General features: G+C 44.9%; 5 protein-coding genes across 11 annotated transcripts in view; 3 read left to right on the plus strand and 2 right to left on the minus strand.

Annotated features, from left to right (window-relative positions):
* The window catches only part of ZNF185 (zinc finger protein 185 with LIM domain), a 186,686-nt gene extending 165,563 nt beyond the window's left edge, over positions 1-21,123 (minus strand). For 5 of the 7 annotated variants that reach the window (XM_056539639.1, XM_056539638.1, XM_056539637.1 and 2 more), the window contains exons 1-2: positions 21,014-21,123; positions 18,851-19,181 (exon numbers count right to left, since the gene is read on the minus strand). The gene's annotated coding sequence lies outside the window, so the exon portion shown is untranslated. Of the gene's footprint in view, positions 1-15,725; positions 15,957-18,850; positions 19,253-21,013 lie in introns of those variants that run through there. The other 2 variants (XM_056539634.1, XM_056539636.1) reach the window with 2 other exon arrangements.
* A 4,054-nt stretch (positions 21,124-25,177) lies between these two features.
* NSDHL (NAD(P) dependent steroid dehydrogenase-like) lies at positions 25,178-63,046 on the minus strand. The gene is made up of 8 exons (XM_056537694.1): positions 62,907-63,046; positions 56,508-56,555; positions 51,655-51,816; positions 48,828-48,974; positions 31,476-31,604; positions 27,771-27,913; positions 27,441-27,543; positions 25,178-26,269 (listed from the first exon to the last, which is right to left on the minus strand). Exons 2-8 carry the CDS (start codon positions 56,526-56,528, stop codon positions 25,937-25,939), a joined length of 1,038 nt encoding a protein of 345 aa, XP_056393669.1. The 5' UTR covers positions 56,529-56,555; positions 62,907-63,046; the 3' UTR covers positions 25,178-25,936.
* A 136-nt stretch (positions 63,047-63,182) lies between these two features.
* On the plus strand, positions 63,183-92,500 carry CETN2 (centrin 2). Its single transcript, XM_056537695.1, has 5 exons — positions 63,183-63,333; positions 66,597-66,755; positions 80,828-80,956; positions 82,458-82,595; positions 92,035-92,500. The coding sequence occupies exons 1-5, from the start codon at positions 63,331-63,333 to the stop codon at positions 92,122-92,124; spliced, it is 519 nt and encodes a 172-aa protein (XP_056393670.1). The 5' UTR covers positions 63,183-63,330; the 3' UTR covers positions 92,125-92,500.
* Positions 92,501-110,441: 17,941 nt separating this feature from the next.
* LOC130291940 (olfactory receptor 11H6-like) lies at positions 110,442-111,374 on the plus strand. Its single transcript, XM_056541369.1, has one exon. It carries the CDS (start codon positions 110,442-110,444, stop codon positions 111,372-111,374), a length of 933 nt encoding a protein of 310 aa, XP_056397344.1.
* A 20,982-nt stretch (positions 111,375-132,356) lies between these two features.
* LOC130291941 (olfactory receptor 6B1-like) lies at positions 132,357-133,316 on the plus strand. Its single transcript, XM_056541370.1, has one exon. It carries the CDS (start codon positions 132,357-132,359, stop codon positions 133,314-133,316), a length of 960 nt encoding a protein of 319 aa, XP_056397345.1.
* Positions 133,317-144,179: the final 10,863 nt, after the last annotated feature.

Consider the following 144,179-nt stretch of genomic DNA (forward strand, 5'->3'; position numbering starts at 1 on the left):
TTAAAAATGAAAGTAGCAATCTGATTGGTTGCTATGAGCAACTCAGCAACTTTTCCTCTAGACAGGTTTTGATAAATCTCCCTCATCATCAATAAATTGCTGCTACTGGACAAATTATAGTTGTATATAAAGGGGTTGTCTCACAAATAACACTTCTCCCCTATCCAATGTACTATAGCGAGTTGCAGGTAATGTTTTGTCACTGGAATGAATGGCATGGACAGTCAATCTAATCCATGAATAATAAGTCATTCATCGGTCCCGCCAAGATACTGCATGACCTCAATATCAGCCCAACAGATACCACATAATTATCCGAGACACAATCTTCTGTGTAGCCCAAAAGATTAAGGACATACAGTATGAATCATCAACAAACCTAAACCAGACTAATGATAATGTGATGTCCCAGTACAGGTACACAGTCCTGTACTACCTGTAGGCCCTGTCAGGTGACCTGGGGGCTCCCCTGCAGGGACTCCCCTTGTTCTCCTGTTAATTAATTAAATGTGGTGTATGTACCTTTAAGGTCATAGTCAGGATCCTTAGGTCTAGATAGTATACAGGACCTGTGGAGGTCTCAGGGACCTGTTGGTCACATGTTATGTTATACAGTTATATGATTTGTTGCAACATATACTCCCAAAGAGCAGCAGCTTTAAAGGGGTACTCCGCCCCTAGACATCCTATCCCCTATCCAAAGGATAGGGGATAAGATGTCAGATCGCGGGGGTCCCACAGCTGGGGACCCCCGGGATCTACCATGCAGCACCCACCTTTAGCGGCTTCCGGAACCGCTGGAGGTCCTCAGGCTGAGTCCATGTCCACCACGAGGACGGAGCATAGTGACATCATGGCTCCGCCCCATGTGACGTCACGCTCCGCCCCCTCCCATAGGCTTGCATTGAGGGGGCAGAGTGTGACATCACACGGGGCGGAGCTGTGACGTCACTATGCTCCGTCCCTGTGATTGCCAGTAATCAGACCTGGAGCGAACATGCTCCGGGGACTGATTCTAACGGGGTGCGGCGTGGAAGATCACGGGGGTCCGCAGCGGCGGGACCCTCGCGATCAGCCATCTTATCCCCTATCCTTTGGATAGGGGATAAGATGTCTAAGCCCCGGAGTACCCCTTTAACCTATGACCCACAGCTTGACCAATGGGCTTTAGTCCAGCCCCCTCACTATCTAAAGGGGCACTTGAAAATGGTAGTGAGAGATCGCCGAAACGTTGTAATCCACATCATGGAATAAATTCACGTTTTTTGGACTTTACTACTGTGGTGTTCTGCCTTCATCCTTTACCTATATAAAGGGGCAGCCATCTTTAATTAGCTCTCTTTCCTCAGACTCTTCTGAGAGTGACATCAAAGTCTTTGCTGAAGCAGCTAGAGGCCTTAGAGACCAGTGTTCAGCATCTGGGGTACCACCAAGCTACAACTCTCCAGTAAGTCTACAAGTCTATGTCTGCTGTCCCTGAAGTTAATCAAGTCCTGCACATAGTACAAGTCAAGTCTAAGTATTGGTCCAGCAGCTGCGAGGTCCTCTGGGTCCTGGCCACCTCTCTGGGAATTCTGGCCATAGCTGTGAAGATAATTACACCTGTCTTCTATACAGTAAAGCCTCTGTTTACCCTCAACTGGTTGTTGACTCTTTATTCACTACTCGCCCGTGGGATAGCGGAGAAAATCCGGGCGTGTGGTGTTCCGCAACCCAAAAACCACACTGGCGTCACGAACACATAGGGGTTAACAACATCTGATCCCACCACTCGCACCGCAACACCCGTGGTCCCGCCATTCACCGCAGTGGTGCACCACAATAACCTACAATGGTTGTATTTAGGTAAATTCCCAAGACATGACTGTGGATAAGATAAAGCAATGGGATGTGGAGGTAAGTGATTATTTTGTACATATGCATCATAACAAAAATCAATTAATAATAGTGCCTAAAATTTAACTTATATTTATTGTCTGTTAAAAAAACACCCAATTCGTGAGCTTATCACCTTTAAAAATGACAGATACAGGCCTCAAAAGAACCTGAGTGTAAATAACCCAGGATTTACAATGTCCAGTGCTGCATATTATTGCGACCGGTAAAGGACAATAATACTCCAATAATCCGCGCCCTGAGGGCACGGATTATTGGAGTATTATTGTCCTTTACTGGACAGACAAGGAGGAATCCCCTTTAGGCATCACATAGTTAGATCCCCCCTTTAGGCAGCACATAGATTCCCCCATGTTAGGCAGCACATAGTTAGATCCCCCCTTTAGGCAGCACATAGATTCCCCCATGTTAGGCAGCACATAGTTAGAGCCCCCCTTTAGGCAGCACATAGAGCCCCCCTTTAGGCATCACATAGTTAGATCCCCCTTTAGGCAGCACATAGATTCCCCCATATTAGGCAGCACATAGTTAGAGCCCCCCTTTAGGCAGCACATAGAGCCCCCTTTAGGCAGCACATATTTAGATCCCCCTTTAGGCAGCACTGGTATTATTTCACAGCCAAAAAAGGTATTTTTTTATTTTTATTTGAACAACTGTCACACCAAATGTGATTTGCACTAGTGTGACAATGAGCAAAAAAGGTTGCCACCGGAGTTCCCCAACCAGGGTGCCTCCAGCAGTTGCAAGACACACGGACTGAACTTATAGCCCTTTTAATACTGTAGTTAGTTGCTTGAAGGAAATTAAGTTTTACACTGGAGTACCCCTTTTAACCAGCGGTTCCCTCCCAACCAGGGTGCCTCCAGCTGTTGCAAGACACACGGACTGATATTTGAGCCCTAAAAAGGGCTTTTTTGGGTGCTGTCCTTAAAGCAGATGTTACACTAGTGCTTTAGGAGTAAAGTGGACCCTGAATACACCACCTAGCAGCAACCTAGCTATCGCTTTCCCTATACAGCAGGAGCAGCTTCTCTGTCCCTCCCCTTCCTAAGCCTGCAGCATGCTGAATGAGGGTAAAATGGCATCCGTGCAAGAGGTAGGAGGGTCTGGAAGGGAGGGACTGCTGCTGATTGGCTGTAATGTGTCTGCTGACTCTGACTCACAGGGTCAAAGTTTACTGCAATGTTAAAGTATAGGGGGCGGATCGAACTTCACATATGTTCGCCCGGCGATGCGAACACGAACATACTAAGTTCACTGGGAACTGTTCGCCGGCGAACAATTCGCGACATCTCTACTAAACACTTTAAGTGGCCCACACTTTACAAGTGGCTTACTACCGGCCACCCAACAAAACAAACTTTCAAGGTGTTACCTCACACCACTGCCACTTGTCACACAGTCTGCTTCTTGAGACTGCAGCCTTTCAGTACAATTCCCATCTGAGGGTCAGATTTCTCTCAGCCTCACCAACAGACTAGTTTTTAGCTAGTGTGATGTCCCAGTACGGGATATGCATCTCACAATCCTTTCAGCTTGAGTCCCTGCACATCCCCAGGGCTCACCTGCATTGTACCCCTATAATGGTCACATGGTTATTGATCAAATGACAATAGTTGTCACATGTTAAAGTCACATGTTTTGTTACCCAGAGAGCACCAGGTGACCAGATGACCCACAGCTAGCCTATGGGCTCCTTGCTCAGTCCCCCTTTATAAGAGGGGGAGGTACTACAATCACTCTCTTCCTCCACACTTTCTGCTGAGGTCAAGTCCAGTCCAGACATCTCAGAGCCAGTGTCCAGCACATCTGGAGGTCTCAACCTAAATTACAGCCACAATTCAGTAAATCAAGTCATCTATGTCGGCTGTCACTATCTTCAGTCAAGTAAAATTTATTATAGTCAGTGTGGCTGTCCTACAGTCTGTCAAAGTCACTGCAAGTCCCAGCAGGCTGCGAGGTCCCCTGTGTTACTGGTCACCTCTCTGGGATCCTGGCCGAGCTGTAAAGACTATTACCATCTGTCCTGCCTAACTAGGACTAGTGGAGCTACCTTTGGGTGGTTACATAGGCAAACCCCACCCTGGCGTCACGAACATTGAGGAGTTAATACCATCTGCCCCATACACCTCATATCACACCCCTGTGGCACACCACACTAGTTTTATCCCATTAACCAGCTGAATTTCGCACCGCCGGGTGCAGCAGGGAGATCCTGGGGGTCCCCAGCCGCGGGACCACCGCTATCAGACATCTTATCCCCTATCCTTTGGATAGGGGATAAGATATGTAGGGGCCGAGTACCCCTTAAAAGGATGGACAGTGCTTACAAGGTAAAGGTACTACCCTTAGCCCATTGGCTGTCACCCACAGACATAGAAGGCTTTTATGCAGGTGATTTTTGCAGTCAAAGGGAAATCCCCTTGGAGATGACACATGCCAAAAAAGCCACTCTGATCTAGTGTATGCAGTTTATGGCTGTAAGTCTATTTTGGGCATTCATTTCACACTAACCTCAAGCTATGTTGTAGTTTTACCAGACAAATATTTGCAATTGAAAGTTTGGGTTAAAATCGTGTTGTTGTTTTTATTTAAGTGGCATACTTAAAGGGATACAGTCATGATATACAGTTCATTGGTCCTTAATAAAAAGATGAAAGGCAGCACTCACCACATCTTCATAAAGTGCTTTATTTCTTCCATGATCAGTGGGGGACACTACGTGCGGGGGCTGTACAGGATCGACACGTGTTTCGCACTTAACCGCGCATCTTCTGGCTCGTCACGCCCCCTCCCATAGACATGAATGGAGGGGCGTGGCATGATGTCATGAGGGGGCGTGGCTGTGACATTATGTCCTAGTCTCAGAGGCAGCACCCAGCACAGAATGCCGGGAGCTGCACTGAGATCGCGGAGGGTCACAAGCGGTGGGACCCCTGCCATCATACATCTTATCCCCTATCCTTTGGAAAGGGGATGAGATGTTTAAAGCCGGAGTACCCCTTTAATATTGTCTTTCAACTGATTGTTAGATACAATGAACTAAATATACCGTATTTTTCGCCGTATAAGACACTTTTTCTTGGGGGGGAAAGTTGGTGCGTCTTATAAGACGAATACACACACCTATCGTGTCGGTCCCTGTGGCCATCAACGGCCGGGACCCGCGGCTAATACAGGATATCACCGATCGCGGTGATGCCTTGTATTAACCCTTCAGACGCGGCGATCAAAGCTGACCACCGCGTCTGAAGGGAAAGTGACACTAACCCGGCTGCTCAGTCGGGCTGTTCAGGACCGCCACGGTGAAATCGCGGCGTCCCGAACAGTTTACAGGACACCGGGAGGGACCTTACCTGCCTCCTCGGTGTCTGTTCCGTGCCGGGATCCCCTGCATGGCCGGCGCTCTCCTTCGACGTCATCACGCACGCCGTCCCGTCATTCAATAGGAGCGGCGTGCGTAGCGACGTGATGACGGCGACGGAGAGCGTGGATCCCGGGGAAGAAGATGTCTGGAGCGTCTGGGACACCCCGGGGAAGCGGCGACAGCGATGGAGCGACATCCAGGGCAGCAGTGACGAGCGGTGACGGGTCCGGAGTGGCGGGGACACGTGAGTACTACCTACTATACCAGTAGTCTTCCACCTGCGGACCTCCAGTTGTTGGAAAACTACAACTCCCAGCATGCCCGGACAGCCAACGGCTGTCCGGGCATGCTGGGAGTTGTAGTTTTGCAACATCTGGAGGTCCGCAGGTTGAAGATCACTGTTGCATGCAGAATCTTTTTTTTCTAGATTTTGCACCTTTAAAATTGGGTGCGTCTTATATGCCGGTGCGTCCTATAGGGCGAAAAATACGGTAGTTATAGTGACTAAGACAATTCTACGTCTCCTTGGTAAATAAATGGTATTTCTCTGGCCTATTATCTCCTAGGAGAGGTTTGTCCAAGCATTCCTTACAGAGAACATGTAGAATCCTGCTCCGCAAAGAAGGGGACTGTAGTAAAGCAATAAAACATCTATTAAGCCAAAACCAGTTACTTATGTGCTGGAAAAAGAAACAGCAGTCCTTATTACAGGCCTAGATTAGGACTGATGTAGGTCTGGTTTGGAGCTGAATTGTTGGATAGTGCAAGTATCAATTACAGATTTATGACCAAACTTTGGATGAACTTTACAGCATTTTGCCATATTATTACCACATACTTTAAGAACATCTTACTTTACTAAGTTGACAAAGAGTCACCTTAGTGGAATGTGTTATGTGTATTTCTATGAGCTGCATTGTTGATACGCCATATGTATTGTAGGAGATTAGCTCCGTAGAACCGGTCATACATCGGCAAAAAAGGCAGTCAGAGACAGGAACGTTTAAATGGTAGCAAAACAAATACAGCCTTCAACTTCAGGCACAAACAAATACAAAATAACACCTGCTTGTTCAGCACAAACTACACAAATTCTTTCCTCTCTGTACAGGTGGCTTACTACCAGCCACCCAACAAAACAGTCACCAAAAATGTGTTACTCACAGATGGTAAATGTCTTTTTTTTTTTTTTAAGCTGCCCAACTCAGGGCTCCAACTGGCATCAGATGTTCCTCACAGCCTCTCAGTGCAGACTCGGTTACACCTTTTGTAAGCACAGTATGAATCAGTCTCAGCACCTGTGCTGACTTGGGGCCAACCTTAAAATCTGGACAGGCCTAGGGAAGGGGATGACAGGCCTCACCACCAAATTTGCCTTTCATCCCATAAAAATCCAGGCCCGATTACCGGACTTACCAAATTCAAGCAAAGTCTTGCCAGGGATTTTAACTATTTCATGATGGATCCCAATATCTCACTCAGCTTTCCCTGAATGAGATATGCACTTTTTGAAACCTGGTAATTACATATCACAGGTACTTTGGGGAAATATAGCGATCCCTACGACCATTTCTATCACTGTCCTACAGTATATAAAACTTATCCATACCTAGTGCAAGCAGTCAAAGCCATATTGGTTGGTCATTGGACAATTTGTTGTCTTACATAATGGACCAACCCCCTATTTGTACAGACTGTATGTGACTTCATGGGCAATTGATGACCTGTCATGGTTTATGGTCATGTTTTATCGTGAGGCTTGACTAGGACTATTAGCTGATATGGATGACACACATTCTTACATGATTACTATACAGTCTATTACAGACAAGACAGCAAAGAAGTGCAGCATGGTCATGTATGAAGAAGTCACCACTGGGAAACAAACATAATGACAAACTGACAGGCTGCGATCACTATGATGTCACTTAGCAAAGTTATAAAATCAAGTTTTACCTCTAAGCTCAAGAGTCATAGAGGGAACGTTGAGCTGCAGTATGCATGCCTCCTCTCTCCCCCATGTCCTCCCTGTTCTATATGATTAATGTACAGAGTTTGGATTCCAGCACTAAGCCTTGCATATCAATCATGCAGGACAGGGAGAGGTGGGGGAGGAAGGAGAAGTGCATGCTGCATGATATAGAGTTGAGAGACTCCTTTAAAAGTGTACTCCGTTGCCCCAGTGTTCGGAACATTTTGTTCTGAACGCTTGGAGCGGGCGGTCGTGACGTCACTGCCATGCCTCTCAATGCAAGTTTATGGGAGTGGCCGCCACGCCCCCTCCCATAAACTTGCATTGAGGGGGCGTGCATTGACGTCACAAGGGGGTGTTGCCGTGACGTCACAACCCCAACCGCCGGCACCCAGCGTTCTAAATGAATGCTGGGTGCTGCACAGAGATCATGGGGTCCCAGCTGTGGGACCCCCGCAATCAGACATCTTATCCCCTATCCTTTGGATAGGGCATAAGAGGTCTAGGGGCGGAGTACCGCTTTAAGCCTTAACCTTGAGAACACTCCCAAAAACTCTTTGGAACAGCACAGAAAAGCTCCCTTTCGGGCATAAGCCTGCCCCTTTTGTGGACCGGTTCTGGCAGTGCATACATGTGGTGTATATTAGTGTCTTACACCACTTTGATTTTACAAACTGTTGGAAAATATCCTTAAGCAATGTTGGGCATTTCTGATAAAGACCCTCGTTATCTTTTAGTGCTAGATGGAAACAAACTGATTAGACCCTACATATATAACCTACAATGTTTAATTAAAAAAAAACTGTATATTAAATACTATACAAGGAGGAAAAATAATGGAAAAAATGATGGCAATAATACACTATATATGTGTTCACGTCACTAGCTGCAGCACATTTATAATTGGCTTATCGTCATCTCTTCCGCCTCTCCTATACTTAGGTCATCCTAGCACTATTCAATGCAAATTGAAGGGAGGAAACTCAATGTGCGGTTACATCAGTGCTAATTTTAATAGCAGTGTCATGAAAAAAAGTTCCACACACTAAATACATTTATACTGAATGACTCAGATACAAACTTGACTATTGGTTGTCAAACCACATTCTGCATTCATTCTTGGGTTGGGGGGGGGGGGGGATTATTGCCTCAACCGCCCTGTATAATAGGGCCTACGATCAGCTCGTCCATTGGCTGATTTTTTTTTTTTTAGACCTGTCAAAAAATGTATCAGTCATTGGTCACACGTCTCTCCGTGTAATAGTGGATGTGCATCCCATGGCTAACTGCAGCAAATACAGATATTGTTTTGCGCCTCCCCAACCAAATACTCGGGCTGTGAAATAAGCTCTGCAAATGAGCACAGATATATGAGATTGGCGCTCAATTACAGCACGCCCACCAATACTCTGCATGCAGAAAGAATGAACAATCAATGACTATCTCTGGTATCAGAAAGATAGCAGACAACATCAGAAGAAATCAATTAAAAAAGATAATATTTAGGCTCTGTTCACTCTGCTGTCATGGTTTCCATTACGACAGAAGCCATGACATCAATAACGGACATGCCAGATGGCTGACGCCAATTGCACCCGATAGACTTAATTGACTTCTAAAGAGATCTATGGGGTTCCGACCTGCTGTCCATTGTTTTGAAGGGGAAAAATGAGACGGCATGCTTTATTTTCTTCCCGTTAAATCTGATGGTAGTGTGAACAGAGCCAAAAAGTATTAATCAAATTGGAATTTAATATGTTAAATGGTCACAAACTTTATACATAAATCAATAGTATAAGCAAATATATTCTAAGAAAGTTTGTAATATATCTTATTAGAGAAAAATGCATCTTTCTCTAGTTATTAGTCTCCTTTCCTGCTCTCACTTTCTCCTTAAACTCATCAAAACTGCTAAAACCTATCAAGAGACGTATCAGCTCACAGTAAGATCAAGTTTCATGCTGATTATAGAGGTTTATCAGGAAAGGGGGGGGGGGGGTGAGCTGAAGAGTGAAACAGAGGCATAGGGAGACACAAACAGGCTACAGATCGCTCTAGTAAGTGTTATAGTTTACCACACTGCTGGCTTCACAGCTTACACTGCTCAGTACTGCTCTTTAATGTCCTCCATGCTTCTGCTGCTTCTTAGGGTGTACTATAGAGATATAGTGCAGCAGGATCCCCTTTTCTGTGTGTGCAGTATATTAGAGACATTATAGAAGTTACGATTCACTCACTCAGTGTACAGAGCCCCGCTTGTCCTCAGTGTATAGAGCCCTGCTTGTCCTCAGTGTAAGGAGCCCTGCTTGTCCTCAGTGTAAGGAGCCCTGCTTGTCCTCAGTATACAGAGCCCCGCTTGTCCTCAGTGTACAGAGCCCCGCTTGTCCTCAGTGTACAGAGCCCCGCTTGTCCTCAGTATACAGAGCCCTGCTTGTCCTCAGTGTACAGAGCCCTGCTTGTCCTCAGTATACAGAGCCCTGCTTGTCCTCAGTGTACAGAGCACTGCTTGTCCTCAGTATACAGAGCCCTGCTTGTCCTCAGTACACAGAGCCCTGCTTGTCCTCAGTATACAGAGCTCTGCTTGTCCTCAGTATACAGAGCCCTGCTTGTCCTCAGTGTACAGAGCCCTGCTTGTCCTCAGTGTACAGAGCAAAAAAAGATTACACCAAGAGGGGTCAGGGTCAAAACAACAGTTAATTACCTTTGACTCAGGGATAAACCCTGAGCCACTAGTGCCCTTATTATTCCCACCCCTAAAACATAGCTTTTATTAAGCACATGTAAAATATATTGATGGTGAATATGGAACTCTAAAACCACAGTCTCAGCTGGTGTGTCTGTCACTATTCACTTAGTATCACTTTTGTCACTCATAGTGCTCAACTCTATAGTGCACATACACCAGTGGTCTGCAGTACCACAGTGTTAGTTAACACCACCAGAGACTGACTTAAAAGAAGAAACTATGCCGCCTCTACATGTTTCACTGCTATCGCAGCATCCTCAGGAGGAACGGGCATCCTGCTCTAATATGCATGGAGGTCTCCCTGACTCTTCCGGATGACAGATATTGAATAATTGGATATTTTGTGCGGCCATGTAAATCATTATCCATGTACAGCTCCTAATAATGACTTTAAAGGGCTGCACGTTTGATCATACCTTGTAGAGGATCGGCAAACCAGTGGCAATCAATGAGATCATTGTTTGGGCACTTGAGTTTTAGTTTACACCTACTATTACTTGGCTTAGGAACATAGAAGATAAATTCCAAGGCAAGCTCCATAAACTTAGAATTCTCTTTTATTTAAAATTAATTATTAATAGCACAAGTACATGCCATCATAAAGGCAAATGGCATGAGACCAACATGTTTCGAGCAGCTAGGTGCTTCTTAGTCATAGTCTATAAAATAACATGCATTGGAAATATTTAAAACAAATATTGACCATTCCACACAGAGATAGTTCGTAAATATACCTGATGCAAGGGGGGGGGGGGGGGGGGGGGTGGTACAAAAAAAACATTAGATCATTAAGTTTTAACCATGTAGTAAATCCATACAACCTATCATAACCCTTACAATAAAAAAAAAAAAAAAACGAAAAGTGAAAAAAGATAAGTTGGCTTACTTCAGGCAGAAGCAATGCGCCAACATTTTGCTGCATTATTTTGGCGTACAGCACAGAGTTTTAGTTTGCAACCCCTTTTCACTCGTGTCACGCTCCTTTCCCTTGTCGAGCCAGGCCCATCCTTTTGTTTTTTTTGGCACATGCACAGCATAATAAATGTGTTCTGATTTAACAATTTTGGGGCATGAGGAACCAAAATTCTGGCACAGCAGGCATAGTCACGTTGGATATCGGACTAGACTAGAAGCACATTATTTTGATCGCAGTCTCTGTGTTGGAAGTTGTACTAGTTTTCACCTCTTGGTGGAAAAGATGTCCGAGACTTTCACCACGAAATGCTCAAGAGGGATGGGTGCTGCTGCCCCTTGACCAAAGTAGTCAAAACCAACTGGGCGAAGCCCAATAATAACTGATACAATTATACACTCATGTCATACAAAGGTTGGTGGCATTGATATAGCCAACTGGGCAGATAACTTTTTGAAAAACAAAAATTGTAAAACCAGTTGAAGACAGCTTGTTGGAAGGGTAACCCCAACTATTAACTCAAAGGAGACCTTTAAGTATATTTACAAACATAAAGAAAAAGAAGGACACTTTTAGATCAGCGATACAAAAACACAAGGTCATTTTCAAAAAGAAATACCATGAAAGTGCATTACTGAAGAGTCTGCGAGGCCGGAGAACAATAGGTATAGCTTTCAAAGAAAAGAGATGCTTTGTGGTCACATATTTGTCAGATCTTTAGAGCCTTTATAAACGCGACGTCTGCAAACAACGACTTGTATAGTTCCTAGATACACAAGATAATTGCAAGGTCTTCGCTTAATGGTTAGGCAAATACAATGGTAGACAAGAAAAAATGAGATAAAAAAAAAAAAAAACAGAATAGACACACTTTCTGGGGGCCAGTCTATTTGTGCAACATGTTTGTTGTGTGTGCCTCTCTCGAAGGTCATATGCTGTCTGATTCTTCGGCAAAAACAAAAAGATTTCGATAGTTCTGGAAAATTTATCATTAATGACAGTATTAAAAAAAAAAATTAAGTAAAAATGTTAGCAAGCATGATAAGAAAAAATTATAAAAAAAACTTATATAAATAATAATATAAATAATAAAAAATAATTATGATAATAAATAAAACAATTATGATAATAAAATAATAAATTGAATTAAATAAAAATAATGAATAAAATAATAGTAATAAATACAATAATAATTAAGAATTATTATTATTAATAATAATAATTATTATTATGATAAAATAATAATATAACATTATTAAATAAAATCAATAATAATAATAAATAAAATAATAATAATAAAGGACACATTGCTCATAAAGCTGAACCAGATGACCAAAAGTAACCTTAACCAGTCGCATGTCTAAAGCGTTGTGGTATGAATTGTGTAGTAAAACACTACAATTAACAGTTTATTAGAATGTAGCAAATAAAAGTTACATAATACAATACAAGCCTTAAAGGGAACCTGTTACAATGAAAATTCAGTCTAATCTGTAGGCATCATGTATAGAGCAGTTATCTCCAAAGTATGACCCTCCAGATGTTGCAAAACTACAGCATGCTGGGAGTTGTAGTTTTGCAACATCTGGAGGGCCAAAGTTTGGAGACCACTGTTCTAGAGAAGGAGGAGCTAAGCAGATTGATATATAGTTTTGTGGGAAAAGTCCCAGGATAACTTGTTATTTATTCATATAAATAATTTCTAATTCGGGCTAAGTAGTCAAGTGGGCGGTCCTAGTTAGTGATTGACAGCTCTCTCTATGGGCACACTAATACACAGATGGCAACAGATACACACAAATACACAGATAAATCACTGAAGAATAGAAAAAACTTAACTTTTAATATATATTTATACTACAACTGTATAGGAGCACTAGATCAAGATAAAAAGCTTTCAATTACAAAACTAAGGTAAGAAATATACAACCTATAGGGTCACACTACAGGGAACCAAGATTATTTACATCGACAACCAGGGGTTGCTTAGTTGGGGTCCAGCATGCAGTATCAACTCCTAACACAATACTTAGGATACATGGAAAAAATATACACACATGTCCCAACGTATTTCCTTCAGGTGGTGCCGGCATCATCAGAGGAAAATACTGGAGCATATGTAAGGTAAGAAGTTTACAACCTACAGAGTCACACTGCCATTGGCTACCGGGGGCTCCTAAGCAGTGGTTCAGTATACAGTATCAACCCCCGAAACCATTAGAACAACCAAAAGGATACATAGACAAAATTAACACAGGTCCCAACGCGTTTCCCTCAAGTGGTGTCGGGATCATCAGGGGAAAATTCTGGAGTAAAGGTAACTAAGGTAAGAAGTATACAACCTACAATGTCACACTGCAATTGAGGGTACAAAGATTATTTACATTGGCTACCAAGGGCCCTTAAGTAGGTGTCCAACATGCAGTATCAACCCTAAAAACACTCAAAGGGATACATGGACAAATTAAATACACACTAAAACAAGACACAGACAGTGCTCCGTAGTGCGATACCGTTGCAAACCAGGAATGGTATAATAAAAGTGGCGCTTACCACATAAAGTTACACTCCGCCAAGTGTAACTATGGAAAAGAGTAGTGGTTTTTGGTGCCTGCAGCCGCTCCACATCCAACCTCAAATATAAAAGCCAAAATTCCTCCAACGTAACAATGGGATTCAGAGGCGCTGGACACACAAAGTAGAGGGATCTCAAGTTTAATCACCCATGATGCAACGCGTTTCACAGTAAGACTGTGATGAAGCAGTTTTACTGTGAAACGCGTTGCATAATGGGTTATTAAACTTGAGATCCCTCTACTCTGTGTGTCCAGCGCCTCTGAATCCCGTTGTTATGTTGGAGGAATTTTGGCTTTTAATTTAAATACACAGGTCCCAACACGTTTCCCCCAGATGGAGCTAGGATCATCAGGGGGACAATACTGAATACTGCATGGAATACATTGCCATCAATGGGAACCAGCAATGTCTTAGTGCGGTCCAATTCATCTTCACCTGGGCGGAGATTCTGCAGTGTGAACCCAGCCTTAAAGGGCATGTCCACCTGTGATACTACATAAGTATTGTACATTACGTAACATGTACTGATCCCGAGTTACAGCCTATACTGTACAGACAACTGCATTAACAATTTTAGAGCTGAAATCTCCCAGCATTCTTTTCTGCACAAAGTTTTTATTCTTCAGTCTTTACACCAGTTACTGCACAGTGATCTGTGGAACAATCGGGCTCAGCAGAATTTTGACCGCAGCTCCGGAGCATTACTGTCCGTAATTCGGGATAAACACAAGATACATAAAGCAACGTATTTACAAACGTACTCGACTTATTCATATGACAAAGGCAAAACATGTTCCACAATGCAAATCTGTAACAGGGCTGCAAACCACCTATTGCTTTTTATACTAGTAACCTCTTATTGCGTAGTAGTGCATAATCACCCATCCGCCGTGCCTCCAGCTGTTGCAAAACTACAACTCCCAGCATGCCCGGACAGCCTTTGGCTGTCCGGGCATGCTGGGAGTTGTAGTTTTGCAACAACTAGAGGGATGCACCTACCTACACAATAGAATCACCTGCCTGTGCAGGAAACTCCTGTATCTAGGCCAGGGGTCTCAAACTCAAATTATCTGGGGGCCACGGAGGTAGCGCCCCTCACATATAATGCCCCCATCATGCGCCCCTCACATATAATGCCCCCATCACGCACCCCTCACATATAATGCCCCCATCATGCGCCCCTCACATATAATGCCCCCATCATGCACCCCTCATATATAATGCCCCCATCATGCGCCCCTCACATATAATGCCCCATCATGCACCCCTCATATATAATGCCCCCATCATGCGCCCCTCACATATAATGCCCCCATCATGCGCCCCTCACATAGAATGCCCCCACCATGCGCCCCTCATCATCCACCAGCAACACCCCCCCACCAGCAGTAGTACCCCCATCATCCACCAGCAACAACACCCCCCCATCCCCCCTACCCCCCTGTGATAATAGCATGAGCTGACAGATGATGGGGGTGCTACTGCTGGGGCGGGGGGGGGGGGGGGACATTAGGTAGTCAGCAGTTTCCCCACATTAGGAAGGTAGCAGTTTCCTCACATTAGGTAGCATAGATTCCCCACATTAGGTAGCCGTAGCACAGTTTCCCCACATTAGGTAGCATAGATTCCCCACATTAGGTAGCCTTAGCACAGTTTCTACAAATTAGGTAGCCATAGCACAGATTCCCCAATAGGTAGCGCAGCACAGTTTCCCCATATTATGTAGCGCAGCACAGTTTCCCCACATTAGGTAGCGCAGCACAGTTTCCCCACATTAGGCAGCGCAGCACAGTTTCCCCACATTAGGTATCGCAGCACAGTTTCCCCACATTAGGTAGCGCAGCACAGTTTCCCCACATTAGGTAGCGCAGCAGAGTTTCCCCACATTAGGTAGCGCAGCAGAGTTTCCCCACATTAGGTAGCGCAGCAGAGTTTCCCCACATTAGGTAGCGCAGCAGAGTTTCCCCACATTAGGTAGCGCAGCAGAGTTTCCTCACATTAGGTAGCGCAGCAGTTACCCCACATTAGGTAGTGCAGTACAGTTTCCCCACATTAGATAGCACAGCACAGTTTCCCCACATTAGGTAGCGCAGCAGAGTTTCCCCACATTAGGTAGAGCAGCAGAGTTTCCCTACATTAGGTAGAGCAGCAGAGTTTCCCCACATTAGGTAGCGCAGCAGAGTTTCCCCACATTAGGTAGCGCAGCACAGTTTCCCCACATTAGGTAGCCAAAGCTTGCATTGACGTCACTCACCGCGCGCACCTCTGCCAGGAAGTCCCCGCAGGCAGATGTAAGTAGCAGTTTGGTGACGGTGCTAGACTGGTTGCCCCCTCATATGTGCACCGGGTCCCATGTAGCAGTGTTTGCCGAAGTGTGTGAAGTCTTCCGGCATTTAGTGCTGCTTGCCCGAAGCAAAGATAAATGCCTGAGGAAATCACCTGCCCGGTCCCTGCAACTGCATGTCCTTTCATTCAGCGGCCCGGAGTTTGAGACCCCTGATCTAGGCATTCGGTATTATCCCAGATTCTGCACCATATAATTTAGATACCATCTCATCTGATTGGCAAGAAAACAAAGGCAGGGAGCGTGTTTACAAGCCAAGGACAGCACACAAAGGCAACCATAAAATGACTTCACCCTGTATACAGATGTAGCAGAGCCAATTCTGCAGAACTCTGGGACTTCGCTAGGATTAGCCGCACAACCTCACATAACACATGGAGAGGATTTAACCCCTTTTATGCAAATGTTGTATATAGAAGAAAAAAAAATCTTATGAGATACATTAGGCTGTAATAATCCTGAAGCTTTATTGGGCCATTAAACCTAATACGCAGATTACATCGAAAGCCTCTGGTGTAAATCACACACATGTACGTACATGTGGAATTTCGGCACTGGAGAGGTGTGAAATGCAGAAGCAGTCAAGGGTGCAGAGATTTCCAGCAAAGCGAACACTCATTCTGCTGACGTCTATCTCAACCAATCTCCCCATACCTATGCATGCTCGACTTGGCTGCGCATGCATGTGTTTTTAAGGTGAAGAAAGCTACTGCTAGACACCCCTGGTAGTGAATTATTTCCCCAATTAGAAAAATATTAGGCAGCACCTTCCATACCTATTGGCCGACTGTTCATTCTGCTGACAACTATCTCAACCAATCTCCCCATACAAATGGATGCTTGACTCGGTGGAGCATGCATGTGTTTTTAAAGGGGAACTCCACTGAAATTTTTTTTTTTTTAAATCAACTGGTGCCAGAAAGTTAAACAGATTTGTAAATTACTTCTATTAAAAAAATCTTAATCCTTCCAGTACTTATCAGCTGCTGTTATGATCCACAGGAAGTTCTTTTCTTTTCGAATTTCCTTTCTCTTTGACCACAGTGCTCTCTGCTGACACCACTGTCCCTTTTAGGACTGTCCATTTCAGAGCAGGAAAGGTTTGCTATGAGGATTTGCTTGTAATTCCTAAAATGAGGTGTCAGCAGAGAGCACTGTGGTCAGACAGAAAGGAAATTCAAAACGAAAAGAACTTCCTCTGTAGCATACAGCAGCTGATAAGTATTGGAAGGATTAAGATTTTTTAATAGAAGTAATTTACAAATCTGTTTAACTTTCTGGCACCAGTTGATTCAAAAGAAAATGTTTTCCAGTGGAGTACCCCTTTAAAAAAAGTATTAGGCAGCACCTTCCATACCTATTGGCTGACCGTTCATTCTGCTGACAACCAATCCCCCCCATACAAATGCATGCTCGACTCAGCAGAGCATGCATGTGTTTTTAAGGAGAGAAAGCTTCTGTCAGACACCACTGGTTCTGGCTTATTTCCCCCACAAATAACAGTATCGGGCAGGTAAAATCTGACATGCTTGATGCTTCACTCCTCCAAAATCTGTGGTTGGGTAAAAGTTGGCTTTCGGCTGTCCGGGCATGCTGGGAGTTTTAGTTTGGTTAGGAAACATTAGACAATCGACTAGTCCTGCTTGAAATCACCAGGCTCAGCTGATGTTTACGTAATATGAATAGGGGCCTAAAATACAACATTATAGTCAGCCTCGTTCCAGTCAGACATGGCTGATAACAGGGAACAATAGCATACAGTGGATGTATGAGATGAGGCTTATGGTCACTTGGTTATAGAAAAACTAGGGCAAGGCATTTCAGTTATATCTGGATGACAACTACGGTAAATAAAAATGAACATTATATATATCTTGTTTTTATTAAGTTGTCATACTGTATATATATTTTATAAGAAAAAAAAAAATATATATATATATATACACACACATACACACACACATATACAGTGTATATGTGTGTATTAGAGATGAGCGAATTTACAGTAAATTCGATTCGTCACGAACTTCTCGGCTCGACAGTTGATGACTTTTCCTGCATAAATTAGTTCAGCTTTCAGGGCTGGAAAAGGTGGATACAGTTCTAGGAGACTCTTTCCTAGGACTGTATCCACCTTTTCCAGCCCACCGGAGCACCTGAAAGCTGAACTAATTTATGCAGAAAAAGTCATCAACTGCCGAGCCGAAAAGTTCGTGACGAATCGAATTTACTGTAAGTTCACTCATCTCTAGTGTGTATATATATATAACTTTTTTATAAAATATATATACAGTAGGACAACTTAATAAAAATGAACATATATATATATATCTGTTCATTTTTATTAAGTTGTCATACTGTATATATATATTTTATAAGAATTTTTATATATATATATATATATATACACACACACACACACTGTATATGCATATGTACATACATAAAGTGAATAAATGATACACGTTATATCATAAGGCCAACCTATTAGCATCCAATAAACAATATATTTGCAATATAACAATATATTACTCGTTCCGGCAATTCAGTTAAAACCTACGGATCTACTTAGGAAATGTGTTGGACATACTGAACAAAAAAATAAAAGTATTGATAAAGGAGTCCTAGGCCTTTCTAGGGGGGTAATGTAAAGTAACCTTGTTACACAGTTTGCATTATTATCTGGTATTATGGCGGTTTTTATACGTGCAGACAGATATTTTGACCATAGTCCAGTGTTTTCCCAGCTATCTTATTATGTCGTAGAGCAGTATTTCCCATACAGCGCGCCTTCAGCTGTTGCAAAACTACAACTCCCAGCATGCCCGGACAGCCTTCGGCTGTCCGGGCATGCTGGGAGTTGTAGTTTTGCAACAGCTGGGGGCACCCTGGTTGGGAAACACTGACATAGACCAATAGATGTGAATGATTTAGAAGCCTGAGCCCAGGTCTGCAGAACCATACAGCCCCCCCCCCATTTAAAGCAGTAATAATAAATAATCCAGATAAAAAAATTAAAAAAAAAATGTTGTTACCTGTGCTGTAAGGTTCTCCAAGACCAGTGTGTATCTTAAAATTCCGACCTAGGTCTTCCCAAGCAAATCCCAATCCCAGGCGTGTCTGTAATACCTGCGTCCAGAGCTGTCAGGTAGATGTGACTCAGGTGTGTACCTGACTGAAGATGAGCTCTACACAGAAGAGCCAAGCCCAGGTCTCCGAAGCGGGGAGGAGTGTGCTGTGCCCTTCAGGGAACCAAACAGGTTTGTCCTCCAAATTCCTCCGTCCTCGTCCTCTTTTCTTACTAAGTGGGCATAGCTGCCACATTCTTCACATTCTCCCATAAGGCGTCATTGCTGACCCAGTATCCTGGAAACAAACACCCAACAGTTTTTAGTTTTTTTTGTGTGTTTTTTTTGTGGTTTAGTCACTGACTATCATCCTCGTTGAGTTTCAAGTATTTTATCATTGGACTCTTCATAAAGGGGACACCTTCAGATTTTTCCACCACAAAACCGGTTCGACAGCTTTGAGGAACGCAGTACATACACCTTTAAAGGAGTACTCCACTGCAAAAAAAAAAAATTTTTTTTTTTTTTAAATCAACTGGTGCTGGAAAGTTAAAGGGGTACTCCCTTTAACTTATTATTTATTTATTTATTTTTATCAACTGGTGCCAGAAAGTTAAACAGATTTGTAAATTACTTCTATTAAAAAGTCTTAATCCTGCCAGTACCTATTGGCTGCTGAATACTACAGAGGAAATTCTTTTCTTTTTGGAACACAGAGCTCTCTGCTGACATCACGAGCACAGTGCTCTCTGCTGACATCTCTGTCCATTTTAGGAACTGTCCAGAACTGCCCAGAGCAGCATATGTTTGCTATGGGGATTTTCTCCTACTCTGGACAGTTCTTAAAATGGACAGAGATGTCAGCAGAGAGCACTGTGCTCGTGATGTCAGCAGAGAGCTCTGTGTTCCAAAAAGAAAATAATTTCCTCTATGGTATTTAGCAGCTAATAAGTTCTGGAAGGATTAAGATTTTTTTTTTAAAGACGTTATTTACAAATCTGTTTAACTTTCTGGCACCAGTTGATTAAAAAAAAAAAAAAAAAAAATAGTTTTCCCCCGGAGTACCCCTTTAAACAGATTTGCAAGTTACTTCTATATAAAAATCTTAATCCTTCCAGTACTTAGCTGCTGTATGCTCCGCAGGAAGTTCTTTTCTTTTTAACTTTCCTTTCTGCCTGTCCACAGTGCTCTCTGCTGACACCTCTGTCCATTTTAGGAACTGTCCAGAGCAGCATATGTTTGCTATGGGGATTTTCTCCTACTCTGGACAGTTCCTAAAATGGACAGAGGTGTCAGCAGAGAGCACTGTTGTCAGACAGAAAGTAAATTTAAAAAGAAAAGAACTTCCTCTGGAGGATACAGCAGCTGATAAGTACTGGAAGGGTTAAGATTTTTAAATAGAAGAAATTTACACATCTGTTTAACTTTTTGGCACCAGTTGAGTTAAAAAAAAAAGTTTTCCAGTGGAGTACCCCTTTAAGTGTAATTCATTGTATAAATGTTTTGTGACAACAACAGGAGAAAAATATATCTTAAGGGTCTATTCACACGTACAGTATTATGTGCAGATTTGATCCACAGGATTTCAAGCTGTGTTCAGTTTACATTGGAATCTGCAGCAGAAAATCCTGCGCATCAAATCTGCGCAGAATACTGTACGTGTGAATAGACCCTAAAAGCTTCTGGCCTCAGGATGTCCCATGGCGACACCATATTTGAAGCTTTAGGCTTCTTACAGGTTGAAGTACAAATTACTTCACACAGAGGAACGTCTGCATGGAAAATATCCGTGCGGAAATTCCGTTGACAGCAAAGCGCCGGCAGAACATGCCTGCGCTAGGACCACTCGGAAATGCGCAGTCTCACACGCGGCAATGCATTTCTGTGCTGAGTACGCAGAAAGAATAGACATGTTTATTCCTTCTGCGGACACAGAAATTTGAATTTCCACGGCTGCGCAAAATTCTGCCATGTGAACAGAGCAGCAGAATCCCATTGAAATCAATGAGACTCTGCTGCTGCGGGATCTCCGTGCGGAAATTTTGCCACGTCAACATAGCCTTAGTCCACTACTCGATCTATACATTTATTTATCTTATCTATCTATCTATCTATCTAATATTTTTAAACCTTTAGTCAGGACTTAGTTGAAGCCGCTTTGGCAGTGATTACCGCCTCCAGTCTTCTTTTTTTGGGGATGAGGAAACAAGGTTTACACACAAGGATTTAAGTTTTTTTTTTTCCTGCCATTCCTCATTGTAAATCCCCTTAAAGGGGTACTCCGGTGGATTTTTTTTTAATTAACTGGTGCCAGAAAGTTAAACAGATTTGCAAATTACTTCAAGTACTTGTTGTATACTACAGAGGAAGTTCTTTTCTTTTTGAATTTCCTTTCTGTCTGACCACAGTGCTCTCTGGTGACACCCCCGTCCATGTCAGGAACTGTCCAGAGTAAAAGCAAATCCCCATTGCAAACCCATCCTGCTCTGGACAGTTCCTGACATGGACAGAGGTGTCAGCAAAGAGCACTGTGGTCAGACAGAAAAGAAATAAAAAAAGAAAAAAAAAAAGAAAAGAACTTCCTCTGTAGTATCAGCAGCTGATAAGTACTGGAAAGATTACTTTTTTTTATAGAAGTAATATACAAATTTGTTTAACTTTCTGGCACCAGTTGGTAAAAAAAAAATGGTTTTCCACTGGAGTACCCCTTTAAGCTCTGTAAGGCAGCATGGACACCATCAGTGGAAGCCATTTTCAGGTGTCCCCAGAGATGTAGCATTGGGTTAGGGCTCTTGTTGGCCCACTCAAGGACATTTACAGAGCTGTCCCTAAGCCGTTCCTGTGTTGTTTTGTCTGTGTTCTTAGGGTCATTGGGGGAGATTCACCAAACCTGTGTAGAGGAAGAGTGGTGCAGTTGCCCATAGCAACCAGATTGCAGCTTTCATTTTTAAAGAGGCTGTGAAAAATGAAAGCAGTGATCTGATTGGTTGCTATGGGCAACTGCACCACTCTTCCTCTACACAGGTTTTGGTAAATCTCCCCCATTGTCTGGTTGGAAGGTGAACCTTTGGCCCTGAACCTTTTGGACAAGGTTTTCATTAAGAATATCTCTGTACAGTGATCCATCAAGATAAAATGGTCTCGGGTTACAATATTTTCAACATATATTTTTTGGACTGTTGCAACTTGAAACCAAACTCAACAATGCCAAAAACTGTCTGGATCTGTGGCTCATGTGAATGGCTGGAAGAACTGACCAATCACAATGGGTATTATTGAGGAACTTGCACGGATTTGCTGTCTAGTAGTGTCTTATACCGTAGTATAGTGCAGTTCTGTGCTGCTCTTTACCTGTGGCACTACTAGCTGCTCCTATGAGGGGGTGGCTCCATTTTGTATCTCCGGTACACTGTACAGTACCCTGTCTTTTACATGTAAAGTTTTGCTTTATCTATATTAGTTATCTTGTTATTTTTCTTTAACATTAACATTTTGGGAACTATAGAACACATTTTTTCATACTAGTTTTCCATATAGTTTTGGTCCCGCGATACATGTTCATCCTGGAAGCAATAAATATTGTAACTTGAGGAACCACTGTACTTTCCTCCATTCAGCTTTTCCTTAACTCTGACTAGTCAGAGTCTGACTAACTCTGACTAGGAAATCAGGCACTGCCCAATACCATCTCTATAGTGAAGCATGGTGGCATGAGCTAGGTCCTAGCTCATTGAAAAACACCCCAACAGCATGATGCCACCATGCTTGACTATAGAGATGGTATTGGGCAGTGCCTGATTTCCTCCAGACATGATACTACCCCCACCATGCTTCACTATAGAGATGGTATTGGGCAGTGCCCGATTTCCTCCAGACATGATACTACCCCCACCATGCTTCACTATAGAGATAGTATTGGGCAGGTGATGGGCAGTGCCCGATTTCCTCCAGACATGATGCTGCCCCCACCATGATCACTGTAGGGATGGTATTGGGCAGGTGATGGGGCAGTACCTGGTTTCCTCCAGACATGATGCTGCCCCCACCATGATCACTGTAGGGATGGTATTGGGCAAGTGATGGACAGTGCCTGGTTTCCCCCAGACATGATGCTGCCCCCACCATGATCCCTGTAGGGATGGTATTGGGCAGGTGATGGGCAGTGCCTGGTTTCCCCCAGACATGATGCTGCCCCCACCATGATCACTGTAGGGATGATATTGGGCAGGTGATGGGTAGTGCCTGGTTTCCCCCAGACATGATGCTGCCCCCACCATGATCACTGTAGGGATGGTATTGGGCAGGTGATGGGCAGTGCCTGGTTTCCTCCAGACATGATGCTGCCCCCACCATGATCACTGTAGGGATGGTATTGGGCAGGTGATGGGCAGTGCCTGGTTTCCCCCAGACATGATGCTGCCCCCACCATGATCGCTGTAGGGATAGTATTGGGCAGGTGATGGGCAGTGCCTGGTTTCCTCCAGACATGATGCTGCCCCCACCATGATCACTGTAGGGATGGTATTGGGCAGGTGATGGGCAGTGCCTGGTTTCCTACAGACATGATGCTGCCCCCACCATGATCACTGTAGGGATGGTATTGGGCAGGTGATGGGCAGTGCCTGGTTTCCTCCAGACATGATGCTGCCCCCACCATGATCACTGTAGGGATGGTATTGGGCAGGTGATGGGCAGTGCCTGGTTTCCCCCAGACATGATGCTGCCTCCACCATGATCACTGTAGGGATGGTATTGGGCAGGTGATGGGCAGGGCCTGGTTTTCCCCAGACATGATGCTGCCCCCACCATGATCACTGTAGGGATGGTATTGGGCAGGTGATGTGCAGTGCCTGGTTTCCTCCAGACATGATGCTGCCCCCACCATGATCACTGTAGGGATGGTATTGGGCAGGTGATGGGGCAGTACCTGGTTTCCTCCAGACATGATTCTGCCCCCACCATGATCACTGTAGGGATGGTATTGGGAAGGTGATGGGGCAGTACCTGGTTTCCTCCAGACATGATGCTGCCCCTCCATGATCACTGTAGGGATGGTATTGGGCAGGTGATGGGCAGTGCCTGGTTTCCCCCAGACATGATGCTGCCCCCACCATGATCACTGTAGGGATGGTATTGGGCAGGTGATGGGCAGTGCCTGGTTTCCCCCAGACATGATGCTGCCCCCACCATGATCACTGTAGGGATGGTATTGGGCAGGTGATGGGCAGTGCCTGGTTTCCCCCAGACATGATGCTACCCCCACCATGATCACTGTAGGGATGGTATTGGGCAGGTGATGGGCAGTGCCTGGTTTCCCCCAGACATGATGCTGCCCCCACCATGATCACTGTAGGGGATGGTATTGGGCAGGTGATGGGCAGTGCCTGGTTTCCCCCAGACATGATGCTGCCCCCACCATGATCACTGTAGGGATGGTATTGGGCAGGTAATGGGCAGTGCCTGGTTTCCCCCAGACATGATGCTGCCCCCACCATGGTCACTGTAGGGATGGTATTGGGCAGGTAATGGGCAGTGCCAGGTTTCCCCCAGACATGATGCTGCCCCCACCATGGTCACTGTAGGGATGGTATTGGGCAGGTAATGGGCAGTGCCTGGTTTCCCCCAGACATGATGCTGCCCCCACCATGATCACTGTAGGGATGGTATTGGGCAGGTGATGGGCAGTACCTGGTTTCCTCCAGACATGATGCTGCCTCCACCATGATCACTGTAGGGATAGTATTGGGCAGGTGATGGGGCAGTGCCTGGTTTCCTCCAGACATGATGCTCAGAATCTTAAATCTTGGTTTTCTTGGCCACTCTGACATAGAGCCCTGATTGGTGGAGGCTGCAGTAATGGATGACCTTCTAAAAGTTTCTCCCATTTGCACACATGGAGGGAGATTCATCAAAACCTGTACAGAGGAAAAGTTGACCAGTTGCCCATAGCAACCAATCAGATCGCTTCTTTCATTTTTAAAAAGGCCTCTGAAAAAGAATGACCATTAGGTTCTTGGCCATCTCTCTCACCAAGATTGCTGCTCCAACCTTTGCGACAATCTACAGAATTCAGCGCTGAAAATCCTCAACAATTGCACTCCCTGTAAATATGGACTCAAAGTAAAGGAAGGATTTGATATTATACAAATTTACTGGTAGCCATGAAAAAAAAAAAAAAAAAAGTTAAAAATCCTATGTAAAATATCAAGAAAAATATTTCCAGTGAGATTGGGAAATAAAAATCTATGCAAAGTGACAAAACACACAAAATGGTTCATAGCCAAAAATCTTAGATGTTTTACACTGTTTAATAATAATTCAATATTAAGGAATGTTATATTCAATATGAACATTTACAGTTAAATTACAGAAAAAAATGAAAAAAGAATGAACTGCATTAAAAATGTGTCCTTAAATTAAAAGTCGGAGGCCCACTGATTAAGAAGAATAAATGTGATGTTGCCTATAGTAACCAATTTACAGCATTTTCCAACAATCAAATTGTTCAACAGCTCCAGAAGAGTTCAGTGAAATCCAGAAAGATGATGATGCTCAACATTGGGGGCAATATAAAAAAGGAATACTTTAATGTATCCTCTTGTGGAAACAGCACCTGAAATGTCGACATGTTCCGGATCTGCTTGGACCCTTACTCATGGCACGACTAAGCGTCTAAGTGCATCCAAAACACGTCGGAGTTTGCATCTCAGTTGCTGTTTCCATGAGATGGTTCTCCTGTTTTATTGAACCCAATGTGCTGGACATCTTCTTTCTGGATTTATAGCATTTTTTTTTCATTTTCTCTCCAAGTTATGGAAGCTGTTTCTAACACTTACGTTGTTTATTTTTATATGTTTACCCTTTAAATTTCCATAAAAACAAAAAGACCTAGAAAACTAGGTCTAGAAGGAGTTTTCTATAGTAAATGTCTCCATGTTGGATCTACATGTCTCCTGGTCACTACTGGCAGCATCACCACTTCTTCAATGACTTGTAGAAAATATTTTACATAACGGATATCCATTGAGGCATCTTCCAAGCCCCGCCCCCCTACTAACTGGGTCTCCTCAGATGTGGATAGCTTTGGACGGCTTTCTCTATAGCTTTGTCCAGACTGACCACCGGCTTGTAGCCCATGTCCTTCTTGGCCCTCTCACAGCTGTAATAGTGGTAGGTTCCAGCCAGGGCAACTCTCATGGGTGTAAAGGTTGGCTTAATGGTGACAATTGGACTGAGGATGAACACCAGGAAAGAGACAAACACTGCCAGGTAATAGGCCAACCAATAGGGAATCTTGTACTTGGGGGCTTCATAGTTTAGGCCAACCAGGACCCGGGAAATGAATGTCCAGAATGGAATGGGCTCATCGTTTGTGATGTGGTATGCCTGAAATAAAGGGAACAGAAACAAATCACACACATACCTATATATCACCATTTATTCCAGACTAGAAACAGATTCCTATTACCAGTCACTGGGTTTTTAATAGTAACAGGACAATTACAGTTGCAGGATGGTCAGTGTGCTCAAGCTGGATATACTAGATCAGCGTTTACCAACCAGTGTGCCTCCAGCTGTTGCAAAACTACATCTCCCAGCATGTTGGGAATAGTAGTTTTGCAACAGCTGGGGGCTCTCTGGTTGGGAAACACTGTAGTTTACAGTATTTACATGCCAATCTTTCTAGTCTTTGCATTAGAACAGCGCTTTAGCGGGTCAATTGCACTCAGTATGCGCTAAACTAGCACAGCTGCCACTGCTCCCTCTACAAAGAACGCTAGATTAGGGAATACCCCACTGACTTTAATGGTTATTGGGTTGCCAATCATCAGGTTTCTATCATGGGGGCCAACCTTTTACTAGAAAAAATAAAATAGCGCCATTTTGTCTGGGATTTTAGAATCTGTGATGGATCATCCAGCATAGAAGTGAATGAGGCCTACAAGAAAGGCTGCCTGTGTTGTTGCCCATAGCAACCAATTAAAGCTGCACTGTGACTGTCTGCAATCGGCCACATCCACCCTGATACATAGGATGTAGATACCTTTTTAAAGCCAAAGCAGAAATTAAAGGGGTGCTCCACTGGAAAACATTTTTTTTTAAATAGATTTGTAAAATACTTCTATTAAAAAATCTTAATCCTTCCAGTACTTATCATCTGCTTTTATGATCCACGGGAAGTTCTTTTCTTTTTGAATTTGCTTTCTGCCTGACCACAGGGCTCTCTGCTGACACCTCTGTCCATTTTAGGAACTGTCCAGAGTAGGAGCAAATCCCCATAGAAAACCTATCCTGCTGTGGACAGTTCCTAAAATGGACAGAAGTGTCAGCAGAGAGCACTGTGGTCAGGCAGAAAGCAAATTCAAAAAGAAAAGAACTTCCTGTGGTTCATAACAGCAGCTGATAAGTACTGGAAGGATTAAGATTTTTTAATAGAAGTTATTTACAAATCTGTTTAACTTTCTGGCACCAGTTGATTAAAAAAAAAAAAAAAAAAAAAAAAATGTTTTCCACTGGAGTACCCCTTTAATGCTTTAACAACAAGCAAATCCCATACCTTTCCACAAAGAGGAGAGTCCTTCTGTAGATATTCAGCTGCCAGGATATGGCCGTGTACTACATTCTCCACATACGTGAAATCCACCAAATTTTTCCCATTTCTAAAAGGAATAAAATAATAAATATACAGAAATATTACACAAATTGGAATCATTTACCCAAAAAAAACGAAACAAAAAAAAGGCAAATATGAGAAACAAGCAACCAATCACCGCCCAGAAAAAAAAGCAGCGCTTTGCCCGATCGGCACCCAAGGCCAGTCTAAACGGATAAGGCAGAATAAAGATACTAAAAGGGGTTAGAGCTTGGTACAGACGTCAGCACTTACCCTATCATGACTTTCATCTTGCCACTTTTTGCCGTCTCCACCATTATAGGAATGAGCTGTGGGTCTCTTGGGCCAAAGATGCCGTGAGGGCGAATCGCCACAGTCAGTAAGTTATTGGCTGGGTCATTTGATGCCAAAACCTCCTGAAACAGATTATAACAATATAGTGATGGTTAAGATATAGTGGTAATACATAACTTCATTTTCTCTAATTCAGTGTTTCCCAACCAGCGTGCCTCCAGCTGTGGCAAAACTACAACTCCCAGCATGCCCGGACAGTTAGTGCCTGTCAATTAGTATGACACCCCCAATAAAGGAGTGGTTCTGCAGGTGGTGACCACAGACCACTTCTTAGTTCCTATTCTTCTTGGCTGATGTTTTGGTCACTTTTGAATGCTGGCGGTGCTTTCACTCTAGTGGTAGCATAAGACGGAGTCTACAACCCACACAAGTGGCTCAGGTAGTGCAGCTCATCCAGGATGGCACATCAATGCGAGCTGTGGCAAGAAGGTTTGCTGTGTCTGTCAGCGTAGTGTCCAGAGCATGGAGGCGCTACCAGGAGACCGGCCAGTACATCAGGAGAAGTGGAGGAGGCCGGAGGGGGGCAACAACCCAGCAGCAGGACCGCTACCTCCGCCTTTGTGCAAGGAGGAGCAGGAGGAGCTCTGCCAGAGCCCTGCAAAATGACCTCCAGCAGGCAACAAATGTGCATGTGTCCACTCAAACAGTCAGAAACAGACTCCATGAGGGTGGTATGAGGGCCCGACGTCCACAGGTGGGGGTTGTGCTTACAGTCCAAATCCGTGCAGGACGTTTGGCATTTGCCAGAGAACACCACGATTGGCAAATTTGCCACTGGCACCCTGTGCTCTTCACAGATGAAAGCAGGTTCACACTGAGCACATGTGACAGACTTGACAAAGTCTGGGGATGCCGTGGAGAATGTTCTGCTGCCTGCAGGATCCTCCAGCATGACCGGTTTGGCAGTGGGTCAGTAATGGTGTGGGGTGGCATTTCTTTGGGGGGGCCACACAGCCCTCCATGTGCTTACCAGAGGTAGCCTGACTGCCATTAGGTATCGAGATGAGATCCTCAGACCCCTTGTGAGACCATATGCTGGTGCGGTTGGCCCTGGGTTCCTCCTAATACAAGACAATGCTAGACCTCATGTGGCTGGAGTGTGTCAGCAGTTCCTGCAAGAGGAAGGCATTGATGCTATGGACTGGCCCGCCCGTTCCCTGGACTTGGGACATCATGTCTCGCTCCATCCACCAACGCCACGTTGCACCACAGACTGTCCAGGAGTTGGTGGATGCTTTAGTCCAGGTCTGGGAGGACATCCCTCAGGAGACCATCCTCCACCTCATCAGGAGCATGCCCAGGTGTTGTAGGGAGGTCATATGGGCACGTGGAGGCCACACACACTACTGAGCCTCATTGTGACTTGTTTTAAGGACATTACATAAAGTTGGATCAGCCGGTAGTGCGGTTTTCCACTGTGATTCTGAGTGTGACTCCATATCCAGACCTCCATGGGTTGATACATTTGATTTCCATTGATACATACAATTAATTTACACACGTTCTGGTCAGCATTTTACTGATTTCACCTCTTGAATTCTGCACTGAAAATACACACAGAATCCCACCCCAATTTTACGTCAAGTAGAAATTGAGTAGAAATTGGCTGAATGGCAGAAATTCCTGACAAATAGAATTCCTTGTCAATTCCTCACTGTGATCATACACTTAAAACAGGTTATTCTCATCTCCACAGGATAGGGGATAACAACCTGATCGGTGTGGGTCTCCCCTGATCATGAGAACAGAGGAAAACAGTCCCACGAACACATCCAATACAGGAGCTGGTTAGGGGCAACTCATTGAATGTCCTTGAGTGGCCCAGCAAGAGCCCAAACCCAATGGAACATCTCTGGAGACACATGAAAATGGCTTCCACTGATGGTCCCCATCCAACCTGACAGAGCTTGTGAGGATCTACAGAGAAGAATGGCAGAAAATCCCCAAATCCTGGTGTGTAAACCTTGTGGCCTCATCCCCAAGTAGGCTGGAATCACTGCCAAAGGGGCTTCAACTAAGTTCTGAGTAAAGGGTATGAATACTTCTGTCACTGCAATATTTAGGTTTTCATTAAATTACCGTATATACTCGAGTATAAGTAGAGTTTTTCAACACCCCCCTCGGCTTATACTCGAATGAACTCTCCGCCCTCAGTGGTCTTCAACTTGCGGACCAGCCATCGGCTGTCCGGGCATGCTGGGAGTTGTAGTTTTGAAAAATCTGGAGGTCCGCAGGTTGAAGACCACTGCGGCCTTCGTCATCATCCAGACCCCCACCCCCTTTAGTTTTGTACTCACCTCCCCTCGGCGGGAAGGAAGGGTGAGCTGGTCCGGGCCATCTGTGCTGCAGGGACCGTCCGGTGGGGAGGGATAGTCGTTCCGGGCTGTCCATCTTTACCAGGGGGGCCTCTTCTCCACGCTTCGGGCCCGGAATAGTGACGTTGCCTTAACGACGATGACGCACAGTGACGTTGCGCATGAACATCCCTGTGCGTCGTCGTCAAGGCAATGTCACAATTCCGGGGCCGAAGCCCGGAGAAGAGGCCCCCCCCCGGTGAAGATGGACAGCCCGGAACGACTATCCCTCCCCACAGGACGGTCCCTGCAGCACAGATGGCCCGGACCAGCTCACCCTTCCTTCCTGCCGAGGGGAGGTGAGTACAAAACTAAAGGGGGTGGAGTGGGGGGTCTGGATGATGATGAAGGCCACAGTGGTCTTCAACCTGCGGACCTCCAGATGTTTCAAAACTACAGCTGATGGCTGTCCGGGCATGCTGGGAGTTGTAGTTTTGAAACATCTGGAGGTCCGCAGGTTGAAGACCACTGTTCAGACATTGACAGGCGGTAATGATGAAGGGAGGGGGGGGGGGAGGGATGATGACAGATGGTGATGATGAAGGGGGGTGTGGTATGATGACAGGCGGTGATGATGAACGGCGGGGGGGATGATGACAGGCGGTGATGATGAAGGGGGGGTGGGATGATGACAGGCGGTGATGATGACAGGGGGATGATGAAGGGGGTGTGGGATGATGACAGGGGGATGATGACAGGTGGTGATGATGAAGGGGGGATGATGACAGGGTAATGATGAAGGGGGGATGATGACAGGCGGTGATGATGAAGGGGGGATGATGACAGGCGGTGATGATGAAGGGGGGATGATGACAGGGTGTGATGATGAAGGGGGGATGATGACAGGGTGTGATGATGAAGGGGGGATGATGACAGGGTGATGATAAGGGGGGATGATGACAGTTTAATGATGAAGGGGGGATGATGACAGGGTAATGATGAAGGGGGGATGATGACAGGGTGATGATGATGAGGGTGTTAATGACGGGGGTCTGGATGATTACATGGGGGGGATGATGTATTTCCCACCCTAGGCTTATAGTCGAGTCAATAACTTTTCCTGGGTTTTTGGGGTGAAATTAGGGGCCTCGGCTTATATTTGGGTCGGCTTATACTCGAGTATATACGGTAGCAAAGATTTCTAATGTTCTGTTCTCGCTTTGTCACTATGGGGTACTGAAATCGGAAGGTGAAACTCTTATTAACAGGTATCAAAACAACAATGAAAACTCAATTTCATCCACATATCAGGATTTTTGTGCCGTTTCACCTTTTCTTGCAGTATCTTCGTCTCTGTATAGTAGTCAATGGGCTTTTCAGCATACGGAAGGTCCTCGGTTCCGTTCTTGATGTCTGTGCCTTCAAATACAACACTGGCGCTGCTGGTCAACACCAGTTTCTGGAGACAGAAGAAAATACTTGTCATTGCTAAAACACACTCCTGACGAGCAGACAAAAAATCAAGCTAAATTATAAAATAAAAATTGTACAAAAAAAAAAAAAATAAATAAATGGAAAAAAAATTATATATATTTTATTTATTTATTTATTTTTACAATTTTTATTTTATAATTTAGCTTGATTTTTATTTTATTTTTTACACTGTAAAAATGCCTCCCGGCACTTTGAATCAAAGCTGCAGGAAGGCGCCAATGATTGTAAATCATTGGGGGGAGATTTATAAAAACCTGTCCAGAGGAAAAGTTGCCCATAGCAACCAATCAGATCGCTTCTTTCATTTCTCAGAGGCCTTTTCAAAACTGAAAGACGCGATCTGATTGGTTGCTATGGGCAACTCAGCAACTTGTCCTCTAGACAGGTTTTGATAAATCTCCCCCTATGTTTTGTAAGGCTGGGTTCACACCACGTTTTTCAAGTACGGTTCCCTTATACGTTTCATTATACAACAGTGGTTGACTACGGTTTTGTCTCCGGGTTAGAAACCGTATTGCAACTGCATAAGTGTTTTTTTTTTGTTTTTTGTTTTTTAACATGGACGTCAATGGGAAACGCACATGTATACGGTTTTTACTTTGCATCCTTAAGTAAAAATTTCAAAAATGTATTAAAAACAGATGGAACCTTTTAAAAACAGTATACGGTTTAAAAAACGCATACAGTTTATTTTTTCCCATGCATTTCCATCCTTTTTTTTTTTGCCATATGGTTTTCTTTAGAAAAACTGATTGAAAACAGTATGGCAAAAAAGTGGTGTGAACCCAGCCTTATGAAGTTTTTGTCATCTCAGTGGTAAGAGGGGTGATAACATGAGGAAATGTCCCTGCACCGGCCCTAGATATCATTACACAAGCGCAGGTATACACCGGGAGGGGGGTGAGTAAATCAAAACCTGTCCAGAGGAAAAGTTGCTGAGTTGCCCACAGCAACCAATCAGATTGCTTCTTTCATTTTTTGAAAAGGCCTCTGCAAAATGAAAGAAGCGATCTGGTTGGTTGCTATGGGTAACTCCGCTCTGGACAGGTTTTGATAAATCTCCCCCCTGGAATATAAATGCACAACCTATTGGTTTGGGGTTAAAGCAAAGTGCCTCCAGATGTTGCAAAACTACAACTCCCAGCATGCCCGGACAGCCTTCGGCTGTCCGGGCATGCTGGGAGTTGTAGTTTTGCAACAGCTGGAGGTACCATGGTACAAAAACACTGGTGTAAATGCTCGTTCTCATTAGCACGAGCTCCGCTAAAGGAAACTCTTGTCGCTCAATTCTTCTAAAATAACAGACACCCGACGGACCCCATCACATCTGCGTTAAAGAATTTCCTCTGTAGCATACAGCTGCTAAAAAGTACTGGAAGGGTAAAGATCTTTTAATAGAAGCCATTTAGAAATCTGTTTAACTTTCTGGCACCAGTTGACTTAAAAAAAAAAAAAAATATATATATATTATATATTATATATATATATATATATATATATATATATATATATATATATATTTATTTATTTTCGGTATATAAAAAAATATATTTATATATATATATATATATATATATATATATATATATATATATATATATATATATATATATTTTTTTTTTTTTATATACCGAAAATAAATATATATATATATATATATATATATATATATATATAGTTTTATACCGGAGTACCCCTTTAACGGAATTTTTTTTTAAATCAACTGGTGCCAGAAAAGTTAAAACAGATTTGTAAATGATTTCTATTAAAAAAAGATCTTTATCCTTCCAGTACTTCTTAGCAGCTGTATGCTACAGCGGAAATTATTTTCTTTTTTGAATTTCTTTTTTGTCTTGTCCACAGTGCTCTGTGCTGACACCTGATGCCCGTATCAGGAACTGTCCAGAGCAGGAGGAAATCCCGTTTGCAAACCTATGCTGCTCTGGACAGTTCCTGACACGGACAGAGGTGTCAGCAGAGAGCACTGTGGACAGGACAAAAAAGAAAAGAATTTCCTCTGTAGCATACAGCTGCTAAAAAGTACTGGAAGGGTTAAGATTTTTTTTTTTAATAGAAGTAATTTACAAGTCTATTTAACTTTCTGTCACCAGTCGATTTAAAAAAATAAATAAAAAATGGTTTCCACCGGAGTACCCCATTTAAGGACAATGTCACATACAAGATTACACGTGAAGAAGGCAGCGCTGCCCAGGAACGGGTGTACCGAAATAGAAATCTCAGCACATCAATCACACGTCCATTCACATGCACAATACCCAGATAATCTCCATTTAGTAGTGACTTGCAACATGCTGCCCTACCTTAATCATCCCCCACACCTCTACATGTCACTTCAGATGGGAACTCCCAGCAGCCTCCACCCTGAGGTGACAGGTATTCAGATCAAATCATCTATCTAGAAAAGCAAATTCACTCCGCAACATTTTTTTATTATACTACATCTTCATTTTTTTTTTGAGCAACTGTTGGACTAAAGCTATACACAGGATAATGTATAAGTAGCAGATCGCGGGGGGGGGGGGGGTGAGGGGTCCGACTGCTGGAACCCCTCCCGATCTTCTCAAGTTGACCCCGTTTAGGCTGCATTCACACCACGTTTTTGCAGTACAGTTCCCGTATACCTTTTCAATGTAAAAAACCGTACGGAACCGTATTGAAAACCGTATACATTGACTCTCCATTGAAAACCGTATGTCAAGAGATGGATCCGGTTGTGTCCGTTTTGCGTCTTGTGCGGTTTTGTCCATTTTTTTTCCCATACCCAAAACCATAGCCTACCACGGTTTTTGGTCCAGGTGAAAAAACGTATTAAAGGGGGTACTCCGGTGGAAAACTTTATTTTTTTTAAAGTCAACTGGTGCCAGAAAGTTAAACAGATTTGTAAATTACCGTATTTTTCGCCGTATAAGACGCAATTTTTCTTCCCCAAAACTGGGGGGAAAAAGTTTGTGCGTCTTATACGGCGAATACACCCCTATCGCGGCGGTCCCTGCGGCCATCAACGGCCGGGACCCGCGGCTAATACAGGACATCACCGATCGCGGTGCTGCCCTGTATTAACCCTTCAGACGCGGCGATCAAAGCTGACCGCCGCATCTGAAGCGAAAGTGACACTAACCCGGCTGTTCAGTCGGGCTGTTCGGGACCGCAGCGATTTCACGGCGGCGGTCCCGAACAGCCCGACTGAATAGCCGGGTTAGTGCTTACAGGACACCGGGAGGGACCCTACCTGCCTCCTCGATGTCTTCTCCGTTCCGGAGCGACGGGGACATGGCGACCGCGATGGAGCGACATCCAGGGCAGCGGTGACGGGTCCGGAGCGGCGGGGACACGTGAGTATTACCTCCTATGCAGTGGTCTTCAACCTGCGGACCTCCAGATGTTGCAAAACTACAACTCCCAGCATGCCCGGACAGCCAACGGCTGTCCGGGCATGCTGGGAGTTGTAGTTTTGCAACATCTGGAGGTCCGCAGGTTGAAGACCACTATTGGGTTCAAAATCCTTATTTTTTTTAGATTTTGCCCCTATAAATTGGGTGCGTCTTATACGCCGGTGTGTCCTATAGGACGAAAAATATGGTACTTCTATTGAAAAATCTCAATCCTTCCAGTACTTATTAGGCTGCTTTCACACTACAATTTTAAACATCCGTAGGAAGATCCGTGTGAAAATCAGCTGAAAACGGCAGTAACAAAATCCTATACGTCTGTTAGAAAATCCCATTGTAGTCTATGTGATTTTCTAATATCCGTATGAATCCATTATAGTCCGTTTATTGATAACAGACGTTAGTTTGTAACGGAAGATAGTTACGGAAGAAATAGTTCATGAACAGTTTTTGTCAGTAACTATCTTCCATAACAAACTAACGTCCGTTATCAATATCGGACTATAATGGATTCATACGGATATTAGAAAATCCCATAGACTACGATGGGATTTTCTAACAGACGTATAGGATTTTGTTACTGCCGTTTTCAGCTGATTTTCACACGGATCTTCCTACGGATGTTTAAAAACGGAGGATTTTGTAGTGTGAAAGAAGCCTTAGCTGCTGAATACTACAGAGGAAATGCTTTTCTTTTTGGAACACAGAGCTCTCTGCTGACATCACGAGCACAGTGCTCTCTGCTGACATCTTTGTCCATTTTAGGAACTGTCCAGAGCAGCATATGTTTGCTATGGGGATTTTCTCCTACTCTGGATAGTTCTTAAAATGGACAGAGGTGTCAGTAGAGAGCATTGTGCTCATGATGTCAGCAGAGAGCTCTGTGTTCCAAAAAGAAAAGAATTTCCTCTGTAGTATTCAGCAGCTAATAAGTACTGGAAGGATAAAGATTTTTGAATAGAAGTAATTTACAAATCTGTTCAACTTTCTGGCACCAGTTGATAAAAAAAAATAAATAAAAAAAAAAATTCCACCGGAGTACCCCTTTAAACCGTATGTTTTTTTTTTTTTTTTTTACATGGGAGTCAATCAGAACCGTAGAGAACTGTATGTGCGCATGGTTCTATCCGGTTTTCACCATACGGTTTTTGACTTTTTATTTTTTTGACAGTTTTCTTTCATGGAATTTCAATCAAACAAGTGAAACTTTATTCATAATTGAGTGACATAATTTTTCAAACCGTATACAGGTTAAAATTTGTACACACATTTTGATACAGTTTAATCCGGTTTTGAGGAATCCGTTTTTTCATCAAAAACCTGATACGAAAACTGTATAGCAAAAACGTGGTGTGAATGTAGCCTTATAGTGAGTAGCATGTGCAGTAGAAGGCACAAGATCCATTCTTTCCTCTGATCTCAAGGGTTTCCGACCGCTGGGACCCCGACTCTCTCAGCGAGGACCGCGTGTCGTATACTGAGTGCACGCGCTCTATTGATTTTTATGGGAGCACTGATGCTGTCCGAGCTGCTGCACCAGATTTTCTGAGCGGAATTCTGGGGTGAAATTCTGCTAGGCAAATACTTAGTGGGCATGGGACCTAAGAAGGGGGGGGGGGGGGGGGTAGATACTACACAAAGCACAATAAATGAGCGTGAGGTTTGATAGAGAAAATCCCCATGGTCCAGCAAACTCAATGATGCTCAGGGTGTCAGATTGTCGGATATTCAACCATAAACCACTCCATAAAACCAAACCACATACACATAGCTTATATCAGTGTTTCCCAAGCAGTGAACCTCCAGCTGTTGCAAAACTACAACTTATAGACATGAATGGAGGAGGTGTGGCGTGACGCCCCCTCCCATAGACATGAATGGAGAAGGTGTGGCGTGACGCCCCCTCCCATAGACATGAATGGAGGAGGTGTGGCGTGACGCCCCCTCCCATAGACATGAATGGAGAAGGTGTGGCGTGACGCCCCCTCCCATAGACATGAATGGAGAAGGTGTGGCGTGACGCCCCCTCCCATAGACATGAATGGAGGAGGTGTGGCGTGACGCCCCCTTCCATAGACATGAATGGAGGAGGTGTGGCGTGACGCCCCCTCCCATAGACATGAATGGAGGGGGGTGTGGCGTGACGCCCCCTCCCATAGACATGAATGGAGAAGGTGTGGCGTGATGCCCCCTCCCATAGACATGAATGGAGAAGGTGTGGCGTGACGCCCCCTCCCATAGACATGAATGGAGAAGGTGTGGCGTGACGCCCCCTCCCATAGACATGAATGGAGGGGGGTGTGGCGTGACGTCACGTCCCCGTCTCTGAGGCAGGGCCTGGCACAGGATGCTGGGGGATGCAACGAGATCGTGGTGGTCCACAGCGGTGGGACCCCTGCGATCATACATCTTATCCCCTATCCTTTGGATAAGATGTATAAAGCCGGAATACCCCTTTAAAATCAGGGCAAAAAATGGCATGGGTTTCCATGGCCGAGGAGATACCGGCCAGCACAATGCCAGGCGTCAGATGGAGTGGTGTGTGGGCTAATGAGAACATCTTCTGTGTAGTGATGAATCGCACTTCTATCTGGCATCTCAGGGGCGAGTCTGGGTTTGCCAAATGCCAGGAGAACGTTACCTGCCTGACTGCATTGTGCCGGCTGTGAAGTTTCGTGGAGGCTGTGGGGTTGTTTTTCAGGGCTGGACCTAGGCCCCTTAGTCCAGTCAGGAGAAATCTTAAAGGGGTACTCCGGTGGAAAACTTTTCAACTGGGGCCAGAAAGTTAAAACAGATTTGTAAATTACTTCTATTAAAACAATCTTAATCCTTCCAGCACTTATCAACTGCTGTATCTTCCACAGGAAGTTGTTTGCTTTTTGAATTCCCTTTCTGTCTGACCACAGTGCTCTCTGCTGACACCTCTGTCCATTTTAGGAACTGTCCAGAGTAGGAGCAAATCCCCATAGTAAACCTATCCTGCTCCGGACAGTTCCTGAGACAGACAGAGGTGTCAGCAGAGAGCACTGTGGTCAGACAGAAAGGAAATTCAAAAAGAAAAGAACTTCCAGTGGAGCATATAGCAGCTGACAAGTACTGGAAGGATTAATATTTTAAATAGAAGTAATTTACAAATTTGTTTAACTTTCTGGCTCCAGTTGATTTAACAAAAAATGTATTCCAGGGGAGTACCCCTTTAAGAGGCTTGGGAACGCCTCTTTGACACTTGGTACCGGAGAATAAAAGGCTGTCCGGTATGCTGGGAGTAGTAGTTTTGCAACAGCTTGAGGCACACTGGTTGTAAAACACAGAGACTACAGTAAGGCCGGGTTCACACCACATTTTTGCAATACAGTTCCTGTACACGTTTTCAATTTGAAAACCGTACAGGACCATATAAAAAACGTACGCATTGACCCTCCATTGAAAACCGTACGCCAAAAGATACATCCGATTGTGTCCGTTTTGCATCCTGTACGGTTTTGTCAGTTTTTTTCCCGTACCCAAAACCGTAACCTACCACGGTTTTTAGTCCGGGTGAAAAACCGTATTGAAACCATATACGCTTTTTTTTTTTTTTTTTTTTTTTTTTTTTTTTAACATGGGAGTCAATGGGAACCGTACAGAACCGTGGAATTTCAATCAAACAAGTGAAACTTTATTTATAATGGAATGAAACGTTAAAAATGTATACGTTTTTTTCTTAAAAAACTGATGCAACCGGACATCATTTTTCAAACCGTATACAGATTAAAATTTGTACACGTTTTGATACAGTTTAGTCAGGTTTTGAGGAATCAGTTTTTTTTTTTAAGCAAAAACCTGATACGGGAACTGTATTGTAAAAACGTGGTGCGAACCCGGCCTAAGACATAATGTACAATCAGGGAAGGGAAGACTCGTAGGACAGATACAGGCTGTGACATGACCGGTTTCTACGATTACACAACACTGGCATTATATCCAGTTGCCACATAAAATGACACAGAAATAGTATAAATGTTACAGGTCACAACCTAAATGCCAAGTGACTGCAGTCTTCAGGTATGTACAGAGGCCATGATGGGAAACAGTCTCTTACATAAACAGTGACACTTCTCACATTATACCTGGGCGCTTGTTTACTCCCTGGTATTACATGTTACCGATAGGACAAATGGAAAGTGTTCATTTCCATAAAGTACTACACAGCAGCTGATGAAACCAGCGCACGAAGCCAGTGTTTCCCAACCTGTGTGCCTCCAGCTGTTGTAAAACTACAACTCCCAGCATGCCTGTTGTTTCTCCTGTGATGGCACTATAGGGAAGTTAAACGCTTGGGTCTACATTCCTCTATAGCAGTGGTCTTCAACCTGCGGACCTCCAGATGTTGCAAAACTACAACTCCCAGCATACCCGGACAGCCGAAGGCTGTCCGGGCATGCTGGGAGTTGTAGTTTTGCAACAGCTGGAGGCACTTTAATTGGGAAAAATTGTGTTAATGGGGCAGGAAAAAAAAAACAAAAAACACACCTATAGCTCTGGACCCCTGCAGGTCCCGTTCAGCTCCGTCCATTCTTCTGTCTTCTTCCTGACAGGACAATCCTACATAAAGCTTGAACCAGTGCAGAGGCTGCTGTAATCACAGGACATAAGTAACCAGCAAGAATTCTCTATAAGCATACAGCATGTAATTTAAAAGGGGTGCTCCGGTGAAAAACTTTTTTTTTTTTTTTAAATCAACTGGTGCCAGAAAGTTAAACAGATTAATAAATTACTTCTATTAAAAAATCTTAATCCTTCCTGTACTTATTAGCTGCTAAATACTAACGTGGAAATTCTTTTCTGCTTGAAACACAGAGCTGTCTGCTGACATCATGAGCACAGTGCTCTCTGCTGACATCTCTGTCCATTTTAGGAACTGTCCAGAACAGCATATATGTTTGCTATGGGGATTTCTTTTTACACTGGCAGTTCCTAAAATGGACAGAGATGTCAGCAGAGAGCACTGTGCTCGTGATGTCAGCAGACAGCTCTGTGTTTCAAACGGAAAAGAATCTCCACTTTAGTATTCAGCAGCTAATAAGTACAGGAAGGATTAAGATTTTTTTAATTGAAGTAATTTACTAATCTGTTTAACTTTCTGGCACTAGTTGATTTAAAAAAAAAAAAAAAAGTTTTTCACCGGAGTACTCCTTTAATTGTTCTGCACCAAGCACTCCTCAAGGAAAAAGACAGAAGTCCGGGGGTCCAGGGCTACGTTAAATGTTTTATTTTTCAATTTTTGCTGTTTTCCTACCACCCAACAGTATGATATCAGGTTTAGCAAAACCCTGTAATATCTATTCTAAAGGAGAAAGGGAGGAGAGGTGAATTTGTGCTGTAATAGCTAAACTAGCTAGACTAGATATCTAAGAACAATAAAATGACTATGCTGTATGCCTATAGGGAACCCTTGCTGGTTACCGATGCCTTGTGATTACAGCAGCCTCTGCACTGATTCAAGCAATATGTAGGATAGTACTGACAAGGGAGAGCAGGGAAGTGAGGAGTGGTAAGGGTAATGTGAGCTAGCACTCTAGTAGAGGCTGAAAAGCTCTGTTCACATACTGTGCGAGTCTTCCCGCAGCGGTATATACACATCAAGAGGATTTTAACGTATACTTCTAACTTAAAGGGGTTATCCAGTGAAAAGCATTTTTTTTTTCATATCAACTCGCTGTAGAAAGTTAAACAGATTTGTAAGTTACTATAAAAAAAATGTAAGTTACTATTAAAAAATCTTAATCCTTCCAGTACTTATCAGCTGCTGAAGTTGAGTTGTTCTTTTCTGTCTGACCACAGAGCTCTCTGCTGACACCTTTGTCTGTCTCAGGAACTGTCCAGAGCAGAAGAGGTTTGCTATGGGAATTTGCTCCTACTCTGGACAGTTCCTGAGACAGACAGGTGTCAGCAGAGAACAACTCAACTTCGGCAGCTGATAAGTTCTATAAAAAAAATACTGATCCTTCCAGTACTTATCAGCTGCTGAAGTTGAGTTGTTCTTTCCAGTCAGACAACAGTGCTCTTTGCTGACTCCTCTGTCTGTCTCAGGAACTGTACGGAGAAGGAGAGGTTTTCTATGGGGATTTGCTCCTACTCTGGACAGTTGCTGAGACAGACAGAGGTGTCAGCAGAGAGCACTGTGGTCAGACTGGGAAGGACAACTCAACTTCAGCAGCTGATAAGTACTGGAAGGATTAAGATTTTTTTTATAGAAGTAATTTACAAATCTGTTTAACTTTCTGGAGCGAGTTGATATGAAAAAAAATTGTTTTTCACTGGAATACCCTTTTAATGCTGCAACAAAACGCTACCTACACACTCACACTGTAAAATGTATAATGTACAGTATATATGTTTTTGTACTGTATTCCCTTGTATGGAATTGCCTAGTAATATATCCTATTGGCCATAATGAAATATAAAGCCCTGTCTTTTAGGATTACAGAGACTCCACAATTGGGCAGATTTTACAGCTGAAGGAGTTTGCTTATGGTAACACAACTAGCATGTGTATTTCTGACGTCAATATGTTAAAGGGGTATTCTGGCTTTATACATCTTATCCCCACCCAAAGGACAGGGGATGAGATGTATGATCGCTGGGGACCCCCGCGATCTCGGTGCAGCCCCCGGCATTCTGTCGTGACATCACTAGGGGGCGTGGCCCTGACGTTATGTCCCCTGTCTCGGAGGCAGCGCCCGGCACAGAATGTTGGGGGGCTGCACCGAGATCGCGGGGGTCCCCAACGGCAGGACCCCTGCGATCATACATCTTATCCCCTATTCTTTGAGTAGGAGATAAGATGTATATAGCCGGAATACCCCTTTTAAGTTTTGAGTAAACATCCAGAGTGCAGGATGAATAAGTAAGTGAACCTCAGTGTTAAAGGGGTTATCCAGAAAAAAACATATATATATATATATATCAACTGGCTCCAGAAAGTTAAAACAGAGTTGTAAATTACTTCTATTAAAAAATCTTAATCCTTTCAGTACTTAAGAACTGCTGAAGTTGAGTTGTTCTTTTCTGCCTATGTGCTCTCTCATGACACCTGTCCTGGGAACTGTCCAGAGTAGAAGCATATCCCCATAGCAAACCTCTTCTACTCTGTGCAGTTCCCGAGATAAGCAGAGATGTCAGCAGAGAGCACTGTTGCCAGACAGAAAGGAACAACTCAACTTCAGCAGCTGATAATTATTGAAAGGATTAAGATTTTTTAATAGAAGTAATATACAAATCTGTTTAACTTTCTGGAGCCAGTTGATATATAAAAGTTTTTTCCTGGAATAACCCTTTAATTACTTCTCCAAGAAATAATTGGCAAAAGGTGCTTTAGTAAAATAGGTTTTCCTTTCCAGGACAAGTGATGAGTGTGATTGATAGGATTACTCCCTTCTTTGCCCTAGACCGCCGGGAATAATGGCATTACATTCACTGTCCCAGACCGACAGAGATCTGTACCATCACTGCTATGGACCACTAATGATATTAGAATTAACCACCTTTTTGCTCTAGACCAGCGGTCTCCAACCTGCGGACCTCCAGATGTTGCAAAACTACATCTACCAGCATGCCCGGACAGCCGTTGGCTGTCCGGGCATGCTGGGAGTTGTAGTTTTGCAACATCTGGAGGTCCGCAGGTTGGAGACCACTGCTCTAGACCATCAGAAATGCAATCATTTATCTCTTCACTGCCCTAGACCACTAGGAATGCAGACTGCTTTATGGCATAATATTATGATGCTGTGTGTTTAAAAAATATTTTAATGTCTTCCTCCATAGCCCGGCGAGAGCCCAGGACCTCCTCTGTCCCCCCCCCCTCCCCCTTACTAGCTACAAAGGCTATTCTGGTTCCATAGAAATATTGGTGCCTGGGGAAATAAACAGGATTTTTTTCAAAAATGGCTTTTTGATATGGCTTGAAGGGATTTTTTTATTTTATTTGACTATACTACAGGGGCTGTAAAGTTAGTGTAGTTCATAATATAGTGTCTGTACCTGTGTGTGATGGTGGTCTCCCAATCCTTCTGTAACTTTTACCCCAACCTTTTATTTTTAACAGCATACAAAATTGTCGTCTCAGGTTTTCCCAGGTTGCAGTGCGGCCCGAGCCATTACATCAGTAGTCCAGTGTTCAGAGGGAGCCTGTCTGCAGGTTGCAGTGCGGCCCAAGCCATTACATCAGTAGTCCGGTGTTCAGAGGGAGCCTGTCTGCAGGTTGCAGTGCGGCCCGAGCCATTACATCAGTAGTTCGGTGTTCAGAGGGAGCCTGTCTGTGCTTCAATGGATTAAGCGACTGCTGGGTGGGAGGGAGATCATTCAGCAACAGCTGGGGGCACCCTCATTCTGACAAAAACAGGAGACACCCTCTGGTCTATTGCATTGAAGGGATCACAGGTCTGTTTCAATGGGTGGGGGGGTTGATGTGTGGGAGGGAGAAAAAAGTGACCTCACACTTACAAACAAGGAATTGTGGGACTTTTAGTTTGAGGAAACAAACTCCAACAGGAAATAGCCAGTTCGCAAAAAGTTAGCCACAGTGTTATGGTAATCTCACAACATAGTCATTTATCCCCAAGACAAGCACAGATCCTTCCTAAGCATGTCCATTACTGCCTGCCAGGTATGTACTAAAATCGCCTTATGGTGGAGAACCCCTTTAATGTCTATGCAGTACCTGTCCATTTATACTAAATATATAGGAACGCACACACCTGTGCGGTCACCATTAAAAGGGGTACTCCGCTTCTCAACGTTTGGAACAAACTGTTCCGAACGCTGGGAGCTCATGACGTCACAGCCCCGCCCCCTCATGACATTACACCCCGCCCCCTCAATGCAAGTCTATGGGAGGGGGCGTGACAACCTCTGTGTTTCCGGGACTGGAAATGTGACGTCATGCCATTCATGTCTATGGGAGGGGGTGCGAAGGCAGTCACTCCCCCTCTCATAGACATGAATGGAGGGGGCGTGACGTCATGAGGGGGCGTGGCGTGACGTTTCCAGTCCTGGAAACACAGAGGTTTCTGAGACTGAAGGAGCAGCAGCCCAGCATAGAATGTCGGGTGCTGCACGGAGATTGCGGAGGGTCCCAGCGATGGCCCCCTGTGATCAGACATCTTACCCCCTATCCTTTGGATAAGGGATTAGATGTCTATAGCCGGAATACCCCTTTAAATGTTTTTTGTAGTTTTTATTTAGATATAAATCAAACTAATAATATCATGATAAACAGAACTTTCAGGGTGATCTTACAGCATTGCGATAACCAATATTTGCCATGCTGCAGCTAACAGTAAATTGCAGCCACTACCCTAACATGCATTTAAGAACATTCTCGGAGGGGCCTAAATACACTGTGGCTGTGTAAAGCTGAATACTAGTTACATTAACTAGATGTAACTAAAGTTTATTAGCTCTAATTATCAACCTAATAAAGTCATTAAACGGGAATTAATTTATAAAGTGCTCTCCTACCAGCGGCTACACCTCCCTGTTGTGATAGTCAGGATATGTTGTGTTACAAAGGGTCTTTCTTCCTTTGTGTGTGAAAAATTAAAAACATTGTTACTGGAAAGAAAATTAAAGAATCCATCCATCTTTAGGAAACAGGGTTTGGGCTGGTTATTGAGCAGTATGTTTGCCACCCAGCTTTCTCAGTCACCTGAAGAGCTCCAGTATGACTCTTATCAGATTTTCTTTTAAAGGGGTACTCCGGTGGAAAACTTTATTTTATTTTTTTATCAATTGATGCCAGAAAGGTAAACAGATTTGTAAATTACTTCTATTAAAAATTCTTAATTACTTCCAGTACTTCTTAGCGGCTGTATGCTCCACAGGAAGTTATTTTCTTTTGGGATTTCTTTTCTGTCACGACCCCAGTGCTCTCTGCTGACACATCTGTCCATGTCAGGAACTGTCCAGAGCAGGAGAAAATCCCCATAGCAAACCTATGCTGCTCTGTGCAGTTTCTAAAATGGACAGAAGTGTCAGCAGAGAGTACTGTGGTCGTGACAGAGAAGAAATCCCAAAAGAAAATAACTTCCTGTGGAGCATACAGCCGCTAATAAGTACGGGAAGTAATTAAGAATTTCTAATAGAAGTAATTTACAAATCTGTTTAACTTTCTGGCACCAGTTGATTTTTATTTTTTAAGTTTTCCACTGGAGTACCCCTTTTAAGAAGACTTAAAAAGCTGGGTGGCAGGCATTTCAGAGCACAGAACTCACATTACTCCCACAGCTTTCCCAATCTCCTGAAGAGCTCCAATATGGTAATTTTATCTGACAGATATTCTCTTGAGAAGACAGGGAAAGCTGGGTGGCAGGCAGTACACAGTGCAGGGCTCACAGTACTCCCCCAGCTTTTCCAGTCTCCTGAAGAGATTATCTGTCTGGTTAAGCAGCCATATTGCAGACAAGAAGAGACGTAGTAGATGTCACTTAGTTGATTTATTTCCTAACATGGCATTTCATCATTGATTGGTTAATTACGAATTGATCGTTTTAAAGGTGTGGAAATGCTTCTTACGAAACGTAAATCTATAGGCCAAAAGCAATAAAGGCAAAAAATTTTAAGGGCTGCGCTGCTTTACCTCTCCCATAAGGTTTAGGTGGGAAGACCGGACAATGCCGGGTACTCAGCTTGTAGGTGATAAGTATCTGATTGGTGGAGATCAGACTGGTGGGACCCCCATCGATCACGAGAACTGAGGTCCCATATTTCTACCGCTTGACTACATTTGGTAGTCTCTTAGCATAAGTCTACATGCTCGACCACTGCTCCATTGAGATGGGAGAGCATGCGATAAGGGGTGGTGCTAGTGGTCGGACCCCCAAGAGCTGTTACTTATAACCTATCCTGCACATGGTGATATGTTAATATCTATAATATTTATATAAACCCTTTAGGTAAGATGTAATCTTCTCAGACCCAGGATTTGCTTTGTACTCTTATGTAAATAGCTTTTTCAGTATAGGATGTAAACAAAGCTATTGCCGGCCAATCTGAATGAGAAACCTCTGTGTTGGGACAGAACTTTTTAGTGCCCCGATCCCATCTATTCTGGGAGATGGCGAACCTACGATTTTAAAGCAAAATTTCCCCTGAAATTTTCACCATATTTTAGGGGTTTTCCTGCAAAACCCCATCAAAGGATCACATCTGACTACTGTTTAACTATAATTTCAGTAAATGCCAATGTTAAATGGGTTCTGAGTACCCAGCTCTACATGACCCTTAAAGGGGTATTCTGCCTCTAGCCCCTTAACGACGCAGGACGTATATTTACGTCTTGCGCCGGCTCCCGCGATATGAAGCGGGATCGCGCCGCGATCCTGCATCATATCGCGTCGGTCCCGGCGCTCATCAACGGCCGGGACCCGTGGCTAATACCACACATCGCCGATCGCGGCGATGTGCGGTATTAACCCTTTAGAAGCGGCGGTCAAAGCTGACCGCCACTTCTAAAGTGAAACTGAAAGTGACCCGGCTGCTCAGTCGGGCTGTTCGGTACCGCCGCGGTGAAATCGCGGCGTTCTGAACAGCTGATCGGACACCGGGAGGGCCCTTACCTGCCTCCTCGGTGTCCGATCGACGAATGACTGCTCCGTGCCTGAGATCCAGGCAGGAGCAGTCAAGCGCCGATAATGCTGCTGATCACAGGCGTGTTAATACACGCCAGTGATCAGCATAGGAGATCAGTGTGTGCAGTGTTATAGGACCCTATGGGACCTATAACACTGCAAAAAAAATGTAAAAAAAAAGTGTTAATAAAGGTCATTTAACCCCTTCCCTAATAAAAGTTTGAATCACCCCCCTTTTCCCATAAAAAAAATAAAACAGTGTAAAAAAAAAAAAAATAAACATATGTGGTATCGCTGCGTGCGTAAATGTCCGAACTATAAAAATATATAATTAATTAAACCGCACGGTCAATGGCGTGCGCGCAAAAAAATTTCAAAGTCCAAAAAAGCGTATTTTGGTCACTTTTTATACCATTAAAAAAATGAATAAAAAGTGATCGAAAAGTCCAATCAAAACAAAAATCATACCGATAAAAACTTCAGATCACGGCGCAAAAAATGAGTCCTCATACCGCCCTGTATGTGGAAAAATTAAAAAAAGTTATAGGGGTCAGAAGATGACATTTTTAAACGTATACATTTTCCTGCATGTAGTTCTGATTTTTTCCAGAAGTGCGACAAAATCAAACCTATATAAGTAGGGTATCATTTTAACCATATGGACCTACAGAATAAAGATAAGGTGTAATTTTTACCGAAATATGCACTGCGTAGAAACGGAAGCCCCCAAAAGTTACAAAATGGTATTTTTTTTTCAATTTTGTCGCACAATGATTTTTTTTTCCGTTTCGCCGTGCATTTTTGGGTAAAATGACTAATGTCACTGCAAAGTAGAATTGGCGACGCAAAAAATAAGCCATAATACGGATTTTTAGGTGTAAAATTGAAAGGGTTATGATTTTTAAAAGGTAAGGAGGAAAAAACGAAAGTGCAAAAACGGAAGAACCCTGAGTCCTTAAGGGGCTAGACATGTTATCCCCTATGCAAAGGATTGGGGATAAGATGTCTGATCGCGGGGGTCCCGCAGGGCTCCCTGCTGCACCCAGCGTTCGTTTAGAGGTCCGGAACGTCACGGCCACGCCCCTATCGTGACACCATGCCCCCTCAATGCTAGTCTATGGGAGGGGGCGTGACTCAGTCCCGCCCCCTCCAATAGACTTGCATTGAGGGGGCGTGGTCATGATGTCATGAGCGGGGCGTGACCGTGACGTCACAAGCCTCCGCCCCGCATCGCCAGTCATCCGCCACGAGTTCGTTCCGTGCATCGGATGTCTGGGGTGCCGCAGCAGAGATCCCAGGGGTCCCCAGCGGCAGGACCCCCGCGATCAGACATCTTATCCCCTATCCTTTGTATAGGGGATAAGATGTCTAGGGGCGGAGATCCCCTTTAAACACATGGGTCAAAGTAAAAATGCATGGTGTGCCTACATTTAAGCAACTTGTAGGGGTGGTAAAGGCCCTGTAAAATAACACTACAATGAGACAGTGATCCTTTAACAAAAGCAGCAGTGAATAAAAGACTGATGGAAGGAATAGGATTTCATTCTAAAATGCTTCTTTTAAAGGGGTACTCTGCCCCTAGACATCTTACCCCCTATCCAAAGGATAGGGGATAAGATGTCAGATCGCCGCGGTCCCGCTGCTGGGGACCCCGGGGATCGCTGCTGCAGCACCCCGCTATCATTACTGCACCATTACTGCACAGAGCGAGTTATCTCTGCACGTAATGACGGGCAATACAGGGGCTGGAGCATCGTTATGTCACGGCTCCGCCCCTCGTGACATCACAGTCCACCCCCGTCAATACAAGACTATGGGAAGGGGGCGTGGCGGTCGTCACGCCCCCTGCCATAGACTTGCTTTAAGGGGACGGGCCGTGATGTCATGAGGGGCGGAGCCATGACGTCACACTGCTCCGGCCCCTGTATCGCTCGTCATTACGCACAGAGCGAACTCTCTCTGTGCAGTAATGATGGCGGGGTGCCGCAGCAGCGATCCCCGGGGTCCCCAGCGGGACCGCGGCGATCTGACATCTTATTCCATATTCTTTGGATAGGGGATAAGATGCCAGGGGCGGAGTACCCCTTTAAGAACAGCAACTTAACCTCAGATGCCATTGTACTGTGTATATGACATTGTAGTATTAGGCTGCTTTATTTCTGTAGTCACCTGAACGCCGGCTTCTTTGCAGGCCTGAATGATTGTCTTCGTTCCCGTGTAGTTGACTCTGTAGAACAGCTCTTTGTTGTTGCTATAAGGGGCTGGTGAAGCGCAGTGGAAAACAACATTCACACCTTGAAGCGCTGGTAACAAATCCTGCAAGAAAAGACAAGTCAAAGGGTTAATTCAGGAGCAGGTAAGGTATTACCATTTCATGCTTCCCGACACTCCACTTCTGCCTCAGTGTCATCTTGGAAGTATACAACTGCCCATATACGGGGCTGTATTGAGGGCTCATTTGTTGCACTGTAATCTGTAGTTTTTATCGGTAGCACTTTTGTATATACCGTATATACTTTTTGATCACTTTTCATTTTTTCTTTCTTAAATATGACCAAAAATCTGCAATTCTGGATTTTTTTTAGTCTCCATTATTGACTATATGTAGCAATCATTTGATTACTATGACTGAACAGTGCTATGCATAGGCTAGAAGGAAGGCCAGAGGAGAAGATCGCAGTGGTAGAGCTGGTAAGAGGAGCTCTGGTCATCATTAGACTCATCGGACCCCTGCAATCGTGCTGGTGGTGGTCTGGTGAGTCTCTGTAAGCCCCATAATACTTTAGCGGCCATAATAAGTATTGATTATGGCATCTAAAAGGTTAACGGCTGCCATCAGTGTGATCGATGACGTCTGCAATTACCGGCAGATCCCCGGCAGCTGATAGCAGCCTAGACCCACAATCTATGAAGCAAGCTCAGCATCTGTGACTGGACTGGACTTAGGACGTACATGTGTAGCCTGGTGTACATGAGAGAAGCGAACTCGTGACGGATGACTGGCCATGCGGGGCGGAGGCTCGTGACGTTACGGTCGCGCCCTGCTCATGACATCATGACCACGCCCCCTCAATGCAGGTACCAACCAGCCAGAATACACAGATACACCCTGCGTCCTCTAGGAATTAAAGGATAAGTATCATGAAAAAAAAAACGTATCCCCTATATGAAGCATAGGGGATCATTTCTAGATTGCGGGGGGTTCAAGCGCTGGGGCCCCCCATGATCTCCCGTTTGGAGCCCCGATTCTCCAGCACAGGAGCGAGTCAAGGCCCCTGCACGAAGCAGAGGCCACCACGCCCCCTCCATAAAGCTCTATTGGGGAGCCGTTTGGCAATCTTAGGCTCTCCCATAGAGGTTTATGGATAGGGCGGTGGCCCCAAAACTCGGACCCCCGTAATCTAAAACTTATCCCCTTCGGATAGATGATAAGTTTTTCTTCATGATATCCTTTAAGTACTATCTTAAGTGTAAGGAAGAAGGAGGGGTCCTGAAAGGGATGATATGGTCCCCACAGAACCCTAATCTCAACATGGATTCTGTCTGGAATTAAAGTACATGAAAAGACAATTTAAAGGGGTACTCCGGTGGAAAACTTTTTTTTTTTCAACTGGTGCCAGAAAGTTAAACAGATTTGTAAGTTACTTCTATTCAAAAATCTTAACCCTTCCAATACTTATCAGCTGCTGCACACTACAGAAAAAGTTCTTTTCTTTTTGAATTTCTATTTTGTGTGTCCACAGTGCTCTCTGCTGACACCTCTGTCCAGCAAATCCCCATAGCAAACCTCTCCTGCTCTGGACAGTTCCTGACATGGACAGAGGTGTCAGCAGACAGGTGTCAGTGGACAGACAAAAAAAGAAATCCAAAAAGAAAAGAACTTCCTGTGGACCATACAGCAGCTGATAAGTACTGGAAGATTTTTACATAGAAGTCTTTACAAATCTGTTTAACTTTCTGGGACCAGTCGATTTAAAAAAAAAAAAAAATGTATATATTTTCCACCAGAGTACCCCTTTAAGCAAGTCCTTCAAAAACCATACTGATGCTGTTTTGAAGGCACAGACTGGTCATGCTAAATATTGATTTGATTTAGATTTCCCTTCTGTTCATTCACTTAGCATTTCCTTAATTGATAAAAACACATTTCTAAATGCATCCATAAATTTGCTGAGCTTTTGGACAGGCGTTCCATACATCACTGTGCAGTATTGTTTTAAAGGGGTAATCCGCTGCTCAGCGTTTGGAACAAACTGTTCCTAACGCTGGAGTCAGTGCCGGGAGCTCGTGACGGCATAGCCCCGCCCGCTTATGACTTCACAACCCGCCCCCCTCAATGCAATTCTATGGCAGGGGGTGTGACAGCCGTCACACCCCCTCCCATAGACTTGCATTGAGGGGGCGAGGTATGACACCGAGGGGGCGGGGCTATGCCGTAACGAGCTCCCAGCGACGGCTCTAGGCGTTCGTAACAGTTTGTTCCAAAAGCTGAGCAGCGGAGTACCTCTTTAAAGGGGTTATCCAGGAAAAAAACTTTTTTTTATATATATCAACTGGCTCCAGAAAGTTAAACAGATTTGTAAATTACTTCTATTAAAAAATCGTAATCCTTTCAGTAGTTATGAGCTTCCGAAGTTAAGGTTGTTCTTTTCTGTCTAAGTGCTCTAAGATGACACGTGTCTCGGGAAACGCCCAGTTTAGAAGAGGTTTGCTATGGGGATTTGCTTCTAAACTGGGTGGTTCCCGAGACACGTGTCATCAGAGAGCACTTACACAGAAAAGAACAACCTTAACTTCAGAAGCTCATAAGTACTGAAAGGATTAAGATTTTTTAATAGAAGTAATTTACAAATCTGTTTAACTTTCTGGAGCCAGTTGATATATAAAAAAAAGTTTTTTTCCTGGAATTACCCCTTTAAGTTGCCTGTTTCATGAAGAACATCTATATAGGCAACATTCATGCAGTGTCGCTGTGGAGACTTTTACGCCTTCTTACCGTCTTACTGCACAGATCTCCGATGAAGAACTGCACTCGCTCGTTCTCAAAGCCCTGGCGGATGTCAAACACATTGACGGAGTATCCTTTATCTAACAGCCGCTCCACCATGTGCTGTCCTAGAAACCCAGATCCGCCGATCACAGTGCACTTCTTACTGGCCTGCAAGAGGGAAAAGGGATTTATTCATAAACGGATATGTGGTGTCATATAGTACAATTCATTTCGCATTGCTACATGGAAACCAAATATATATGGAAACCGAATATATACGCCAGTGTTTTCCAACAAGTGTGCCTCCAGCTGTTGCAAAACTACAACTCCCAGCATGCCCGGACAGCCGAAGGCTGTCCGGGCATGCTGGGAGGTGTAGTTTTGCAACAGCTGGAGGCCCCCTGGTTGGGAAACACAGATATACGCATATGGTGCTTTTCTTGTTGATTTAGAAAGTAGAGTAAGATCTATGGGATTAATTTGCTAAATCAGTGTTTCCCCAACCAGTGTGCCTCCAGCTGTTGCAAAACTTCAATATCCCAGCATGCCCGGACAGCCTTAGGCTGGGAGTTGTAGTTTTGCATCAGCTGGAGGCACAGTGGTTGGGAAACACTGCCTTAAACTTGCCAGATACTGTCCCTACTGGGCTCTATGCCAGACAGTATCTAACCTGCAGGTGACCTTTATACAGGGTCTTCGAAAGTTTTCCTTCTTAAAAGGGGTACTCCGGTGGAAAACTTTTTTTTTTTTTTTAAACAACTGGTGCCAGAAAGTTAAACTTATTTCTATTATTATTTGAGAAATAAAATAGTTAAATTATTTCTATAAAAAAAAAAAATAAATAAAAAAAAAATCGTAATCCTTCCAGTACTTACTACCAGCTGTATACTACAGAGGAAATTCTTTTCTCTTTGGATTTCTTTTCTGTCACGACCACAGTGCTCTCTGCTGACACCTCTGTCCGTGTCAGGAACTGTCCAGAGTAGCATATGTTTGCTCTGGGGATTTTCTCCTGCTCTGGACAGTGGTGTCAGCAGAGAACACTGTGGTCAGACAGAAAAGAAATCCAAAGAGAAAAGAATTTCCTCTGTAGTATACAGCCGCTAAGAAGTACTGGAAGGATTAAGAAATTCAGAAAGAAAAGAACTTCCTGTGGAGTATACAGCAGCTGATAAGTACTGGAAGGATTAAGATTTTTTAAATAGAAGTCATTTACAAATCTGCTTAACTTTCTGGCAACAGTTGATTTAAAGAAAAAAAATAAAAGAAAAGAAAAAAAGTTTTCCACCGGAGTACCCCTTTAAAAGGAGCAGTGACTTTTTTGTAAATCTGGATCTACAGAGTTGGATTTTGGCAGGAAAAAGGAGAAGAAACATCTGGTGCAAAATCTCCCAAAGGGTGCGTTCTCACCTGGCGTATTTTGTTGCATATTTTCCTACCCATTGACTTCAATAGGAAAATAAAATACGCAGCAGTAAATACGCAGCAAATAAGCAGCAAATACGCCAGGTGGGAACGCACCCAAAATATGTTTAATCTGCCCAGTCTGGCTGTGTGTTGCGGTAACATGAAAACTTTGCCCCAATGTAGGGAGATTTAATAATTCCATCATCCTGGAAAACATGGCGTGCGTAACCCAGAACATTATTATGGCATATTGGAAGCATACAATACCTCAATATGTTTTGCATTAAAGGGGTACTCTGGTGAAAAACGATTTTTTTCTTTAAATCAACTGGTGCCAGAAAGTTAAACAGATTTGTAAATGACTTCTATTAAAAAAATCTTAATCCTTCCAGTACTTATCAGCTGCTGTATGCTCCACAGGAAGTTCTTTTCTTTTTGAATTTCCTTTCTGTCTGACCACAGTGCTCTCTGCTGACACCTCTGTCCATGTCAGGAACTGTCCAGAGCAGGAGCAAATCCCCATAGCAAACCTATCTTGCTCTGGACAGTTCCTGACATGGACAGAGGTGTCAGCAGAGAGCACTGTTTTCAGACAGAAAGAAAAGAACTTCCTGTGGATCATACAGCAGCTGATAAGTACTGGAAGGATTAAGATTTTTTAAATAGAGGTAATTTACAAATCTGTTTAAAGTTCTAGCACCATTTTTTTTTTTTTTTTTAAATTGTTTTTCACCGACGTACCCCTTTAAATAAAATTTTTTGGTCTTATTTGTAGCAGTAAAAAAAAAAAATGGCCTTTTGTTTTTCTAAACAAGCAAAGTTGTTGCATGTTATTTCACATCTATACCGGCATCATTTTCTTTTTTACGATCGGACTTTGCTATTCCGGTGTTGTATCAAAAACGCCGACCCATCAGAAAGGTCAACTGACCGCTACTGCGCACTCTCACACTACCAGCGACAAACTATACGGGCACAAGTAAGCAAACGCAGAGCTATTACACATTGCTGCAAGGTTTGCGACATTGTGTTATGTGCAAAATACACCAATTCCCTTTAGGGCTCTCGCCCCTCAGGGACTAATACCCTTTACTAGGGATTCCCCTTCATTTCATCTCTTTTAAATTATATAAATTCCCAGTACAAAAAATATTACTGATAAATGGTGTTAAAAACACAAGAAAAGATTAGGTGGCTATATACAAAGGTGTATGATTCTCATTTGCTTTTGGGACCACAGAGCAAGACCTACCGTATTTTTCGCCGTATAAGACGCACTTTTTCTTCCCCAAAACTGGAGGGAAAAGTCAGTGCGTCTTATACGGCGAATACACCCCTATCGCGGCGGTCCCTGCGGCCATCAACGGCCGGGACCCGCGGCTAATACAGGACATCACCGATCGCGGTGATGTCCTGTATTAACCCTTCAGACGCGGCGATCAAAGCTGACCACCGCGTCTGAAGGGAAAGTGACACTAACCCGGCTGTTCAGTGGGGCTGTTCGGGACCGCCGCGATTTCACCGCAGCGGTCCCGAACAGCCCCACTGAATAGCCGGGTTAGTGCTTACAGGACACCGGGAGGGACCTTACCTGCCTCCTCGGTGTCTTCTCCGTTCAGGGATCCCCTGTATGGCCGGCGCTCTCCTTCCTCGTCATCACGTCATCGCGTACGTGCGTCAGCGTGCGTAACGACGTGATGGCGGCGACGGAGAGCGAGGATACCCGGCCGGCAGCAGAGACGTTCCGGAGCGACGGGGACACGGCGACAGCGATGGAGCGACATCCAGGGCAGCGGTGACGGGTCCGGAGCGGCGGGGACACGTGAGTATTACCTCCTATGCAGTGGTCTTCAATCTGCGGACCTCCAGATGTTGCAAAACTACAACTCCCAGCATGCCCGGACAGCCAACGGCTGTCCGGGCATGCTGGGAGTTGTAGTTTTGCAACATCTGGAGGTCCGCAGGTTGAAGACCACTTTTGGGTTCAAAATCTTTATTTTTTTTAGATTTTGCACCTATAAATTGGTGCGTCTTATACGCGATGCGTCCTATAGGGCGAAAAATACGGTATTTACATATATTTATTTCATTTCTGTTCCCTATTGGTATATTTCTTCCCTATCTGGGACCTTCAGGAATAGGTCTTGTATGATCTTTTGATCCTCTGTTTCTTATTCCCTCAAAACCTACCTAATCTTTTTGTTGCTAACTAAAAGTTACAGCACAACAGCACCCCCATCCCAGCTCCGCTCCCTGACGTTTTGCTGGCCACAACCGGCTTTATCAATTAGTACCCCGTCCCCCTCCCTTGATAAAGCCTGTTGTGGCCAGCGAAATGTGTGCTGTAACTTTGTTAGCAGCAAAAAGATTAGGCAGATTTTGAGGGAATAAGAAACAGAGGATCAAAAGATCATACACGTCCTATTCCTGAAGGTCCCAGATGGGAAAGAAATATCCCAATAGGGAACAGAAATGAAATAAATATATGTAAACAGGTCTTGCTCTGTGGTCCCAAAAGCAAATGAGAATCATACACCTTTGTATATAGCCACCTAATCTTTTCTTGTGTTTTTAACACCATTTATTAGTAATATTTTTTGTACTGGGAATTTATATAATATTAAAGAGATGACATAAAGGTGAATTTTAAAAGCGGAATCCCTGGTAAGGGTATTAGACCCTGAGGGGCGAGAGCCCTAAAGGGAATTGGTGTATTTTGTATATGATCACCTGGGGAATCTGGGATCTTTGATTGTGTTGTGTAAATTTATGTTCTGTGCACATTACAGGGAGGGTGAGATTCTGTTATGTGTAGAATGATACCCCCCCCCCCCCCCCCCATAATGTCACCCGTCACAGATATGTGCACATAACTAAAATGTCTCTGACCCTGCAGCACCATGTGACCAGTTCTGTGACCGCTTACTTGTGTCATTGGGGCTGTGCACTTGTACCTGCGCAGTGGACGCTAGACCTGAAGGGGAAACATTATTTCTTACTACCGGCCACAAATAATGACCAAGCTCAGTATGTTAACAGCTGGTAGGAATTATGGGGGGAGATTTATCAAAACCTGTTGGGGGAAAGTTGCCGAGTTGCCCATAGCAACCAATCAGATCGCTTCTTTCATTTTTCAGAGGCCTTTTCAAAAGTGAAAGAAGCGATCTGATTGGTTGCTATGGGCAACTCAGCAACTTTTTCCTCTGGACAGGTTTTGATATATCTCCCCCTATGTCTGTTTCTTTTATACATTGTGGCTACTTTTCCATAGACATTCATATAAGGCTTTAATTAGCAAAAATACATCCTTAATTTTAACACATTACAGCTGTATTCTTGTAAAAAAATGTAATAACAATACAGCTGATTTTGCCCTGTGTGAACATAGCCTTTAAGTGACTGAAATGGGGACAGACATAAAAAAAATTCCCAGTGCGTGCCACAATACTTACAGGTCGTATTCGTGTCGCCATTTCTTAAGTGATTTACCCAAAAGTCACCTGAAAACAAAAAACAAAACATTGATCCTATGTCATGTAATCTGAGTATGAATATACACATATATATACATACATATATATATATATATATATATATATATATATATATATATATATATATATATGCTGGCTTTAAAAGGGGTACTCTACTCTGCCCCTAGACATCTTATCCCTTATCCAAAGGATATGGGATATAATGTCTGATCTTGGCTGCGGCACCCCAGACATCCGGTGCACGGAGCGGTAGAGGCTCGTAACGTCACGGCCACGCCCCACTCGTAGTGTCACAGCCACTACCCCTAAATGCAAGTCTATGGGAGGGGGCATGACATCCGTCACGCCCCCTCCGATAGACTTGCATTGAGAGGGCATGGCTGTGATGTCATGAGCCTCCAGAGCTGCACCCAACGCTCTAAACGAACACCGCCGGGTGCAGCGGAGGTGCCCAGTGGCAGGACCCCCATGAGCAGACATCTTATCCCCTATCCTGTGGATAGGGGGATAAGATGTCTAGGGGCGGAGTACCCCTTTAAAGGGGTACTACCCTGGAAAACTTTTTTTTTTTAATCAACTGGTGCCAGAAAGTTAAACAGATTTGTAATTCACTTCTATTTAAAAATCTTAATCCATCCAGTAATTATCAGCTTCTGTATGATCCACAGGAAGTTCTTTTCTTTTTGAATTTCCTTTGTGTCTGACCACAGTGCTCTCTGCTGACACCTCTGTCCATTTTAGGAACTGTCCGGAGTAGGAGCAAATCCTCATAGCAAACCTCTCCTGCTCTATACAATTCATAAAATGGACAGAGGTGTCAGCAGAGAGCACTGTGGTCAGACAGAAAGAAAATTTTAAAAGAAAAGAACTTCCTCTGTAGCATACAGCAGCTGATAAGTACTGGAAGGGTTAATATTTTCTTTAAGTTAACTTTAAGTTAATAAAAAATTTAAAAAAATAATGTTTTCCAGGGGAGTACCCCTTTAAGGTTGAGAGTCTTTACAGTAAGATAAAGAATGGACAGTATAACAGTATCCAGAGCCAAGAGCTACTGGTTTATTACAGATGTCATGAATACCAGAGCCGGAGTCTAGATTACCCTATGCAAATTATACATGGAGAGGTCACATGATCACCTTTACTGCCTCCACAGAGGTCAATGGCACCAATATATGGAGCGCTATAGAGAGGCCTATGGGCGATAGTTCAGTGCTGTGGACATGGTCACTGACACAAATATGGAAAAGAGAATTGTTCATAGATAAATACAGAAAAATGGAACCATAAATGTTCCAATCCAATAATCAGCTTATTCATCTATGTCAAGAAAGGCGCAACGTTTCAGCTCCTTACAGGCCTGGAGAAGGTTCTGCACGGGGGCAAAAAACATTACACCTATCCTAACATTCAAGAATAGAACCATTAACCCCTTAAGGACGCAGGGTTTTTCCGTTTTTGCATTTTCATTTTTTCCTCATCACCCTCTAAAAATCATAACACTTTAAATTTTACACCTAAAATTCCATATTATGGCTTATTTTTTGCTCCACCAATTCTACTGTGCAGCGATATTAGTCATTTTACCAAAATATCCACGGCGAAGCAGAGAAATTACAAAATTGAAGAAAAGATGCCATTCTGTAAATTTTGGGGGCTTCCGTTTCTACGCAGTGCATTTTTCGGAAAAAATGACACCTTCTCTTTATTCTGTAGGTCCATACGATTAAAATGATCCCCTACTTCTATAGGTTTGAGGTTAAAAAAAATCATAACTACATGCAGGAAAATGTATACATTTAAAATTGTCATCTTCTGACCCCTGTAACTTTATTTTTCCGCGTATGGGCCGGTATGAGGGCTCATTTTTTGCGCCGTGATCTGAAGTTTTTATTGGTATCATTTTAAACATTGATCGGACTTTTTGATCGTTTTTTATTATTTTTTTTATGATATAAAAAGTGACCAAAATACGCTATTTTGGACTTTGGAATTTTTTTGCGCGTACGCCATTGACCGTGCGGTTTAATTAACAATATATTTTTATAGTTCGAACGTTTCCGCACGAGGCGATACCACATATGTTTATTTTTATTTACAGTTTTTTTTTTAAATGGGAAAAGGGGGGTGATTCAAACTTTTATTAGGGAAGGGGTTAAATGATCTTTATTCACTTTTTTTCACACTTTTTTTTTGCATTGTTATAGCTCTCCCTAGTGGCTATTACGCTGCACACACTGACCTCATACACAGATCATTGCCATGCATTGACACGGCAAAGATCAGTGTTATCGGCGGTCGATTGCTCAAGCCTGCATTTCAGGCTTGGAGCAATCAATTGCCGATCGGACATGACGGAGACAGGTAAGGGGACCTCCGCTCGCGTTCTAGCTAATCAGGACAGCGATCAACTTTGAATGCCGGGTCTAAAGGGTTAATAGCGCGTGGCACAACGATCGTGCCGCACACTATTAGCCCAGAGTCCCGGCTTTCATTAGCCGCCGGGACCAACCCAGTATGACCAACCCAGTCACAGCGTGACCCCGCGTTATATACTGGGACTGGGCGCAGGGCATACAGGTACGCCCTAGGTCCTGAAAAGGTTAAAGGGGTACTATGCCCCTTTTCATCTTATCCCCTATCCAAAGGACCGCCACTGGGGACCCCCGCGATCTCGGCTGCGGCACCCCAGACATCACTCCGTGCTAGATGACTGGCGATGAGGGCCGGAGGCTTGTGACGTCATATCACGCCTCGCTCGGGATGTGACAGCCACGCCCCCTTAATGCAAGTCTATGGGAGGGGGCGTGACAACATCACGCCCCCTCCCATAGACTTGCATTGAGGGGGTGTGGCCGTGACGTTACAAGCCTCTGGCGCTGCACCCGACGCTCTAAACGAACGCCGGGTGCAGCAGGAAGATCCAGGGGCCCCCAGCGGAGGAAGACTGCATTGAGGGGGCATGATGTCACGAGCGGGGCATGGCCGTGAAGTTACGAACCTCTGCTGCTGCACCCAACGCTCTAAACGAACGCTGGGTGCAGCAGGGAGCCCTGTGGGCCCCCCCGCGATCAGACATTAGCGATCAGACATCTTATCCCTTATCCTTTGTATAGGGGATAAGATGTCTAGGGGCGGAGTACCCCTTTAAGGAACATTTATGGAGCGTCTGTGCTTACTTTTCTATCTTTTCGGGGGTCTCTGCTGGCACCCTTTTGACGCCCTGCAATTTTTATGCACAAGAAATGGACTCCAGCATGGACCGCGCCGGCCTTGTACAGTTGAACTCAGACTCTGAGGTCAGTTCACATTATGCGCAGTATTTTTAGAGAAATATTGAGGCAAAAGTGATTTGACCTATAATCACAATCACATGTTGATTTCTACTGCACTTTTAACACATTTTAGGCTGTTTTTACTGTGATTTGCATCGTTGCAGCAACATAGCACAATTTTTGCCCTAATTTTGGGCAAATAATTGCAAAAAAAATAAAATGTAAAGAAGCAGCAAAAAACCCAATATGAGAACACAGCCTCAGAGGAAGTGTATATCTACTATATATCCTGATCCCATACAGATAGCAGCAGCAGTATATAGATAGAGCCGGAGGAGAGGTGTATAACTACTGTACTATATATCCTGAGCCCATAGAGATAGTAGCAGTATACAGAAAGAGTTGGAGGGGAGGTATATAACTATATATCATGAACCTCTTAATACAGCAGCAGCAGTATACAGATAGAGGTGGAGGGGAGGTGTATAGCTACAATATATATACTGATCCTATAGAGATAACAGAAATATACAGTTAGAACTGAAGGGGAGGTATAAAGCTACTATATATCCTGAGCCAATAAAGATAGCAACAGCAGTATACAGATAGAGCTGGAGGGAAGGTGTTTAACTACTATTTGTATACCAATCTTATAGAGATAGCAGCAGTATACAGATCGAGCTGAAGGAGACGTTTATAACTACAATATATCCTGATCCCATAGACATAGCAGTATACAGATAGAGCTGGTGGGGAGGTGTATAACTGCTATATATTCTGATCCCATAGAGATATCAGCAGTATACAGATAGAGTTGGAGGAATATGATATCCTGTTATACACAGGAAGTCAGCTGATCCAGGACTGACCACTTCCTCTGACACATTAAAGAAGAAGTCTCATGCCCGTCAGTACAGAAAAACGTATCCCCTATAGGTTTTAGATCGCGGGGGGTCCAAGCGATGTGGCCCCCCCGATATTGTCTGTACGAAGTAGTGGCTCTCCCACAGAGTGGCGTATCACGACCCCCCGATTGAAGCGTGGGCGGCCCCGCCCCCTCCATAGATCTCTATAGAAGAGCCAAAGAGATTGTCGAACGGCTCTCCCATAGAGATTATATGAAGGGGGCCGGGCGGCCCTCGCTTTGGGCGGGGGTCACAATGCACCCCTCTGTGGGAGAGGCGGGGCTCCGTACATGCGATTGCGGGGGGCCACAGTGCTCGGACACCCCCTGCGATCTAAAACTTATCCTGCAGATAGGGGATCATTTTTTCTGTACTGTCAGGCATGAGACTTGTCCTTTAAAGCGCAACTGTCCTGAACTCCGGGCTGTATAACCTACACACCGCCCTTGTACTGTGTGCAGATGGTGTGTACAGCACCAGCCTTTATCACCCCAAAAAATGCTTCGGATAGGAGCGGCGCAAGGTACGCTATGCCCCGCTGCCACCATGCCCACCTCTCCATAGGTCAGCGCTGGGACCGCTGTTTGACACACAGGTCCCAGCGCATGTGACCCTCCGCTCAGCTAACGTGCGAGCCAAAAACAAGTTTATTCAGATATGCACCTTTTATCATTTATGTACAGTACTCCGTGCTGCCATCCTCTTACTGCTTCTTTCTTCTCTCCTGCAAATGTGCGCAGGACCATCCCCGTTACTAGAGGCAGAGGACGTGCGCTTTCTGCCTCCAGCACTGCACAGGCGGTGGGAGCGAGCACTGGCCTGGATACCATACACCGCGACGCTTCTAAGGGTGGGTTCACACCACGATTTTGCTATACGGTTTTGGCATACGATTTCATAAAAAAATTAATGTATGCAACCGTTCAGAAAACCGTGCTCATAGACTTCCCATTTAAAGGGGTACTCCCACCCTAGACATCTTATCCCCTATCCAAGGGTTAGGGGATAAGATGTCTGATCTCGGGGGTCCCGCCGCTGGGGACCCCCGCAGTATTGCATGCGGCACCCACCTGTTTTTTGTTGCGGAAGCGCTGGAGGGTCTGAGTCGCGACTACGGGAACGGAAGTCTGTGACGTCAGGACTCTGCCCCCGTGTGACGTCACACCCGTCCCCTCAATGCAAGTCTATGGGACGGGGCGTGACGTCACACGGGGGCGGAGTCCTGACTTCACGGACTTCCGTTCCCGTAGTCGCGACTCAGACCCTCCAGCGCTTCCGCACATAAAACAGGTTTTTTTTTTTTTTTTTACATGGGAGTCAATGGGAACCGTATGTGCTTACAGTTCCATGCGGTTTTCACGATACGGTTTTTGACTTTGCACAATTTTTTTTTTTGGGGAATTTCATTCAAACAAGTAAAACTTTATTCATAATGGATTGAAAAGTGAAAAACGTATGTTTTTTTCTTAAAAAACAGATGCAACTGGCCATCATTTTTCAAACCGTATACAGATAAAAATTTGTACACGTTTTGATACAGTTTAGTCCTGTTTTGAGGAATCAGTTTTTTTTTTTTTTTTAATAAAAAACCTAATACAGGAACCGTATTGCAAAAACGTGGTGTGAACCCGGCCTTAGCTGAGCTGAGGGGCCCATGCGCTGGAACCAGTGAGTCAATCACACAGCGGTCCCAGTGCTGACGTACAGGGGTGGTCATAACTTACCTTGCACCACGCCTATCAGACTGTCTGTGGCTTCGATCAAAAGCATTTTTTTGGGGTGATAAAAGCCGGAAGAAATAAGGTAAAAATGGTGCTGTACAAACCATCTGCACACAGTACAAAGGCTGTGTGTAGGTTATATAGCCTGGAGTTCATGGACTGCATCTTTTTGTAGGTCAGGTCAGACTGGTGATTGCATGACCCAGTTACAGTAATGAACCGTATGGATGCAGGTGTGCTGGAAAAAACAGATGGCACTGTGACTTATATAAAAACCAGTGTTCTCCAACCAGGGGCTCTGCAGCTATTACAAGACTACAATTCCCATCATGCCCAAACAGTCAAAAGCTGTCCGGGCATGATGGGAGTAGTAGTCTTGCAACAGCTGCAGAGGCCCTGCTTGGGGGAGCACTGGAATAAACCAATACAATGAAGAGACAGAGAGTTATCAGCACTCACCTGTGTCCCGTAAGCGGCTGCACTCGGCTCTCCTCCCCTGTATTCTGTGCAGATCGCCCGGTCCTCCCAGTATAACATGCACAGTACAACAGTCAATGGGCTGAGAATCGGCAGAGCTCAGGCGCTCACACCCGATTGGCTCCCCGAGCACGCGGTCGACCAATAGGAAAACACGACAGCGTCTCCCGTGGTAACCAGCGTGGACGTCACTCTCCCTGCGCCGGGAAACTGTCAAGCCTCGTTCTGGCAGATAATATCTCGATTTCCTATTGGTTGAACCGTTGACAGTCAGCCAATAGGAATGATCGGAGTTAATTTTGTGAAATGTGATTGGTGCGATTTGTGTCCCGTGCTAGCGATTGGAAGAGGCGGGTAGGCCGTGCTGTGGGGGAGATATATCAGGCTGTGTAGGGCTGCGGCCGATATGGTGAGTTGTAACGTGACTGTTATCTCATTGTGATCTATGGAGACTCGCTGCAGTCCCATGTAAACTGCTATTTATTTGTATATAGTTGCATTTCTCATCAAATACAGATAGGGATGATGGGTGCAATGATCAGCCCCAAAACTAAAGCCCAACCTATGGCTTCTCAGCTTTACCAGCTAAAACTACTACGCCCATCATAGAGACTCAGTGGGGGGCAGTAGTAACATTGCAGTCCCATGTAAACTGCAATAAATATATATATATATATATATATATATATATATATATATATATATATTATATTTAGCTGCACTGCACGTATCTAGACTACAGATGAGGGTTATGGATGATCATTGATCAGCTGTAGAACTAAAGCCCAACCCATGCGCTATTGTAAAACTACTACCCCCATCATAGAGACTCAATGGGACAGTAGTAACCTTGCAGTCCTGTGTAAACAGCAACATATTTGTATATAGTTGCATTTCACATATCTAGATAGGGATGATGGATACAATGATCAGCTCGAAAACTAAAGCCCAACTTATGGCTTTTCAGCTATTGCAAAACTACTACTCCCATTATAGAGACTCACTGGGACAGTAGTAACACTGCAGTCCTAAGTAAACTGCAAAATGTTTGTATTTAGTTGCGTTTCACATATCTAGATAGGGATGATGAATGCTATGATCGGCTCTAAAACTAAAGCCCAACCTATGGTTTTCAGCTATTGCAAAACTACAATTCCCAGCATGCCCGGACAGCCTTCAGGTAATCACCTTGCAGTCCCATGTAAACTGCAACATATTTGTATTTAGTTGTATTTCACATATCTAGATAGGGATGATGGATACAATGATCAGCTCTAAAACTAAAGCCTAAACTATGGCTTCTCAGCTATTGCTCAATTAAAATTTCCTTCCGCTTTCCGGGGATGATGGGAGATGTCGTTTTGCAACAGCTGGAGAGCCACCGTTTGGAGACCTCTGCATTAAAGCCATGGTCAGGTGACATGAATAACATTGATCTAGGTGAGAGGCAGCAAGTGAACAGTCAGTTCTTGATGATATGTGGAAGCAGAAAAATGGGCGAGCGTAAGGATCCAGACGGCTGCGACAAGGTCCAAATTGTGATGCCTAGACGTCTGGGTGACAGAATCTCCAGATCGGGCGATCTTCTACTGCATTGATGCTACCAGACACTTCGGGAGAAACTTTTGTGCGTTTTATTTTGCGTTTTTATTTTACTTTCACTAAAATTATCATCTCATTTTGCCCTATTTGTATTTGTTGTCTTCGCTGACTTCGTCATTTTTCTTGTTGTGAGCTTTCAGGGGCCATACTTGGCAGATGCCGGGGTTGGTGCACTGAATTTATTAATTATTTTTCAACCTTTTTTTTTTTTCTCTGTCATTTGCGCAAATGAATGAAGTGACGTGCGCAACATAATAATTTTTGCGCAGCCACTAGGAAAAACCACACATTTGCGCAGCAGGTTTCTCATTGCGCTCATTATAAATTCCCCTCTTTTGAGTCATAAATCACGTCACATGATTTTACTAACAAAATATAAAGGTATGGGGGGGGGGGGATTTATCCAGGATGGTTTAAGGCAGTGTTTCCCAACCAGGGTGCCTTCAGGTGTTGCAAAACTACAACTCCCAGCATGCCAGGCATGCTGGGAGTTGTAGTTTTGCAACATCTGGAGGCACCCTGGTTGGGAAACACTGGTGTAAGTGAAGATTTTTCTTTAATATGTGCACGCGTGTCAAATTTATTAAAGGGGTACTCCGGTGGAAAACCTTTTTTTTTTTTTTTTTAATTAACTGGTGCCAGAAAGTTAAACAGATTTGTAAATTACTTCTATTAACAAATCTTTACCCTTCCAGTACTTTTTAGCAGCTGTATACTCCAGAGGAAATTCTTTTCTTAATGAATTTCTTTTTTGTCTTGTCCACAGTGCTCTCTGCTGACACCTGATGCCCGTCTCAGGAACTGTTCAGAGCAGGAGAAAATCCCCATAGCACACCTGTGCTGCTCTGGACAGTTCCTGACACGGGCAGAGGTGTCAACAGAGAGCACTGTGGACAAGACAAAAAAGAAATTCAAAAAGAAAATAATTTCCTCTGTAGCATACAGCTGCTAAAAAGTACTGGAAGGATGAAGATTTTTTAAATAGAAGTAATGTACAAATCTGTTTAACTTTCTGACACCAGTTGATTTAAAAAAAAAAAAAAAATTTAAAAATGTTTTCCACTGGAGTACCCCTTTAAATGATTGCATGACATGTGATAAATATGGAGAAATTACAGTTCATTAGAAGACTTTGTAGGGCTCCCCCATTGCGACTTTTTCAGAACACTGCGTAAAATTCACCAGACTATGGCATAGCTACACCAGGGCTTGACAAATCCTGGGATGTCAGATCACCATGGCAACTAAGAATTTCATGGTGGCGCCCAGTTTTGTCAGCTCTTTCCATTAGGGATTGCCCATCCTTTAAAAAAAAAAAAAAAAAAAATGTTTTACTTACCTCCGTTCCTGCGCTGATCCCCTGTTTTGCCTGCTGTCAGACCACGGGACCAGCATACGTCGAAAAACTGCCACAGCCAATCAGCATCCTCGGAGGTAATGATCCATACTCAGACGTGCGGAGCGTCACCAGCGAGGTTGCTGATTGGCAAAGAAGTCACGTGACACGAGCGCTGACAGGAGACATACGCTGCTGAACACTGGAGGCAGAATAGGTGATCAGCATGGGAATGGAGGCAAAGGAAAGTAAAAAAAAAAAAAAGAAAACATTTAAAAAATAAAAACTTTATTTATTTATTTATTTTTAAAGATGAAAGGACACTTATGACTGTGACACATGGTGCGGGGGAATGAGGGGACAGTAATAACTGACACACAAAGGGGAGATGAGGGGACAGCCTTTGCAAAACTACAACTTCCAGCATTCCCGGACAGCCTTCGGCTGTCCGGGCATGCTGGTAGTTGTAGTTTTGCAACAGCTGGAGGCACCCTGGTTGGGAAATACTGAAGTAGCTGTTACTGTGACGCATGCCACCTACCGAATTATTGTACATACCAGGACTCCTCTTTAAGGAAGCGGCCTTGCTCATTCTTCTGTATTGCAGTTCTGTGCTGGAATAAAACCCTTTCCTATTGACCTCTTTGCTTTTTCTTTTTAACGTCTTGTCTTCGCTTCGATTTCGGCTCTGGGTGTAAGTACTGAATTACAAATTCTCTTTCTTCTCATTTTAGGCGTCTAACTATAAAAAGCCATCGCACGGATCGGCAACTCAGAGGAAGAAGACCAGCCCGAAGCCGGAACTGACGGAAGAGCAGAAGCAGGAGATCAGGGAGGCCTTCGATCTGTTTGATACTGATGGAAGTGGAAACATAGATGTCAAGGAGCTGAAGGTGAAACTCTTCCTACACCTGCATACGGAACCCTGTTATACTTACCATAACTAATGGCACAATATCACCAGGGCTATTGCATCCACTTTGCCAGCGGTTCCCAACCAGTGTGTGGCAGCCGTCCGGTGGGGAAGATGGCAACCGGGCATGCTAGGACCTCTTTGGCCTATCACTGTCGCAGGGGTCCTAACAGTGAGGGCTCCAGGGTCTTCCGGCCTCTAGTGATGCTGCCTGTAGCCACTAGAGGCCGGAAACATCACTTCTATTGGGACACGCAAAATGACGTCATTTTGGAATTCAGTTCTTAAAGGGGTACGCCAGTGGAAAACTTTTTTTTTTAAATGAACTAGTGCCAGAAAGTTAAACAGATCTGTAAATTACTTCTATTTAAAAATCTCAATCCTTTCAGTACTTATTAGCAGCTGTATGCTACAGATCAAATTCTTTTCTTTTTGAATGTCTTTTTTTGTATTGTCCACAGTGCTCTCTGCTGACACCTCTGTCCGTGTCAGAAACTGTCCAGAGCAGCATAGGTTTGCTATGGGGATTTTCTCCTACTCTGGACAGTTCCTGATACGGGCATCAGGTGTCAGCAGAGAGCACTGTGGACAAGACAAAAAAGAAATTCAAAACGAAAAGAATTTCCTCTTTAGTATACAGCTGTTTATAAGTACTGGAAGGGTAAAGATTTTTAATAGAAGTAATTTACAAATCTGTTTAACTTTCTGGCACCAGTTAGTTCAAAAATTTTTTTTCCACCGGAGTACCCCTTTTCAACATCTCTTAGAAATTTGTATTGATCGGTTTTCCCCTTATTCCTCCACAAATAAGGCTTTGTTAACACAGTCTGACAGCATCCAGGCAGCACTGACAAGATTAGTCTGGATACAATATTGTTGCTAAAGATGCGAAATTGTTCTGTGATATATTTACACTGATATTTATAAGGATGACAATTATGATTTTGAATACTGATCTATATATATATATATATATATATATATATATATATATATATATAAAACTCAACGTGTGTGTATGTATGTTCCACTAAAACTTCCAAACGTCTAAAGATATTAACATGAAACTTGGCCACATGTTACTTATAGGTCACCAACAAACATAGGATAGGTGATTTAACCCTTACTCACCCCCATTTGACAGGGGCGGGGTTTATGTTTAAAGTCCTATACGAGTCAATGGGAAATATGTTACTGCATAACTTCCAAACAGCTGGAGATATTTCAATACCTGGTACACATATTACGGGTCGGGATATGAGGACGGGATGGGAGCTCGAGATAGGAGGTCAAGATGGGAGGACGGGATGGTCAGGATAGGAGGTCGGGATATGAGGTCGGGATATGAGGTCGGGATATGAGGTCGGGATAGGAGGTCGGGATAGGAGGTCGGGATAGGAGGTCGGGATAGGAGGTCGGGATAGGAGGTCGGGATAGGAGGTCGGGCTAGGAGGTCGGGCTAGGAGGTCGGGCTAGGAGGTCAGGCTAGGAGGTCAGGCTAGGAGGTCAGGCTAGGAGGTCGAGATAGGAGGTCAACATAGGCGGTCGGGATAGGCGGTCGAGATAGGAGGACGGGATAGGAGGACGGGATAGGAGGTCGGGATAGGAGGTCGGGACAGGAGGTCGAGATAGGAGGACAGGATAGGAGGACGGGATAGGAGGTCAGGATAGGAGGTTGGGATATATATAGATATATGAGGACTGGATATGAAGTCAAAAGCTTCCTCCTTTGTTTATTTTCCTCTCCAAGAAGGATAAGGAAGGAAAAACCGGGCAATGCCGGGTACTCAGCTAGTATATATATATATATAAAACTCAATGGGGGAGATTTATCAGAACCTGTGCAGAGGAAAAGTTGCCTAGTTGCCCAAAGCAACCAATCAGATCGCTTCTTTCAGTTTTCACTGGCCTTCCTAAAAATGAAAGAAGTGATCTGATTGGTTGCTATGGGCAACTGGGCAACTTTTCCTCTGCACTGGTTTTGATAAATCTCCCCCAATGTGTGTGTGTATGTACTGTGTATGTATGTATGTATGTGTGTGTGTATGTATGTGTGTGTGTGTGTGTGTATGTTCCAGCATCACGTCCAAACGGCTAAAGATATTAACATAAAACTTGGCACACATGTTACTTATATGTCACCAACAAACATAGGATAGGTGATTTAACCCTTACTCACCCCTATTTGCCAGGGGCGGGGTTTATGTTTAAAGTTCCATACAAGTCAATGGGAAATATATGTTCCTGCATAACTTCCAAACGGCTGGAAATATTTCGATAATACTTGGTCACATGTTACTTATATGTCCACTTAAAATATAGGATAGTTCATTTAACCCTTAACTACCCCCATTTGAGAGGGTCGGGGTTTTTGTTTAAAGTCCCATGCAAATAAATGGGAAATGTATGTTCTCACATAACTTCTGTACGGCTGGAGATATTTCATTACCTGGTACACATATTACACGTCTGTATAGGAGGTCGGGATAGGAGGTTGAGATAGGAGGTCGGGATAGGAGTCCAGGATAGGCGGTCGAGATAGGAGGTCAAAATAGGAGGACTGGATATGAGGAAGGGATAGGAGGAGGGGATAAGAGGTTGGGATAGGAGGTCAAAATAGGAGGACGGGATAGGAGGTCGAGATGGGAGGTCGGGATAGGAGGTCGACATAGGATGTTGAGATAGGAGGATGGGATAGGAGGTTGAGATAGGACGGCATAGGAGGTAGAGATAGGAGGACGAGATGGGAGGTTGGGATAGGAGGACTGGATAGGAAGACAGGATAGGAGGTCGGGATAGGAGGTCGGGATAGGAGGTCGGGATAGGAGGTCGGGATAGGAGGTCGAGATAGGAGGATGGGATAGGAGGTCGAGATGGGAGGTCAAGATGGGAGGTCAGGATAGGAGGACGGGTGTGGTACAGGGTTACCACTGTCAATCATCGGTAAGGGTGCCCTTTGCGTGCTCCAGGCACTTTTCAATGCTTAGGCACTTACACACATGGCATATGGGTCACGGTGGTGGAGTAGCCTAGGCACAGGTAATCTGGGGCCTTTGGCGCTGTAGTCACTACTGATTATCTATAGGATTCTCAAAAAAAATAAAAAATAAAAAATAAACTCAAGGTGGCACGAGGTGGGTAGGTTAGGGGTACAGGTAATGCTTACACTAGTCATCCAGTATGGTTCAGTTAGGGAGGGTCAGTTGCGCACGACACTCCCCGCACAAGCAGCGTCATAGCGTCGCCAGGTTCCTGGTTAGCTTATAGAGTCGTATACGTTCGGAGGCTCCTGTAATCATTTGTACTATCATGTCTAGGTTCGTGCACTTCAGTTGTCGTCCACTGCTGGGGTCTTCACATCGTGACGGTTTGTTGCTGTCGGGTTGAACTCCCTTGCGTTACAGGACAGTGTGTTGCGGTTGAATCACGTACTAGTGTTCTTCCGTGGTGGTAAGCATCTAGGGTAGGGTTTTGGGGTACTATTGACAGATTCAGATTGTCATTGTGTTTTCTATTACTAGGTTCGTTGGTATCAGACTGGCTTCTCTAGTGCCAGTCTCGTACGTTGCTTGTGGTTGTGATTAGCGCATGTGTTCCAGTTCAGGTATTGACATTCACTGGTCGGGGTTACCCATTCGGTCATTGGGTTCACGTCCCAAACTGTCATTCGCTAGACCAGTCGGTACGATCAGGGGTGTGGAAATTAAAAAAAAAACTACTTGTCCAAGGGACTAAAGCGGAACACAATCTACTTGTCCCTCAAGAAAATCCACTTGTCCTGGTAGATAAAATAATTTTCACCAAAATAGTCTGATCCCCCCCCCCCCCACTAGACCACCAGGGATGGATATAAGATCCTTTAGACACTGCTGACAGCGCTGATCTAATGGTTTAATAGGTGATCGCAGCATGCCAGACTATTAGCGGGGGAAGAGCTGTAGATCCTCTTACACCCCAGACAAGCCCAGAAAAGTCTACATGTAACTTTTTGATCACCTTATAAAAAATTTCTCATATGAAGTGACCAAAAATGAGCAATTCTGGACTATTCTTTACATTTACACCGTTCACCATACGGTTTAATTAACATCATATTTTAATAGTCTGGACATTTCCACATGTAGCGATACCACTTATGTTTATTTTTGTACATTATTTTTATTTAAAGAAAATTGGAAACTTTTATTAGGAAAGGGGCTTATTCACATATATACGCACTTTTTAAAATATTTTAACCACTTTTTTTCAGTCTCAATAGGGACTTATGTGTTACTGGGGGGGGGGGGGGTGTACTGCTTCTCCAGTTTATGTGCTGCATTTTGTGTCCGAAAATGCTGGAAGTTGCATTTAGTTACTAAATAACTACATGTTGCACTGTATAGTACAGGTAAGGTTATTGTGTAACATGCTGGGAGTTGTAGTTTTGGTTTGTGTCAGCTGCAGAGCCATAGTCTGTGTCAAGGAATACTGGGAATTACAGTTAGTAACTACAACACCCAGCATGCCCTGATGCAGCCTATAGCTCTGCAGCTGACCCGAATTAAAACTACAACTCCCAGCATGTTGCACTTTATAGTTCTACAGTTTAGGTTATGGTCCAACATGCAGGGAGTTGTAGTTTTGGTTCGGGCGTGTTTGCGTGCATCCGTGGGGCTCTTGGTCGTCGGGTGAGTATGAAGGGGCAGGATTCTGGGGGTGCAATTTACTGCGGGTGCCACTAAAAATAAATAAAATTAGATGGCACAACTGCCCTAATGCCCGTCTGCTCCTATACAAAACATTTATGCATACACATATCATACATGCACCAGCCAATGCCCCCATATACATACACACATACACCTGCCACTGCCCCCCCCCACATCATACATTACATACACTCACACCATACATACACCTGCCGCTGCCCACCCCACATCATACATTACATACATATGCACACATCATACATACACCTGCCGCTGCCCACCCCACATCATACATCACATACACACACATCACACTTAGACATTATACACACATTATACATTACATACACATCACACATAGACATCATACACACACACCACACTTAGACATTATACACATATCATACATGCACCAGCCACTGCCCCCATATCATACATACACACCCCCCCGCCACTGCCCCCCCCCCCACATCATACATTACATACACACATACACTCACACCATACATATACACCATACATATGCACACATCATACATACACCCGCCACTGCCCCCCCACATCATACATCACATACATACACATCACACTTAGACATTATACACACATTATACATTACATACATGTCACACATAGACATCATACACACATACACTCACACCATACATATCCACCAGTGTTTCCCAACCAGGGTGCCTCCAGCTGTTGCAAAACTACAACTCCCAGCATGCCCAGGGCATGCTGGGAGTTGTAGTTTTGCAACAGCTGGAGGCACCCTGGTTGGGAAATACTGATATACACCATCCTCCCCCATCATACATTACATACACATCACACATACACTCACACCATACATATACAACCACCCTTCCTGCCGCCGCCTGCATTCTTGGTCTCCTCACCTGATACGGCCATGAGTGGACATCAGAGCTGTAGTCCCGGCCGGTGTGAGGTGAGATTTCCGTCCTCTCCTCTCTCCCCTCCCCCCTGCTCTGTGTTTTCCCCGTGCAAACTAGCAACCGCCCCGTGGTGGATTAGGTCCTGTCTAGACAGAGCAGGGGAGGGGGAGGGATAGAGCTGTGTGCGGGGGATGGAGCTGTGTGCGGGGGATGGAGCTGTGCACGGAGCTGTCTACATCCTCTCTCTCACCCTGCTGTGTCTTCTTGTGTAGAGCTGCATCCTCCGGGAGGGGAGATAAGGGGGCTCTGCGGTCAGCTGGAGGCCGCCGCCCCCTCCATACACTCTGAGTGCTGGTGTGAGGTGGAGACTTCCATCGGCTCCTGCGCCTCACACCGACATTACAGAAAAATAAGGGGGAAGTCTGTCTGTCCCTGCTAGCCCGATACAGGGCTAAATATATAAACAATTCACCTGCCCGGCGCCCAAAACTACTTGTCCCGGGCGTCGGGCTATAGGATTTCCACATCCCTGATGATGTATTTTGTATTTCAGCTATCCTGCTCGGGCCGGGTCAGTAGTCGACTGAACTCCTTATCCAGGGTTTGGCTATACGTGTTCAGTTATTAGGGTAGGTATATAGGGCTGGAAAGGGATAAGATGCATGTTACTTTCGGTCATGGTTTGTTCATTGTTATTAGGTCGTGTTGGCGTAAGGTCCGCTGATTCAGTTCCAGGCTAGTACGTGGGCTCGCAGGGCAGATCAGCTCTTTTCTCGGTACAGGTACGGGCAATCTTGGTTGGGTTACCCATCACGTCATTGGGTACACGTCCCTAACTGTCGGTGGATAGTTAATGTTGGATTATGTTATTCTTTGTATTTGTTTCAGATTCAGCTTTGACTGTCAGTTGTCCAGTCGGTCGAGTTTGGTAGGGTACGGAGCTGCATGTCTTGGTAGTTGCCACGAGTTTTCGGGTAGGTACGGTTAGTCAGAGCCGTGGCAAGGGTAGCAATTTGGTTTGACTGGGTTTTCGACTTCTTTTCAGGTTGTGTACAGTCTCCAGTGGGCAGGTTCTTTGTGGTACATCCGTTCGTCCGTCCTGTAAGAGTTCCCAGATCACAGGTAGTTACGGTTATTACCCATCACGTCTTTGGGTAGTAAGGATAACAGGCGATAGCCCATCACGTCATTGGGCATTTCGAAGCTTGTCACGTTGTATTGGTCACTTGTCACCAGTTAAGGGTATGTTTCCACCAATGTCACCATGTCACGTGTGGAGGTCTGACACGTCTTCAGGCCTCATCATCGTTTTCCAGAGTAATTAGGGCAGGTTAGGTTTCGTTGCGTCATTGGTGGTGCTAGAACGGGTGGAGGTTTCAGCTACACAATATCGGTCTGGCGGTAATTATCATTTCTTGTTGGTAGGGATGTCTCTTGCCTCTGATATTGAGGACTCCGGCTCCATCTTGGAGAACGTCGCTAGAACATCAGAACACGGTAGCGCGCAGTCACTACGTACTTGGACCATCCCTAAACTGACGGCCGAGCTTGTGCGGAGGGGCATTCCGTTTCCAGCTACGGCCCGGAAGGCTGAACTTTATCGCCTGTTAATCACGGAACCGGCGGGTTCTAGCGATCAAGCAGGGCCCAGCGGCGGGGGAGTATCTATGCAAACGTTGCATACATCCATCACCCAGCTACACACCTTGATTAACTCCCTCTCCTCCAGGATTGATAACTTAGAGAACCGGGTTAATTCTCCTTCAGTTACCACCGCCCAGCCGGTTCAGCAGTCGATCCCGGCCATGTCTGTTGGACTTAACGCAGTAGTTCCCAGCGTAGCTCCTGCCCACTTCATCCCGGCAAATTTGAAGAAAGATATCATTGAGGGTAAGGAAGTCAACCTTGCCTCCCTTCTGATTGCCACGCATGACATTATTGAAAACAAGACAATTGCATGCGGGGAGGTATCGGTCATCCTCAGAGCAAAGGATGTTAGACTTAGCAGGAAACTTTCCCTTGCTGAGTTTAGCATGGCCTTCGCCATATATAGGGATATCATATGCTCGGTCAAACCTGAGCGTCGCGAAGAGCTCGACATGTATCTCTTCAAAGTGACGGAGCTGTCTCACAAATATGGCGGATATAAGTTTTACGACTATCCTAAGTCGTTTTCCGCCAAAGCGGCCGCTGCGTTAGTTCAGTACAATTACACCATGAATTGGGCAGCCGTCGACACCGAAATTTTCTGCAACCATTTCGCAGGTTTGAAAGCCCCAGTTTGCGCCAAATGTCAGTCGATAGCTCATACGACGGAATGGTGCAGTAGCCACAATAACACGGACGAAGAGGCAGCTCCAGGAACATCCTCCTCCACTGTGCCTACGAGAGGTCCTAAGTTGTCGGGTTTAACTGACAAACTTGGTAGACCCATCCGATACTTAGGCAAATCCCAAATTTGCAATAATTACAATCATACTGTCTGCAATTACCACCAGTGCAGACTGCTGCACGTTTGTGCAGTCTGCTTCAGGGCACACCCGAAGACAGCATGCCCCCAAAAAGTCAGAGCATGACTAACAGTGGTGGAGGTATCGTTCATGCAGTCGTTTCTTCAGGAGCACCCGGATAGCCAGTTTGTGTCATATCTGATGTCAGGTCTAGTAGAAGGTTTTCACACTGGTTTGGTGGCTCTCCCCATTGCCACTTTTGAGTGTGAAAACTTGAGGTCAGCTGCTCGAAACCCGGCAGTAGTCGATCAGTTGATTGCCAACGAGGTTCATAAAGGGTTTGTGTTAGGCCCTTTTCGTGAATCACCGTTTGATTTCTGGAGAATTAATCCGATAGGCCTAGTAGTTGGCAAGTTCAATAATAAACAGCGTCTGATCTACAACTTGTCCGCTCCTTACTCGTCCTCCACTCCCAGTTTAAACTCTCTTGTTCCAGCAGAAGAGTTTGCTCTCAAGTATTCATCAATTGACGAGGCTATTGCAGTGATTCTTAGCATAGGGGGTGAGGCGTGGTTGTCTAAGGCAGACATTGCTGATGCCTTTAAACTCCTTCCGATTCATCCGGAGTTGTGGAAGTGGCACGGTCTGAAATGGCGTGGCCAATATTACTTTGCTGTCAAATTAACCTTCGGGTCCCGTAGCAGCCCCTGCATATTCGATAAGTTCGCCCAAGCTTTACATTGGATATTAGAACACAGGTTCGAATGCAATCATGTGATACATTATTTGGATGATTTCCTTTTAATTGAGAAAGGCGAAGCACGTCCCAGGGATCTAGGTGTCCTCCTGGCTTCGTTCAGTCAAATGCAAATTCCAGTGTCAGATAGGAAGGTGGAAGGTCCAAGCAAGTCGCTCACGTTCCTCGGCATAGAATTGGACACTCAAGCCATGGAAGCCAGGCTGCCCGTGGATAAATTGTCCCGCATTAGAAAGATCATACACGACACCCTCATGTCACCCAGGGTAACGAAGGTCGAGCTCCAATCACTCCTTGGCATGCTGAACTTTGCGATGCGCATAATGCCACAAGGCAGGTCGTTCGTTTCCAGGTTGTTGGTACTCATGGCTTCGGTCCCTGGTCAGAATGATGTGGTAATATTGGATCAGCATGCCAGGGCAGATTTGCTCATGTGGGAGTCATTTCTCAGAGACTGGAATGGCAGGGCATTTTTTGTTCCTGGCGTTGATAATCTCTCACCGTTGATATTTTCGGACGCTTCGTCCTCCATTGGCTTTGCTGCCGTCTGGGGCAGCAAGTGGATGGCAGGAGAGTGGCCGGCCGAAGTATCTTGGTCTCCCGGGTTCTCCTCTAGCTCAGCATTATTTGAGCTCTATCCAATCGTGGCTGCGGCCAAAGTTTGGGGTCATCTGTGGCACAGGAAGACTGTGATGTTTGTTTCAGACAACGCAGCCACTGTAGAAATTCTGAGTAAAGGCAGGTCCAAGTCAGCCTTGATTATGTCCTTAGTCAGGAGATTAGTATGGTTGTCCCTGCAGCATCACTTCCGGTTCACCAGTTCACATATTCAAGGGGTTAGGAACACGGCCGCAGACGCTTTATCCAGACTGAATTTTCAACTCTTTTTCCAGATCATGCCAGAGGCAGACCCTCAAGGGGCTCCAGTGCCCATGCCTCAAGAACTGATCCTGGACTAACACTCTATTTGGAAGCCGCCAAACATCTCATCATCAAATCATTGGCCCCCAGCACTCTGAAGATGTATAACACAGGCTGGAGCACTTATAACACATTCTGTAACAATTTTCCTGAATAAACTCCGCACTCTATCACTCTCCTACTTGGTTTCATCGGCTTTTGCCACTCTTCTTTGCACCTTGCTCACAACACAATCAGGTCTTACCTTGCCGGGGTTCAGCACCACATCACATTGGCACAACCACAGTTAGCATCTTTGTTCACGTCACACGCTGTCAAAGCCGCACTTAGGGGCGCTCTTAGGTGCGAGGGAGTGAAGACTCCTTCCCGGCAACCTCTGGCGGCCGAACTATTTAGAGATTTAGCCGACATTTTAGATAGATCACCATTTGGCTTCAGAGATAGTCTGTGTCTGAAAGCAGCTTTGTTTTTAGGTTACTACGGGTTCCTCAGACCCGGAGAATTCACTTGTAAGTCAGCTAGTAGCCCTTGCTTGACGTTGGGGCAATTAATACGGAGTTCGGATCACTACAAGCTAGAATTAAACTCTACTAAGACATCCCTACCAGGGCAAGTGGTTACCATCCGATACTTTACAACCGATCACAGATGGTGTCTTTTGACCTCTCGTCCAGGAGCCAGTAGATCGCAGCCGCTGCTGTTGTTTCAAGGGGCTGCTCTCACCACGGCCCAATTCATCAAACACATACGTGCCTTAGTAAGAGGTTTAGGGGGTAATCCGGAAGTCATATCTGGTCACTCCCTTCGTATTGGTGCCGCGTCATCTGCATCACGGCAGGGGGTACCAGCTCACATCATTCGCAAGTTAGGCCGGTGGAAATCCAGCACATATATGCGCTACATACCCAATCCTAAGGCCGAAATGTCGCGTGCTTTTCAGTCCTTGGTACTGTAATGTTGTTTGGTAATAAAGCGCTTTTGTTTCAAATTTTGCAGTTTTGCCCTCTATTTTATTCAGGTACACCTACACGCGGCAGTACATGGCACAACTCAGACTGCCTGTTAGCTAGTTCATCAGGGGATTAGTTTAGGTAGGTACGCTACGCATTGAGTCCCCGAACACAAGTGGGAAGGCCGGCGTAGTTGGCCTGTGTTTGTGTGAGGGGGCGGGGTTACAACTATAAGAACCCGCGGCGTCAGCACATCCCCACGCCGCGGGTTCTTCGCATCCCACCCATGTAATTCCCCCCCCCCATTTTTCTTCTTTTATCCAGTCACGGTTATTAGGTATGCCCTCTATTTTATTCAGGTACACCTACACGCGGCAGTACATGGCACAACTCAGACTGCCTGTTAGCTAGTTCATCAGGGGATTAGTTTAGGTAGGTACGCTACGCATTGAGTCCCTGAACACAAATATATATATATATATATATACACACCGGTATATGAAAAATAGATATATATGCTAATATGCTGCAGAAAAACATTATTTTCCTTATGAGACATATCAGCTTGCTATGAAGACCTTGGTATGAGGCCAGAAGAAACAAGATAAGAAGAGGTTGGAAGTTGGGAGACAATATATTTGAAGAAATATAGGCCCTTATTTACGAAGAGTGTTGTGTAGCTTTCTTTGGAGGCTTTAATTCCCTACAATTTTTCCCCCGGTATTTACTAAGGTTTCCCTACATGTTCCACTTTCCCTACATTTTGCTTTTTTTTTTTTTTACACCTGCTCTGATCTGTCTGGTTTTCCTCAGCTCAAACCACCACATTTTATGTGGAAACCTTAGTAAATATGTTGGGTTTTTGTGAAAATGTCAGGACCACGCCCCTTTCCCCAGCGGCCATGCCCCTTTTTCGGGTTTTCTAAACAAAATGGAGAGTTAGTCGGGTTTTTTTTAATTCTGGCGCAGACAGAATTTCTGGCACATTGCGACAGAATCTGGCGCAAAACTCCAACAAAACGTGTCGGGTTTGCAATAGTAAATGAGGGCCATAGACTGTGAAGAAGGACAGATATTTCCAGAATTTTCTGGTAGAATAGGGGGATGGCAGCATAAGTGAACTATGGCTAAGAAAGAAATTAATGCTTAATATATATACAGACGCAATACTCAAATAACCAATCAAAATATAACATGATGATTTTGACGTGATAACTAACCTCCCCTTTTTGTCAAATGTAAAAACCAATGCACTTCAGTATAATAAAGAGAACTCTTAGGTATAAAACTCCTTAAATTAAGGTGTAAACAAGTCTGGCTTGTGCTCAACTATAAAAGTCCATTGTAAAACCATATATCTGTGGAAAGTTCATAAAATGGCGCTCAACCTTGACATTTTATTAGACTTCTTTTAAAATAGCATGACAGAGACCAAGTAGCAATGAACATTTCATGCCATTAGGTGCTTTGTCAAGCTACAATCACTCCCACAGGTAAGGAGGAAGTTATACACCTGACCTCCTTATCTTGGAATATGCGAGAAAGGTAAATTATGCCCATAATACGCACATATGTAAAAGGTGAAAGGAATAAGAAAATAAATATTAGATAAAAGTAAGCAGCAGAGAGATATTAGACGAAGTAGATGGTAATATATAGAAACTAGATTAAAGAAACACACTGAGATCCTTCGAATCGTTCAGTCCCAGTCTTACTAGGGCTTTGGTTTTTAGAATAATTTAAAGGGGCACTCCACTGCTCAGCGTTTGGAATAAACTGTTCCAGTGTCGGAAGCTTATGAAGTCATAGCCCTGCCCCCTTATGATGTCACGCCTCGCCTCCTCAATGCAAGTCTATGGGAGGGGGCATGACGGCTGTCATGCCCCTCCCATAGACTTGAATTGAGGGGGCGGGGTGTGACATCATGAGGAGGCGGGGCTATGGTGTCACGAGCTCCCGGCTCCAGCATTCGAAAGTTTTGTTCCAAATGCTGAGCAGCGGAGTACTCCTTTAAACTTCACTTCTACTAAGCAAGGTTTTAGGACGATCAATTCCTGGGGGAGTTACGTTTAACGCTTTCATGTCCTGTGAATTGTAAAATGTCCGCATCACCTCCATGGTCGGAGTGGACTTGTTTAATCAAACAAATTTTATGGATCTGATGTACTCTCTAAATTGATTTTGCAGGCGTCTAATGATTGACCCTATAGTCTGTACCCATCTTATCGACAAGGGATTAGTTATGCCCAGTTATCGGTTTATTTGTACTTCAGGGGTAATAAAAAGGAAACAGCACAAGACTGAGTACTAACAAAAGGTGTTTAGAAATGCTAATATGTACTAAACGACATATATAGTAAGAGCTGAGAGGTTCCCTTAAAAATTAAAGAGGCACTGTCATTATGAAAGACTTTTTTATATTTTGTAGTACTACTGATAAGATGACTTTTTTAAATATACATTTATTTAAAAAAAATATCAATTTTACTAAAAAATCCAAAATGAAAATTGCTGCCACTAGGGGTCATCTGTCTTTATGCAGACAGACTACTCTGTATTTTGCAGCATACTGGATACCAGCCGTAAAGTGTGTTGGTATCCAGTATAGGAGATCACCATTGCACCACTGCAGCCTTCAGCTGTTCCTAAGCTACAACTCCCATGATGGGAATTGTAGTTTTGCAACAGCTGGGGGTACAATCTTTGTAAAACTCTGTTTTAGAGCTGTGTGCCTCCAGCTGTGTGCCTCTAGCTCTTGCAAAACTACAAAGAATATGTGGGCATGCTGGGAGTTGTAGTTTTGCACAGTGCTTTATATACACTGCCGCTCCAGCTGCTGCAATGCAAAACTACAACTTCCAGCAAGCTTGAACAGCCAAAGCTTTCTCTGACTCCTGAATGACAAAGAAGCTGATCAGACATTCAGGAGCCTGTGAAAGCTGAATGACACACATAGTGACAGCTATGTTGATTAGCATCTAGCTTTACTAGTAACAGATACAAAATTACTGTGCAGTGATTTGCAGACTGCCAGGCAGCTCAGAGCAGATGAGTCATCACAGTGAGGGAGAGAGATGGACACGCCCCCTCCATAAGGCAAGAAGAAAAAGCAAGTGAGCAACATATAAATGCTATTTTTTAGGGATATATAGGTCCTAGAAATATAAAAATGATCTTTATATGATCAGGATTAGGTACTGAGTAACATATCACTTTTGCACTATATCTAAATATTTTTGCACTATATATATATATATATATATATATATATATATATATATATATATATGTATGTTTTATTTGGTATTAAAAATATAAAATGAAATATAATTAAAAAAAAAAATCACATTCCTATATATCAGTATATGACTTTTTACCCCTTTTCAGGTTGCCATGCGAGCCTTGGGGTTTGAACCTAAGAAGGAGGAGATTAAGAAGATGATCACCGATATTGATAAAGAGGGATCAGGAAAGATCAGCTTCAATGACTTCCTGTCAGCAATGACCCAGAAGATGGTAAGTGCTTAAGACAGTGTTTTCCAACCAGGGTGCCTTCAGCTGTTGCAAAAATACAACTCCCAGACTTCAGCTGTCTGGGCATGCTTGGAGTTGTAGTTTTGCAACAGCTGGAGGCACCCTAGTTGGGAAACACTGATTCAGAAGAATACTGCATTGCATAGGGTAATGGTTCTCAATGCCGGTCCTCAAGTACCACCCCCAACCCCCATCGCTAAACTCACTAACTCAATGACATCCACTCTAAAAATCTGCTCCGTTTTGTCCTGTGTTTGTCTTGAAGCTCACACAGGGATCAAATTGCAAGAAATACAAGTCTATGCAGAGAGGAGGAGGAAGATGGTAGGGTGACTAGCTGTGAACCCACACAAGATGCAGAGAGACATCTCTGCCAGTAAAGATCTCAATCCAGGGCTTTATACACAGTTTAGACTGCTTACTACTGCTTTATCATGTCTTCTATGCTGCTGATGCATTTTAGACATTGTGTATTGTGTAGAGAGACGCAGGATCTCGTCTTCTGTGTATAACAGATACTATATACATTAGGTTTCGCCCACCAGTTCTGAGAGAACTGAAAATTATAGATGACGCCTTCAGCGCAGATATTTGCTAAAAAATATAAATGGTGCTGCTCCTCATGTACACACACAGGACAGCCTATTCTAAAAAGTCACCTGATATGACAGGTACACTTTAAAGGGGTACTCCGGCCCTAAGACATCTTATCCCCTATGCAAAGGATAGGGGATAAGATGTCTGACCGCGGGGGTCCCGCTGTTGGGGACCCCTGCAATCTTGCATTCGGCACCCACCTCTTTGAGCTGCACGCCGCGCTGCAACTCATAAACTGCCGGGTACCGACCACGGGGCCGGATTATCGTGACGTCACGACTCCGCCTCTGTGGGACGTCACACCTCACCCCCCCGCTATGCAAGTCTAAGGGAGGGGGCGTGACGGCGGGACCCACACGGTCAGACATCTTATCCCCTATTCTTTGGATAGGGGATAAGATGTCTTGGGGCCGGAGTACCCCTTTAAATGAAACTGTGGGTAATATTACGGAAGTCTTCAATACATGATCCTCAAAACATGCTGTCATGGTACTAAATATCCCAGCATGTCTTTCTGCAGCAATGAAGATATCACTGTCTAGCCATAATACTATACAACTGGAGAAGCTCCGATTTATGATTCATAGGAAAATGTCTATAAGAGTGTTTTCCGACCAGGGTGCCTCCCGCTGTTGCACAACTACAACTCCCAGCATGCCTGGACAGCCGAAGGCTGTCCAGGCATGCTGGGAGTTGTAGTTGTGCAACAGCTGGAGGCACCCTGGTTGGGAAAAACTAGTCTATATAATGATGTCTGGTTTATTGTGTTTTTCGTATTCACTGCAGATTACACACACATATATATATATATATATATATATATATATATATATATATATAATATGATATAATATAATTTTTTTTATTTTTTATTTTTTTACTCTAGGCCGAAAAAGATTCCAAAGAGGAAATCATGAAGGCTTTCCGGTTATTTGATGACGACGAAACTGGAAAAATCTCTTTTAAAAATCTGAAGCGAGTAGCCAAAGAGCTTGGAGAAAACCTCACGGACGAGGAACTACAGGTCTGGGACCAAATACTATTCCGGTTCTGTGTCTAGGATTTTATGGCCAAAGTAAATGGGATGATTATACTTTAATGAAACAAAAAAAAAAAAAATGTCGAAAAATGTATATCTGTCTTTCCCCATAAGGGTCAAAAGTACATAGGAGCACCATGACAGGGGCCCCAATGTAGTTGTAGGTGCTGAAATTGTAAAAATTTTAGGAATTGAGACTAGAAGTAAACATAATATTGAAGAAGAAATACTCAGACCTCAGGTTAAAAAAAGAACAATTCTGCAGAAGCAGATATTATTGGTTAACTCTCTGTTCCTGTTCTAAAAACCACCAGAATGCATTGCTCACTGCATCACTCAGCTCTTCATTACAATCCTCCCACCCTGCCTACCCCCCTCTCACAGCACCCCTGATAGTTCCCCACGCAGAGCTGCTGCAGAACATCTCATTTCACAGCGGTATCACACAATCAGTGAGGTTGCAGCACCTGCTGTAATCATTGCCTGTCTGTTCCTCTGCCTGTGGCATTGTTTAGCACAATGGTAGCATGTTACAAACGCACCTCATTTTTCCCAAAATTTCCCAATAAAAATATATATGTATATGACAGGGAGATGGTGATGTAGGCTGGAGGGGCTGGTCAGAGTTGATGACATCACTCAGGGGGGGCAGGGCTTGAGCTCAGAGAGAAGATCCAGCTACGCTTCCTGAGACAGCAGAGGATAGTGTGTTGTCTCAGGAGAAATGGAGGAGTCGGGGAGCTGACTACACAACTTCCTGTCAGGCTTGAATTACGCAAAAACATGCTGAAACTATATGTGATATCACTATTATTAGTAAGTTATATATCTGGAGTTTATAGCTTTATTTTAATAACATTTTCTGATACCGGAATACCGCTTTAAATGGGTACTCCAGTGGAAAACTTTTTTATTTTTCATTTTTTTAAATCAACTAGTGCCAGAAAGTTAAACAGATTTGTAAATTACTTCTATTAAACAAATCTTAATCCTTTCAGTACTTTTTAGGGGCTGTATACTACAGAGGAAATGCTTTTCTTTTTGGATTTCTCTTCTGTCACGACCACAGCGTTCTCTGCTGACCTCTGCTGTCCATTTTAGGAACTGTCCAGAGCAGCAGAAAATCCCCATAGCAAACATATGCTCCTCTGGACAGTTCCTAAAATGGGCCGCCGGGGCAGCAGGGAGCACTGGGGTCGTGACAGAAGAGAAATCCGAAAATAAAAGCATTTCTGCTCTGTAGTATACAGCTGCTAGTAAGTACTGGAAGGATTAAGTATTTTTTTTTTTTTTTTATAGAAGTAATTTACAAATCTGTTTAACTTTCTGGTCCCAGTTGAATAAAAAAAAAAAAAAAGTTTTCCACTGGAGTACCCCTTTAAAAGTCCCCAACAGCTGAGATCTACAAACCTAAATGAAAAATATATGGTGCTGCTATGCTGTGATTGTTCTATTCACCCCGCATGCATAATGCAAATAGCAACAAACACCAAAGTGAAGGTAGCTACATTGTGGTGAAACACCTATATATATAGTCCAAATGCAAAAGCTTTGCTGTGGGGCTTCATATATGACCTCCCATTAAAACAGAAAAGCACAAGATTATCATGGAGTCATTTAAATCAAGTTTAAAACATAATAATGTTTATTAATTCAATTAAAAATACATAGTAAAATACAAAGCGAGAAGTTTCCACTGGGGGAGATTAACGAAGGGGCGACACTACCTGCTTATGCATGTAAACAATATGATTCTAATAAATAAAGTGCATGAAATGCCCAGTCTTTAAAGTGCATAGCTTGGGGATTAAAGGGGTATTCCGGGCAAAAACATTTTATCCCCTATCCAAAGGATAGGGGATAAGATGTCTGATCGCGGGGGCCCGCCAATGGGACACCCTGCGATCTCCCTGCAGCACCCGCATTCTATGCGGGAGCTGCGTATCCAGTTTCCTGGACTGGGGACATGACTTTGCGCCACGCCCCCTCCATTCATGTCTATGGGAGGGGGCGTGACGCAGCTCCCGCATATAATGTGATCAGACATCTTATCCCCTATCCTTTGGATAGGGGATAAAATGTTTTTGCCCGGAATACCCCTTTAATCCCCAAGCTATGCACTTTAAAGACTGGGCATTTCATGCACTTTATTTATTAGAATCATATTGTTTACATGCATAAGCAGGTAGTGTCGCCCCTTTGTTTAGTCTCCCCCAGTGGAAACTTCTCCCTTTTCTCTTACTTGTTTTTATCTTTGTGCCATGTGTATTTTTAATTGAATTAATGAGCATTATTATGTTTTAAACTGCAGAGTTGGAAAGGGTGCAGAGACGCACGACTAAACTAATATGGGGCATGGAACATCTTAGCTATGAGGAGCGATTAAAGGAGTTACAATTGTTTAGTCTTGAGAAGAGACGTTTAAGGGGGGATATGATAAATGTATATAAGTATATTAATGGCCCATACAAAAAATATGGAGAAAAACTGTTCCAGGTTAAACCCCCCCAAAGGACGAGGGGGCACTCCCTCCGTCTGGAGAAGAAAAGGTTTAGTCTCAAGGGGCGACACGCCTTCTTTACCGTGAGAACTGTGAACTTATGGAACGGTCTACCTCAGGAACTGGTCACAGCAGGAACAATTAACAGCTTTAAAACAGGATTAGATACATTCCTGGAACAAAATAAGATTAATGCTTATGAAGAAATATAAAATCCCATCCCTTCCCCAATATCGCGCCACACCCCTACCCCTTAATTCCCTGGTTGGACTTGATGGACATATGTCTTTTTTCGACCGTACTAACTATGTAACTATGACTCCATGATAATCTTGTGCTTTTCTATTCTCCCCACATGGTAGAATCCAAACAGTGGGTAAGGACCCCCTCCATGCCTGTTTCTTACTGTCACTAGTGTTGCACTGCCGGTAACCATGTTTTGTGGGTAATACTGTCCTGCACATATTGTAGATTGTTGTACTGCTGCTTACTGTATTTTGACTCCCCGATCCGCACTAATTCTCATTCTTTTTTAAGTATTTTCTGATGTGCCTCTGAACATCAGGAATGTAAGGGGCCCCTCATTTCTTGGCACTCATTAAAGGGGTATTCAATAGGACAGTGTTTCTTAACCCCTTCCCGCTATAGCATGTATACATACGTCCCAGCACCCGACACATTTGCGCGCTGGGACATATGCATATGTCCTAGACATCTGCCGCGGGTAGCGCCAGGAGATCGGCAGCGGGACCCAGCTATCAATCACATACGATTGTGGGTCGTCGTTGGTTGCTATAGCGGCAGGAGGTCAGATCATGACCTCATGTCTGCCTGCTACGGAAGCCTGTGAGAACATAAAAAGCTATATAAAATGGGCATAATCGTACTGACCCACAGAATAAATATAACATCACTTTTACCGCACAGTGTACACCATAAAAAAAAAAAAAAATTCCAGTTTTTCACAATATTTTGGAGTAAAAAATAAAAAAAATGCTGCATGTGTCAACAAAAATGCACCACTTATATAAAGTACAATATGTCACGAAAAACAATATCAGAATCGCTCCGCTCAGAAAAAGCGTTCTAAAGTTATTACCATTTAAAGAGATACATGTCAAATAAAATAAAATAGAGCCTGGTCATTAAGGTAAAAAATTGGTCCGTCTTTAAGGAGTTAACCAGGGTGCCTCCAGCTGTTGCAAAACTACAAAGGGGCCCCTCATTTCTTCGCACTCATTTGAAGGGGTATTCCCTCTAGGACAGTGTTTCCCAACCCGCGTTCCTCTAGCTGTTGCCAAACTACAACCCCCAGCATGCTGAGAGTTGTAGTTTTGCAACAGCTGGAGGCACCCTGGTTGGGAAACACTGCTATAGGATATGCAATCCATTTATAACTGCTGGGGATCTGACCTCTGGGACCCCCACTAATGCTGGGACTGAAGAAAACCAGAACTGACTTAGCTCTGTATCCTCTCAGCGGTGCTTCTGGCCATCCAGCAGTGTAGGAAACTCCATCCGGACTTATTCAGTTGAATAGAGATAGACTTCATTCCCCTGCTTCGCTGGTTGGCCGGGAGTACCACTACTGCTGTGCAGGAAAAGGGGTACTCCGGGGGAAAACTTCTTTTTATTTTTATTTTATTTTTTATTAACTGGTGCCAGAAAGTCAAACAGATTTGTAAATGGCTTCTATTTAAAAATCTTTACCCTTCCAGTACTTTTTTTGCAGCTGTATGCTACAGAGGAAATTCATTTTTTTATTTTTTATTTCTTTTTTGTCTTGTCCACAGTGCTCTCTGCTGAGCTGACACCTCTGTCCGTGTCAAAACAGCATAGGTTTGCTATGGGGATTTTCTCCTGCTGTTGACAGTTCCTGATACGGGCATCAGGTGTCAACAGAGAGCACTGTGGACAAGACAAAAAGAAAAAAATTTTCTCTGTAGCAAACAGCTGCTAAAAAGTACTGGAAGGATAAAGATTTTTTAATAGAAGTCCTTTACAAATCTGTTTAACTTTCTGGCACCAGTTGATTAAAAAAAAAAAAAAAATGTTTTCCACCTTTAACTCCTTCAGGACGAAGGGCGTACCTGTATGCCCCTCACCCGGTCCCGGTGTTTAAAACTGGGTCACACCGGGTTGGTCCCAGCTATCGTTAGGACCCTGGACCAATAGCGTGTGCGCCACCGATCGTTGTGCCGCGCGCTATTAACCCTTTAGACGCGGCGATCAAAGTTGATCGCCGCGTCTAAAAATGAAAGTAAACGCTTCCCGGCAGCTCAGTCGGGATGATCGGGACTATTGCGATAAAATCGCTATGTCCCGATCAGCTAGGACACGAGCGGAGGTCTCCTTACCTTGCTCCATCTTGTCCGATCGGCGTTTGATTGCTCCAAGCCTGAGCTACAAGCTTGAGCAATTGAGCCCCCATCTTGCTGATCCATGCAAAGCTACGGCTTTGCAGGGATCAGTGTAATAGATCAGTGTGTGCAGTGTTATAGGTCCCTATGGGAGCTATAACACTGCAAAAAAAAAGTGAGAAAAAAAATTAACAAAGGTCATTTAACCCCTTCCCTAATAAAAGTTTGAATCACCCCCTTTTCCCATAAAAAAAAAAAAACTGTAAATAAAAATAAACATATGTGGTATCGGCGCGTGCGGAAATGTCCGAATTATAAAAATATATTGTTAATTAAACTGCACGGTCAATGGCGTACGCGCAAAAAAATTCCAAAATAGCGTATTTTTGTTCACTTATTACATAATGAAAAAATAAATAAAAAACGATCAAAAAGTCCGATCAATACAAAAATGGTACCGATAAAAACTTCAGAACACGGGGCTAAAAATTAGTCCTCATACTGCCCCATTCTTATAGTTATAGTCTAAAAGTTATAGGGGTCAGAAGATGAGAATTTTTAACGTATACATTTTCCTGCATTTAGTTATGATTTTTTTCCGAAGTACGACAAAATCCAACCTGTATAAGTAGGATATCATTTTAATTGTATGGACCTACAGAATAAAGATAAGGTGTCACTTTTACCGAAAAATGTACTGTGTAGAAATGGAAGCCCCCAAAAGTTACAAAATGAAATTTTTTCTTCAATTTTGTCGCACAATGAATTCTTTTCCGTTTCACCATGGATTTTTTGGTAAAATGACTGACGTCATTACAAAATAGAATTGGTGGCACAAAAAATAAGCCATAATATGGAATTTTATGTGCAAAATTGAAAACGTTATGATTTTTAGAAGGTGATGAGGAAAAAATGAAAATGCAAAAACGGAAAAACGCTGAGTCCTTAAGGGGTTAAGAACCAGAGGTCCCTTTAAAGTGCAACTGTCATGAAATCTGGGTACAATAACGTGCACACAGCCTTTGTACTGTGTGCAGGTGGTGTGTATAGAAATGTTTTTACCTAATATTTGCAGGCTTTCATGACACCAAAAAATGCTTTTGATCAAAGCCACTGACTGTCGGATAGGCGTGGCACGAGGTGAGCAATGCCCCGCCGCCGCCACGCCCTGTATGTCAGCGCTGGGACCGCTGTGTGATTGACACACAGGTCCCAGCGCATGCGCCATTCAGCTCACTTTTTTTGGCTGATTATTATACTCGTGCCCGTTATCTTCTCCTCCTCTCTGGTGGAGACGCGCGCACAAGCAGGACAGTTCCCGATACTAGGGGCAGAGAGGAAGCGCGCTCTCTTCACCTAGCACTGCGCAGGTGCACTGAGGAGGAAGACAGCAGCGGGAGCGAGCGCTTGCCTAGATGACACGGGGCACACGTTAGATGAGCTGAGGGTTGCATGCGCTGGGACCTGTATGTCAATCACACAGCGGTCCCAGCGCTGACATACAGGGGGTGGGCGTGGTGGCGGTGGGGCATCGCGTACCTCGCGGCACATCTATCCGACCGTCAGTGGCTTTGAGGTTTTGGGGTGATGAAAGCCTGCAAATATTAGGTAAAAACATTGCTATACCCACCACCTGCACACAGTACAAATGTTATTGCCCCCAGATTTCATGACAGTTGCGCTTTAATGCAGAAATGTATCACTGTAGACTGTTTCCTACATACAGGTTGCACTTTTGCATTGTAGATTGGTATCTGATGCTTCATGGCTTTCAAGAAAAAAGTCAGTAGAGGGCGCTGGCGTGCAATATTTGGGTATGAGAAACTCACACTGCCAAATTACACGACTAGGTTTGAAATATTTATCAACGAGATTATGGCTGGATTTTAACAAAATTGTAATTGAAGATGTTTTCCCATAAACAGAGTTTGTGATAACATTACTGGGGGCCCACAATCCCTAGCATCAAGATCCCGAGCGTCCGAGATCACTGCATGTCTGTGGGAAGGATTTGTATGGAGGGGGAGAAAGAACAGGGAGTAGTAACCATGGGACCCCCAAAGATCTAACATTTATAACCTCTGCTCTGGATAGGTAATACATGTTGCTTGTGTAGTAGTTTAAAGGGGTTCTCATTTTGGACAATCCATACTTGTTAGAAGGGTCCATTGACATTAGGTAGATCACATAGTATCTTCCTGCTAAGACCCCAGTGATCAGCTTTAATCTGTCGGGGAAAACTGGTACACACGGTACACTGCGTAGTGGCGCCACCTCTGTCTGTGTCAGGAACTGTCCGGAGCAGGTTAAGTTTGCTATGGGGATTTGCTCCTGCTCTGGGCAGTTCCTGACATGGACAGAGGTGTCAGCAGAGAGCACTGTGGTCAGACTGGAAAGACTACACAACTTCCTCTGTAGCATACAGCAGCTGATAAGTACTGGAAGACTTAAAGGACAACTGTAGTGCAAGACTTTTATATTTTCCTGTGCCCGGGCCTCAAAAATAAACAAAATAAACTTTAACATACCCTCCTACGTGCCCCCATTGGTCCGGCACAGGCCTCACGGTCCAGCAGTGCTAACCTCATTCAACTGCGAATATATAAAAGTCTTGCACTACAGCTTTCCTTTAAAGGGGTACTCCGGTGGAAATTTTTTTTTTGTTTTAAATCAACTGGTGCCTGAAAGTTAAACAGATTTGTAAATTACTTCTATTAAAAAATCTTAACCCTTCCAGTACGTATCAGCTGCTGTATGCTCCACAGGAAGTTCTATTCTTTTTGAATTTCCTTTCTGTTTGACCACAGTGCTCTCTGCTGACACCTCTGTCCATGTCAGGAACTGTCCAGAGCAGGATAGATTTGCTATGGGGATTTGCTCCTACTCTGGACAGTTCTTAAAATGGACAGAGGTGTCAGCAGAGAGCCTTGTGGTCTGATAGAAAGGGAATTAAAAAGAAGAGAAGTTCCTGTGGAGCATACAGCAGCTGATAAGTACGGGAAGGATTAAGATTTTTTAACAGAAGTCATTTACAAATCTGTTTAATTTTCTGGCACCAGTTGACTGGAAAACATATTTTTTCCTTGGAGTGCCCCTTTAATTTAAATGACAGTGACACTATAAAGCCGTGACTGTCCACAGAGCTGTGTGTCAATGGCATACATCTCTGTAATACATCATAAGATATTGTTTAATCCCTGATGTATACGCCCTGCCAGGGGGATGTCATAGAAGGGGCTCTGTTGTAAAGGACTGGTCTGGGTTGGCCCGGCACATATGTGTATAAGATCATATTTAAAGGAAAACTGTCAGATATTTTCTCCCGCACTATTCACAGGTACTGGTGGATAGTGCGGGAGACACTGATTCCTATGATCCCTACCTTGTCTGGATCCGCCCGGCCGTTCGCCCGCAATTGTAGTTTTAGTCTATGTGTATATCTTGCTGTAACTGGCATGGGGCGGGGCTTCTGCAGGTTAACTGGCACTGACGTCAGCGCCGCTTATGAATATTCATCCCCCATCCCTCCAGTTAGGAGCGGCGAAGACAGGGAGAACTGGAGGGAGGGGGGATGAATATTCATAAGTGGCGCTGACGTCAGTGCCAGTTAACCTGCAGAAGCCCCGCCCCATGCCAGTTACAGCAAGATATACACATAGACTAAAACTACAATTGCGGGCGAACGGCCGGGCGGATCCAGACAAGGTAGGGCTCATAGGAATCAGTGTCTCCCGCACTATCCACCAGTACCTGTGGATAGTGCGGGAGAAAATATCTGACAGTTTTCCTTTAAAACTACGCTGCAGACGGCCACACTACTAGTCCCAGTGGAATCAGTGGGGATCTGGCATGAGTTTGAGCCGGTATACGTTGGCATAGTGTTCTGCTGGTTTGACAACGTATAATGCAGTCGTGGTGAACTGTCCCTTATACAGATTGACCTTTTGATGACAATGGCTGCCCCATGTAATACCCCAGCAATAACAGTATATGGGGACCCCTGAAAAAGTGATTTGTCCATATATCTACAGCAGTGTTTCCCAACCAGGGTGCCTCCAGCTGTTGCAAAACTACAACTCCTTATATCTACAGCTGTGTCTCCCAACCAGGGTGCCTCCAGCTGTTGCAAAACTACAACTCCTTTATAGCCTTATATCTACAGCAGTGATATATCCTTATATCTACAGCAGTGTCTCCCAACCAGGGTGCCTCCAGCTGTTTCAAAACTACAATTCTTACAGCAGTGATACATCCTTATATCTACAGCAGTGTCTCCCAACCAGGGTGCCTCCAGCTGTTGCAAAACTACAACTCCTTATATCCTTATGTCTACAGCAGTGATATATCCTTATATCTACAGCAGTGTTTCCCAACCAGAGTGCCTCCAACTGTTTCAAAACTACAACTCCCAGCATGCCCGGACAGCCTTTGGCTGTCCGGGCATGCTGGGAGTTGAAGTTTTGAAACAGCTGGAGGCACTCTGGTTGGAAAACACTGATCTACAGAAGATCTGAACATCACTGTTTCTTAGCATTCAATCTCTCGCCTGCTTTTATCTTTCCAGGAGATGATTGATGAAGCGGACAGGGACGGAGACGGGGAAGTGAACGAGCAGGAGTTCCTTAGAATAATGAAGAAAACCAGCCTGTACTGAACGCTCTGCTGGGCATTCTGGTCCTTCCTGGGGGAACAGCATTGTTCGTCTCGTCTCCTTAAGGAACTGACAAAACCCTTATAACTCCAGAAAGCACAAATGTGTCATTGACCCACGTCTCCTCCTTCACCAGTACTGGGTAATGGAGATGTCTTAAGAAAAGCCACACAATGGGCCAACCAGACTGTATTAGGCAGCCCTTTGTTTTTACTGTGTATAGGAAAAGGAAAGCCGTGCCTATATCGTCTACCTGGGGTTGGAAACGGGCAAGGGAAGCCGATGTGTTGTAAAATGTGTTCAGTCCTTGGTGACATTGACCAGTTAAAGAGATACTGATGACCCTTGTCAGCATTTTATTACAGGTTGTTGAACCAAATATTCACTATAGTGTGTTTTTATTTTTCCATGTCTGTTTTATATGTATAAAATATATATCATATATATATACACAGTACAGACCAAAAGTTTGGACACACCTTCTCATTCAGAGTTTTCTGTATTTTCATGACTATGAAAATTGTAGATTCACACTGAAGGCATCAAAACTATGAATAAACACATGTGGAATTATAGACATAACAAAAAAGTGTGAAATAACTGAAAATCTGTCATATTCTAGGTTCTTCCTTTAGCTTTGATTACTGCTTTGCACACTCTTGGCATTCTCTTGTTGAGCTTCAAGAGGTAGTCACCTGAAATGGTTTTCACTTCACAGGTGTGCTGGTGTGGAGGAGGAGGTGTGATGGTGTGGGGGAGGAGGTGTGATGGTGTGGAGGAGGAGGTGTGATGGTGTGGGGGGCTTTGCTGGTGACACTGTTGGAGATGTATTCAAAATTGAAGGCATACTGAACCAACATGGCTACCACAGCATCTTGCAGCGGCTGCTATTCCATCCGGTTTGCGTTTAGTTGGACCATCATTTATTTTTCAACAGGACAATGACCCCAAACACACCTCCAAGCTGTGTAAGGGCTATTTGACCAAGAAGGAGAGTGATGGGTGCTGCGCCAGATGACCTGGCCTCCACAGTCACCGGACCTGAACCCAATCCAGATGGTTTGGGGTGAGCTGGACCGCAGATTGAAGGCAAAAAGGGCCAACAAGTGCTAAGCATCTCTGGGAACTCCTTCAAGACTGTTGGAAGACCATTTCAGGTGACTACAGCTCATCAAGAGAATGAGGGTGCAAAGCAGTAATCAAAGCAAAAGGAAGAACCTAGAATATGACATATTTTCAGTTGTTTCACACTTTTTTGTTAGGTCTATAATTCCACATGTGTTAATTCATAGTTTTGATGCCTTCAGTGTGAATCTACAATATTCATAGTCATGAAAATAAAGAAAACACTGAATGAGAAGGTGTGTCCAAACTTTTGGTCTGTACTGTGTATATATATATATATATATATATATATATATATATATATATATATGCATGCGCAGTGCAAATTTTAAGACCGGTGGACTCCCACCTGTGGCTGTCCATCTGATGCCAAACTACAACTCTCAACATGGTGGAGAGCTACAGGGTGGAGATCACTGGTTTAGACTTAAAGAGGTACTCCGGTGGAAAACAAATCAACTGGTGCCAGAAAGTTAAACAGATTTGTAAATTACTTCTATTAAAAAATCTTAATCCTTCTAGTAGTTATCAGCTGCTGTATACTACACAGGAAGTTCTTTTATTTTTGAAATTTCTTTTCTCTCTGACCACAGTGCTCTCTGCTGATACCTCTGTTCATGTCAGGAAGTGTCCAGAGTAGGACAGGTTTGCTATGGGGATTTGCTCCTGCTCTGGACAGTTCCTGATACGGACAGAGGTGTCAGCAGAGAGCACTGTGGTTAGACAGAAAGGAAATTCAAAAATAAAATAACTTCCTCTGTAGTATACAGCAGCTAATAAGTACTGGAAGGATTAAGATTTTTAAATAGAAGTAATTTACAAATCTGTTTAACTTTCTGGCACCAGATGATTTTAAAAAATAGTTTTTCAACGGAGTACCCTTTAAATAGATATCTAAATAGATAATATAGTGTAAAATGCGGCAGACATGCTTCATATGTGATTTGCTCAAAATGAGAAATTCCTGGATATCCCTATTTTTCTTTTTCCATAATTACTATTTGCCACTTATCAATTTACCCCCTATTGATCTGGAGGACCAGGGCAGAGTTGGCTGCTCATGTATGGTCTCCATTGAAGTCCTAAAGAGGTACTTTTTTTTATATATAAAAATGCCCAGCAAAAAAATTAAATGTACTTACCATCCATGCTCCCCCCTGTATCGTTTCTCCCGGTCTCCACATCTGGTGCTGGGGTTCAATACATCTCATTGTGGCTCAGCCAATCACTGAGGTGGGACACAGCTGCAGCCAGTGATTGGCTGAGTGGCACTGTGACTTATGGACCTCGGGCACCAACAAATGCAGAGATAACAGAAGCTGCAGTGGAGGTAAGTTAATTTTTTTTTTTTTTGTTTAAGTAGGCACTCTGGGCATCTTTATAGAAAAAATGTTTTGCATAAGTGGGGGGGCACACACATTAGATATGTGCAAGCTGAACCCTGATTTTGACTGCATCAGCCATTCATCTCATGTATAAGGGGCCTCTCAACTCTCCCCTAATATCTGAAGGATCAGACATGTTGGATTTCAAATGCCTGATCCGTTTTCTGTGAAATAAGCTGCCACTTTAGCTGTCTGGCAGTGGCTTTCTCTCTTCTCTTTATATCCATATCCAGAACACCTGCATGCTCAGCTGAGCTGACCATGCATAGGTAGGGGGGAATAGGAGTACTGCAGCCTAACACAACTTATGCTTTAAAGAAGAGAAGAGGAGGCACTTGCATTGCTGCCAACGTGAAGTTTATTCCATGCGGTCAGAGATACAACATCGGCCGACGCAATGCAAGTGCCCCCTCTTCTCTTCTTTAAAGCATGAACATTGTCTTTGTTTTTTTTCCTGGAGGATTGAGCACTGTAACCAGGTGTAGGACTGTATTCACACTACCTCCCGCTTAACCAGGTACGTGGCAGTGCCGTACGTACTTACTTTCTTCTACCTATGGACCCTAACACAACTTATCCCCTATCCGTAGGACCCCCCGCGATTTCCTGTACGGCCATCATGCCCCCTCCATGTATCTCTATAGGAGAGGCGGAGATGCAGCATTTGGGCATCCCCGCCTCCCCCCGTTGAGCTAAATGGAGAAGGTGTGTCTGTCGACCTCTTAGTGAGGTCAACGACACGAGCATTAGCCGCGGCAGTGCCAGGTCCCAGTACGGGAGAGTAGACCCCCCGCGGTCAGACATTATTCCCTATTCTGCGAATAGGGGATAGATAAGTTGTCTATGGCTGCAGTACTCCTTTAGGGTACGTTCACACGTACGCAGATTTTCTGCTGCAGATTTCAATGTAAACTAAATGACTGAGCACAGCTTCTAATCTGCAGTTACAAATCCTGCGCATCAAATCTGCACAGGATCCTGTATGTGTGAATGTACCCTTACGTTCACACGAGCGGATTTTCGCAGCGTATATTTCGCTGCGAATCCGCCGCTAAAGGACCCTCTGTATTCTGCCTTTTATATGTGCCTGCTCGGAGCGGCAATACGCCGTTACAAGCAGACACAGTGCGATGTGCGAGTCGCCGCGTGCATGCGCAGTATACTCGCACATCACGGCAGCTCTTGGCCTAGCTCATTGAGCAGGGGAAGCGGCCTCGATGTGTGCGAGTACACCGCGCATGCGCAGCGACTCGCACATCGTTTCATCATAGATTCATCATCGTTTCATGGATGTCACGCCCCCTCCCATAGACTTGGATTGAGGGGGGGACTATGATATCAAGAGCTCCTGGCGCCGACTCCTGCGTTCGGAACAGTTTGTTCCAAACGCTGAGCAGCAGAGTACCCCTTTAAGGGTAGGGTTACACGTACAGCATTGGCTGCGGATTTTATGCTGCAGATTTTACTACCAATTGACTTCTATGGTCAGGAAAATCAGCAGCAGAAAATATGCAGAAAAATGCTGGGAATGCTGTATGTGTGATTCTATCCTAAAAAGAAAAAGTCAAAGTTAGGTATTCTACAGGATAGGGGATAAAAGTCTGATTGTGGTGGGTACGACCAATGAGACCACCTGTAGTCTCAAGAACAGGGACCCCAGTCTCCTGCGGCAATAGAGTGGCGGGTTGTACATACTCAAATCTGCTTCATTGATTGCTATGGGAGCATCGGAAATAGCTACTGTATATATATTTGGCGCATACGCAATATATGGAGCAGCAGCGTGCATGCCTGCAACCCAGCGCTCCATTCAAACAAGAGACTTGGGTCCCTGTTTCCAAACTCACAAGGGGTCCAAGTTGTTGAACCCCTTGAAATGAGACACTTATGTGGAAAGGGAATAATTGTTAGAGACTGGAATACCCCTTTAAATAAAAAAATAAAAAATATATATATATATAACACTTTTGGTTGCTTTCAGCCATTGAACTGAAAACGAAATAAATGAATAAAAAATAACACAGTATGCAATGAGCTATTTAGCTCCATCTAGTGGTGGTTGTTAGCTGCCAGTTTTTATTATTATAATTATTATTATTTACCTCTGCAGGGTGATTGGAGTTCTGTATCCACTCTGTAAAGCAGTGCTTTCCATACAATGTGCCTTCAGCTGTTGCAAAACTACAACTCCCAGCATGCCCGGACAGCCAACGGCTGTCCGGGCATGCTGGAAGTTTTAGTTTTGCAACAGCTGGAGGCACATTGTATGGAAAACACTGCTTTAACTATATATTAGGAAATTAAAGGGGTATTTTTATATATCAACTGGCTCCAGAAAGTTAAACAGATTTGTAAATTACTTATATTAAAAAATCTTAATCCTTCTAATAATTATCAGCTGCTGAAGTTGAGTTGTTCTTTTCTGTCTGACAACAGTGCTCTCTGCTGACATCTCTGCTTGTCTCGGGAACTGCACAGAGTAGAAGAGGTTTGCTATGGGGATTTGCTTCTAATCTGGACAGTTCCCGAGACACGTGTCATCAGAGAGCACTTAGACAGAAAAGAACAACTCAACTTCAGCAGCTCATGAATACTGAAAGGATTAAGATTTTTTTAATAGAAGTCATTTACAAATCTGTTTAACTTTCTGGAGCCAGTTGAGATATATATATATATATATATATATATATATACATATAAATATATATATATATATATACATATACAAAATGTTATTTTTTCCTGGAATACCTCTTTAATTAACATAGAAATTCAGACCTAGAAATGGCTTAATGATTAAAAATAAAGTGGACTTTGAGGTTGTCTTTTCTCAGTGCAAAAGTCTTGGTTCTTACTCCTTCTGTCTTTGGTATTTTTATTTTATTTTTTGTACATTTTGCAGATGTTGTTGAATGTAATTCCGGTTGTAGCGTTATGGTTTTTGTACATGAACATTTATCCTCAGATTTTGTGATATACATTTTATTTTCCGTATTCGTTGCGCACTGCCGACACGGAGAAGATCTATTGAGCACGTTCACAGGTTCCAGAGACGTTCACCGTGACAAGTGTGTTTTATATGTTTATATTTGATGTCATTCTAAAAATGCCTTCCGTGCTGAATAAATGTACAATATCATCCATCTGTCACATGTCTTTTTATTTATATTGTTATAGTGTTAGAGATCTGTAGTAGGGATCGACCGATATCGTTTTTTTAGGGCCGATACCGATAATCGGTGGAGGTAAGGGCCGATAGCTGATAACTTATACCGGAATATCGGTATAAGTTATCGGTTACTTATCCCCCCGCGACACCGCTGCAGATCATTGATTTAAAGCGGGCGCTTTAAATCAATGCACTGCAGTGGCTTTTGCGGCGCCATAGACCGCCGCCACCCGCTTCTCTCCCCCTACCTGTCAGGGTGGTCCGGGCCATTCATCGTTCCTGTAGTGTCCGGGGGCGTTCCGGGTGGAGGGTGAACCGGTCATGGCTGTCCTTCTTCTCTGGCGGTCATCTTCTCCACTCCGGGCAGGCTCCGGCCTAGTACGCTGCATAGACGCTGCTGCGCAGTGACGCTCGTGCGCAGCACCGCACCTGACGTCACAGCGTAGCAGCGTCTATGCAGCTACTAGGCCAGAGCCTGCCCGGAGTGGAGAAGATGACCGCCGGAGAAGGACAGCCCGGACCGGTTCACCCGGAACGCTCCCGGACACTACAGGAACGATGGATGGCCCGGACCACCCCCATTACGAGTAAGTTAAATTTTTTTTATTGACTCGGAGGGTGGGGGGAGGAGCCCGACCAATATAGTGGTATGGGCAAAAATCCATACCGGTATACCGCCCAGCACTACGGTGGGGGGTGCGACGCGGTGCGGTGGGTCTGGGGGGGTGGTCGCGGGTCGGGGGGCATTATTGGCTTATCGGTAAGGTAATTGCCGATACCAATAATGCCCAAAATCGTGATTATCGGCCGATAATATCGGTCATACCGATAATCGGTCGATCCTTAATCTGTAGTGTCCCTGGACTAGGATTGCAAGGTATCTGTACTGTTCTAGAGGGCACTCAGCTTGTTTTGTATGTGTATGTTACTCACTAGGTCATGCAGATTCTTTACATGTCTTTTTAATGTGTCTAGCTTCTGTATTTGGCTACAAATCCCTCTGCTCTGCTTGCTCACTTATTCTGAAATCCACCGCTCAGGAAGGGGCATGTCCGAGGAAAGCACTGAGCCTGCCCTCACCATGCATTCACTTCCTCCCTGAGTCTGCTGTGCAGTGCTGGGTCTCTTCATCCAATCACTGCAGGCTGCTCTGTAACCCCCTCCTCTCTGTTTTCATGCTACATGTCACATCCAGCGCTCCGGCTAGACACGCTGGCCGTGAGCGCTTCCCTGCCTTCTCTTCCCCAGCCAGCGGGGCTGGGATTTGCATCGCCTCTGCTCTCTGCTGCTTCCTTCTCTGGTCTCGCAGCTCCGGTGCACGTGCCCCAGCCTCCTAGGCTGGCCGCGCGTGCCGGAGCTGTAAGATTTAAAGGGCCAGTGTGCCCATAATTATGTGTTACACCTACACCTCTGTTATAAATACCTGCACCTCCCACATACCCCTGCCGGATCTTTGTTGCCCTAGTGCCAAGTGAAAGCATATTCTGTGTTGCCATGCCGTGTTCCAGACCCTTTAATTCCATGACCTGACCATGCTCCTAGCCGCCTGCCTTTAGACCTTCTGCTTTGTTTCTGACTACGCACCTGTGCTGCCAGCCCTGACCTCCTGTTATCCAGACCACGTCTTGCTTAATACCTCTTGTACCTCGCATCACCTCAGCCGCCTGTGTGGTTGAGTCGTGCCAGGGGTAGCTACCTGGGTGCCGCCTGCCGCAGCAAGACCATCCCGCTTTGCGGCAGGCTCTGGTGAAAACCAGCCGCACCTTAAACTCCACTCTCTGGTGCAGCCCACGTCATCTGCCACACATTTCCAGTGGATCCACTACCTTCAGAGTGTCCTGCCAACTGCTGTGAGTCTTTACACTACAGTCTAATAGGACAGGAGTGAGCACAGAGGAGTGCTAGTCCCGTCTTCACTTCCTGGACTTTGTCCCTGCCTGTGCTTCCAATGGGACAAAGATGATGATGCAGCCGGACAGGATTATATTCTGGATGGTATGGGGACCCCTTGTGGTCTTTTTTCATAAGCCATGATTTCTATAAAAAGGATATACAATTTTATAAAGTATATTAGAAAGGTACATTTTTTGCCAAGATGTGCAACATAGAAAACGTTTTTAAAACTGATAGTGCCCACAGCCAATGGCTGTCCGGACATGCTGGGAGTTGTAGTTTTGCAACATCTGGAGGCACACTGGTTGGGAAACACTGATGTAGATAATGGTGTCATAATAACTAAATACTATCTTTGTCTACAAACCGTTTTGGAAAATGAGTTTTGGCAAAAAGGTTAATATTTCTTACAAGCTTCAGGGAACGACCGTTGCGTCTTCCATCCAGTCGCTGCCAAGTTTAGCCTAGTAGAGGCCTCGAGAGATCCCCAATCTCTTTAATGAACCATAGGAGCTTTGTGCTCTCCATTATGGTCCCACAGTGGTAAATCTCTATAGATTTCTATGACTAGATGGAACTTTTTATAGCCAAGAGAATTGTTGTTATCATACAGTGATTCCCTAGCGCAAAGTGAAATGTCATGGCCTCAGCGGAGCGCAACTCTGTCTCATAACGTTTGTGTGTTCTTTAGTTTAAATATTGAAAGTGGTTAGTTATAGTATTGGCTTTATGTATATACTAAGGCCCCATTTACACAGGCTGATATTTGGGGGGGAAAAATGTTACTTTTATACAAAAATCTAGTTTTGTTCTATAAAGTTGATCGATTTGCATGAAAGGCAGAAAATTTATCCTAAAAAAGTACTCTCGGCATCACCATACCCTATTGTTATTCTGATCAGATAATAGGATTAAAAATTATGCATTGATTTACCTATTATTTAATTTAAAAAGAAAGCTTAAAAAGAGAGTTACTCACCTCATGCCCTAGTGCTGCTATGTCAACACCCAGAAAAATGCCAGCTCAGTCATTACCCGCCTTAGTCAATGATTAGCTGCCATGGCATTTCCTGAGACGGGATCGGGAAGGGGAGATCAGTGGTGACCTGGTACCATAAGTATTGAAATGGCAGCAGAGGAGGTGATTGATAAAGAAGTGTAAGTTTGAGGGTTCAAACTTAAAATAAATAAACATACTCACCGCTACTGCCATTCTATTGGCCCTGGTGCTCTCTGTTTCTTCCTGCTTTCGATGATGTGCCAACCCTACTCATATTCCAAGATTCCCATTGCTGCTCTTTCTGTATTGAAAGCAGAAAGTGGTGGAGAGCACTGGGGACCTAGAGCTGTTGCACTGAAAGTGTCATGGAATCTGGGAGTTTGCCTTATTTTTGTTTGTTTGCTTTAAATGGGCACTCTCATTAACATTAATTATTGCTATTGGACTCCTTATGGTAAATAAAAAAAAATCTTTCTAATGTATTTTTGTTTAAAATATTTTTTTTTTAGTTTTCTATGTTTTATTTGTGTTTAAAAAAGCTGCCACTAGGTGTCTCCCTACTTGTCCAGAGCACAATGCCCCCCCATCTCTTGCATAGACTTTGGACTCCTGCTGACCTGGCAGAAGTCCAAAATCAGGAAATGTTGAGGGGGTATGTGCAGCCTTAGCCAATCATAGCTCATTTCCCACACTGAACTGCTCTGGGTTGTGAGTAGCAGAGTGAGGGAGGAAGTTCTCCCCTGTATGGCTGCAGATGATGTCACGCCTGCTGGGGAACGCCCCTTCCCAGTCTGTGAATCTGACTGAGACTGAGCAGAAAATACAGAGCAATATCAAGGTAGAAAACTAACAAATATTAAATATAAAGGCAGGGGATGGATTATCATGATGGGGGCAGTGAACTGGGAGGATTATGACATATAACAAGATCAGGAGAGGTACTCTTTAATACTCTAATTTTATATACACTGGTCCCCCAAGTTAAAAAAATGGATTGGCTCCAGGATGACCATTGTAGGTTGAAACCATTGTATATTGACACCATAACTCTATGGAAACCTGGGAATTGGTTCTGAAGCCCCAAAATGTCATCCAAAAATAGGAAAAAATGAGGATTTAAGAAAAATAAGTAGATAACTAATACAGATAAAGCAAATCCTTACATATAAAAGTAAGAAAGATCTGCTGGGAGCTGTAATCACTGTCTATGTAGAGGACAGGAGCTTCTTCAGGGTACTGTACAGTACACAGTGTCCTAAAAAAGTAACATGAAGCCGCCCCCATCTGGTGTCCAAAGGAGCAGCTAACCCTGGCACAGGTAAAGAGTACAGAATATGTAATACCTCCCTGTACTGTAGGGGACGCTAGCAGACACCAGTCAGTGCATCCACTTCAGGAATACTGGGGAATGTCCATTCTGATTCTGATTTGTTTGATCTCCCAGCCATTGACACGTTTCACAGAAATAGTCTGTCCGTAGTATTGTATGTTGTGCATGGTTTTAGGTTACAATGGTCCAGAAAAGACCGAAAATATTGTAACCTGAGGCCATTGTAGGTTGAGGGAGTACATATATATTGTACTGTATTATATATATATATACACACACACACACACACACACACACACTATATATATATATATATATATATATATAAAATTATCAAATTAGCTGAGACAATTACCCAATTGCCATGAGTACTAGAGGGTGTTAAAAGCACTGAACATGTCCGGGAGAGGACTCCTCAAACAAGGCTCAATATCCATATACCGTATTTATCGGCGTATAACACGCACTTTTTAGGCTAAAATTTTTAGCCTAAAGTCTATGTGCGTGTTATTCCCCCCAAAAAACCCTAGGAAAGACAGGGGGAGAGAGGCCGACACTGCCCGCTTCTCTCCCCCTGCCTTTCCTGGGGTCTAGAGCCCTGCTGCCGGCCCTTCTCTCCCCCTGGCTTTCGGCGCCGCTGCCCGTTCTGTCCCCCTGACTATCGGTACCGGCGCCCCATTGCCGGCGCCGATAGCCAGGGGGAGAGAAGCGGCGCCGACAGCCAGGGGGAGAGAAGGGGAAGCGGCACCCATTGCCGGCGCCGCTGCCCCGTTGCCTCCCCCCATCCCCGGTGGCATAATTACCTGTTGCCAGGGTCGGGTCCGCGCTGCTGCAGGCCTCCGGCGTGCGTCCCCTGCGTCGTTGCTATGCGCGGCGCATGACGTCATGCGCCGCGCCATGCAGCGCATAGCAACGACGCAGGGGACGCGCGCCGGAGGCCTGCAGCAGCGCGGACCCGACCCCGGCAACAGGTAATTATGCCACCGGGGATGGGGGGAGGCAACGGGGCAGCGGCGCCGGCCCCCTGGCTATCGGCGCCGGTATCGATAGTCAGGGGGACAGAACGGGCAGCGGCGCCGATAGCCAAGGGGAGAGAAGGGCCGGCAGCAGGGCTCTAGACCCCAGGAAAGGCAGGGGGAGAGAAGCGGGCAGTGACGGCCTCTCTCCCCCTGCCTTTCCTGGGGGTGTATCGGGGTATACACGCGCACACACGCACCCTCATTTTACCATGGATATTTGGGTAAAAAACTTTTTTTACCCAAATATTCTTGGTAAAATGAGGGTGCGTGTTATAGGCCGGTGCGTGGTATACCCCGATAAATACGGTACTTGGTTGACCATAAACTACTTGGGCAATGTTATCATGGTGTCTTTATAGGAAATAATCTCCCATCTGTCTGTCTCAGGAACTGTCCACAACAGGAACAAATCCCTAAAGCAAACCTTTCCTGCTTCGGACAGTTCCTGAGACAGACAGAGGTGTCAGCAAAGAGCACAGTTGTAATCCAATTTCCCTCGAGTAAGCAAATCCCTCATATGTGGATCTAAAGTGCTCTGCGGAATCACTAAAGGGCTCACGAGGGAAGGAGCAACTTTGGGATTTTGGAGAAAATTTTTTGCAGAAATGGTTTTTGGGGGCATGTCGCATTTAGGAAGCCCCCATGTTGCCAGAACAGCAAAAAAAAAAAAACCCCATATGTGGATGTAAAGTGATCTGCGGGCACACTACAGGTCTCAGAAGAGAAGTAGCGTCATTGGGCTTTTCGAGAGATAATTTGGCTGGAATTGAAGTCGGGGGCCATGTGCATTTACAAGCTCCCATGGTGCCAGAACAAAGAACCCGTCCCCCCCACATTTGCCATCATTTTGGAAACTACATCCCTAAAGAAACGTAACAGGTGGTACAGTGAGTATTTACACCTCACAGGTATTTGGAACAGTGGGCCGTAAATATGAAAAATTTGTTAGTTTTTTTTCACTAAAATGCTGGTGTTACCCCAATTTTTTCATTTTGACAAGGGGTAATAGAAGGAAATGTCCCCCAAAATGTGTGACCCCATTTACTACAGGAAAGAAATTTTGCTGAAATGGTTTTTGGGGGCATGTCGCATTTAGGATTCCCAATGGTGCCAGAACAGCAAAAAACAAAAACAAATGGCACACTATTTGGGAAACTACATCCCGCATGGAATGTAACAAGGGGTGCAGTGAGCATTTACACCCCACTGGTGTTTGACAGATTTTTTGAGCAGTGGGCTGTGCATATGAAAAATTTGATTTTTCATTTTCAGGGACCACTGTTCCAAAAATCTGTGGGGTGTAAATGCTCACGGCACCCCTTGCTGTGTTCTTTGAGGTGTTTCCAAAATGGGGTCACATGGGTGTTTTTTTTTTGTGTTTATGTAAGAACCGTGGCCATTCCAATGCAAATCACCAATTTAGTCCTCAAATGTACATAGTGCGCTCTCACTCCTGAGCCCTTTTGTGCGCCTGCAGAGCATTTTACACCCACATATGGGGTATTTCCATACTCGGGAGAAATTGCGTTACAAATTTTGGGGTCTTTTTCTTCTTTTACCACTTGTGAAAATGAAATGCGCAAACCTCCAGCTATTCCAAAAGTAAAACTGCCAGCAAAAAGTTGTAGTTATGCCCAAGTTGTCCCGACCGACTAATCACGGCGATCGTTAGGTGCCACCTCTGCCACCTCACTCCTGCTGGCCAAGGGTGATTGATGATGTCCCGGACAGCTCCAATCACCCTTTTTTTCCTGGTCGCCCAAGAAAGCCCTGATTCGCCGGTCAGAATTGACAGAATTGAAGGCTTAGGACCCCACCAGGCATTATACACTGGCTGGGATAAGGCCTTCAGTGGCATAAAAAGGGCAAACTATAAAAGTGTAGTTAGTGGTCCAAGTGCCGAGGGATTTGTTTGGCTTTGTTTTTGGTTGGTTATCCTGCAACCTAGTAAACCTGGCGAGGAGCCAGTTCTTCACAAGGCAGCTGCTGTGATGTGGTTACTCCTGCATAGGAAACGTGTCCTGTATCAAGTTGGGACGATCCCTGAGCTAAAACCTGAAGTATAATCTCACAGGGGCACAAGATTCATTAATATCTATATATTTACCTCTGGGAATTATTTTTGGTAAAATCTCATCCTTTAAAGGGGCACTCTGCCCCTAGACATCTTATTCCCTATCCAAAGGATAGGGGATAAGATGTCTGATCGAGTCGGGGCCCGCCGGCGTTCGTTTAGAGCATCGGGTTCAGCTACGGAGGCTCGTGACATCAAACCACGCCCCCTCAATGCAAGTCTATAGGAGGGGGCGGGACAGCTGTTACACCCCCTTCCCATAGACGTGCATTGAGGGGGCATGGTCACATTCACGAGCCTCTGCCCCGCATCGCCAGTCATCCGGCACGGAGCAAAGTTTGTTCCGTGCACCGGATGTCTTGGGTGCCGCAGTCAAGATCGCGGGGGGTCCCCAGCGGCTGGACGCCCGCGATCAGACCTCTTATCCCCTATCCTTTGTATAGTGGATAAGATGTTTAAGGGCGGAGTACCCTTTTAACAATACAAAGGTTTTACCAAAAGGAAAGCTCTGCAGTGAATACAGTATTGGGCATAAGAATTCACCCCCTAGGACTTTTTGCTAATTTTGCTACTGTTAACACTTAGACACCTTTGCCTACAATTACAATTGCAAGTCTATTAGGGTATCTTTCTACCAGCTTTGTCAATTCTTCTTGGTAAAAAAAACATAAAAGGTTAAACTCAGTCAGATTTGACAGCAATTGGCAAGCCTTACCTTTGAAATCCCCTTGCCATAGATGTCTAAAGCTTAGAATATTTTTTTCATAACCTAACTCTGCTCTGTACTTCTCCACAACTTTATCCCTGACCTGTTTGGTGAGCTCCTTGGTCTTCATGCTGCCATTTGTTTAAGAATGCTCTCTAACAAACTCTGAGGCCTTCATAAAACAGGTGCATTTGTACTGAGATTAAATTGCAGACAGGTGGATTCTCTTTACTAATGTGACTAGCCAGATGTTACGGTTAAATAAGCAGGATTTTAGAAAGATCCATTGACACTATTCTGCAGAAAAACACTGTATTGGATAAGTGTTAGCTGAACCTGACAACATTTTAGCTACTGTCTAATGTGTATGGTGAGCTTGAATGAGGTCAGAATTTCCCAATTTTTTTTAAATACAGTGGTCCCTCAACATACGATGGTAATCCGTCCCAAACGGACCATCGTTTGTTGAAACCATCGCATGTTGAGGGATCCGTACAATGAAAAGTATAGGACAGTGGTCTACAACCTGCGGACCTCCAGATGTTGCAAAACTACAACACCCAGCATGTCCGGACAGCCGTTGGCTGTCCGGGCATGCTGGGTGTTGTAGTTTTGCAACATCTGGAGGTCCGCAGGTTGTAGACCACTGTTAGAGGAAGTTGTACTCCCCTGTCCCCGCCGCTCCGGACCGTCACCGCTCGTCACCGCTGCCCTGGATGTCACCCTCCATCGCTGTCGCCGTGTCCCCGGGGTGTCCCCGACGCTCCGGCAAGGCCTCTGCTTCCCCGGCATCCGCGCTCTCTGTCGCCCACCATCACGTCGCTACGCACGCCGCTCCTATTGGATGACGGGACGGCGCGTGCGCAGCGACGTGATGACGACGATGGAGAGCGCCAACAATGCAGGGGATCCCGAAGAGGACGCGCCGGAGCCCCGAGGACCGGTAAGAGACATCACCGGAGCTCACGGGGCACCGTAAGCGGCTATCCGGTGGCAGCTGAAGCAGTCTGCGCTGCCGGATAGCCGTTTATGCGATGGCCCCGACATACAAAAGCATCGTATTTTGATGCTGCCTTCAACATGCGATGGGCTCTGAGAGGCCATCGCATGTTGAAATTATCGTAGGGGCCATCGTAGGTCGAGGGGTCACTGTACTCTGACAATACTGAACCAACATGGGGTTACTGGGAGATGTGAGGGCAGAGCCAGAAGAAAGGCTTGTGTTCCTTAGCTGTTCCTTGTATGACCATCAAACCAATGAACATTCCATTTCACCCTCTTGGGAACCCTGCAATGGCTTTGTATTTTTCAAAATAACTAAATATAAACACCATGCTCAGATCCCAGTGGAAGAGTTCCCATATCAATGCTTTGCCTGTATCATTATCATTTGAGATCATTTTAATACATTTAATTTCACTAATTGTAATTATTCCCAAGTCAAGAAGATACCATGTGCGATTGTTATAATGAGGGAACATTAAACATCAGCTATTTATACCTAAGCAAACGATACAGATGGATCACGGCTTCAAATCAAGTCATCATTTTGGGACACGTATGTTTAAGAATAACATCTATTTCCTCAAGCAATTTGAAAAGCTTTATCATTCGTACGGCAGCATGAGGACACCTTTGTGTATCATCAAACTACTAAAAAGGAAAACTGATATCGATATATTGAGATTATATTATGTGTTCTCCAGAGGATAAATGTGCGGAAAAGGTAATTCCATAATCAGACATTTTTCCTGATTGCCGTTAAAGGTCATGGACACTTTTGAAAGTTTACTACATAGGTCTTTATTAAAAAAAACATTTTTTGCTTAGTTTCTCTTCTATTGCCTTCTTGTTTTCTCATTTAGTGTTGGCTGCTCATTCACTGTGAAGTCCATCAGAGGAACATTCTATGGGATCCCTAAGAGCGATTGTCGGAGAAATAAGTCAATGTTTTTTTGTGTATTAGGGCCAGCGATCAGCTTATGAACAAGTAAACACTCATTTGTCAGCTTATAACGTCAAATTGCCTTGTTAAAAGTTCAGCAGTCACATGTCTCCCCATGTAATAGGGATGTGTTGCTGTTGAATGGCTCATGTGGTACTCTTTGCATATTGGGTACTCCAGTGGAAAACTATTTTTTTTTTATCTACTGGTGCCAGAAATTTTAACAGATTTGTAAATTACTTCTATTAAAAAATCTTAATCCTTCCAGTACTTATCAGCTGCTGTATACTACAAAGGAAGTTCTTTTCTTTTTGAATTTTCTTCCTGTCTGACCACAGTGCTCTCTGCTGACACCTCTGTCTATTTTAGGAACTGTCCAGAGCAGGAGAGGTTTGCTATGGGGATTTGCTTGTACTCTGGACAGCTCCTAAAATGGACAGAGGTGTCAGCAGAGAGCACTGTGGTCAGACAGAAAGGAAATTTAAAAAGAAAAGAACTTCCTGTGGAGCATACAGCAGCTGATAAGTACTGGAAGGATTAAGATTTTTAAATAGAAGTGATTTACAAATCTGTTTAACTTTTTGGCACCAGTTGATTTAAAAAAAAAAATAGTTTTCTAGCAGAGTACCCCTTTAAGCCACATAATTGGCTCTTTAACCCCTTAATGACACATGGTGTTTATTTTTGCCATGGGAACATTAATGAAGTATGGAGAGGACTCGAGTGGTCGAGCGCACTCCATACCCAGCAGCCCCCTAGGGCGGTCCCTGAAATCTGGAGCGGAACAATCTAAGCTGTTGGCTGTTAGCCATTTAGATGTGTAGACAATGGTCCGGAAATGGCCATTACAAGTGTCATTGGTGATGCAGTGGTCTGGATGTGCTGCCCACAACACGAATGCGTGAAGAATTGGAATAGTTAAAGGAGTAGTCCAGTGGTGACCTAGTGGTGAACAACTTATCCCCCATCCTAAGGATAGGGGATAAGTTGCAGATCGCGGGGGGTCCGACCGCTGGGGCCCCCCGCGATCTCCTGTACGGAGCCCCGACAGCCCGCGGGGCTTAAATGTCCTTTGCTTTGATAGGACATTACGGGGCTTAGAAATTTGGCAGCAATTTTAGAATTTTTGAGACAATTTCAAAATCAGATATTTTTAGGGACAAATTCAGTTCTGAAGTGGGTTTGAGGGGACTGTATATTAGAACCCCCTATAAATCACCCCATTATAACAACTGCACCGCTTAAAGTGATCAAAATTACATTTAGAAAGTTTATTAACACTTTACAGAAATTAAAGTTGGAAGTGGAATTAAAAAATTAAAATTTTTCTTGCAGATATGCCATTTGCTTTATTTACATTTTTTGTAACACGACAGGTGCTGGCTAAAAATTGCAACTCAATATTTACTTCCCAAATTCTGATGTTTTTAGAAATATCCCACATATGGACCTAGAGTTTATGGCACTAGAGTTACATAGTAATTTTATTTTGCTGTTGGTACCATTACGGTGATACCTCATTTATATACTTTACTTTATGGTTTAATATATTTACACTATAAAAACTATTTTTGATTTAACTTTTTTTTTTATACAGACAATGTTATCTCAGGGCAAACTTTTTTAAGTTGACATTATTAGTGGTACAATTTTGGAGTGCAGGTAACATTTTGATAACTTTTTATTTAAGTTTTACAGAGGCTGCATTAACTTAAAGCAGCAAATGTTTTTTTTTTATTCTTTTTTACAGCATTGATTGTGTGTTTGTTAAGTAATGTGATCGTTTTATTGCCTGGTGTGTTCGAATGTGGCAATACCAAATATGTGTATATAATTACTTAATTTATTATTATTATTATTATTATTTTTTTTTAGAAAAACATAATTCATATTGAGGGAAAGGGAAATTGTGTATGTTTATTTATATTTTATTTATATGAATAGTTTTTATTTATTTATTTATGTTGACTTGTTTTTTACTGTCCCACTGGGGACTTGACTGTGAGATCTGTACTGCAATGTATTATGCCTGTCAGTGTTACAATGACAGGGATGGCAGATCAGACCGGCAGAGACTGATCGGCTTCCGTAGCCAGGAAACCAGATGGAGTTTGGAAGCCAATTATCCAGCCATTTGTTCAATGTTACTGTCACTTCAAAGAGGTTTTGCAGCCTAAAGCATTAAGCATTATCCATTGGGCAGGTGATCGATTGAAGTCCAGCTGTTGGAACCCCACCAATCAACAAAATAGGGATTCCAGTCCCACATTCTCCCCAGTTGCAAGACCACCATAGACATTTAATGGAGTGGAAGTATACAGGCTCAATTGACTTTCTATTCAAGCCCCTCCTTTCCATAGTCTGGCAGCATTAGACCCTGGCCCCCTGTTCTGGTGAGTGGTTGGGATTTGAGAAGTCCGACCCCCAAAAATCTTGTATTTATCCCTCATCCAGTAGTTATCACTCATCCAGTGTCTAGATACTAAATTCTTTATATAGTATTCATGGTTAACAGATGTTTTGTATGAAATTTTTCAATCTGAATTAAATAAAGAAAATTAAATAAATTAGAATTAAATAAAGAATAAGAGGAATAAATGTTTTAAATAATACACTGAAATGCCAAGTAATTTTTTAAATAATTTTTTTTTAAGACATAAAGAACTTCATGGCCATGGCACACAGAAATGAAACGATTCTTAAAGAATTTATTTTACAAGGGTTTTCAGTCCCCAATAAAGGAAGATTCTGCCTTTTCCTTCTTGTCTTAACAATTTATGTGGTTACAATAACAAACAACATCTTTATTATTGTCATTGTCAAAAATGAGCGACGTCTTCACAAGCCCATGTACTTCTTCATCTGTGGTCTCTCCTTTTTAGAGATCTGGTATCCATCGGTCACGGTTCCAAGACTATTATGGACCCTGCTGACCAAAGTAGCATCTATTTCTATTGTTGGTTGCCTGATCCAGTATTATTTTCATTTTGCATTTGGAACGATAGAAAATTTTTACTTAGCGATCATGGCCTATGACCGATATGTGGCTGTCTGCCACCCCCTGAGATATCTACTTATTTTGAGGCCTCAAGTTTGCCTAACATTACTATTGGTCTCCTGGATATCTGGTTGTATCATTACTGCTAGCTCGGTTCTACAGATCTCTAGTCTTTCATTTTGTGCTCATGGATTCATTGATAGCTATTACTGTGACTTTGCTCCATTGATCAGATTGTCCTGTTCAGAGACGAGCAGCATTGAGAAACAATTTTTTGCTTTGGCTAGCCTTGTAATGTTTGGCTGTTTTTTTACAATCATGGTGTCATATGCCTGTATTATCAGAACCACCATGGCTTTCCCAACTTCTTCCGGAAGGCGTAAAACTTTTTCTACTTGTGCATCTCATCTTATTGTAGTTCTTCTCTTTTATGGCACCACTATGTTCATGTTTGTCCGGACCACGGCAGGAGACTTCATATACGTGAATAAGATCATTTCTGTGGTTCCATCTATAGTGACTCCACTTCTAAATCCTCTTATCTACACCCTACGGAATAAAGAAGTAAAGGACGCCACAAAGAAACTAATTCAAGTAATAAAGAGGTAGAAAGCCGAAGGTTACAGTGTAGAGGTTGCACAGAATTTTCCAAAAATATCATCACACTTGCTCTCATGGTGTGTATGGTTCCGCAGTTTCAGCGCCATTCATTTTAACTCTTTAAGGACTTAGCCCATTTTGGCCTTCAGGACCAGGCCAATTACATTTTTTTTGCACTTAAGTTTTTCTTCCTCCCCTTCTGAAAAACATAATGCTTTTAATTTTGCACCTACAGACCCATGTGAGGGCTTGTTTTGTGTGTCACCAATAGTACTTTGTAACGACATCAATCATTTTACCACAAAATTTACGGTGAAAAATAAATATTTGTGTGGTGAAATTGAAAAAAAAAAACAAAAACAAAAAAAACGCCATTTAGTAACTTTAGAGGGCTTTCTTTTTTATTGGCACCATTTAGTTTTGATGATACTTTTTGATTGCTTTTTATAAATTTTTGGTATATGAAGTGGTATATGAAATGCCATCGACAGTACGTTTTAACTAACCTTATATTTTAATAGTTCAGACATTTATGCACGAGTCGGTACCACATGTTTCTGTTTATTTTTATTACATTATTATATTTAACCCCTTAAAGGGGTACTCTGCCCCTAGACATCTTATCCCCTATCCAAAGGATAAGGGATAAGATGTCTAATTGCGGGGGTCCCACTGCTGGGGACTCCCGGGATCTCGGCTGCAGCACCCCGCTGTCATTACTGCACAGAGCAAACTTGCTCTGTGCGTAATGAAGGGCAATACAGGGGCCGGTGCATTGTGATGTCACGGCCCGCTACCTCAATACAAGTCTATCGGAGAGGGTGTGGCGGCCGTCAGTCCCCCTCCCATAAATTTGCATTAAGAGGGTGTGCTGTGACATTATGAGGGGTGGAGCCGTGACATCACGATGCAGCGGCTCCTGTATCGCCTGTCATTATGCACAGAGCGAGTTTGCTCTGTGCAGTAATGACAGCAGTGTGCTGCAGCCGAGATCCTGGGAGTCCCCAGCAGCGGGACCCCCGTGATCTGACATCTTATCCCCTATCTTTGGATAAGGGATAAGATGTCAAGGGGCAGAGTACCCCTTTAAGGACCAAGCCCCTTTTGACCTTAAAGGAGTACTGCTCCCCTAGACATCTTATCCCCTATCCAAAGGATAGGGGATAAGATGTCTGATCGCTGGCATCCTGCCGCTAGGAACCCCCGCAATCTCCCTGCTGCACCCGGCTATCGTTTAGAGCGTCGAGTGCAGTGCCGGAGGTTCATGTCGTCACGGCCACCCACCCCTCAATGCAGGTCTATGGGAGGGGGCGTGACAGCCGCCATACCCCCTCCCATAGACCTATATTGAGGGGGCGTGACTGTGACATCACGAGCCTCCGCCCCGCATCCCCGTCATCCGGCATGGAGTGAAGTTTGCTCCGTGCATTGGATGTCTGGAGTGCTGCAGTTGAGATCCCAAGGGTCTCCAGCGGCGGGACCCCCGCAATCAGGCATCTTATCCCCTACTCTTTGGAAAGGGGATAAGATGTCTAGAGATGGAGTTACCCCTTTAAGGACCAGAGCTATTATTGCAAATCTGACCACTGTCACTTTATTCTTTAATAACTATGGGATGCTTTTAAACTGTTTTTTCTTGACATTTTCTAATTTATGTTATTGGTAAATTTTCATCAATGCTTGTATCATTTCTTTGTGAAAAATGCCAAAATTCCATTAAAAATAGGAAAATTTAGCTTGTAAGGAAAATTGACATGACAAAAAAATTATATATGGATTCACATATACAGTATGTCTACTTTTTGTTTACTTTTTGAAGACATTAGAAGGCTTCAAAGTTTAGCAGTAATTTTCAAATTTGTAACGAAAATTTCAAAATCAAAAATTTTCAGGAACCAGTTCAGTTTTGAAGTGAATTTAAGGGTCATTATGTTTGAAATCCCCAATAATAGATCCCATCATGAAAACTGCACCCCTAAAAGTATTTAAAATGACATTCCAAAGTTTGTTAACTCTTTAGGTGTTTTACAGGAATAGCAGCAAAGTGGAGGAGAAAATTGAAAATCTAAATTTTTTACACTATAATGTTATTTTTTACCCACTTTTTTCCCATTTTTAAGTAAAGGGAGAAAAAGCCCCAAAAAACGTGTAACCCAATTTCTCTTGAGTAAGGAAATACCTCATATGTGGATGTAAAGTGCTCTGCGGGTGCACTACAGGGCTCAGAAGGGAAGACGCGACAATGGTCTTTTGGAGAGCGAATTTTGCTGAAATGGTTTTTGGGGGTCAACATGGCATGCTATTTTGAAAACTACACCCCTTAAGGGACATAACAAGGGGTACAGTGAGCCTAAACACCCCACAAATGCTTGAAGAACTTACGTTAAGTGGAACTTGAAAATGAAAATTTAGTTTTTTTCATTATACTGCTGTTTTTTCCCAAAATTTTTCATTTTCACAAGGGATAATAGGAGAACATGCCACCCAAAATTTGTAATCCCATTTCCCAGTATGGGAATACCTCATATGAGAAATTAAAGTGCTCTGCGGGTGCACTACAATGCTCAGAAGAGAAGGAGCAAAATTTGGCTTTTGGAGGATGAATTTTGCTAAAATTGAAGCCCCCATGGCGAACAGCAAAAAAAAAAAAAAAAAAAAAAAAACAACAACACTGTGCACTATTTGGCAACCTACACCCCACAAGGAACATAATTAGGGGTATAGTGAGCCTTAAGACCCCACAGGTGTTTGTTGAATTTTCCTTAAGCCCCAGCGGCGGGACCCCCTTGATCAGATAAGATGTTTAGGGGATGTAGGGGATAAGATGTTTTTCGCAGGTTACCCCTGTAAGGCCATTGTTATAGGAAGTCCAATACCCCACAGATTTTTGGAACAATGGTCTGAGAAAATGAAAATTTTACCAAAAATCATTTACCAAAAATCTGTCAAACACCAGTGGGGTGTAAATGCTCAATGCCCCTTTGTTACAATCATTGAGGTGTGTCATTTCCAAAATGGGGTAACATGTGGGTGTTACAACTCTCAGTGTGCACTGACAGAACGTGTATGCTGGGAGTTGTAGTTTTGCAACAGCTGGAGGCCCACAGCTAAAACTCCCAGCATGCCCTTTGGCTGTCCGTGCATGCTGGGAGTTGTAGTTTTGGAAGATTTGGAGGGCCACAGTTTAGAAACCACTGCATAGGGATCTCCAGACTGTGGCCCTCCAGATCTTGAAGAACTACAAATCCCAGGATACCCAGACAAGAAACGGCTGCCTGGGCATGCTGGGAGTTGTGGTTTTGAAAGATCTAGGTGACCACAGTTTGGAGATCACTAGAGATGAGCGAAGTGAAGCTGACAAATCCAAATATGATACGAATTTCATGAAAAATTTGATTTGCAACGAATGCGAATATCACCACGATTCTATTGTGCGAATCACGTCATTAAACTCCATTTAGTGTGGCCAGACTCCAGTGCATCTAAAATGACGGATCCACATGTGAGGACATCGGGCAAGGAATCGCGCGTACGCCATTGACCGTGCGGTTTGATTAACTATATGTTTATATAATTTGGACATTTCCGCACGCGGCGATACCACATATGTTTATTTTTATTTTTATTTACACAGTTTTTTTTTCTGGGAAAAGGGGGGTGATTCAAACTTTTATTAGGGAAGGGGTTAAATGATCTTTATTCCCTTTCCCCCCCCCCTTTTTTTTGCAATGTTATAGCTCCCATAGGGACCTATAACACTGCAAACACTGATCTTTTACATTGTTCAATGGTTTCTTATAGGAAAACATTGATCAATGATTCTGCCGCTTGACTGCTCATGCCTGGATCTCAGGCACTGAGCAGTCATTCGGCGATCGGACACCAGGAGGCAAAGTAAGGGACCCTCCTGCTGTGTCACAGCTGTTCGGGATGCTGCGATGTCGCCACGGACATCCTGAACAGCCCCCTGGGCAAACCGGCAATGATTTACTTTCACTTTAGACGTGTTGTTCAACTTTGAACGCCGCGTCTAAAGGGTTAATAGCTATTAGTGCTGTGGCCCCGCGTTATAGAATGGGAGCGGACTCAGGGCTTACAGGTACGCCCTTGGTCCTTAACAGGTTAATCGTTTAAGGGCCTAGATACTATGAAAGGACAGCCAAAAGTAATCACCAGCAGGTGTTTTACTCCAATAAATTTTTTTAAGCGTATTGTAGCGCATTTTTCTGCCCTCATAAGTGCATACCATATACTTAAATCTAAGTAGTGTACTATTTTGTACCTGTTAATCTGTCAAGGGCCTAGATACTGTGAAAGTCCAGGCAAAAGTAATCACTGGCTGGTGTTTTACTCCAATACGTTTTTTAAGCATATTGTAGTGCATTTTCTGCCCTCATAAGTGCATACCACATACATCCATCTAAGTAGTGCACTATTTTGTACCTGTTAATCTGTCAAGGGTCTAGATACTGTGAAAGACCAGGCAAAAGTACTCACAGGCTGGTGTTCTAGACAAATACAGTTTAAAGTGTAGTGAAGCATTTTGTACTCCCCTCATACTCAAATTTTTTTTTAAGCATACTGTAGTGCATTTTTATGCCGTCATAAGTGCATAGCGCATATGTACATCTAAGTAGTGTACTATTTTGTACCTGTTAATCCGTCAAGGGCCTAAATACTGTGAAAGGACAGCCAATGGTACACACCTGCTGCTGTTCTAGACAAATACAGTTTAAAGCGTAGTGAAGAGTTTTGTACTCCTCCCATATACGCACTAAGTATGTCAGGCAGAGAAGTGCCAGGATGTGCGCAGAGGAGTGGCAGAGGCCTATATTCATCAGGCAGAGGTCGCAGCAGACTAGGGGCGACAGACTTGGGTCGACTAGTGGCAGCAGGAGTCGCAAGAGTCCTGAGCTCCCGGTATCACCTAGCAGTCATGTCTCGACCAGCAACCCATCTGTTGTCATCGATTGGTTAACACGGTCAACCACTTAATCACAAGTGACATCTGATACCCCCAGTCAACAGTCAGTGGGTTCCTCAGACACAACCCTCAGTTGGCATGGCCCAGGAGCAGTCCCTGTCCTCCCATTGCCTCTGTCCTATGCTGTTCCCTCCCCTAAAGAAGTATCTTATGCTGTGGGTTCAGCTCCACTATTCACTGAGGACGATCCAATAGAGGACTGCCAGCAGCTACTGCCCAGCCAAGAAGTGAAGAAGACATTCGCCGCTTCCTCCGCTAGGCGGGCAAGTAGTGATGAGGAGAGTGACGTGGAAGGCGGTGTTGCCAGCGTTCAGGGTCCTGAAGCAGACACTGTTAAGGAACCTGAGGAGGACATCAGTGATGTGCAGACACAACTCGATGATGTTGAAGCCGATCGCACTTGGGAGCCGGCTGCAGAAGGGGCTTCATCATCATCAGGAGAAGAGGGTTGCAGGTTGCCCGTGAGGCAGTAGCTGAGCCAGCAAGGTAGTAGCATGGTTGGCAGTCAACATGGTGGCAGAAGTGGAAATTCTGGAGCCAAACGTGTCCAGGGGAGACCACCTGCTTTGCGGCGGCCTTCCTTCCCGGGAGGTAGTGGAACAGGGATTCCTGGAGACGGCGGCAGTAGCAGTCAATAAGTGTGGACTTTTGGTGGGAAAATCAGCAACTCGATGGTGTGGCAATTTTCATCAAGCATCCGGAGGAGGTTAACATAGCCACATGCAAGATATGTAGGCAGAAGGTGTAGTGTGGCCAGGGTCCAAAGGTTGGCACCACAGCCCTGCATCAACATATGCTTCGCCACCATAAAGCAGCCTGGGAAAATCGTGGCTCTGATGTAGTGTTCCAGCCTGCTGCATCACCCAGTGGCCATCCGCTCCCTCCTTCATCCAGCCAAGGCTCCACCAACTCAGCCGAAGGGAGCTGTGTGTCAAACCCTCCTTCTGTCGCTCCAGATGCTCCTGCTTCTCCCGCTTTTAGTCAGCCATCCCGCCAACAATCCATTGGCGAAGCCATGTCCAAGAGGCAACAGTATGCGCCCACTCATCCACCGGCACAGAAGCTGAATGTGCTCCTGTCTAAGTTGCTGGTGCTGCAGTCCCTCCCTTTTCAAGTGGTGGACTCTGCACCTTTCAGAGAACTGATGGCTTGTGCCGAGCCGAGGTGGAGAGTGCCGAGCAGTCATTGTTTTGCGAAGAAGGCTGTACCAGCCCTGCACAAATTTGTGGAAGAGAAGGTGGACCAGTCCTTGAGCCTGTCAGTGTGTACCAAAGTGCATAAGCCGACATCTGTTGCTGTAACTATGGTCAGGGACAATACATGTCCTTTACGGCTCACTGGGTGAATGTGGTTCCTGCACAGCCACAACACCAACTTGGACAGGTCATGCCGCTTCTTCCTCCACGCTCTCAGGCCATTGGTCCTGTGACAGTGTGCGACTCTGCTTCCTCATCCACCACTGTGTCCTCAGCCCACTGCCAAGACAAGTCTTGGTGCCCCTTCAGCATACCATGTGTGTAACGCTGTTCTTCACATGGTTTGCCTTGGCGAACGGAGTCACACAGGGGAGGAACTGCTAAAAGTCATTCGTAAAGAAATCGGAGCATGGCTCCATGGTGACTGACAACAGAAACAACATCTTGTCTGCGCTGCGACTGGGAAGGCTGAGCCATGCGCCCTGCATGGCACACGTGTTCAATCTGGTTGTCAAGAGGTTACTGAAGTGTTCCTCCTATTTGCAAGACATCCTAACAATGGGAAGGAAACTTTGCATGCACTTCAGCCACTCATACACCGCAAAGCACACCTTCCTTGAGCTGCAGCGTCAGAACGGTATCCCCCAACATAGTCTGATTTGAGATGTTGCCAGACTTTGGAATTCCACCCTCCATATGTTGGACCGACTGTACAAACAGAGAAAAGCCATCATCGATTTCTTGATGATCCAAGCAGATAGGGGATGTAACTTCAATGTCAACCAGTGGCAGCTCATACGTGACACCTGCCGTTTGCTCAGGCCCTTTGAGGAAGCCACATTATTAGTAAATTGCCAGGATTATGGGATGAACAACATCATTCCACTGCTTCATTTACTACAACAAGTGTTGGAAACAAGGACTGGTCAGGGCACTGGAGATGTGGCACCTACATCTCACGGCCCCATGAGCCCTGTGGGGCTGAACTGGAGGAGGATGAGGAGGGACACAGTGGAGCATAGTTTAGGTTTCACCAAATAGATGGTTTTTCTAGTAATCTGATATAAGAGGAGGAGCGGTAGCAGCCAGAGGAGCTAGAGGGTTATGAGGAAGGTGAGACAGAGGACCCAGACACACCGCAGCATAATGCATAATGGAGGAAGAGAGTCCCTCCGAGTCACTTGCACAAATGGCACAATGCATGCTCACTTGCTTGCATAGTGACAGCCGAATTGTCACCATTCAGCAGCGGGATGACTTCTGGCTCTCCACCTTATTGGACCCACTCTACCGCCACAAAATAGGGGCCTTTTTTAAACCCACTGAGAGGAAGGGCATTCTATGTATTCAGTTGGCTGATTCCACCTCCAGGCTGTCTCATTCAGCCACTATATCCTCTCCTCATGCTTCTGCCAACTCCAGGCTGTGCCATGCAGCAACTATATGGTATCCTCATGCTGCCACAAACTCCAGGCTGTGCCATTCAGCCACTGTATGTCTCCTCATGCTTCAGCCACCTCCAGGATGTGCCATTCAGCCACTATATGGTCTCATCATGCTTCACCACCTACAGGCTGTACCATTCAGCCACTACATGGTTTCCTCATGCTTCAGCCAACTCCAGGCTGTGCCATTTGGCCACTATATTGTCTCCTCATGCTTCAGCCAACTCCAGGATGTGCCGTTCTGCCAATATATGCTCCTCATGCTTCACCACCTCCAGGCTGTGCCATTCAGCCACTATATGGTTACCTTATGCTGCCACAAACTCCAGGCTGTGCCATTCATCCACTATGTGGTCTCCTCATGTTTCAGCCACCTCCGGGCTGTGCCATTCAGCCACTATATGGTCTCCTCATACTTGAGCCACCTCCAGACTGTGCCATTCGGCCACTATATGGTATCCTCATGCTTCAGCCAACTCCAGGCTGTGCCATTCAGCCACTATATGGTCTCCTCATGCTTCAGCCACCTCCAGGCTGTGCCATTCAGCCACTATATGGTATACTCATGCTTCAGCCAACTTCAGGCTGTGCCATTCAGCCCCTATATGGTATCCTCATGCTTTAGCCAACTCCAGGCTGTGCCATTCGGCCACTATATGGTATCCTCATGCTTCAGCCAACTCCAGGCTGTGCCATTCAGCCACTATATGGTCTTCTCATGCTTCAGCCACCTCCAGGCTGTGCCATTCAGCCACTATATGGTCTCCTCATGCTTCAGCCACCTCCAGGCTGTGCCATTCAGCCACTATATGGTATCCTCATGCTTCAGCCAACTCCAAACTGTTCCATTCAGCCACTATATGGTCTCCTCATGCTTCAGCCACCTCCAGGCTGTGCCATTCAGCCACTATATGGTATCCTCATGCTTCAGCCACCTCCAGGCTGTGCCATTCAGACACTATATGGTCTCCTCATGCTGCCATAAACTCCAGGCTGTGCCATTCAGACACTTTATGGTCTCCTCTTACTGATGCCACCTCCAGGCTCTGTCATTGTGCCGCCATGTGACATGTGACTCCTTGTTAGATTTGGTCCTTTGTAACCCCATGCCAGGGCCTGGGACATTAAAACTTTAAAATGTAATCTTAAATTTCAATTTCAAAATCTTAAATTTCAATGTAAAAAAATCGATGTAATCTTTTCAAGACTGAGGCCCTATGGTCGTTGACATCATATAGTACTAATAGTATAAAATGGGAGGCAGTCCTGCTAGGCTAGGTAAGAGTAAAAGATATATTAAAAAATTAGAAAGAAGAGAAAGAGAAAACGTGTCTAAAATAGCATAAAATAATGACATTTATTTAGAAAATGATGTGAGGTCTGCGGCAGGGCCCTTGTCGCAGACTGGTCACTAGATAAAATGAAAAATGATGAAAGTGCATGGCAAAAAGTTAATAATCCAATAGGGTAAATTTTCAGTAGCTCTGGATTAACTTTTTGCCATGCACTTTCATCTGGATTAATCCCGGCTCCTATAATATGACTTTACAGTATAACTAAACAGATACTGTTTGCACTGTCCCATTGCCCCACTTTCATTGTCTCATTGTCAAATTAGTGAAGTGCAATATCACTGTTTATATTTTATATTTTTAGTATTTTATACCATTGTAAACATTTTATCTAGTGACCAGTCTGCGACAAGGGCCCTGCCGCAGACCTCACATCATTTTCTAAATAAATGTCATTATTTTATGCTATTTTAGACACGTTTTCACTTTCTCTTCTTTCTAATTTTTGACCATATATCTTTTACTCTTACCTAGCCTAGCAGGACTGCCTCCCATTTTATACTATTAGTACTCTTTTTTGGCACATGGGTATGTGCAACGCAGTATCCTCTGTATAGGTTCTCCCTCTTTTTTACGTTGAGCTCCCACATTTTTTGTATATTGACATCATATAGTAGCTGTAGAATTACCACAAGAATCCAATGAAACAGGTTGGAGCGATCACAATGAACCACTACTGATTAAATGAAACAGTTGCTGTTCCACCAAAGGTGTTGGACAGTGTGTGTGTGTGTGTGGGGGGGGGGGGGGGGTTAATCGGGGGCGGTCAGAGGCATGGGCTGGAACAGGTGGCTTTCAATTGTGAAGCCCTATGGTCGTAATCATATATTACCTATGGAATTACCACAAGAATCAATGAAACAGGTTGGAGCGACAAAAACTAACCATAACTGATTAAATGAAACATTCACAGTTTCACACACAGTAAAACAGTCGGGGGGATGGGGAGCGCTGAGGTGGAACAAGAGGTAGCTCGCCTTGTGGCAGACCGCCAGCTTGATGTTCACCAGAATGTTTCCTCAAAAAATTATTTTTTTTAAATTAAAATGAATTAAAATTAAATGAAATAAAAATTAAATAAAAAAATCTCTTTAATCTCTTCAATTGTGACGCCATATGGTCTTCCGACCCTGCTGCCACATCCAGGCTCTGTCATTGTGATGCTCTGATGCAGTGATTCTAATAGTGACGCCTGTAATCTGCATGTCATACTGAATAACAGTATTATTTCACTACACCATCACACTCCCTATGCGTGTTACGGCAAGGTAAAGTGTTCTACACCCCTATTGATGCTCTCTGTAGCCCGGGAATAGCCGTTTTTAATAGAGATTCGCCACAAATAAATTTGTATCGAACCAAATTTTTGGGGAAAATTCAGCGAATCGGCCAAATCTAATTTTTGAAAAATTCACTCATCTCTAACCCTCACCATAAGTGGCACCACAGCCTTGTATCCACACCTTAGTCATCACATTACATTATATTTTATACATAGCGATTAATGAGTGGACCAAGATACTCATCTAGAACTCTTTGCACCTAAAGCTCCTTTGACACCTCTGTTGTTCTACTTTTAGAAAAGTTTACTGTTTTATGACTTTTCCAGGATGAACCTAAATGAGACTATTCCCTGTAGTGAATATAGACAATGGGAATTGGACTGTGTATATAAATTACATATTTATTGTTAAAGTGTAGGTAAAAAGACCTATAAATACTAAGACACCCAGAAGACGTCACAGACAGCATAACGATGATTAAGCACGAGGGTCTGATAGATGTGATCTAACTAAGGTAATAGTTATATAATAGTAATATCTATCTATCTATCTATCTATCTATCTATCTCATATCTATCTCATATCTATCTATCTATCTCATATTTATCTATCTATCTATCTATCTATCTCATATCTATCTCATATCTATCTATCTATTTATCTATCTATCTATCTATCTATCTCATAACTATCTCATATCTATCTATCTATCTCATATCTATCTATCTCATATCTATCTATCTATCTATCTATCTATCTCATATCTATCTATCTATCTATCTATCTACTCATATTTATCTATCTATCTCATATCTATCTATCTATCTATCTATCTCATATCTATCTATCTATCTCATATCTATCTATCTCATATCTATCGATCTATTTCATATCTATCTATCTATCTCATATCTATCTATCTATCTCATACCTATCTATCTATTTTCTATCTATCTATCTCATATCTTTCTATCTATCTATCTATCTATCTATCTTATATCTATCTATCTATCTATCTCATATCTATCTATCTATATATCTATCTATGTAATATCTTTCTATCTCCTATCTGTCTATCTATCTATCTATCTATCTATCTATCTATCTCATATCTTTCTATCTCCTATCTATCTATCTTTCTATCTATCTCCTATCTATCTATCTATCTTATATCTATCTCCTATCTATCTATCTATCTATCTATCTATCTATCTATCTATTTATCTATCTATCTTATATCTATCTCATATCTATCTATCTATCTATCTATCTATCTATCTCATGTCTATCTATCTATCTATCTCATATCTATCTCATATCTATCTATCTATCTCCTATCTTTCTATCTATCTCATATCTATCTATCTATCTATCTATCTCATATCTATCTATCTATCTATCTATCTATCTATCTATCTATCTATCTATCTCATATCTATCTATCTCTCTCCTCTCTCTCTCTCTCTCTCTCTCTCTCATATCTAACTGTTGACTATAATGCTCCAATATAGGTAAAAAAAGAGAAAACATTTTATTCCATTAATATGCGAAGAGCAGTTTCAATTTTCTCCAGAGTCTCTTGAAAAAGACTCTGTAGAGAGTGAAAATGTCGCTGCACATGCCTGATGTTCTCTTTCTGTGGGGCATCTCACCTCTATTATCTCTATTATAACAATTGCATCCTTTAGAATCTGAACTTTTTGTGATCCATTTTGAATTAGTTCCACCCCAACACCTGTACACTGAACAACCCTGAGGCAATAGCAGGGCTGAGCACTCTGTATCCCAGTGAAGTGAACAGGAGCAGGGACACTTGTCTTTGATAGGAATCCTTGCTCCTGTGCCTACTTTGCATGGAAAACTGCAGGGCAGTTTGGCACTTCCAAATTAGGATTTGATTCTGAAACAAATCTGACAGATCCTTAAAAGTGAGTTAAAAATGAGTTGCAGGTTTTAACTTGTAACTTAAAGGGGTACTCCGGTGCTTAGACATCTTATCCCCTATTCCCTGATCGAGGGAGTCCCGCCGCTGGGGACCCCGTTTGTAATCAGTCCTGATTACTGGCGACTACAGGGCGGCGTGTGACGTCACTCTCCCGCCCCCCGTGTGATGTCACGCTCCGCCCCTCAATGCAAGCCTACAGGAGGGGGCGTGACAGCTATCACGCCCCCTCCCGTAGGCTTGCATTGAGCGTGACATCACACGGGGGCTGGGGCGTGACGTCACACGCCGCCCGCCCTGTAGTCGCCGGTAATCAGTCCCGGAGCGTACACGCTTCGGGGACTGATTACAAACGGGGTGCCACATGCAAGATCACGGGGGTCCCCAGCGGTGGGACTCCCTCGATCAGGCATCTTATCCCCTATCCTTTGGATAGGGGATAAGATGTCTAAGCACCGGAGTACCCCTTTAAGTGGATGGATGGAATAGCACAGTACACATATTAACTCTATTAGGGGTGTATGAAGTGGCCTCAGGACTTAAGCTTGCTTCATAATAGGTGGTCCCTGGCTGATTTTCAAAGCTCGGGCCCATTGCTTATAGCTGGCATGTGGCGATTACATTTTTTTAAATAAATAAAAAATAGAATAGAAAGCGTTTAAAAAGTCTGTCCTATGCCAAATTGGTTCATAATTAAAAAATGTAATTTAAAGGGTACCTCTCATCAAAAAAACTTTTGATATATTATAGATTAATGTATGCAGAATAACTTTACAATTGCATGTTATTAAAAAATATGCTTCTTTCTATTTAATTTTCCACTTTCTATTTAATTTCTAGAAATGACCACTAGGGGTCTCCCTACCAGTCCTGGCAGCAAGCATTTCAGACTGGAGTCCTAAACACTACGAGCTGCCAGTCTGTTTTGTTCACAAAGGAGAACAATCAGAGCTGCCAGTCTGCTTTGTTCACAGCCTGTTTGGCTGTGAACAAAGCAGGCTGGCAGCTCTGAGTGTTTAGGACTCCAGCATGAGTCAGAAATGCTTGCTGACAGGACTGATCGGGAAAAATACAATAGAAATGTCACGATGCCGGCTGGCAGGTAGTGGATCCTCTGTGCCAGAGAGGGATTGGCGTGGACCGTGCTAGTGGACCGGTTCTAAGCCACTACTGGTTTTCACCAGAGCCCGCCGCAAAGCGGGATGGTCTTGCTGCGGCGGTAGTGACCAGGTCGTATCCACTAGCAACGGCTCACCTCTCTGGCTGCTGAAGATAGGCGCGGTACAAGGGAGTAGGCAGAAGCAAGGTCGGACGTAGCAGAAGGTCGGGGCAGGCAGCAAGGATCGTAGTCAGGGGCAACGGCAGAAGGTCTGGAAACACAGGCAAGGAACACACAAGGAACGCTTTCACTGGCACTAAGGCAACAAGATCCGGCAAGGGAGTGCAAGGGAAGTGAGGTAATATAGGGAAGTGCACAGGTGATTACCCTAATTGGAACCACTGCGCCAATCAGCGGCGCAGTGGCCCTTTAAATCGCAGAGACCCGGCGCGCGCGCGCCCTAGGGAGCGGGGCCGCGCGCGCCGGGACAGAACAGACGGGGAGCGAGTCAGGTAGGGGAGCCGGGGTGCGCATCGCGAGCGGGCGCTACCCGCATCGCGAATCGCATCCCGGCTGGCAGCGGGATCGCAGCGCCCCGGGTCAGAGGACGTGACCGGAGCGCTGCAGCGGAGAGAGTGAAGCGAGCGCTCCGGGGAGGAGCGGGGACCCGGAGCGCTCGGCGTAACAGTACCCCCCCCCTTGGGTCTCCCCCTCTTCTTGGAGCCTGAGAACCTGAGGAGCAGACTTTTGTCAAGGATGTTGTCCTCAGGTTCCCAGGATCTCTCTTCAGGACCACAACCCTCCCAGTCTACTAAAAAAAAATTTTTCCCTCTGACCTTTTTGGCAGCCAAAATTTCCTTGACCGAGAAGACGTCCGAGGAGCCGGAAACAGGAGTGGGAGGAACAGATTTGGGAGAAAAACGGTTGAGGATGAGTGGTTTGAGAAGAGAGACGTGAAAGGCATTAGGGATACGAAGAGAAGGAGGAAGAAGAAGTTTATAAGAGACAGGATTAATTTGACACAAAATTTTGAAAGGACCAAGATAGCGTGGTCCCAACTTGTAGCTAGGGACACGGAAGCGGACATATTTAGCGGAGAGCCATACCTTGTCTCCAGGGGAAAAAACGGGGGGAGCTCTTCTTTTCTTATCCGCGAACCTCTTCATGCGTGAAGAAGCCTGTAAGAGAGAATTTTGGGTCTCTCTCCATATAATGGAAAGGTCACGAGAAATTTCATCCACAGCGGGCAGACCAGAGGGCAAGGGGGTAGGGAGGGGGGGAAGAGGGTGACGGCCGTACACCACGAAAAATGGGGATTTGGAGGAAGATTCAGAGACCCTGAAGTTATACGAGAATTCGGCCCATGGAAGGAGATCTGCCCAGTCATCCTGGCGGGAGGAAACAAAATGTCGCAAATAATCACCCAAGATCTGGTTAATTCTTTCTACTTGTCCATTGGACTGGGGATGATATGCAGAGGAAAAATTTAATTTAATCTTGAGTTGTTTACAGAGAGCCCTCCAGAATTTAGACACGAATTGGACACCTCTATCCGAGACAATCTGCGTAGGCAACCCGTGAAGACGAAAAATGTGTACAAAAAATTGTTTAGCCAACTGAGGCGCAGAAGGAAGACCAGGAAGAGGGATGAAATGTGCCATTTTGGAGAATCGATCAACGACCACCCAAATAACAGTGTTGCCACGGGAAGGGGGTAAATCAGTAATAAAATCCATACCAATCAGAGACCAAGGCTGTTCGGGGACAGGCAGAGGATGAAGAAAACCAGCGGGCTTCTGGCGAGGAGTCTTATCCCGGGCACAGATAGTGCAGGCTCGCACAAAGTCCCCAACATCCGTCTCCAGAGTCGGCCACCAATAGAAGCGGGAGATGAGTTGCACAGATTTCTTGATGCCCGCATGACCTGCGAGATGGGAGGAGTGACCCCATTTGAGGATTCCGAGGCGTTGGCGTGGAGAAACAAAGGTCTTCCCTGGAGGAGTCTGCCTGATGGAGGCAGGAGAAGTGGAGATCAGGCAGTCAGGTGGAATGATGTGTTGCGGAGGGAGATCAACTTCTGAGGCATCCGAGGAACGAGAGAGAGCATCGGCCCTAATGTTCTTATCGGCAGGACGAAAGTGAATCTCAAAATTAAATCGGGCAAAGAACAGAGACCACCGGGCCTGGCGAGGATTCAGCCGTTGGGCAGACTGGAGGTAGGAGAGGTTCTTGTGGTCGGTGTAGATAATAACAGGAGAACTTGATCCCTCCAGCAGATGCCTCCATTCCTCAAGTGCTAATTTAATGGCTAGAAGCTCTCGATCCCCGATGGAGTAGTTCCTCTCCGCTGGAGAGAAGGTCCTAGAGAAAAAACCACAAGTGACAGCATGCCCGGAAGAATTTTTTTGTAGAAGAACAGCTCCAGCTCCCACTGAGGAGGCATCAACCTCCAATAGGAAGGGTTTGGAAGGGTCAGGTCTGGAGAGGACGGGAGCCGAAGAAAAGGCAGACTTGAGTCGTTTAAAGGCGTCTTCTGCTTGAGGAGGCCAGGACTTGGGATCAGCACTTTTTTTGGTTAAAGCCACGATAGGAGCCACAATGGTAGAAAAATGTGGAATAAATTGCCTGTAATAATTGGCGAACCCCAAAAAGCGTTGGATAGCACGGAGTCCGGAGGGGCGTGGCCAATCTAAGACGGCAGAGAGTTTGTCTGGATCCATCTGTAGTCCCTGGCCAGAGACCAAATATCCTAGAAAAGGAAGAGATTGGCATTCAAACAGACATTTCTCAATTTTGGCATAGAGTTGGTTGTCACGAAGTCTCTGAAGAACCATACGGACATGCTGGCGGTGTTCTTCTAGATTGGCAGAAAAAATTAGGATATCGTCCAGATATACAACAACACAGGAGTATAACAGATCACGAAAAATTTCATTGACAAAGTCTTGGAAGACGGCAGGGGCGTTGCACAGTCCAAAGGGCATGACCAGATACTCAAAGTGTCCATCTCTGGTGTTAAATGCCGTTTTCCACTCGTCCCCCTCTCTGATGCGGATGAGGTTATAGGCGCCTCTTAAGTCCAATTTAGTGAAGATGTGGGCACCTTGGAGGCGATCAAAGAGTTCAGAGATGAGGGGTAAGGGGTAGCGGTTCTTAACCGTGATTTTATTAAGACCGCGGTAGTCAATGCAAGGACGTAGGGAGCCATCTTTTTTGGACACAAAGAAAAATCCGGCTCCGGCAGGAGAGGAGGATTTACGGATAAAGCCCTTCTTTAGATTCTCCTGGACGTATTCGGACATGGCAAGAGTCTCTGGGGCAGAGAGAGGATAAATTCTGCCCCGGGGTGGAGTAGTGCCCGGGAGGAGGTCGATAGGGCAATCATAAGGCCTGTGAGGAGGTAGTGTCTCAGCTTGTTTTTTGCAGAAAACATCCGCGAAGTCCATATAGGCCTTAGGGAGACCGGTTACTGGAGGAACCACAGAGTTACGGCAAGGGTTACTGGGAACCGGTTTTAGACAGTTCTTGGAACAAGAGGACCCCCAACTCTTGATCTCCCCAGTGGACCAATCCAGGGTAGGGGAATGAAGTTGAAGCCAGGGAAGTCCAAGGAGAATTTCCGAGGTGCAATTGGGGAGGACCAAAAGTTCAATCCTCTCATGATGAGATCCGATGCTCATAAGAAGGGGCTCCGTGCGGAAACGTATGGTACAGTCCAATCTTTCATTATTTACACAATTGATGTAGAGGGGTCTGGCGAGACTGGTCACCGGGATGTTGAACCTGTTGACGAGAGAGGCCAAAATAAAATTTCCTGCAGATCCAGAGTCCAAGAAGGCCACAGCAGGGAAGGAGAAGGCAGAGGCAGACATCCGCACAGGCACAGTAAGACGTGGAGAAGCAGAGTAGACATCAAGGACTGTCTCACCTTTGTGCGGAGTCAGCGTACGTCTTTCCAGGCGGGGAGGACGGATAGGACAATCCCTCAGGAAGTGTTCGGTACTAGCACAGTACAGGCAGAGGTTCTCCATACGGCGTCGTGTCCTCTCTTGAGGTGTCAGGCGAGACCGGTCGACCTGCATAGCCTCCACGGCGGGAGGCACAGGAACAGATTGCAGGGGACCAGAGGAGAGAGGAGCCGAGGAGACGAAACGCCTCGTGCGAACAGAGTCCATATCTTGGCGGAGTTCCTGGCGCCTTTCAGAAAAACGCATGTCAATGCGAGTGGCTAGGTGAATGAGTTCATGTAGATTAGCAGGGATTTCTCGTGCGGCCAGAACATCTTTAATGTTGCTGGATAGGCCTTTTTTGAAGGTCGCGCAGAGGGCCTCATTATTCCAGGACAATTCTGAAGCAAGTGTACGGAATTGTACGGCATACTCGCCAACGGAAGAATTACCCTGGACCAGGTTCAACAGGGCAGTCTCAGCAGAAGAGGCTCGGGCAGGTTCCTCAAAGACACTTCGGATTTCCGAGAAGAAGGAGTGTACAGAGGCAGTGACGGGGTCATTGCGGTCCCAGAGCGGTGTGGCCCATGACAGGGCTTTTCCGGACAGAAGACTGACTACGAAAGCCACCTTAGACCTTTCAGTGGGAAACAGGTCCGACATCATCTCCAGATGCAGGGAACATTGGGAAAGAAAGCCACGGCAAAACTTAGAGTCCCCATCAAATTTATCCGGCAAGGATAGGCGTAGCCCAGGAGCGGCCACTCGCTGCGGAGGAGGTGCAGGAGCTGGCGGAGGAGATGACTGCTGAAGCTGTGGTAGTAACTGTTGTAGCATAACGGTCAGTTGAGACAGCTGTTGGCCTTGTTGCGCTATCTGTTGTGACTGCTGGGCGACCACCGTGGTGAGGTCAGCGACAACTGGCAGAGGAACTTCAGCGGGATCCATGGCCGGATCTACTGTCACGATGCCGGCTGGCAGGTAGTGGATCCTCTGTGCCAGAGAGGGATTGGCGTGGACCGTGCTAGTGGACCGGTTCTAAGCCACTACTGGTTTTCACCAGAGCCCGCCGCAAAGCGGGATGGTCTTGCTGCGGCGGTAGTGACCAGGTCGTATCCACTAGCAACGGCTCACCTCTCTGGCTGCTGAAGATAGGCGCGGTACAAGGGAGTAGGCAGAAGCAAGGTCGGACGTAGCAGAAGGTCGGGGCAGGCAGCAAGGATCGTAGTCAGGGGCAACGGCAGAAGGTCTGGAAACACAGGCAAGGAACACACAAGGAACGCTTTCACTGGCACTAAGGCAACAAGATCCGGCAAGGGAGTGCAAGGGAAGTGAGGTAATATAGGGAAGTGCACAGGTGATTACCCTAATTGGAACCACTGCGCCAATCAGCGGCGCAGTGGCCCTTTAAATCGCAGAGACCCGGCGCGCGCGCGCCCTAGGGAGCGGGGCCGCGCGCGCCGGGACAGAACAGACGGGGAGCGAGTCAGGTAGGGGAGCCGGGGTGCGCATCGCGAGCGGGCGCTACCCGCATCGCGAATCGCATCCCGGCTGGCAGCGGGATCGCAGCGCCCCGGGTCAGAGGACGTGACCGGAGCGCTGCAGCGGAGAGAGTGAAGCGAGCGCTCCGGGGAGGAGCGGGGACCCGGAGCGCTCGGCGTAACAAGAAAGAAGCCTATTTTTCATTAACATGCTATTGGAAAGTTATTCAACATTCATTAATCTAAAATATATCAAAAGTTTATTTGATGAGAGGTACCCTTTAACAACTTTGTGTGTGTTTTTGGCGGGGCTAAACGGCATACATTTGCTAAATGGCATTTTTTTCTGTACTAATTTGTTACCAAGACAGACCAATTTGGCATAGGACCGATTTTTTTTTTCAGTTTTATCCTACAATGTTTTTCTAGATTTTTTCAGAATATTTTATAAAATAAAAAATAAAAAAAGAAGTCATTACAAAGTACAATTAGTGCCACAAATTAACAAGCCCTCGTATGGCTATGTAGATTGGAAAATAAAAGAGAGAAAAAAAACAAAACATAATTCTTAAACATTAAAATTGGTCTGGTCCTGAAGAGTTTAAACATGATGCAGGCATAGTAAAAAATATTTACGGCAAATGTAATAGCACAAAATGAAAAGTGCATAAAAAACGGACATATTTTCTACTTAGACATGGCTTCCCAGCTTTGATTTTTCATTTGAAAGTAGTAAATACAACCTAATAACATTTAACAGGTTGGCGGGAGACATTTTTGCAGGCATTCCTGTCTACAGTGATCCCTCAACTTACAATGGCCTAAACATACAATTGTCTTTTCTGGACCATTGTAACTTGAAACCAGACTCAACATACAATGCTATGGAATCTGCGAAACGTGTCAATGGCTGGGAGAACCAACCAATCAGAATGGATATTTCATGCACTGACTGGTGTCTGGTAGCGCCCCCTACAGTACAGGGAGGTATTACATGTTCTGTACTCTTTACCTGTGCCAGGGTTAGCTTCTTTTTTGGGCATCCGGTGAGGGCGGCTCCATTTTCCTTTTTTTAGGACATTGAGTGTTCTGTACAGGACCCTGAAGAAGCTTCTGTCCTCTACATAAACCAGTGTTTCCCAAAGAGGTTGCCTCCAGCTGTTGCAAAACTACAACTCCCAGCATGCCCGGACAGCCATTGGCTGTCCGGGCATGCTGGGAGTTGTAGTTTTGCAACATCTGGAGGCACCTTGGTAGGGAAACACTGAAATAGACAGTGATTACAGCTCCCAGCAGATCTTTCTTACTTTTAAATGTAAGGATTTGCTTTATCTATATTAGTTATCTACTTATTTATCTTTAATAGTGTTGCTCGCGAATATTCGCAATGCGAATTTTATTCGCGAATATAGCACTATATATTTGCAATGACGAATATTCGTGTTTTTTTTTTTTATTAATTTTTTTTCTTCACAGTACACATCACAGTGATCACCCCTCTCTGCTTCCAGCTTGTGTGGTATAAAGAAGGCTCCAATACTGTGTTAGACTGGTGTGCGAATTTTCGCATATGCGAAAAGTAGCATATGCAAATTTTCGCACATTTGAATTTTCGCATATGCTAATTTTTATATAAGCAAATTTTCCCATATGCGAATTATTTTGTGAATTGTCGCATATGCGAAAAATATGCTGCGCATATTATGAATATGCAAATTTAGCGAATATATGACGAATATTCGTCCATATATTCGCGAAATATCGCGAATTCGAATATGGCCTATGCCGCTCAACACTAATCTTTAATCCTCACTTTTTCCTATTTTTGGATTACATTTTGGTGGATTCAGAACCAATTACCAGGTTTCCATAGAGTTCTGGTCTCAACATACAATGGTTTCAACATACAATGGTCGTCCTGGAACCGATTAATATTGTAACTTGAGGGACCCCTGTACTTAGGACATTGTCCTAGAAGAAGCTGCAGTAAAAGTCAGGGTCAGGCTATGAGCAGAAGGGACTGGGCACCATTGAAATGGCAATGGCAGTGGCCATGGCTGGTAAGTATGACGTATTTTTTAGCCCTGGCCACTTTCTAGGCAAACATGACTTTTTCATGCGTTACTGGAGTTGCCTCTAAACAATTGCACCGGAGCTAAAGCCAAGTATATTTTATATAAATTCAACAATTTAATGGTTTTGTGTTATTTGATCTTTTTAATAGAAAAAATGTTAACTATTTTGTGTAAAATATGGTTTAATATGTGGACACGAACGCTAACAAATGAGACGGCTGTAACTGAATTTCTGCTTTTGGGATTTTCGCTATTAAAAAACACCAGATTCTGCCTTTTTATTATTATATCCTTTATTTATTTTGTCACCGTTATGGCCAATGTATTTATTGTTATCATTGTAAAAACCGAGAGAAGTCTTCATAAGCCCATGTACTTTCTTATTGGTGGACTCTCCTTTATAGAGATCTGGTATCCTTCGGTAACTGTTCCTAGACTCATTTGGTCTCTTAAAACAAGAGAACAATCCATTTCTTGGCTCGGCTGTATGATGCAGTTTTACTTTCACTTTTCTCTTGGTGCCACAGAAATGTTTCTGCTGACCGCCATGGCCTATGACCGATATGTGGCCATCTGTAATCCACTACACTATTGGAGCATCATGAGTACCAGGGTTTGCTTTATACTTATAACCGGATCCTGGGTTAGCGGCTTTACGTCTATTCTTGGCCCATGTCTACAGATCTCAAGCCTTACGTATTGTGGCGCAAACCAACTTGACCATTACTATTGTGACCTTGGCCCATTACTCAAGGTCTCTTGCTCTGACACATCAAGCGTTGAAAAGCTGTTTTTCTGCCTGACCTTGTTTATAATTGTAGGTTGTTTTCTATTAATTATTTTGTCTTATATATGTATCATCCGGACAACCATGATGTTACCAACAGCACAAGGGCGGAGGAAGGCATTCTCAACCTTTGCCTCGCACTTAATGGTTGTATTACTATTTTATGGCCCCATTATATTCATGTTCGTCCGACCCAGTACTGGTGGTCACTTACACCTGAATAAAATGGTTTCTGTTGTCCCATCCATAGTGACTCCTCTTCTGAATCCCACCATTTATACCCTACGGAATCAGGAAGTCATAAATGCCATGAAGAAAACCGCTATAAAAATTAACGTTTTCCATGGATTGTGTTTATAATATATTAGTTATATACTTGGACTATATTTACAAATGCATATATTAAACATGTACACAGGGTTGGAGATAAATAAAGACAGTCATTCTTTACTTAAATTAAGGGGGTACTCCACTGGAAAACATTTACTCCAAATTAATTATTATTCTTATTTTATTAAAATGCAGAAGCCAATATAGTTAAAGGGGTACTCTGGTGGAAAACAAATGTTTTAAAATCAAATGGTGCCAGAAAGTTATACAGATTTATAAATTACTTCTATTAGAAAATCTAAATCCTTCCAGTACTTATCAGCTGCTGTATGATCCACAGGAATCTCTCTTCATTTTGAATTTTCTTTCTGTTTACCACAGTGCTCTCTGCTGACACCTCTGTCCATGTCAGGAACTGCCCAGAGCAGGAACAAATCTCCATAGCAAACCTCTACTGCTCTGGACAGATCCTGACACAGACAGAGGTGTCAGCAGAGAGCACTTCCTGTAGTCCTGAGCAGTTTGGTGTGCAGCTCATTTGGGTGTGTCTCTTTGTGTGTGCTCCAGAGACTTCCAGCAGACCAGAGCAGGTGTTTCATCAGCCTCCCCAGGAGTGTGGCAGCCTCCTCGGGAGAGCCTCCCTGCATGGCATCCCTGGCCTCCACCTCCCGTTCTTCAAGGCTGGCGGGGGGTGGAGAGCAAATAGCAACAGCCATTCCGGCCGGGGGGAGAAGATCTGGCAGAGTCTGCAGCAATGCAGGCTCTGCACCCCCGGCAACGGTTGCCAGCCAGAGGACTGGTGAGAGAAAAGCAAGAAGGAGAAGTGTGGAGTTGTGGGCAGAGAGAGGGCCCAAGGAGTCCAGCGCCACCTACTGTTCCTGCATGGCCGCGCGGTTTGCTGAATATGATCGCTGTGGCAAGGAGCTGAAGTTGGCCAGACAAGATCTGCAAGGGGCTCAGAATCTGGTGAACACTGCGCCCAAAAAGAGCAGACCAGAGCTAAGAAGAAAGATCTCAGCACTGAAGGCTGAGATTGTGCAGCTGGAGGAGAGGAGAGCAGAGATCTTGGAGGGGAGCGGTCTCTTCAAGGAGAAGCTTCAGAACAACAACCGGTTTGCCGCCATGAAATCCCCAGGTAAGGTGGAGGTGGATGATGGGGAGAGTAGTGGCGGTGAAGAAAGTGTGGATGGTGAAGGCATAAAGAAGAAGGAGGAGGAGAATGTGGGAGAAAGAGCACAAGTGGTGGAAATGGATGTCTTGCCTGTAGCTACTCCCTATAACACCCAGGACAGCTACATAGAGCCAGCCCAGGTGGCGCTTCCATTAAGTGAGAGCGAGGAGGATGAACTGGAGAGTGAGGCTGGGGGATTACTGAGGGCGATTGTTATGCAGGAGTCCCCAGCCCACCTCCAGAACTTTACCTTTTGAGATTACCAGTTCGATGATGTGGCAGTAAAGCGTAAGAAGCAGAATACTCAGGAGACAGTAAAGTACATGTTTGTCCCTTTCCAGCAGTCAGGGCCAGCTGCAAAGCTGGTTCAGGCTGCTGGGCCCCCCAGACTGCCAGACTCCGTTTCTGTAGTGGAACGGAGCCAGCATGGGGGGTACAGCATGGCGTCAGAAAAGGCTGCGGACGCAATAGCTGTAAAGCACACCCATCCTGCCGGTAGGGAGGGGAAGGATGGGCTCATGGTGGGCAGCTCTGGCACTGCAGGGCCGCCCCAGGGTGGTGGGGGGCGTGTCCCAGTGCCAGAGGCGAGTTTTGCTGCTGTGTGCTCGGGGGCGGTTCCCCGAGAACTGTGGGCATTACTGGCGCTGCGGGGCACTCCCCTGTGAGGGGGGGGAAGTGTCCGGGCACCGGTGGCGGAGAGCGGAGTGTCTGTGTGCTCGGGGGGCGGTCCCCTGAGTACTGTGTGTTCTGTGGGTGCTGCGGGGCACTCCTCTGTTAGGGGGGGGAGTGTCCGGGCACCGATATCCCCTGCAGAGCCTGTGTGGTTAGGCAAACCAAGCGCTGTGGGAGGAGCTGGGGTGCGCTTTGAGGGGCAGCCCCAGACTCAGGAGGTGTCATCGCATATGAAGGAGGAGTCATCAGTGTCGACCCCGGCAGCAGCAGCATCGACCCCAGCACAGAAAACCATAATAAAACCAGCAGTACTACAGGTCCCAGCCAGCCCAGAATCCATTAGGCAGGAAAAGAGTGGAGGATGTGGGAATGCTGAGTGTAGTAGAGCTGTGGATGTGAGGAGTGTAAGTGGAGTGAATGATGGTGGGAGTAGTAGAGGTAAGAATGGGAAGTCTGGTATGGATGGGAATAAAGATGGGAGTAGTGGTGTGAGTGGCTGTACTGATGGGTCTGGGTCTGGTCCGGCTGCCCCCCCCTGTAGTGACTGCTCCTAGAAGTTATGCTAATGTCGCTGCCGGGGGTTCAGGGGGGTCCCCGTCTCCGGCCGGCTCTGGAGGCCACTTGCAACAGCGCCTCCTGGAGGCTCTGCCTAGGGGCGACAGGTCGATCCAGGTAGAGGGGAGGGGTGAGGTCGACCTGTCTTTCTGGATAGAGAGGCACGGTTTGGGGGCTTTCCGAGAGCAGAATGGGGAGGTGGTCTGGTCCCTCCCGACAACCAGGCAGGACAATAACCGTAGGAATGTGGTCCGTCTGATTTGGAGGGGCGAGGATGCGTGCCCGCCTCGTGCTAAAGTGGTTGAGCTCCTCCTCCAGATGGAATTCAGGGCATGTGACATCTTTGCCCTGATCCACCCCTACGGTTCGTCTGAGTTTGATGTCAGTTTCGTTCGGCCAGAGGGTCTCGAACTCTTCTGGTCAAACTACGAAGTGGCAAAAAACGAGCCCGGCTGGCGGGAGTTCGCCGTAAAGGCGATTTCCCGTCAGAATGCTGTCAAGAAGGTGACAGTTTTGACCCGTAACGAGTCACTTTCTTGTTATGATATCATGACCTGGCTCGGACGGTATGGGGATGTGACGGACATGCCCAAGAAAAACTTGGATGAGCACGGGATCTGGTCCGGGGCCTGGACGTTTTCCATCAAACTCAAGCATTCAGGGAGTACGGTTGCCCACATTCCGTCAGCCGCCTTCCTTGGACGTCATAGGATCCAGGTCTTCTACCAGGGGCAGCCTAAGGTCTGTCACAGGTGTGGCAGCCCCACCCACTTTAGCGCAGCCTGTACTGTGCAGGTCTGCGCTTTGTGTGGTGGGGTGGGTCATCTGGCCGCATCCTGTCGGCAGATCCGGTGCCACCTGTGTGGTGTCCTCGGACACCCTTTCAGCCGTTGTCCTAGCGCCTTCGCCCATGCAGCGGCCGCTCCAGCTGAGGGGAGCTGTGAAGTTGCCTCGGCTTGGGAGGGTACGGGCAGGGATGGGGGCGCAACAGGGCTAGTGAGGAGGAAAAAGGGCCCTGCCAAACTAAGGCGGGAGGAAAATCGTAGAAGGAGTAGGGAGCTGGAGAGTGCCCAGGTGGCAGGGGTAGCTTCAGTCCCTGCTCCTGAAACTGGCCCTGTAACTGCTGAAGCCCTGGTGGAGAATGTGCTGGATGAGGAGATCAGGAGACTTCACAGAGAGGAAAGCAATATGGCCGACCCTTCCGATTCCTCCCACTATGAAAGTGTGGATGAGGAGAGTGGGGTGAGGCCCAAAAAGAAAGAAAAGGGCAAAAGGAAAGGGAGAAAGAAGAGGTCAGAGCCCTCTGAAGCTCCTGGTACTACGGGCCAGGTCCAAAGCGGAAGCCTGGCTGCCCCCCCTCTGATTGACCTGTCAAACCGGTACCTCGTCCTCGATACCATCTCCTCCCCCTCCTTGGAGGGGGAAGGTGAGGGCGGGGTGCCTCGGGAGAAAGAGCCTCTGGGGGGAACTGGGCCCTGTCCTGTCGAGGCACCTTCCTCAGAGGGCAGGGCTAGACCGGGGCCGGACGGACACGGGGACTTGATGGACCAATCGGAGTCTAAAAAAAGATGTAAGAGTGGTCCTGCCCTTTCGTCGTCTTCGGGGGATGAGGGGGCTAAAAAGAAGGGGAAAAAGAAATAAAGGGTGAGGCCATCTAACTCAATCACCCTGTATGGCGTCACTCACCCCATTGACGCTGGCATCTATTAATTGTGCCAGCATAAAGTCGGATACGGCTAGATTTGCAGCCTTTGATTTTCTCGGCCGTGTTGAAGCTGACATTTTGTATCTGCAGGAGACCAGGTTGTCAGATCTAGCCTCCCTGGTAAAAGCCAGGAGAGAGTGGAGGCGCGGCCCCTCCCACTGGTCTCTTGCGGCTGAGTCGTATAGTGGGGTGGCGGTCCTTTTTACCGCTCCTGTTGAATGCCGACGGGTTATTGAATTACAAATGGGGAGGTGCCTGATCTTAGATGTCTTCATGAAGGGACAAGAACTCCGGCTCATTAACATCTATGCCCCGCAAACTAAGCGGGGCCGTAAAGATCTCTTCATGAGGATTAAGCCCTTTCTTTTTACGAGTCGGCAGGTGATCTTTGGAGGGGACTTCAATAATGTCACAAGGTCCCAAGATAGGAGAGGCTCCAATGGTCCGCTGACTTGCGATAGTGTGGCACTGATTAGCATAACTAGAGAAGCTCGCCTAGAGGATGCCCACATCCGGAGCCCCTCGGGCCACGCGGGTTTCACTTATCATCAAGGTAGTCGCAGGTCTAGAATAGATAGGTTTTATTTGAAGGAGGAAGCCGTCTCTTCCGCAGTGTCCGTGGTTGAGGTGGAGTTCTCCGATCACTGTATGATTTTGTTTTCCCTGAATGTTTCAGAGACCCCCCGGATGGGAAAAGGTTATTGGAAGCTGAATTCCTCCCTCCTGGAGGAAGCGGAGGTAAGACAGTCCCTTGAGGATTTTCTTCAGAGTCAGGTACCTTTACTGGATCTTTGTAGTAATAAGCTGGAGTGGTGGGAGATATTCAAGAAGCGGGTTGCGGGGTTCTTCCGCCAGCTCTCGAGCCTCAGGTCCCTGAACAGGTATCGCTTGTATCAGGGTCTGAGGAGGAAACTCGAGCTTCTCGTCTCGACTGGAGGTAGCCGAGAGGATATCTCCAGAGTGAAATCCTTGCTGATGAGGTGTCAGTACGATAGGCACGCATCTTTGGTTTTTGAGAGGGATTTCGGGAAGTACCGCTCGCCCGACCCTTACAGAAACTGTAAGATGTCAGTGAGTAGTAAAGTCATTTCAGGACTGATTGATAGTACGGGATCTCTGAATCGGTCCAGATCAGGGATCTTGGAGGTCGTCAGATCCTTCTACTCGCACCTCTTGGGAAGGAAGGATCTAGATCGAGGCAGGATGTCGGCTTTCCTGGCTGAAACCATTCCTGAGCCAGGGGTAGACCCCTCTCTTGTTGTTTTGGCAGAAGAAATCAGGGAAGAGGAAGTGAGACTGGCGATCGAGGGGCTTGCCCCTAAGAAGTCGCCAGGTCCGGATGGCTTAACATCCGAGTGGTACAGGACCTTTAAGGAGTCTTTAGCTCCCCTCTTGACTGAGGTATTCAATGAGTGTCTCTCCTCGGGCACTCTGCCGAAGTCAATGAGGAGGTCAGCCCTGATTCTTCTCTCAAAGGGTAAAGATCCCAGCCGAATTGAGAATTGGAGGCCCATAGCTCTTCTCAAAACAGACAGGAAGCTTCTGGCCAAGATACTGTTTAATCGGCTGGTGAAGTTTGCACCCCGGCTCCTTTCGGGGACTCAGCACTGCTCTGTTCCAGGCCGAAGCACCTTAAGTGCTGTCCTTAGTGTCAGGGAGGCAGTGGAGCGGAGTAGTGCGGGTTTCTGGAAGGGGTACTTGCTGTCCCTGGATCAGGCCAAGGCGTTTGATCGGGTGAACCACGAGTACCTCTGGTCCGTCCTCCTGAGATATGGCTTACCGAGTACTTTTGTTAATTGGCTTAAGATCTTGTAGTTGTCCTTTGAGCAACTGGGTTGTCCTTTGAGCCCGCTTTTATACGTGTTCGCAATCGATCCCTTCGTCCGGAGGGTAGATTGTGGGCCGTTGGCGGGAGTCGGGATGAGTCTGGCGGAGCTGGATGTCACCCAGAGAGTGGTGGCGTACGCTGACGATGTCACTATTTTCTTCTCCTCACAGGAGGAGGTCGATGTGGTGATGTCGGAGGTGGACCGCTACTCGGAGGCATCCGGGTCTAAGATCAACCGGCATAAGTGTGAGAGTCTCTGGCTGGGAGGGGGGGATCCCACGTTTGATCTCCCGGACACCCTTCCAGGGCCCCAAGAATCAGCAAAAGTCTTAGGCATCACATTCGGCCAGGATGATTATCCCACAAAAAACTGGGATGGTAAGCTCCAGGATGCCGCTCAGAAGGTGGACCAGTGGAAGGGTTGGTCTATGACCCTCAGGGAAAGGGTACACCTGATCAAATCGTACCTGCTCCCCTTGTTTATCTATCTGGGCAGCGTATGTATCTTGCCAGAGGCTTACTACACTAGGATCTACAGCCTGTTTTTCCAACTGTTATGGGGGAACAGGATGAACCTAGTCAAGAGGGAGGTTACGTACCACATGAGGAGACTAGGGGGTTTATCTATGGTAAACCCTGTGGTGCTCTTTACGAACACCTTCTTGAAAGCCAACATCGCAAACCTCTGGAAAGAGAGGGCTCCTCCGTGGGTACTCTCCTGCAGGGAATGGTTTCGGCCTTTCTTCCAGGAATGGGAGAGAGGAGGGCGAGTGAAGGACCTCTGCACGCCCCATGGATATCTTCCGTCTCATGCTACCCCGACTCTGAAGGCGATACGTCGGTGGGGTCTGGGAGTGTGGGAGATCAGGACCCAGTCAAGGCAGTTCCTTGACAAACGGGTTCTGTTGACCCATTTCCAGAAGCCTCTGGCGCTCAGGGACTGCCCAGGTCGGGATCTGAGGGTGGGGTTGTACCTTTTAAACATGAAAAGGATCCCCCAGAAGTTTTGGGACTTGGCCTGGCGCTGCTTTCAGGGGAAGCTATATGTAAGGGACAACCTGAAGTGCAGGAACTCTGATGACCGGGGATGTCCCCGAGAAGAGTGCGGGGACACGCTGGAAAGCATGGACCACTTCCTGCTTCATTGTCCCTTTAATATAGGGGTTTACAACAGGGTGGGCGCTTCCATCGGCTGGAGTCAACTTGCCGGCCTAACCTATCCGGAGTGGGCTTATGGGGCATTCAGGAACCTGGGTGGCCGAGATCGGGGCACTTTATTCTTAGTTAGTTTAGTGGTTAGGTACGACACGTGGAACGCACGGTGTTTAGTGTCGACCCAACAGAAAATCCTCTCCGAGGTGGAGGTCTGTAGGAATATCACCGGTGACCTCGGGAAGATCAGGTCTTTGTAGTATGGCAGTCTTGGTACCAGTAGGGCTTCTCTCCTGTGGAGAGGTTTTTCTTTTGATGTGCCCTAGGTACTAGACCTTTTTAGGTAGAGTACCTTTATTTTGTTTAGGGGCAGTGTTATAGGGATAGTGATAGGGTGAGAGCAGGGTCAGTTTTAATGGAGGGATAGAATTAAGGAAAATTGTAGGGGGGAGTTAGGGAAAGAGTTTAAAATTATTTTGATGTATCAAGTCTGCCATCCCTCTTCCTGGTGATGGGTTAATGCATGCACACGCTAGCTTTTTGTTTTGTTTTAAGCTGATATGGTATGAAGGGCTTACAGGCGACCAAACTTGGGCCTAAGGTAGCTTTGGTTCAGTGTGTATATGTTAGTGTGTATAAGTTTGTGTGTAAGTTGGTTGGGAGGAGTGCTAGGTGGGGAGGGTGTATTTGTGGGTGGTGGTGTTTTGCTTTTCTTTTGGGGACCTGACATGGGTCAGTTAGGGACAGGACTTTGTGTAAGAACGGTATGGACTCTGACCCATGTGCAGGAGGGGTGGTGTGGGAGAGGGTACAGTTTTAGTGTAGGGATTTTGGTAAGGTTTTCTATTGTTTTTGTAGGTTTTCTTTAGTGTATATATATTTATTTTTAGTTAAATACTATATTATTATGTTCATGTGATTTTGTATGTATATTGTTTATATATTGTTTTCATTTTGTTTCTATATTACAGCATTACAGTAGTCATGGCAGTCGGACCAGTTATTATGTTACGTGGTTTACTTGATTTTATCATGTTGTTACGTTGTTTATTTTAGTAAAAAATTGTTTTTTTATTTTTTATTTTTTATTTTTTTTTATTTATTTTTTTTGTAGCCAGGTTGTGCTAAATTTTATGTTTATGTTTATATTTTGCTAAGCCAAGTTGTGCTTTTGTATTTTTATTTTTTTATTTTTTATTTTTATTTTTATTTTATATATTTTTTTATTTATTTATTTATTTATTTTTTTTTTTTTTTGTGTTTCCCGAATATGGATGGTTTTGAGTTGTAGCCAGGTAGTGCTGAATTTTATTTTCACATTTTGATAAGCCAAGCGCTATTTTTATGTTCATTTTTGGTATGCGTGTGAGTGTGGTTCGGTTAGGTGGGTTGGCATATTTTAGGTTTTTGTAAAGCTGGGCTGGCCGGTTAGGCAGGGTTTTGTTTTTGTTCTTTGGTACCAGTGTATTTCTTATTTATGTTATAGCTGGTTAAGCTTGTTTTGTGTTTTTGTATAAGTTTTGTACTTTTATAATAAAAAAAAGAGTGTCAGCAGAGAGCACATCCTGTAGTACAGAGTAGTTCAGTGTGCAGCTCATTCGGGTGTGTCTCTTTGTGTGCTCCAGAGACTTCCAGCAGACCAGAGCAGGTGATTCATCAGCCTCCCCGGGAGTGTGGCAGCCTCCACGGGAGAGCCTCCCTGCATGGCATCCCTGGCCTCCACCTCCTGTTCTTCAAGACTGGCGGGGGTGGAGAGCAAACAGCAATATCCATTCTGGCCCAGGAGAGAAGATCTGGCAGAGTCTGCAGTAATGCAGGCTCTGTTCCCCCGGCAACGGTTGCCAGCCAGAAGTCTGGTGGAAGGAAGGCAAGGAGGAAAAGCTTGGAAATGTGGGCTGAGAGAGGGCCCAAGGAATCAAGCGCAATATACTGCTCCCGCATGGCCGCACGGTTTGCGGAATATGACCAGTGCGGCAAGGAGATGAGGATGGCCAGAGAACCTGGTGAACACAGCATCTAAAAAGAATAGGCCAGAGCTGAAAAAGAGGATTACGGCTCTGAAGAGTGAGATTGCAAAGCTGGAGGAGAGGAGAGCAGAGATACTTGAGGGGAGCGTTCTCTTTAAGGAGAAGCTGGTGAATGGAGACCTGTTTGCTGCCATGAAATCCCCAGGTAAGGTGGAGGTGGATGATGGGGAGAGTAGTGGCGGTGAAGAAATTGAGGATGGTGGTGAAGGTGTAAAGCAGGAGGAGGAGAAGGTGGAAGAAAATTCACAAGTGGTGGAGATGGATGCTGTGCCTGTAGCTACTCACTGTGACACCCAGGACAGCTACATCGGGCCAGCACAGGTGGCACTACCATCAAGCGATAGTGAGGAGGAGGATGTGGCGAGTGAGAATTTCAGAATTCCAGAATTTCACCTTTGGATCCGACCAGTGTGAGAATGTGGTGGTGAAACGTAAAGCAAAGAAACAAAAGACACCCGAAACAGTGCAGTACGTTTTTATTCCTTTCCAGCAGTCTTTGCCAGCTGCAAAGCTGGTTCAGGCTGCTGGGTCCCCCAGACTGCCAGACTCTGTTTCTGTGGTGGAACGGAGCCAGCATGGGGGATACAGCATGGCGTCAGAAAAGGCTGCGGAAGCCATAGATATGAAGCCCACCCATCCTGCCAGTAGGGAGGGACAGGATGGGCTCATGGTGGGCAGTGGCGGGGCAAGCTATGCTACCGTGTGCTTGGGGGGGCGGTTCCCCGAGTGCTGTGGGCATTACGGCACTGCGGGGCACTCCCCTGTGAGGGTGGGGGAGTGTCCAGGCGCCAGTGAAAGAGAGTGGTAGGTCTGTGTGCTCGGGGGGCGGTCCTCCGAGTACTGTGTCTTCTGTGGGTGCTGCGGGGCACTCCTCTGTAGGGGAGTGTCCGGGAGAAGGCATCATCCACAGAGCCCGTGCAGTCGGGCAAAGCAGGTGCTGGCGCTGTGGGAGGAGCTGGAGATGCAGCCCCAGACTCCGGAAGTGACTTCAGCCAAGGAGAAGGAACTATCAGCATCGGCCCCGGCAGCTAAGCCAGCAAAGAAAAGTGTAATAAAACCTACAACACTACAAGTCCCAGCCAGCCCAGAATCTGTTAGTCAGGATAAGAGAGCAGGATGTGAGAATGAGTGTGGAAGTGTTGTGGATGAGAGGAGTGTCAGTGGAGTGAATGATGGTGGGAGTAGTTGTGGTATGAATGGGAGCTCCTAGGAGCTATGCTAATGTCACTGCTGGGGGTTCAGGGGGGTCTCCGTCTCCGTCCGGCCCTGGGGGCCATTTGCAACAGCGCCTCCTGGAGGCTCTACGCAGGGGTGACAGGTCGATCCAGGTAGAGGGAAGGGGTGAGGTCGACCTGTCTTTCTGGATAGAGAGGCACCGTTTGGGGGCTTTCCGAGAGCGTAATGGGGAGGTGGTCTGGTCCCTCCAGACACACGGGCAGGACAATAACTGTAGGAATGTGGTCCGTCTGATTTGGAGGGGCGAGGATGCATGCCCACCTCGCGCTAAAGTGGTTGAGCTCCTCCTTCAGATGGAATTCAGGGCGAGTGACATCTTTGCCCTAATTCACCCCTACGGTTCATCTGAGTTTTACGTCAGTTTCGTTCGGCCAGAGGGTCTTGAACTCTTCTGGTCAAACTACGAAGTGGCGAAGAATGAGCCCGGCTGGCGGGATTTTGCCGTAAAGGCGATTTCCCATCAGAACTCTGTAAAGAAAGTGACCATTTTGACCGGTAACGAGTCGCTTTCTTGTTATGACATCATGACCTGGCTAGGACGGTATGG

The sequence above is a fragment of the Hyla sarda genome, chromosome 9, assembly GCF_029499605.1.
Source record: "Hyla sarda isolate aHylSar1 chromosome 9, aHylSar1.hap1, whole genome shotgun sequence".
Taxonomy (NCBI): domain Eukaryota; kingdom Metazoa; phylum Chordata; class Amphibia; order Anura; family Hylidae; genus Hyla; species Hyla sarda.

What these genes read in the sequence shown, in the direction of transcription:
- LOC130291940 (XM_056541369.1), top strand. Translation starts at nt 110,442, where the DNA reads ATGGCACACAGAAATGAAACGATTCTTAAAGAATTTATTTTACAAGGG.
- LOC130291941 (XM_056541370.1), top strand. Translation starts at nt 132,357, where the DNA reads ATGTGGACACGAACGCTAACAAATGAGACGGCTGTAACTGAATTTCTG.
- NSDHL (XM_056537694.1), bottom strand. Translation starts at nt 56,528, where the DNA reads ATGGCGACACGAATACGACCT. An exon ending in TGGCGACACGAATACGACCT is followed by an intron (nt 51,817 to 56,507) that starts GTAAGTATTGTG and finishes TCCCTCTTGCAG; the next exon opens with GCCAGTAAGAAGTGCACTGT. An exon ending in GAGATCTGTGCAGTAAGACG is followed by an intron (nt 48,975 to 51,654) that starts GTAAGAAGGCGT and finishes CTTTTCTTGCAG; the next exon opens with GATTTGTTACCAGCGCTTCA.
- CETN2 (XM_056537695.1), top strand. An exon ending in TAGATGTCAAGGAGCTGAAG is followed by an intron (nt 66,756 to 80,827) that starts GTGAAACTCTTC and finishes ACCCCTTTTCAG; the next exon opens with GTTGCCATGCGAGCCTTGGG. An exon ending in TCACGGACGAGGAACTACAG is followed by an intron (nt 82,596 to 92,034) that starts GTCTGGGACCAA and finishes TTATCTTTCCAG; the next exon opens with GAGATGATTGATGAAGCGGA.